The 122,229-nt window shown below is 38.1% G+C and overlaps 1 protein-coding gene across 1 annotated transcript; it reads left to right on the top strand.

Annotated features, from left to right (window-relative positions):
• Positions 1–5,699: 5,699 nt before the first annotated feature.
• On the top strand, positions 5,700–118,642 carry CPE (carboxypeptidase E). The gene is made up of 9 exons (XM_081269229.1): positions 5,700–6,291; positions 93,025–93,221; positions 95,341–95,508; positions 103,363–103,484; positions 104,662–104,840; positions 107,925–108,064; positions 111,103–111,202; positions 115,010–115,128; positions 117,848–118,642. Exons 1-9 carry the CDS (start codon positions 5,985–5,987, stop codon positions 117,944–117,946), a joined length of 1,431 nt encoding a protein of 476 aa, XP_081125355.1. The 5' UTR covers positions 5,700–5,984; the 3' UTR covers positions 117,947–118,642.
• Positions 118,643–122,229: the final 3,587 nt, after the last annotated feature.

Here is a 122,229-nt window from a genome sequence, read left to right as displayed (position 1 = left end):
TTCTGTGCCTATTATGGGTATTTGTGAATGGTTCCCCAAGGTTCATGTAAAGTCTCATATAGTAGACCATTTTAAGTTGGTGGAAACTTAACTTCAATTGCATATGAAAGCCACCTGGCTTTGTTATTTGCTTTCATATTTTTTCATGATGTAGTTCATCTTGTTTTCATGACAACTTGAAGGAATCATGTCAGCATTTTTTGGAGAAAGTTCTATTGGTGATGAACATTTCTTTGTTTAAAAAGTGTTTTTTTTTCTCCTTCAGTTAAATAACATAGTCTTGGTAGTAGTTTTCTTTTTTCACTTTTTTTTTTTTTTGGTAGTACAGGGATTGAATCTTGCAAATGCCAGACATGTGCTCTGCCACTGAGCTACATCCCTAGCCCTCAGCTCTTTCAATATGTCACATGCTTCTTTTTGTCCTGCAAGGTTTCTGCTGAGAAATCCATTATGAATCTTCTGAAAATTCTCTTGTATGTGACGAGTCACTTTTCTTTTATTGCTTTTAAAAATTCTCTTTATCCTTGATTTTTCATAATTTGATTATGATATATCTCAGAATTTGTCCTATTTGGGACCCTTTTGAATTCAGGAATTTGGACGTTATTTCTTGTTTGGACGTGTGTTTCCTTCCTCAGATTTGGCAATTTTTCAGCCATTATTTCTTCAATTAAGTGTGCCCCCCTTTTGTTATCTCTTCTCCTTCTCCATATTGCTTATATTGGTTGGCATGATGCTGTATCATGATTTCCTTATTCCTTTTTTCACTTTTTTTATTATTTTACCCTTTGGTTGGATAATTTCAAATAACCTGTCTTTGAGTTCATTAATTCTTTCATTTTATTGATCAAATCTATTGTTGAATCCCTCTGATATTCTTTCTCTTTCTTTTTGTGGTGCTGGGGATTGAACTCAGGGCTTCACACATGCTAAGTAAGTGCTTTAAACCACTGAGCCACATCCCCAGCCGCGTCTGGTATTCTTGGCTCTAATTTTAAAATTATTGTATTCAACAACTTTAAAATTAGAAAAAACTTCTTTTTGTTTCTCTTTGTAATACTTTGTTTTGTTTAGTTGTCTTATCTCTATTCTCTTGTAACTTACTGAGCTTTTTTTTTTAAGGTAATAATTTCAAGTTCTTTGGCAGATAGCTCATGGAGCTTCATTACTTTAGGGCCAGTTATGGAGATTTCTTTTATTTTTTTGAGCATGATTTTTGTTTTTCTGATTGCTCACATTCCTTGCATCTTTGCATCGATGTCTGCGCATTTGAAGAAACAGCCCCCTCTCCTTCTCCAGTCTGTAAGCACTGACTTTGATTGGGAAAGACATCCACTGGTCAACCAAGTCAAAATTCAAGGTCTTTGCTCCTTATGGTGTCTGATTATATTAGTTTTTTTCTGTGTCCACAAGAGGTGAGATAGTAACTAACACCTAAAGGAGTCCACTGAAAGTTGGGGACATTACAGCTATGATCAACTCCATTCTTGGAGGAGAAGTCCCTGTTCCAAGTCTCACAGGGCCTTGCCAGCTATAGAAGGTGTGCCCTTTCCCCGCTCAGGCATCTACAGTGTACCACTTCTTTGATCACTCCACATGAAGCAAGACAGAAGCTGGCCCCTTAGGTGGTGTACTGAAAGGCTCATGTCTCCCCACTTCCACCCCAGGGGGTAGTTGTAATCTTCTGGATGCTGAGTTGTGCTAGTCTGGGGTAGGGACTGCTATAGGTAAAGTGAAATAATTCTTCTTACCTGTTTCAGTGTGACTGACCTTGATTTTGAGCTTGTCTGGGGTGCTGCAACTTTCTAACTCGATTCCAGACTTCTCACAAAGGAATTTGGTTACTTTTCCCATCGTTAAATCTGTGTTTCTGTGGGAGAATGAGGAATGGGATATTCTACTCTGCTATCTTGCTGACACACTCTACCCTTCGCTTGGGGATATCTGAATCGGGGGGGATGCTCTATAAATTAGTTATCCACTGCTGCATAAGAAATTACCCCAATTTCATAGCTTAAAACAGCATACATTTATTGTCTAGCAGTTTCTATGGGTTAGGGAATTGGGAGCTGCAGAGCTGAGTGGTTCTGGCTCCAGGTCTTTATGGAGGTTGTAGCAAACCTTAGAGATGGTAGATGTCAGAGATGGAATCCTTTCAAGGATCAGCTGGGCTGAGGATCTGCTTCCAAGTCTGCTCACATGATTGGTGGTTGACAAGGCTCAGCTCTTTACTGACTGTTGACTGAGGATGTCAATTGTACTCAGGCTGTTTTCCAGAGGTCTCAGTTCCTTGATATGTGGACCTCTCCATAACAGGCAGCCAACTTCCCTGGGATTAGTGATGGGGGCAGGGAGATATTGAAGGCACTCAAGAGCAATTGAGATGGAAGCTGAAGTTTTTTTTTAAATAATATAATCTTAGAAGAAACATCTTATGATTTCTGCTGTATTATGTGCATTATAGTGAGTCACTAAGTCCTGTCTATGTACATATAGAAAGGAAGTAATTTCAACTCTTGAAAGGGAGGAGTATAAAGAATTTGTACCCATTGCTATACTATGTTATTTTATGCTACTGCATATCTCTTCCTAATGCAGTGTTCAGGAATGTCACGTTGGTAAATTTGAAACTGGCCATGGTGGGAATATTTACACTATGTGAATCAGCAAACACTGTAAGTCAAGTGTTTTTTTTTTTTTTCTTACCAGAGAGCTGACAGTTTAACATTCACCAACACACGACTGGATGGATGTAGAATTATATGTTCACAGAATTTTTGTGGAGTAGATGAATTTTAGGGCTTTGAAAGAACAGAAGACAAGGTTATGAATAGAAGAAGAGATGGTTTCTGGATTTGATGACAGAGGTGAAGCTGAAAGTGGAGCTTGGGGAGCCTAAATAGACCCACCCAGAGGTCCAGATGTGACATGAAAAAAAGGAGCTCCGTCTCTTTCTTTTTCTTGTATGTGCACGTCTACACACAATTTGAGATGGGAATTGCACGTTGGACTTAACTATGGGAACACAAACACATTAAAGATTTGGCATGAAAGATTTTTTTTAATCAAGATGGGCAACTGCATAATTATCTATGAAGCCACAAATAATATATGCTCTAGTGAAGTTGGGACAGCTGACCTTCACCAAAAATAGCTCAGAAATCCAAACACCAAGCTTTAGTTTCTTTGAACTGATGTCTTGGTGTATGTTGTATGCCCTACAATGTTTGAGGAGCACTACCATCCATTTGGCTTGTAGAAATTTATTTCAAAAGGAAAACTTCCAGCATCACAGCATTTTCAATTGGAACGAGACCTTACAAAACATATAGGTCATTATTTATCAAAGTATGTTTGCCAATCAAACATTAAAATCAGAAAGAACTGGTTTTCTTGCTAACATGTAGAATCTCATTAAAACCTGAAACTCACCTTAGACTCAATAAATTGTTGGGGCTTGAGAATTTGCTTATTTTTATAAATTATCCAGATGATTCTGTTGCATATAAACATTAGAAGACTAATAATCTGATTCAAACCTCTCATATTATACATTAGGGAAACAAGCATCTAAAATGTAAGGAAGTCTTTACAAGTGAGACCATGTAGCAGAAACAATCCCACCCACTAAAGAAAAGTAAAAAACAACCAAACAAAAAACTCATAACCCATAAAGTTGACATTTTGGGAGAAAATAGCAAAACATTCTTTGTTTAAAGAGACAGTTAAGGAGCAACACAGGACCTCAATGAAAATACGTTGTTTATATGTGCAGTTACTATTCAATATGCCCACCTCACCACAAATTAGTGTGGTTATTTTAAATTACTAACATGAAAATCTTAACCTCCCACTTCTGAAGTTATTGGTTTTAGCTACTCTATTTTCTTTTTTCTAGATTTACAAGGTTGCTTCTTTGGGCATGGTTTTAGAAATGTAATTATAACTCTGGTTTCAAATTTCTGGACCACGTAATCAAACACAGACTAGTCATAGTGGAAAATATAGTTTTTAGCTCTGCTTACATAGACAGGGAAAATGGGTGGACCCAAATCAGTTCAACTAAGCAGTTGTTTACAGAGATTTTATAAAGTGGCAGCTTCCACTCAAGGCGCCCCAAAGAAGATCTATGCTACTGCAGGAAATGAAGACATTCAGGAGGTTTTGAAGCTTGCCTCTCCAGGGACACCTTACCAACCATATCTGAGCTTTTTATTTTTTGATCCAATAAAATCATTTAAATATCTGGATCCTTTTATAGATTGTTATGGTTTGGGGAAGGTTCCCTTCAAAGATTCATGTGTTGAAGGTTGGTCTCCAATGTAGCAATGTTCAGAGGTGAGGCTTTTAGGAAATGATTGGAACATGAGAGGTCTAACCTCACCATTGAATTAATCCATTGATGGAGTCATAATTTGAATGCACGCTCTCTCTCTCTCTCTGTTTGTGTGTGTGTGTGTGTGTAAACCGAATATGGTGGGATCTAGTGGAGGGGTGTGGGTGCTTGGTGGACGAGGCCCTTGTCCCCAGCCCTTTTCTATCTTTCTGCTTGTTGACTGCCTTAAGATGAGAAGCTTGGCTTGATCATACCCTTCTGCCATGAGGTTTCTGTCTCTCACAGGTCCCCCCAGCAAAGTTGAACCAGTCTATGATGGACTGAAACCTGAGAAACCATGAGCCATATTAAATCTTTCCACCTCTAAGTTGATTTTCTCAGGTATTTTGTCATAGTGATGAAAAAGGTAACACACGGGTAAAAGTTTTTATTTAGTGCAATGCATTACTAGACAGATGAGGAAAGAGGAAGCTTAGGAAAAAATGTCTTAAGGTAAAAAATTACCCATCTAGGGTCCAGTTTTTCTTCTTGGTTGCAATTGCCAATGGATTATTTATTTATTCGGGTTTGTGCTGTTCTTAAATATAAAAGGCATCCTCTACAGGGTAACATCTGTTCCAGACATGGTCCATGAATATAAATCCTACCTAAGACTGGATATTTAAAGCTGTAAATGATTCTTACATTTTTACAATTTGTGAAAGAATTGGAGGTGGCAAATCATAATCAGTTTTCGCTATATCAGGATGTAATCTTAATGCCAAACTAAATCTTTTGTCTAAGCCATCAGCAGAGCTGTATTTGTTTTCCCAGGGGGGTGTTTATAGACGATGTTCTTACAGGTACTGCCAAAGGACATTGTCTCATTTTCCCCCTCTGCGAGAATGTGCATAAATACAATTAAAGACAGTAGCTGCAAATTGGTAGAAAGCATTTCTATTCTTTTAAATCTCTAAATCAAAGTGCACGATGTTCTGGTTTCTAGCCAGGCCTTGCTATAAATGAAATCCCCACCCTTGGGTTTGTATTTCGATTATTGATACAGTGATGCTTCAGGAAGAGAAGGCAAGTGGCTCCTAACACTTCCTTTCTGTTCTTTTTCTTCCTGGAATACTCTCTAATTCTCTAATGCATCAAGATGGAAACCCCGTTCTGCTTGGAATAGATGTTTCTTTAAAAGGTTCCACTAACAATCCAAGAATTATATTCCACGTGCAGTGTCACGGGTCACGGTTTTCTCAATGACACCAACGTCCGGGAGCCCAGACCTACGCTGTCGTGTCACCTGGGTTGCCCCAGGCTCCATTCGGCTTTGGCCGAGGTTTGGAGCCAACAGATAGCGCCCGCTGCCCTCCCCGACGCGCGCCGGCTGCAGCTCTCTCGGCCGGCCCCCCCGACTGCAGTGGTTTCTCCTGCAGCTCCCCTGGGTTCCGCGGCCAGTAGTGCAGCCCGCAGAGCCGCCGCGTCGCCCCTCTCCTCTGGGCGGCCCCAGCGCGCGGTGACACTCACTCAGCGCAGAAGGTGAGGCGACACGAGGCTGGTGCGGAACTTGTCGCCGCTCGCGCAGCGCCTGCCAGCTAAACCCGGAGCCGGGCAGACAAAAGAGGCCGCCAGGGCAGGAAGGCACGGCCGGCGGCGGAGCGCGGCGATGGTCGGGCGACGAGGCAGGGCGCTGCTGGCGCTGAGCGTGGCACTGGCCGCCTGCGGGTGGCTGCTGGGTGCCGAAGCCCAGGAGCCTGGGGCGCCCGCGGCGGGCATGAGGCGGCGCCGGAGGCTGCAGCAGGAAGACGGCATCTCCTTCGAGTACCACCGCTACCCCGAGCTGCGCGAGGCGCTGGTGTCCGTGTGGCTGCAGTGCACCGCCATCAGCAGGATCTACACCGTGGGGCGCAGCTTCGAGGGTCGGGAGCTCCTGGTCATCGAGCTGTCCGACAACCCTGGGGTCCATGAGCCTGGTAAGGGCGATGCCCCCTGCCAGCGCTGGAGGCGTCCCGGAGGGCGGCAGAGGGTGGGACTGGTGGCGGTGGGGGACGGAGGGAAAGGTGGGCCCAGGGGTGCCTCCTGGTAAAGGGTGCTGCCTAGCGTCGGTAGGAAGCAGAAGGCGGCTGGAAATGGGGAAGAATCGGACCTAGACTGCTGCGGATGGCCGGGAGCCTAATCTCTGTCCCCTCGCCCATCCCCCCAGCCCCAAGCCACCACCACAGCCCTGACGGCCACTGTTGGGTGAGCCCCAGCGAGAGAGGCTGGAGAGGGTGGGCGACAAGAGTACCGAGCCAGCAAATCCCCGTGCGCGCCAACCCGGCGGCCACTCTTACAGCTGTATCAAGCACCCCAAGGAATGATTGCGAGTCCTCAGGAAGGCGGCCGCCCGTCCTTACAGACAGGAGTGGAAAGACAGGGTGCAGAGGGCGGGGTTTTAGAGAAAACCGGGAAAAGTCATTTATCATTTGTTGCCTAATTTCCAGAGCATCAGTTTATTGGGTGCTGTGGGCTCGGCGTCTCCATCTCTACCTGTACGCGCCGTGTTCGGCACACTCACTGCTTTGGATGCTCAGGAATTTTAAGGATATTGCCAAGCTGGGGCCGTGGTTGTTCAGACACGCAGCTCTTCCTAGCAGGGTGGAAAAGTGGTCTCTGACAAGCTTTCAGATTTTGAAACTGCACATGACTTAAGGAAAAAGGAATAGTCCATTTTTCTCTGCTTTAACCACGTTGGAAAGAGTAGTTTGTGACTGGATTTTATTCCAAATGTTGTTCCCAGATACGGATCGTATGCACCTTCCTTGAGAGTAGGTTAAAGCATATTTTAATTTATGTTAAATGCCGTTCATTTAGTATTAGTGAAGAGGTATTTAAAATGTGTTGGAGCTTTAAAAAATTTTTTTCTGCTTTTTTGGAAATGACGTAGGCCTGATCTTCCTTCTGAGAATAAAGGTAATATGAACCAATGATATCAGCACTCAATGCTTTATTATTTTTTAATGACAAAGAAAGCAAGAAAAATAGACTAACCATTCTTAAGGCAGTGCCAGAATAGTTTTATAATGATACATGAGAACCAAACTAAGGGATTGAAATTTGTGACCAATAAAAACATTTAGATTTTGTGTAGCATATGGCTTAATCAAAAATAAATCTTTAGAAAATACTTCTTACCTTCAGATAATGTAAACAAAAAAATATTTCTTACCTTCAAATAATTCCTGAATAAATTTGCTCTCAAAATCCTGAAATGAGGCCCCAGAAAACATTGAATACAATGTACTCTGGCAGAATTCAACATGTAGAATTGGAAATTTGGAAAATTAGTTTGATACTGCTATCTGAACACAAAGAAAAAATTTGATGTGATGACTCACTTTCACCTAAGTCAAATAACCAAAGCCAAGACATCCCAGACAACTAAAGCTAATCTAAATATTTTTGATTCTCCTGCTTCCTACTTAATTAGAACCCTTTGTTATTTTACTTTTTTTGTAAATTGCTTCTTAGAGTTTGATACATTATTATTTCAAAGAAATTATGTGAAAGTTAATGTTTATCTTGTCTTGTTTCAAAATTAGAAATAAAATTTATAAGTGATAATGTTGTAAGGAGATAATATGCTTTTGAAAATGAATATAATGATTCTTTTGCTTGAATATCTGGAATGAATAGATAGTCCAGCAAGATTTGCAGATCTTTCTTGTAGATTGCAAGCTCTGTGAGGTAGGGTCTGTCTCCAGCACCCAGTTAGGGTATGGCACACAGTGGGACTGAATATACATTAGAAATAATACACATTATGGAAAAATACTCAACATTTTCATAGAAAAATGATCATTGATGCATATCTAAAAAGAACAAATAAAAAAGAAAAATGACCAGTCAATATCTGGGCAACATAGTATTTAAAAAAAGTTTTATTTCTCATTTCATTTACAAAGATACTAAAAATGTTGTATAATATGTGCTTTGCAATTCTTTATTAAATGCAGGAAACTTAATTTTAAATTCAGGTATTACTTTACTAATAGAATACAAAATATCCATTGCATTTTTAAAAATAAAAAACTTATGAACTAACACTAAAACACTACAGGGTGATTTTCCCCTCTGCTCCCCTTCATGAGGGTGAGTAAGCTAGATATCTGTAGGCTACTAGTAAATGTAGAGATCTGATTGGTATAAAACTTTGATAATTCTTTTGTGAATTAACTTTTTAGGAAGTTTTGGATAAAGAAAACATCCATCCTTCTTTAATGGCCTTCAATTTCCTTTTAGATTGATCTAGTTTAAGAAATAAAAAAGAAATATCCATATCTAGTCTAAGATAGGGGATACAAAAACAGTGTTTTTGTTTTGTGTTTTGGTACTGGGGATTGAACTCAGGGATGCTTTATCATGGAGCCACATCCCCAGTTCTTTTTATTTCTTATTTTGAGATAGGCTTTCACTAAATTAATTGAAGTTCAGGTATTACTTTACTAATAGAATACAACATGTCTATACAAAATGCCTTGATCTTTGGATCCTCCTGCTTCAGTCTCCCAAATCACTGGGATTATAAGCACGTGCCACCATGCTCAACACATTCGGTGTGTTTTTTTTTGTTTTTGTTTTTTTTTTTTTAAAGCACAATGTGTACTCAAGGTGAGTCAAGTTCCATGGATTGTCTAGAAGATAGTGCTTGACCTTGTGAGAATGGAGAATTGGGGGTTTGACAACATAAAGGTGTGTAGGGTGTAAGAACAGCTGAGAGAAGACTGGAGAAAGTAGTTTAGGGACACTAGGCTGGAGGACTGGGTTTTTGAAGAGTGTATGAACAGAAGGCCAGAAGGGTGCAGATTACTGAAATTTCTAAACCCCAGTGTTGCTCAGATAGCTCTGGAAAGACAGCAACTGCCTCAACTACTTTTCCCTTATAGGTGCCCCCCCCCCTTTTGGTTTGTTCAAAATAACATTTTTGATTCAGTTTTAGGAAATAGTGTTTAACTTCATTTCATTTACTTGACTAAAACTCTGATGAAGTTGTTATACTTTATTTTCTAGCAAGAGAGAAGTGTGGAGTTTGTTAGTTTTCTTAATCTAAATTCTTTTTCGGAATTCATAAAAAAAAGTAGTAAGCTGGAAATGTGGCTCAGTGGTGGAGCACTTGCCTAGAATGGCAAGAAAAAAAAAATAAAGAAAAGAAGAAGGAGGAGAAGGACAAGAACCTAGCTATTTTCTAAGGATTTAGGTAGAATAGTAGAAGAACTCTAACAAAACAAAACAAAACAACAGAAACTTGAAGTGCCTCTCCCTGCAATCAAACCTGCAAGAGGTTCACTTGGTGAGATTAGCAATTTATGGCCAGATATTTGTTAAAACCACCAGTTATCTTCCTTAGTTGAAAGAAATGATCTCTTTGTTTGGTATATGCTGTGCGGTGAACTTGAACTTATCTTCTGAAAATGATTCTCTCAGATATTCAACATTTGAAGTCATCAAAAGGGAAAGAAAATTCCCTTTTTAATGGACGAGGGAGGAATATCTATACCTATTGTCTCAACACCATAGGAGTCAGCTTGATGTTTGTCTGAAATACTCATAAAAGAAACATCTATCAATTTATGTCTAAGTAATGAAATCTGTATTTCCAGAACTTTCCTATCAGAGTTAAATACAAGTTAAGACTCCTTTGTTTAAAACATTGATTCTTTCACATGTAGTTCAAGATTGCTTCTTGGAAGTAAATCTGATTTATAGCTGAAATGCTATCTTAAACACATTCTTTAGAGCATGGATTTTCCTTTCTCAGAGATTGGAATGATTATTTTGGACCCATTCCCCCCAAAAATCTGTTGAAATTTAAAGCGTGTGAATGCCAGTATGTATTTGCCAAATATTGTGATGGAACATTTAATGCTGGAAAAATTTCTATACAACTTGAAAAAAAGAAATGGAAATTTTAATTATTTGTATGGCCTCTTTTCCTAACAGATTAGGATGTATTCATGTGAAATATTATAACTAAGTAACATTTTACAGTATGTGAAGATAGATATTAGATTCTGAAGGAGAATCTGGATCAAACTGCACATGGTCAAGAGTTATTTTTAAACCCCAATGAGTCACCACAGTGTTGCCAGAAGTGACGTTCTTGATTGACTTGTGATTGGCTAATGGAAGAGAGGAGAAACTAGATTGGTCCCTATCATTATATCCTGGGCTCAGACAAAAGAAGAGACTTTCTATGAAACTGGTTTGAGAGGTGGTCAGTGAATCATCTGCCATCTTGGTTTACCATAAGGGGTGAAATCCCCACCTTTAGGAAAAGGCATTATTAAGAAATACAAAAGAGCCCTGAAAGGGGTGACATATTAACCCAGCTTTTCTGGAGTGTATTCAATAGAACATTAGTTTAGCATGATTTGGTAAGTATTAGGTAAACAAAGATAAATAAGTTTATATTTTACAAAATTCATTATAGCCCTTAATATGCTAACAGACATGGGGCTGGAGTTGTGGCTCAGTGGTAGGCTCTTGCCTAGCATGTGTGAGGCGCTGGATTCGATCCTCAGCACCACATATAAATAAATAAGTAAATAAAATAAAGATCCGTCAACAACTAATAAAAATATTAAAAAATATGCTAACAGACATTTCCAAATTTCCATGTTAGATGGAGCTTATCATGAAACTAATATCATCCTACCTTGAGATACAGGATTAACCCATTGTTATTGATCATCATGTTATTAAGGATTCATTTGGCAATTCTCTAGCAGGCTCTTCAGGAGGACAAAGAATGTCTTTTCTTCTTCCTCCTCCTTCTCTTCCTCTTCCTCCACCTAAAAACAGCTAGAATGTGATTTATGTACAGTAGACTCTAAGGTATATTCATTTAATTCAGAGCATGATTCTGAGGCGATGGGGCAAGGACAAACAATTTGATTGACAAGATTAAAGTTAGACCAATGCATTCCAATTCTATTCTTGTTAAGTGGCTTCCTGATTTTAAATCCTGTTTACCATTTCCTCCCGCATCTATAAAACTTTACCTCACAGGATTGCTGTGAGGCCCAAGTAATACAGGATATAGAAAAGAATCTAATGAAGTTGCTTGCATCTAATTATTAATAAGATGGGCTAATTTGTAACAACTTTTCTTCACTTCGGTTGCTTTGCAAAATGTGTTCCATTGGCTTTTATTTAGACTAGGAGCTGTTGCCGATGTCATCCTAAGGCATCTGCTCACCTCTTAGGATGGTGTTGCACAGACCTGGTTGACAACTCTAAAAGTGTTCTTCCCTGCTAATACTATTTTCTTGCACACAAATGTTTGTCTTTTACCAATTTTTAAAATGTGGGACATTCCTTCTCTTCTCCCTCTTTGACATTCTATTTTGCTTCATAGGAACCAAATGTTCAACATTATCCGAGAATGTCTTTCTGGTTGTTACTTTAGGTAGTTAAATAGATCTAGGATGATTTGAGCATTTTTATTGGCAATCTAACTCTTAACTTATTTTCCTAAAAAATTTTACAATGAAAGTGCTTAGATACTGGTTAACTGGGGTTTTTCCTTTGTAGTTTTTTTTTTTTTTTTTTTGTTGTTGTTCTTTGGAGCGCCATATGGTAAAGGTATACAGTATAGATTTTGATGTCAGGGGCCATAAGTTTAAATCCTGGTTCTTATTTTCAACTGAGAGCTCTTGGGAAAGTCGATTTCTCTCATAAGTCCTAAGTGTATCATCTATGGAAAGAATATGACATGTGGTAATTAAATGAGGTGTTAAATATGAAGTTTTTAATTCAGTGTGTGGTAGCAGTTATTGTTACCTCTATCTGGCCCTTTCCACTCTTGGTGTGTGTGTTCCTTCAATAGATTATAAGTTTGTGCTAAAGGATTGCATTTTGTTTCTTTATCACAAATGTGATACTATGCTTAGGACATAGTTGTCATTCAGTGATTATTTATTGAATAAATGCAATTTCTCAAACAGATAAAAATGCATATGGTAAAACAGAGCCATGATGAAGGTCGATGTTGACATTATCCGTGTTAGCCTGCCAGAAGTGTGATAACAAAAAAGGAGATAAGTGCTATTTTCCCCGATGTGTATGCTTATACCTAATTGTGTTCAATCTAGGTTTGCATAAAAGAGAAATGCACCAACTACTGTCTTCTCAAGTTTCAGGGATGCACTTGCTTTGTTTGTTATCTGTAATAGCTTCACCAGCAGGAGACACTACCTCTTGGCTTCCTCATTCTTCACACATTTTAGACAGTTAAGCTCTTTCTTAAATGTTAAATCCAAGTTTTAAAGATAATCATTCGAAATTTATCTAGTGAAATTCAATCTTTAAAGAATCTTCCTGAGGCCGGGTTGGTGGCACCCACCCAGCCAGACTCAGAGGCTGATGCAGGAGCAGGGCTAGTTCAAAGCCAGCCTCAGTGATTTAGCAAGACCCGCAGCAACTTAAGGAGACTGTCTCACAATAAAAGATAAAAAAGAACTAGGAATGTTTCTTAGGGGTAAGACGCACTGAGTTTGATCCCTAGTACTGGAAAAAAAAAATCTGAGTTTTTAGTGTTGCATGCTAAAATTGTGTGCTTGTTTTCCTTTTAAAAAAATGTTTTAGTTGTTGATGGACCTTTATTTTATTCATTTATCTGTATGTGGTGCTGAGAATCAAACCCAGTGCATCACACATGTGAGGCAAGTGCTCAACCACTGAGCCACAACCCCAGCCCATGTGTGCTTGTTTTGAACACCGAAGTCATGTTGTGTCTCCAGGTCTTAAGTTTCCTTTTCCTTATGAAATGGTATTCAAATTGGTATTCAAACCAATGGACTAAACAACCCTAAATACACAACATGTTTAAATGTGCTCCTTCCTTCTCTTCCCATTGATTACAGGAATTGCCTTGGGTTCATTGCTCTGCAAATGTTTCTTTTAAAATTCATGATATGGTGTTTTGCAAGCTCTTTCTAATAACAGCCAGCTCTTTCTAATAAAACGTGGGCAAAGAGGACAGCCCATTTATGTTTCCAGTGCATTTTATTATTTCAAATGATCTACCTATGGCTAAATAAGTAATCTTTGCAGGATAAGGTGGCATATGTAGAGTATCACTGACCAACTCTTAAACAAAAATAAACTTGTTAATTGTGATAATACACCCTGGAACAATTTTCCACTGCTAGTCAATATTTTGCTTTTTACAGAAACCTGTGTAACTATAAAACACTATTAAGCATCATAGTTCTGTAACAATAATAAAAAACCACCAGGCATGGTGGTGCATACTTGTATATCCAGCGGCTTTGGAGGCTGAGGTAGGAGGATTGCAAGTTCAAAGCAACCTCAACAACTTAGTGAAATTCTGTCTTTAAATAAAATAGAAAAAGGGCTAGGGATGTTGCTCAGTGGTTAAGTGTCCCTGGGTTTAATCACTATATCAAATAAATAAATAAATAAATAAAATAAATAAAACCCTTCATCTTAAGACATTCCAAACAAGACTGGTTATTTTAAAAAATGGATGTAGATCATTTATTTTTTTTAAATGAGCCTAAAGAAAACTTTTAACTTAAATTCAGGTTGCTAAAATTCCCTTGCTGAGGTTATGCATGTCAAGGTAATTGGGAGAAATGATTACTTCATTTATTTGCTCACCACAGGCAGCTCCTCATGTGTTCTGATCCTGAAGTGAGGCTTTTTAGTTGGACCTAACCTAGTTTCTTTCCCTATATCATCTAAATATTTAAATCCAGAAAATCTTTCCTTGGCTATGCAGCTGTTATTCACTGTGGTTGTGTAATTTTTTTCCCCCAGGAACTATATCTAGAGCTAAGTTCAACAACTTTCTTAAATCATAACCCTTGACCATGAAAAATTTCAATAATGAAATGATAAATTTGGGGTTGTTACCCAACCAGTATTTTAATAACCCTTTTCTGTTTCTTTTATCTAGCCAAGGAGTAATTTCTAAGACAACCTTTTATAGTAACCATTGTAAAATATTGCTATGTGGCATTCCACATTGAAATCAGCTTTCAGGGGTAAAAAGAAAATGTTGGCCTTTGTTAATATGAGTAATACTTCTGAATTAATTTAGGGAATATTTAATGAATACACATTATATGTATGCCCTTCCTTCCTTCCTTCCTTCCTTCCTTCCTTCCTTCCTTCCTTCCTTCCTCCCTCCCTCCCTCCCTCCCTCCCTCCCTCTCTCTCTCTCTCTCTCTCTCTCTCCCTCCCTCTCTCCCTCCCCCCCTTTCTTTCTTTCTTCCTGGAGATTGGACCCAGGAGTGCTCTACCACTGAGCTACATCCCAGCCCTTTTTATTTTTAATTTTGAGACAGGGTATTGCTAAATTGGCCTCAGGCTAGCAGCCCTCCTGAAACAGCCTCCTGAATCCCTGGAAATACAAGGCCCATACCATGATGCCCGGTTGCCATTTTAGTTTATCTGTCAGTCACCCTTGGAGGCAATGCCTTCACATATCTTAGGATGTGTTATTTCACTTCTTGCTTTGGATTCACTCTTTTATAGTGGGTGCAATTAGTTTGAATACTGTATAACCAGTGGGTGCATGACTTGATTCTGCAAAATGTCTGCTGCATATAGATGCAAGGGTGAAATGTTTTCCCCTTCCTTTCTTGATGTAGCAAATATGATGACAGCATGTATGGAGGAAACTACTGGAAATGTAGACATTTGCCAAAGGAAAAAAAATTTGTCCTTTTTGTGTTTTAGGGGCAGTGTTGGACATCTGATTTTAAAATACAACAGTCCTATTGAAATTGTTTTCTTTGTCTCAAATTGTGACATTGCTCAGCACAAATTTTCCTTTTTTAAGTTTACTAGTAAAGGAAATCGGTTTTATTCATTGTGGGAACTGAGTAAATGTTAAGCCAGATTCTCAGTATAATCAGCATCATTAGAATTAATTTTGCATACTTTTAAAAACTATATTAACCTGGCAAATCAACAGGACCTTTAGAAAGCTTGTACAAAGACAAATCAGCTTGCTAAATGCATATTCTCAAGACTTATATTTACTTTTCCAAAAATACTGAAACAATAAAAATATAATAGATAGTTCTCATGTGAATACCAGTTAGACATATGAAGGATAAAACGTATAGCTATATATACTGAAATACTATATACACATATAGATTTTTTTAATAAGATAGAGAAAGAGAGGAGAGAGAGAGAGAGAGAGAGAGAGAGAGAGAGAGAGAGAGAGAGAGAGAGAGAATTTTTTAATATTTATTTTTCAGTTTTCGGTGGACACAAAATCTTTATTTTTTAAAAATTTTTGTGTGGTGCTGAGTATCGAACCCAGCACCCTGCGCATGCCAGGCGAGCTCGCTACCACTTGAGCCTCATCCCCAGCTCATTATTTCTAAAAAGTTCTTTCTCAAAGTGCTTTTCTTTCAGGAAGTTTTTCTTTTCTTTCTTTCTTTCTTTTTTCTTTTTTGTCTATTATTGTCTTCTCCAAATTTGGTCAGATATTCTACCAGGATTTTAAGTAGTTGGGCTTGAATTGCCTTTGTTTTTGTGAAGATGCTTACTGGGTACCCTCTGGAGTAGGTATGGAGAGTGTAGTGAATATTAAAGTGGTTCCATGTTTTTGTTTTTTTTTTTCTCTTCCCTCCCTGTAGCTTTCCTACTCTTTTGTGGTTATTAAGATAATGAAGGAAGAGTGGCTCTGCATGTTAATTGGCAGGCTTTTGTCTAAAGAACTTGAGTTATAAGCACATGGGATGTGTTCAACACATTTACTGCCAACCTTTTATCCATAGCTGTTCATCTCTAGAAGCATCCTCCAGTTTGGTCCTGTATTAATGGTAGCTCTGTATCTGTCATGTGTAAGGAATTTTATATATAAATAAATAATAAATAAATAAATAAATATATATAAATATATATTTACTTATTTATAAGAACTTGATGCATGTAGAACTTTTCTTTTGTGGAAGCGCTTAAAAAACAACAAACAAACAGGGACTGAGGATGTAGCTCAGTGTAAGGGCACTTGCCTAGCACATACAGGCCCAATGTCCAATTACCAGCACTGCAATAAACAAACCAGCAAAAGTCAAATACATAAATTTTTTTCTTTTGAAAAGATGATCTTGTCAGGATGATCTTAATTTCCTCCGTACAAACATGCACATGAATTTTTGTTATTTAGTAGGTGTACTAAGGATAGTTACACTCTGAGAGAGGTTACTCAAGGAGCTGTTTTTTTTTTTTTTTTTTTTTAAGGGGGTTATTTTCAAGAGGTTCTATGGAGCTCCAGAAGAAACAAGTCTTAATATAGGCCCATCTTGGTATCAGACAGGAACAAGCTATCCGTACCTAAAAGAGCCTCATTTCTTCTAGTTGATATCCTTAACACTTTCATATTCATTTCTGACAAAATCATAATTGTAAAATGAGGCTTCAAAAACATGGCTGTAAATTCATTTACAGTTCATGATTTGAATATTGCTTTCTGTAGTTTTCCTTCTCTCTGGCGGACCATCCTTCTTGTTAATTTCTTAGCCAAACATACTAAAACGTCTGCAAGATTGTGGAACTTATAATCATTTATGGATTAAATTTTCTAAAAACACCTGGAAAATAAACTTTCTTCAAATGTCATTAAAGGAATACATGAGCAAGTCCAAACATCTAGTGAGAATCAGACTTAAAATTAAATTCAGGACATATTTTTTTGTAACATCGGTGATTCATTTTCCAAGTTGCCAAATGAAAAAGTGATGTGTCTTCTTGTTTATTTCTTTTTTTTTTTAACTTTTAAGTTTTTTTTTTTTTTTTTTTTTAAAGAGAGAGTGAGAGAGGGGAGAGAGAGAGAGAGAGAGAGAGAGAGAATTTTTAATATTTATTTTTTAGTTCTCGGCGGACACAACATCTTTGTTGGTATATGGTGCTGAGGATCGAACCCGGGCCGCACGCATGCCAGGCGAGCGCGCTACCACTTGAGCCACATCCCCAGCCCAACTTTTAAGTTTTTGATAGACCTTTATTTTATTTATTTATATGTTGTGTTGAGAATCGAACCCAAAGCCTCTCAAACATGCTAGGCAAGCGCTCTACCACTGAGCTACAATCCCAGCCCCTCCTCCCATTTCTTAAGAGGAGAAGTCCTAACCTGTCTGCCCTCTCCTGGAACCTAGATACTGACTACACATTTTGCTGTGTATTATCCAGTGTATCTGCTGAGTCTGTAGTAAGCTCTCCATGAATTGATGAATGAATTAATAGGCACTTCAGAATGAATGACGCACTTGTTGGATATGCAGATACTCTGCCATACCTTTAACTGAGGGTGAGCAAGCTTACCTCTTCTTGCACCTGCAGGCCAAATAGTATATCAGTGAACAGTCCTGTTCTCCTTTCCTGGGAGCTGGAAGAGAAGTGGGTCATCTCTGCCACAGTGCCTGACTCTCATATTTGGTTCCCAACAGGGTCCTCTGTTAACACTCTACCCTAGGCTGGTCCTGTTTCTTATTCTGGTCCTTTCTACATAGAGCCATGGCTCTGTGTTGCCTCCGGATCTGCTTCTTATTAAGACATGGGTCCTTGTTCTATGCTGAGCCACATCATTCTGGTTGCTTTCTTATAAGAGAACCAAGGTACAAAGGGCTTCCAGTTATCAGGAGGACAAACCTGGAAGTTGTAAAGGAAGGGTCAAGGCCATGAGTGACTTTTAATGACATTTATCGAATATCATTTTAATATTTGTAAGACTTGTGTAGTCCTAGCAAAGAGGATGAAAATGAAAAGGAAGAAAGAAAAATTTTTGAATGAGATGGAAAATAATCGTTTTAATGGGCTGGGGTTGTGGCTCAGAGGTAGAGCACGCACCTAGCATGCGTGAGGCACAGGGTTCAATCCTCAGCACCACATAAAGTAAAGACATTGTGTCCACCTATAACTAAAAAATAAATATTTTAAGAGCCAAAAAATGCAAATTAAAGTTAGCCATATAGTCACCTGGGAGGGAATTTCTGGTTCTAATTCAATTTGACAAATGAAGTGGTGATAGAACATAGTAATAGTACCAGCTTTCCTTCCCACTCCCAACCCTCCATTATCCTTGGGCAGGTAGTTTTAAAACTGTGTAGCCTGACATGTTGTTTTCCTTTTGGGGAAAAAAATCTTTAATTTCAAGGGAATTTAGAAATAACATGTATGTAATTAGAATTTTAAGTACTTTTAAACCATGTCATGTTTAATAGAATTGAGTGCATTGAATTTAAAACATTTAAAACAATTTGATTAACTGAAAAGGAAATCTCCTTTTAAGGTGAAGAGAGAATCTGCCAGATTTCTTCATAGGGTATTAAGAGTTGTAAACAGAACTTAACTGCGTATGGAATAACTAGGATTTTGAGTTTACAATTTACAACCCAATAAGTTGAGTATTATTTAAAAAAAACAAATTAATTTACAATTCTCAATAGTCACATAAGTCACTCTTCAGGACATCACAAAAACTTGCATTGAACATTGGTTTCTGCATGCAGTAATTCAGAGCTCAAGTTGTTTTTTTTTTTTTTTTTTAATGTTGCTAGGGATTGAACCTAAGATTTTGAGCAAGTTAAGCAAGCACTCTACTGATGAGCTACATCTCCAGCCCTCAGAGCTCAATTCTTAAAGTAGAGAGGCTTCTTCTGAAATTTTTTTTTTTGCTATTTCTTGATTTTAAATGCATGAGTTGCAGAAAATGTTGGTGGTGTTAAACATGCAAAATATCCTATAAAAATGCATCCTTCTATGTGTCAATGTAGAAAAGGGTTGTACAAGCTTTCCTCACATTAGTTTTTTTCAACTTAGAATAACATCTGGGTTAAATATTTCTTGGAAATGTCTCCTTAAAGCACATAACATGTCTTTGGTTGGTTCCAGTGTTCTGCTGTCCATTGTAGTATCCGGAATTAATTGAGCTTAATGTTTTTATGAGTTAAATCTAGTTTTATGCACTTCTTAAACTCATTGCAGCTCCTAATTTGCTCTCCACTGGTCACTATGGACCATCAGGAGACACATCATTAAAAGACTCTATGAAATGTATTTGTGTCTAAATTAGTGTGTTGTAGATTAAGGACAGCCCTGGGCTTTACTCTAACAGTACAAACCATGAACTATGTAATAATTGTTTGTAGCATTTTTGAGACCCCTTTTCCATTATTTCTAGACTTCTGGGTGCATTCTTTATGGTTGATTCAGACTGTTGAATAGATGGGAGTTGGAGGCACTTTGTAATAGTTTAACATTTTCCTTTCTGCTTCAATTCTATTTCAGTTTTCACAAATTGTATCTTAAAAAATTACATGTAGCTTTAAGGAACATCAATTTAGTGTGAGTTTGAAGATATTTTTCATAAGTATTTAAAAACTTGTATTTTTGTTGCTATTGCTGTTTTAATGTCGAAGCTGAACGTGTTGGTTGCTACAATTCTGTGACCTTTGTAGACAGGGAGAGGGAATAAATGGGAATGTTTTTCTTGAATGAATGTACAGAAGGCTGAGAGTTACTGGTATTTTCTCAAAAATTCATTGGATGCAGGTAATGTTTTTATGGACTCTATAAAGACAGTAGCATAAGGAAAACATTCACACTTCGGCCAACTTTTCCAAAAAGCCAAGAAGGCTCTCAGTTTTAAACCATGCCACATTTTCCATGATGTTCTTAGTTCTTAGACTAGGGTCGTAAGAATTCTTTATTATAAGAAGGGCCCTTTTAACAACTCATAGGTATAAATCACCCTAATTGGACAGATCACCAAGAAAAATATAAAGACATTCATTTACCTGATGTTTGGAAATACTAGTTCACGTTTGGAAATCAAACTCTGAGTAGTAGAGGGCAGTAAATAAAATACTGTGTCTTTCATTTCTGAATGTGTTATTATATTTGTAGTTCTGACGTTCTTACCTAAGAATAATAACTAAGTGCTTACCACATGAGTGACATTCTGTAAATTTGAAGACATGTTTCAAAAAGGAGAAACAGGCGGCAGTGTTTTACCAAGTACCTAGTAGGGAGGTATTGAATCTTTTTCTACTGGAGCTGAGAGGGAGAGGGAGAGGGAGAGGGAGAGGGAGAGGGAGAGGGAGAGGGAGAGGGAGAGGGAGAGGAGAGAGAGGGAGAGGGACAGGAAGAGAGAAAGTAGGTCTTTCAAAAGGAGCTGGGGATTTGAGTAGGACTTAAAAGGTGAATAAAATCTGTAAAGTAAAAGAGAACTTCATTCTGCCAGTAGAAGACCATTAATGCTTCTTGTGTGTTTTTCTTCATTGTCCTCAACGTGGTGACATATAAGTTTTCAAAACAGATTATACCAGCTAATTATATTCCATTAGTGTGAGAATAAAATGTTGGGGTTGTTGTCCTTTGGGGGTCAATTTCCCTCATCAGGATAGTAAGACTATTTGGGATAGACAGTATATCAATATTTTATTTATACATATTCAAATAAAGAGCATACTATAATATGATTATATTACATATTATTTTCCTATATTATGGTATATAATTATAAGCATAATTATATTAAATATATATTGTAGTATATTAAGCAATAATTAGTTACCAACATTATTTCCTAGGTAGTTATTATTGAAGACTCCTTAGTAAGTCACGGAGTAAAAAGATGCTCAATTTGTGTTCTGTTTCGACTATACAATTAAAGCACGATGTTTAGTGCTGGGTGCTGGGTGCTGTGGCTTGCGCTTCTTGACTTGGAAGGCTGAGGTAAGGAAGATCACTTGGGCCCAGAAGTTCAAGGCCAGTCTGAATAACATAGCAACAAATACAAAACAACAACGACAACCAAAACAAACAAACAAACAAAAAGAACAACAACGAAAGTGATGTATTGAGTTTCTGGAGGAAAATCCAGTCCGCAGCTTTTCTCTTCGAATTGGCAGCTGCTTCAGAGCATCCATCCAGCTGCATTTGTCTATCACTTGAATAATGATCATATAGTTTGTCAGATGCTTTGGGGAGAGAAATTCACTATGTGGAAATATTTAGTATTTAACTAATTTTTCCAATTATAGGTTTTTGATTAGGGTAAATTTATTTTGAATCACTCCTAATGTCGAAACCAATCTTCATTAGTGTTCCATAGAATTGTGAAACATTAGAATTATAGATTTTTTTTTCTAGCTGGAAGGAATACTCTCATTTTATAGATGATTAAACTGAGCTTCAGAGAGAGATTCAATGACCTGCACGAGGTTGGGAAGCCTAGGGTCCCTGGAACTCCTTTCCTGGTGTTCGGTTGGGTATTGTTTTTAGAGCATGGCCTACTGTGATGTACACAGAGGAGAATGAACACAAATGTTTCTGACGTGGCTGTGAACTGTTTGTGTGGACCCGTCGGAGAGAGTTTACTGGAATGTAACTTATCAGTATGTTTTCCATTCCTTAGAGCACAGCTTCCTGACCTGTGGGCTGTGGATGGTGACGGTTGTGTCAGAGTGGGATGGACCAGGACCTGGGGTAGTGAAAAGTCAGGAAAGGATGGAAATAAATCACTCTCGCATACCATAAGCACCCGAAGAAAATGTTATTTTTCTTGGCAGCAAAATCGACTCTCTAGGAAGAAACAAGCTTTTGTTGGAAGATTGCTCTGATGAACTCTTTGGAGGGCTGGGCCTTCAGGGCTAAGGAATTAGCTAAATAGAATGAAAAGAGAGGCTGTGGGGAGTCACAGAGGAAGAGAAAGACTTAAGGGATGGGGACTCAAGGGAAACTGTGGGATAACAGAAATGTTGGATGGGAGCCTCAGCAGAATTTACCAGGCTCCATCATGTTTTGTGGAGAAGATTACAGGGTGAGGGGTGGTGGTGGTGTAGGACGAAGGACTCAATCTTGCTCCAGAATAGGACTGGTGAGGGCTGAGGGTGTAGCTCGGTGGCTGAGCACATGCTTAGAGTGCACGAGACCCTGGGCTCGATCTCCAATAAAAAAACAAAAACAAAAATGAAAAGAGAAAGATAGTCATGGGCAAAAGCTAAGACTGTCCATGGGAGGACAGAAATTACCATACAATTATGAGAACTTACTAATGGGGATCAGATTCCCACTATGCCACAGTAGATTCTAGAAAGAATTATATGAAAGTAATTCAGGGTGGGAGGATAGAAGCCAGGCATCTCCCATCTGACTTAACTCTAAGTGAAGGTTCCTTGTTATGTATTCCAACCTGGAATCCTCGCCCCCTGGAGAATATGAACACTGGGAGAGGCCCTCTGAGGAGGGCATTGTGGTTTGTAAGGGTAACTCCAGGTTTGTGTACATCGAACAGAATGAATCATGGGTTGTGTGGTTGGAGGTTAGAGCGGAGAATATAAATAACCAAAATTGGGTGAGGTTTCCTTTTAAAAAAATAGTACCTGTGCTGACCTATTCCCACGTCTCCATAAATGTCAATGTGTAGAAAGTCATTTGTGCTAAATAGGGAATCATGTATTTGTTGAGAATGTTTTCCAAGCCAAAAATCAGCACACAGTTTCTCAAAGGATGTTATTCTATATTTGAGACTGTTATATAAAACACATGAAAATGCTATAAGAATTGTTGATATATTGTATATTTAATAAATGGCACATATTAAGATAAGAACTATATTTGGAATAAAGGCTCTCCTTAAATTATTATACAGAAATAGTATGCATTATTGTAAGCATTTAAGAATACATATGAAATACATATAAGTGAAATTTTTGTTTTGATTTTTGCCCCGTGAGAAATTCTACCAGATGGATTAGATGATAAATTCTGTTGGAAATTTATAGTCAGTATATGAGTAAGTAGAATATTCCAATGTATTCAGGCTGATGTTTTGGTGAGAGGGTGTGTACACCTATCATCAGGCAAGAGCTCCTTATTAGCTAATAAGGCAATGAAAAAACTTGAGACAATTTTACAGCTGATTTGGGATGAAATAACTTTCTTTTTGATTGTCATATTATTTCTGGTGGGAGTATTGGTCTGGATCCCTTGCACTGTTGCTTTACTCCCTCATTTGATCTGTGTATAGTCATAACAAGAGTGTCAATAAGAGAGGGGGCCCAGAGCCTAATCACACGTGGGATTAGGAAGAAAAGGCGAGGGAGAGTTCTATCCAGGGTCAATGAACAACACTGGTCGTGACTTGGTTGGTCCATTTTATCACCAGCTATTTCTTTGGCACACCAATAAAAAATAACTTTTTAGGGTCTACCTCCACATTCTCATAAAACTTGATTAGAATGAAAGGAATGTGGACTAACTTTGATCTTGTTTCTTGCTTCCTATTAAATCTATATTCAGCCTAGAAACTAAAGTCAGCATAGGGTAAAATTTGAAATTAGAAATTCTGTGCATTATAAGTAGTTCAAAGGTGTTTATGTGTTAATTCACATGTAGAGAATTGTATAGGACTGTTGGTAATTTTTTTTTAACTTCAGAGCATGCTCATTGGTTACATATAAGACTTGTAGATGCCCCAAATACTTCAGAAGTGGGATTATTTAAGAAACTTACATTGAAATGATTTTGAACCCAATCTTGCACCTATGGGGTGAGGCTATGCTAATTCTAAAATGAAGAATCTTCCCTTCTCTTTGTTCCTTTTGGTCCTGGGGATGGAACACCAGCTCTACCATCACTGAGCTATATCCTCTGCCTTTTTTTATTTTTTACTTTGAGACAGGAGTCTCACTAAATTTCCCAGGCTGGTCTGAACTTGGGATTCTCCTGTGTCAGCCTCCTGAATAGCACTAATTATAGGCATGTGCCACCATACCCGACTTCCCTTCTTTGAAATAAATGAAAACTAGACTGACTTCTATCCACGCAGTTAAGAACACTGCTGCAACTTTTTTTCTTACAAAAAGGGGTTTTCCTAAAGATGTTCCATTTGCTTTTTTTTTCCTTCCTCCAAAGGAAAAACTGTGTGTGCTGTGAAACTTGGAAATTTCAAGTTTAGCAGACTTTTTATGAAAAAATGCAATTCAGATCATCAAATTTGTTCTTGGCACAGTAGGGCAGTTGGTCCCTTGGGAATACGTTACAGCACATCCCTGAACAAGTTCTTGCTGGTTTCAGACCCACTGTGGTTTGTGGCCTGGAGTCTCTGTGTATCTCCTACAACCTGGATCTGAAAAAGCTCTTAAAAAGTGACCTATTGAATTTTGTAAATATCAGATAAGAAAGTAACATAATGAAGCTGGCTAAAAAGATTATGGCAGACCAAAATAAAAGATTTGAAATAAAAGGAGAAAATGAAGCCAACTGGAAACAAAAATCATTAAAACATAGGGTAAGTTAGAAAACAAAGAAAATAAAGCTTCAAGATAAAACAGTCATGTAATGTTGCAAATCAAATATGAATTCACTTCTTTTATTTTTGTTTTTACTTAGATAATGTTTACTGTATACCAAGCATGCTTTAAAATCTTAACTCAGCCTCATAACCCTGATTATTATCCCCATTCTAAAAATATTGAGAAACTGAAGCACAGAAAGATTGATTTGTTTGAAATCACAGATGGGTGAACCTGTGGAAAAACCAAGTGGCCAGGCCAAGAGTGGAATATGTGGATACATAGCTACACTTAAGTAAATTCATGGGATCAGTATGTTAGACACCTCCTTGCTCTCTCTTCCTGCCTCTGAGGTTGGCTCCTCTCTTCCTTCTTGAAAGGAAAGTGACCCAAGAGATCTTTATTGCAGCAGTGCAAAAGAGGAGAAAAGAGAGAGAGAGAGAAAGAAAGAGAGAGAGCTAGAGTGAGAGCAAGAGAAGAAAGAGAGAGCAAGGGAGATCGAAAGCAATAGAGGGAGACAGAGATAGCAAGAGCAAGACAGAGGGGCTCGGCAGGAGGGAGTTTTTATAGCCCAAATCTAATGAGGTCTCTGGGTCTGCAAGCTGCCTTGTTGGCACAAGAGGGGTTAAGTGTTCAGCCTTGAGCCGGGGGTTGAGTGCTCAGCCTTGAGTGGGTTGAGTGCTCAGACTCGATGCAAACAGGTGATAAAGGACCAGACAGAGGGGAGTTTGAGCGCGTGGGTTATCCTGCAGCTAACATTTGTTCAGCCTTCCATGAAGACAACTTAGTTCAGCCTGTCCTGCACCTAACATTCCTCCTTTTTTGTTTTTCTAGGTGACATGGGGGTGGTATAAAATTGTCTGGCTACTTCCTGCTTGATGGTGGGCGGCGTAGGACCTAGGAGGGAAAGTGGAGGAATGTGGGGGGACAGGTCTGGGAACACCAGGGCAGCCTAAAATAACATCCAGTGGCTATAGACAGTTATTTTGGAAGGGGCAAAGTCCATAAAGGTTCCTTGAAGCCATAGGCTGTCAACGGCATCGAACCATTTCTGAGCAGAGGAGATCATTGGTATCAGCCATTGGTCTTGTCGTAGGGACTCTAGGAAGTATCGGAGGTGGCTTGGTTGAATTCAGTGGAAGGGCAATTGCCTTGACCCATAAACTGAGAGTGGGTGGTGTCATCCTGGTGCCAAGTTGCTTGGATGTTAAAGTGCCATCTGTGGTTGGGATAGAAACTTGAGAGAGATTAATGATTAGTAAAAGAAGAGGGTTGGCGAGAAATTTTGAGTTTGGTGGTCATGGTAGAAGTCCAGGACTGGACATTTGGAACAGGTGCTTTTTTAAGGCAGGAGACATGGTATCAGGGGGAGTGTCTAAATGCTTGGTCACCATTGGGGTAGTAAGTATGACTGTATGGGGTCCTGTCCAGCGAGGTTCCAACGATTGAGAATGCAGTTCCTGAAGTAAGACTGAGTCACCCAGTTGAAGAGGGTCCAATTCAGTTTGTGGTTGTGCTGGGATTGAGGCAATGAATGGTACAGGAAGGCACCGGTCTGCATGTTCCCTTAGGAGTTTGCATAGAAGTGTGAGATTAGGCAGGTAGGACACAAGGGGAGGAGGGGTGATTGGAAGGCTTTGGTCGATTAGGAAAGGGCACCCATGGAGTTGCTCAAAGGGGCTAAGGCCTGAGGGGGCCCTTGGGGCTGCCTGATTCAGGTGAGGGTCAATGGCAGGAGATTGGGTCAGGAGAGCCTAAGTTCAATAGCAAGTTTAGTGAGATGATTCTTGAGAATGCCATTAGGCCTCTCAACCTTACTCGAGGATTGGGGTTGGTGAGGGATGTGGAGCCTCCAAGTGATGTTGAAGCCTTTGGAGACTAGTTGAAAAAAACCTGAGAAGTGAAGGCTGGACCGTTGTCTGACTGGATGGAGGCGGGAAGTTCAAACCTGGGAATGATCCCCTCAATGAGGATGGAGGCAACGGTGTCAGCAATTTCCCTGGATGTAGAGAAGGCTTCCATCCAACCTGAAAAAGTATCAACCCAAGTAAGTAGGTAGCGAAGCTTTTTATGCCTAGGCATGTGAGTGAAGTTGATCTACCAGTCTTCGTCTGGTTGGTGGCTCCGCATCCGATGTGTGGGGAGTTTAGGTTTGATGCTTCCTTGTGGGGATGCTGTAGAGCAGACAGAACAAGCAGAGTGGATCTGCTGGAGAGTAGTTCTCATTCCTAGGAAGTGAAAGAGGGGTTGTAAAATATGGGAAAGAGGTTAGAGAGGGTTTTATGTGGGGGCAGAGTCTCTGGAGCTGGAGGAGTTGATCATGAGTCAACTCCTTGGGCGTGTCTTGGGCATCAGGGCTGGTAGTCTTAAAGAAGTAGTTGATTGACTGACTGGTTGGTGAATTTGTGTATCTGATCTTGCAGGAACTTCTGTAGGCAATTTAACAGACGTGGTCCTATTAGGAGAAACATTAAGAGGACTAATAGTGGTCCTGCGAAGGGGAGGAGCCAAGGCTATACTTGACTGAACATTCCCCAAGGAGCCTGTTGGCCTAGTTGCTGTCTCCTCTTTTCTAGCTGTTCTTGTCCTTCATTACTCCCAGGAATGACTATGTTTTGGCTTAACTGTTTTTGGTAGGTGTTTAAGATAAAGCTGGTCAAAATTGACTTTGTTTCTATCTATTGTTAAGAGTCAGCCAAGTTCCCATAGGGGTCGCTCGTGGGGGAACTTGAGAGCAGCTTCTTAGTTCTGCTAGTGCCATTTGTGCTAGGATGGGTACAGGTCTTGCTTGACCATGTGGCTTCCCTTGGAAGCATCAGGGATGTCTCCTGTCTCCAATGACCCTCCTATTCACAGCAAGTGCACTGATTGGCTTTTCATTCTCCAGTGGTCTCATTAATCTCCCTGATCAGGAGGTTATGTGGCCCAGAGTTGCAAAGATCTTTAGAGAAGTTTTCTGTTCCCTAGATTCAGGCTGACTCAGAGGGCCAGAGCCAAATATTGGTTTTCTTGGCCATTTTAACTTAACTTTAAGTCTTGATCTTAAACATCCAGCAAAGTCAGTTTCACCTTAAATTAAAAGTACTGGACTTTAGCTGAAGTCTGGCCTACTTTGGAGTCATTCTGACATGTAGTAAGATGGGAAGCACAGCCTTATCTCAGGTAAGGCGGGGCTCTTTATAAATCTTAGGTAAAGTGTTCTAGTATTGAAGTTGATTTTTGTTTCTTAAATATCATTTTATAAAATTTACATATATTGTTGCCTGATGTCACATGAATACTAGCTAACACAATATGATATTACATTTAAATTTTACCCCAGTTTATAGAACTTTATATTAATCTTATTGATAAAAGGTCCAGTTATAGAACATTAAATGATATAAATAAATCTCCAATATGTTATTTTTATTAGCCTAAAATTACCATGCAACCTTTTGGAGAACACCAGCTTGATATAATGTTTTTTTTTAAAGCTTCTATCTTAATGACTTTTATACCTGGAAAATATGAACACATTTAATTTATAAAGAAGAGTAATAGTACCACCTTTACATTGATGTTTTTATATTAATCAAGTTTAGCTCTTAAAGAATAACACATTACAATATTGCAAAATAACAGTTGTTGTTTAACCATAGTTGTATAATGCTTAATTCCTTCAAGATACTTACTCAAAAAACTTACATATATAACTAACTTACACAGACCTTCTTTATCACTTGCTTAAACCCTCTTAATTTACTTAATCACATAGACTCTCTTATCCAGAAACACATTTTCCTTTTATTAAATCCATACCTAGAACCTTCTAATTTCTCTTTCCCACCTGTTAACTCCTTCTTTATTCACATTTTGAAACAATCCTTGTAAATTTCTGAATTTAGGCAAGTTATTCCATTTTAATAAGAGATATTTTGTTATTTGCAGTACACAATTAATCACATCTGTTTACCATTTTATGAAAACATAAACAATGTTTAAGTGTATAGAATTATACTGTTGTAGGGACAGACAAGGTAAGCACCTAAGATAGCACTGAAGATAGGGAAACAGTTTTATTTGGTTGCAGTCAGATTCAGAGGGCACAGCTTCTGCTGTAATCAATTAATCCCCTGAACCCCAAGTTTAGGTAGTTTCAGAATTTTGCTCCCAGCATGTAAGGGGTGGGGCTCAGAAGTTCACAGTCTGCAGAAGTTCACAAAAAACAGTTGTTTTTCTCTGTTTTGGGCAAGTTAACCCTTCAAGGACACCTGAGAAGGGGAGAGCTTTTTCTTCCCTTTCTTTCCTCCCCCTGCCAGCTGTTACTATGGAGCCCAGTTGGTAACTTCTTTATCTTAGAAATGTAGTCATCACTGTGAATCCCCTGATCAAGGCCAGAGGCCTTGTTTATGTATTTTGTGAAAAACTAGTAAGGGGGTGTCTAGCTTTTGGAGTGCTGATTTTTCCAGCCAGTGACCAAGTAAAACAGGGCAACATGAAAATAGGAAGTTTATCTACATTAAACTTTTCTGTAGGGACTCTTTGCTGTCAGTCCTAAAATCAGCCATGGTGAAGAATTATACTGTTGTAGGGACAGACAAGGTAAGCACCTAAGATAGCACTGAAGATAGGGAAACAGCGGGCCAATCCTGGGCTATATTTGGTCAATTTTTGGGGTTTGATGTCTGGTGGCAAGGAGAGGGTTTTGAGGTTATCTAAAAGGGATTGTAGGGGAGAGTCGACCAGTAGAGAGGACACACTACCCATGTCGCAAAGGTAGTATAGGGGAGAGGGAAGGAGATGCAAAGGTAGTGTAAGGGAGAGGGAGGAAACTGATTTATTGGCAAAAGGGATGTCCCCGCTAGAGCCAAAAATCAGGAGTGCCTAGTGACAGGTTCGAGCTGCAGAGATTGGTCGTCGTTGAATCCTGACAGTCGAGGCTCCCATCCTGGACAGGGCCAGAGCCGCGGGAGACCTTGGCCAAGGCTTTTCGGGACCCCTCTTGGAGAGGCCGGATACTCCCAGGGCCCGAAAGAGGGAAAAGAGAGAGACAGGGGAAGAGGGAGGAAGGGGAAGGGAAGCATCTCTCTGAGTCTTGAAGGTGCGAGGACTAGGACTTTAGGAGAGCCACCGAGAACGTGAAGGTCTGGGTGGGGTGATGTTCAAGTTCTCTGTCCTGTGTCCCCGGAGGTTACACAGTCCTCCGAGGGAGACCTACAAAGCCTATGCTGGGAAACTACCAGCTGGGAAGGGAAGGGAATAATTTTGAACCCAGGAGTCTATTCTGCCCAAGGAAGGAATCTCTGAGGGCCACTGTGGCCTTGAAGGCTGTGGTGGGGTGCTTTCCACCATGCAGGTGGGCAAAGAGGTTTGCCGGACAATTGATGGTCAAATCCTCCCGACACCACCATTGGGTTTAGGACTCCAGGAAGGGGAAACTCACCAAACGAAGGCTAGGGATGGATGAAGTTCTGGCGGTCGAGAAAATGGGTTCCTGCCGTCAGGTGAGTGGCACTTCCGAAGGAAGAGGGACCCAAAAGTGGGTTTTAACCCTCTTCCCGGGTTTCGGCACCAATGAAAGGAAAGTGACCACAACACTTGGAGCGACCAAGAGATCTTTATTTCACCAGTGCGAGAGAGAGAGAGAGAGAGAGAGAGAGAGAGAGAGAGAGAGAGAAAAGAAGAAGAAGAAGAAGAAGAAGAAGAAGAAGAAGAAGAAGAAGAAGAAGAAGAAGAAGAAGAAGAAGAAGAAAGAGAGCAAGGCAGAGCAAAAGCAAGAGAGGGAGACAGAGAGAGCAAGAGCAAGAGAGCAAGAGCAAGAGAGAGAGGGGCTCAGCAGGAAGGAGTTTTTATAGCCCAAATCTAATGGGGTCTCTGGGTCTGCAAGCTGCCTTGTTGGCACAAGGGGAGTTAAGTGTTCAGCCTTGAGTGGGGGGTTGAGTGTTCAGCCTTGAGTGGGTTGAGTTCAGACTTGATGCAAACAGGTGATAAAGGACCAGACCGAGGGGGGTTCGAGTGCGTGGGTTATCCTGCAGCTAACATTCGTTCAACCTGCCCTGCAGACTATTTAGTTCAGCCCGCCCTGCACCTAACACTTCTTATGGTTTGGATGTGAGGGGCCCCCAAAAGCTCAAGTGTGAGACAACGTGAGAGGTTCAGAGGGGAAAGGATTGGGTTGTGAGAGCCTTAACCCCATCAGTAATTAAGTACCTGATGGGATTAATTGAGTGGGGACTGAAGGCAGGTGGGGTGTGGCTGGAGGAGGTGGGGCATAGGGGGTGTGGCTTTAGTGTATATATTTGTATCTGGCAAGTGGAGTCTCTCTTTCCCTGCTTTCTGATCATCATGAACCGCTTCCCTCCACCACACTCTTCTGCCGTGAGGTGTACTCTCACCTGGAGCCCTGAGGAATGGAGCTGCTGTCTGTGGATTGAGAACTCTGAAACTGTGAGCCCTCAAATAAACTTTTCCTCCTCTAGAGTTGTTCTGGTCAGATCCTTTAGTCACAGCAGCAAAAAAGCTACCTAAAACACTTCTGTTTTCCCTTCCCCTTTCAGGGAGATTTTCCTTCATGACATGTGACTTGAGGGGGTGCCACTCCTGTCTTCCTAGACAGCCTGTCTCTATGCTTTTAAAGTCAACATCCTTTCTACCAAACCATCTTGACTTTTTTTTTTTTTTTTTTGGTACTGGGGACTGAACTCAGGGGCACTTAACTACTGAGTCACATCCCCAGGCCTGTTTTATATTTGATTTAGAGACAGAGTCTTGCTGAGTTGCTTAGCAACTTGCTTCTGCCGAGGCTGGCTTTGAACTCATGATCCTCCTGCCTCAGCCTCCCGAGCTGCTGAGTGTGTGCCACGGTGCCTGGCTTGCCTTTGGTTTTAAATTAAAAGTTAACATACATAAAAACATGAAACTGTAGATATTTATGGGGTACCATGTGATGTTTTGGTTCATGAATACATTGCGTAATGTTTCAATCAAGTTAAATCTATCTTCTTAACTATTTATCATTTTATGATGAAGTCATTCAAAATCCTTTATTCTACTGTTTAAGTGTACATTATTGCTATGTGTAGTCACCCTACTGTTCATTAGTATAACAGAATTTCTTAATTCTAACTGTAACTTAATACCCTTGATCAATCTCCCACATTATCTTGATTCTATAATATATTTCCAAACAGTATTTCTCAGGTTCTCTGCATCTTCATCAGGTAAAACAAGATCATTATTCTTTTATGGGACAAATTATCTTGTCAACAAATAAATGAAGCTGTATTACAAATAATATTTAATTGTTATTTTGAACATTTTTATTAGTAGCTTGGAGGCTGGTAACAATATGATTCTACTCTTTGTGTATTATTTATTTCATTGATTGCTCATTCAAATTGGATGTAATATTAGGAAAAAACCAGAATATGTATCAGTGAAAATTTCTAAGACATTTACATTTGGCTTTATATTTAGGACTATTAGCTTACAAGTATATGCAGATACAAATACAGACACATCTTTAAATAGAATATGTTTAGGAAATCAAGAAAACTAGAAAGTGGGACTGGACGGGCAAATGACTTTTTAAGATATCCCTAATTTGCGGTCAGTGAAAAAATATAAGCAGTTATTTCACCTAAAGTAGCTGATCATTACAGCTTGAGTGATCTGAAATTTTAAGATGGGTAGCTCATTTGTCTTGAAAATTCAATATTTCTTCTGAAGTAGTGTTGCCATGGTGATAAAACAGCTTAGCAACTGCCGATTGATTTCATTGGTTGAGTATCTGTGGACTTGCTTGTTGAATTTATATGTTGCCTCCTGCTTTTTTTTTTTTAATTGAGCAGACCATCTGTCATCAGCTGCATTTAAAGGTACAGTTCTGTTAGAATGCCAGGTAACATTAAGGTGTCAAACCTAGCTTTTGCAGGCATTAGGTGTTTTAACCAAGCAATGACTAAGAAATTCCACTTAAAATCATAATTATAGCCAATTAATTCACGATTCTAGGCTTTGATATTAGGAATTAAAGGACTTTACTATTGAGTTTATTTATGTTACAAAATTTTGCTTATTTAGTTTTTTTTTATATGGTGCTGGAAATTGAACCCAGTGCCTCATGCATGCTAGGCAAGTGCTCTACCACTGAGCTGCAACCCCAGCTTTATGTTACAAAATACACTGCACTACATCATCATTGTTAATCTTGAAATACCTGCAGATTATTTCACTTGATAAATTGTTCTCTCACATTAGATATCCATAAACCAAATTGTTATATGTATAAGTGTATATTTGAATTTATTTTTAATGGATACATAAAACATAACGATTATATATATTAATGTTATGGCTATGTTATGGTAATGTTATGGTTTAGATATGAGGTGTCTCCGAAAACTCATGTGTGAGACAATGCAAGAAGGTCTAGAGGGAAAATGATGGAGTTATGAGAGTCTTAACCTAATCAGTGCATTCATCCCCTTAGAGGGATTAACTGGGTGGTAACTGTAGGCAGGTAGGATGTGGCTGGAGGAGGTGGGTCATTGGGGGACATCCCTAGTGAGCACAGTTCTCTTTCTGCTTCCTGGGGCAATGTTCTGGACTGCTTTCCTTTGCCATGCTCTTCTGCCATGATAGTCTTCCTCACTTCTGGCACAGAGCAGTGGAGTTGGGCATCTGTGGACTGAGACCTCTGGAACCGAGCCTCCAATAAACCTTTCCTCCTTTGAAAACATTCTTGTCAAGTCTTTTGGTCACAGCAGTGAAGAACCTGGCTACAATAGGTGATGAGATATTTTGGTACATGTATACACTGTGTAATGTTTAAATAGAAATATTCGTAAAAACAGTGATTATTAAGAATGCTTCATATGTCAGAGCATGAACAGTTGTCAGTTTTTACCTTTGAGAGTGATAAAAATTATGGATTTTCAGAAGGATATATGAAGGTGAGAAATGTACCTATTATAATAATGAAACTATTATTTTGAACAATAAATATCTGTTGTGCTTTGATTGAAAGACATTCATTTTTTAAGGAGCTTCCAATATGGAGGGAGGTTAAGACAGACACATGCATGTAGTAATTGAGCTAGAAGATGGTGAGTACCATAAAACCAAGAAATACAAAGTGAGGCCTGAGATTAAAGAATGGAGGAGGATATACTTAAAAATGACAGCTAGAAGCCTCTGTGGAAGAAGTGGTCTCTGATTGGCCTGAGCCTTGGTCAGTGTAGTTGAAGAGAGAGGGGAATTCTATGAGATGCAAAAATATTCATCAGTAATAGAAGCCCATCTTTTCCAAGATTGGCTCTAAGATAATGTTTAGAAAATAATACCGGAATGCCATGAGCATAGAGCTTGCTGTGCAGGTAGAGGAAAAATAATTTTAACAGACTTTGGTTACATCATGGATATCCTTAAATGCTAGACCAAGGGTTGAGATGAGTCACTAACTTGTAAAAAAGGTAATGCATGCCTTTGGCAAGTTTAAGGAGGTGTTGTATACTGCCCATTTGGAGGACACTGTATGGTCCTTGGTTTGAAATGAAGATTCATTCCAGGGGAGAGTTTAAAGATGGAGGAAAATATTTAGGAGTCATTTGCCTGACTGGTGAAGGTGAAAGTGGTCATTGTGGATGAGACTGCCATGGTAGGGAGACAGAGGGAGAAGGTGTCTCCGGGAAGATCCTTAGAAGGCACCAGCATTTTTTTTTTTTTTTTTTTAAAGATTAGAGAAGCATGAAAAGACACAGAGAAGTAGACAAAGAGTGACAATGATGTAAATCAGTGCCAAAGAAATCATGGAAAAAGAGAGAGTCTCAAGGCAGAACTGTGGGCCTAGGACAATGCCAGGTGCCATGGAAGCTGAAGAAGTGGAGGAATGGGTACAAGTCACTCACTCCAGGGCTGGTTTGTGGTCACTGAGGACATGTGGTAAAGCAGCTTCAGTAGGGTTAAGAGGAAAGAGTGAGACATAGAGATAAGGAATAAATGGAATACTCTTTAGCTCTCAAACTGTCCTGGTTTGGAGGGCTGGGATGTAGCTCAGTGGTAGAGCACTTACCTAGCATGTAGAGGGTCCTGGGTTCAATCCCCAGTATTGCAAAAACCAAATAAACAAAAAAACTGCCCTAGTTTGGATGATGTGTCAGCTTTTTGTTACTGTGATCAAAATACCTGACAAGAATAGTTTAGAGGAGGAAAAGTCTATCTTGGGCTCAGTTTTAGGGGTCAGTCCATGGGTGGCCAGCTTCACGGTTCTAGGCCTGAGGTGAGGAAGAACAGCATGGTGGAAGGTACTGGTGAAGGAAAGATGCTCAGTTCATGGCAGTGAGAGAGAGAGAGAGAGAGAGAGAGAGAGAGAGAGAGAGAGAGAGAGAGAGAGAGAGAGAGAGAGAGAGAGAGAGAGAGAGAGAGAGAGAGAGAGAAGCAAGCCAGGGAAAAGATATAATCCCCAAGGGCACATTCCCAGTGACTTCCTCCAGTCACACCCACCTGCCTACAGTTACCACCCAGTAGTCCATCAAACTATTAATTCACCAAATGGATTAATCAGTGGATGAGGTTATAGCTCTCTTCATCCAATCTTAGACTTTTAAAAGTTGCCATCTCTGCCATTTAATAGCTAAAGGTCTTGGAGAATATCTCTAATCTCTTCTCTATGTGGCTTAATTTCTATCCTATCACATCATAAAACCTGTCCCATAAGGTTTATGTGGGGATAAAATAGTATATGTAATGAGCCTTGCACATTTCATAGCACACAATATGCGCTTGATAAATCAAAGGGATTATTATTAGTCTCCAAACTGTAACACCTTCCCATGACTCCCTGTATAGATGAGGTGTGGAACACTTGCCTATATGAGTAGAAGAAAGTGTTTGTTTAGGGGAACACAAGATGCTCTTGAAAAGACTTGGTGGTACCCCGTATGAGCCCCCGAAAGCTGGCGAGAAGAGTTTAGACATAATGGTCTGCAACTGGGCCTTCTGTGGGCTCCTAAGTACCAATGGTTCTGTGGAAAGTGGTCTTAGAGTAAAATTATTTATTTGAATATTAAGCCAAATGTATTAAAAGTTGGGGCAGGGAGGTAGCCAAGAGGCTGTTAAGTCAATGCTGGAATAATTCAATCAGGACTTGGAAGAGTGGTAACAATGGAAAGAAGCGGAAACGATGGAAAAGACAGACGAAAATCAGTAAATGTATAGATTATTTACTTTTTGTGTCAATTCTTTCTACTTTAGTTAGAATTAATTTTCATTAATAAGACATTTAATACTCAATGAAAGTATCTTTACGGATCAGGCACCACTTTTAGTTTGAGTCAGTATATTCATGATAGAAAAGGGTGATGTGTTCATAATAATGGTGGCAACATTTTTAGCTCAATCTGCTCAGTTTTCACTTAGACCTTTACCTCTTTATGTCTTTGAATGAATTTTGTAAAACAACTGGTCCCATCTGAATCACCTCTGTGATTCTCAGAGTTACTGAGAATTCTTGAGATGCATCATTCACTCTTGAAGGATGTTTGTGCTTCAGATGACTCTGGCTCATGTGAATTAAAATATAAACTTCAAAAAAAAATATAACCTTCAAATATATCACAGAAAGATTTATTCTCCTACTAAGAAGAATCGGTACAAAAACCTAAGACTTTGGCAAGTTGAAAAATGGAAAGGGGAAAACCATTTTCGTTTTTATAATACTTAAGATTTTTTTTTTCCTTTGGAATAAGATTATTGTTTTGAAATCTGGAAAGTGAAGTGCCACTTTCTTGTTCCCCTTTTCTCACTTTGAAACCAGCAGCCACTGGGAGGTATGCGGTCCTGTACTCAAGTGTGGGGACACCAAGTTTGAGCTCAGACTAAAGAAGTCAATGCTGGGAATTGATGAAAGCTCCTGGTGATCATGAAGAGTATTTTGCTTGCTACTTGGTTCATTTTATAGCTCTGAGAAAGCTATTAAAAGGAAATAGCTGAAGGGTGTCTGGTTTCTGATGTGTGTATGTTGTAGGAAAACCACCACCATCTCCCATTAAAACAAAGAAAGCCTCGCTGTGTGAAAGGAAAGCAGAGTAAGAAATTCAAAATAAAAGAATAAATAAAAGAATGAAGTACATCTTCCAGAAGACAATTTACGAGCATTGTATTAAATAAAGACTAATATGTACATGCTGATGAGGAAATACTGTGGAGTGGTATGAAAAACGTTCAAGAAAATCTGTTTTTGTAAAATCTGGAAACTGGAATAGATGCTCATTAAGGTCCAGCTGTAAAATCCTGCCACTACTATTAACGTGACAATGATTTAATTGTTGTACCAAATTTAAACTGCAGCATATGCCGTGGGGAATGTGCTTCGCTGGCTTGCTAACAACATTAAAAGAGGAAGTGGAAAGCCTCTTGTTATTCATGTTTTTAATTTAGTTCTCATCTTTTGTTTCTCCTCTTTTGGGATTTCATTATAATCCAGGACAATATAATTGAACTGACTTCATGGTTTTCTCTGAGATTTCAGAGTCGGACTGTCTCAATCTCCATCCTAAAACTTGCCTCTTTTATTTTAATGGCTGGAAAAAAAAATTCTTCCTGTTATTATTATTATTATTATTTTTTTAAAAATATTTTTAGTTGTAGATGGACACAATACCTTTCTTTTGTTTATTTAGTTTTTTTAATGTGGTTCTGGGGATCGAACCCAGTGCCTTACACATGCTAGGCAAGTGCTCTACCATTGAGCCACAACCCCAGCCTATTATTATTAAATTTTACAACTTTATCAAGATAAGAATTCACAGCAAAACAATTCACAAAGAGGATTAAAAATTAAGTGCTCTTGAGTATATACACAGAATCGTGCAACCATCACCCCAATTTTAGAACATTTTTTTTATGGCCTTAAAAAGAAGTCCCATTCCAAACAGCAGTCACTAATTATTGCTCTATATCTTCCCAACCCTCCTCCATCAACTTTACGCAACCAAAGTACTTTCTGTCCTAATAGATGTGCCATTCTAGACATTTCATGAGAACGGAATCATACACTATGTCGTCTTTTTTATCTGGCTTCTTTGATTTAGCATAATGTTTTCTAGGTTCATCCATGTTGTAACATGTATTAGAACTTCATTTCTATTGCCCAGTAATATTCCAGTATATGGAAATACCACATTCTATTTATTTATTCATCAGTTGATGGACATCTGGATTGTTTCTACTTTTTAACTATTATGGATGATACTGCTGGGAACTTTCTTGAGTTAAGTTTTGTGTGGATATGTTTTTATTTCTTTTTTGGCATATACCTAGTAGTTGAATTGTTGGGTTATATTGTAACTCTTTGTTTAGCATTTTCAAGAACTGTGAGACTGTTTTCAAAGTGACTACACCATTTACATTCCTATCAACAGTGTATAAAGTAACTATGAAAATTTTTATACTTGACCTAAGCTTAGAAAAAAAGAACAAAACAAAAATGTATGAAGGTTCAAATTTCTCTATGTACTCACCAGCTTGGTATTTGCTGTGAGTTTGATTATAGTCATGCAGCTGAGTGTGAGGTGATATTTCATTGTTTTGATCTGTATTTCCTTGATGGCTAAAGATATTGAATATCATTTCATGTGATTCCTGGCCTGTGTTTACCTTCTTGGGAGAGATGTCTTCATTATTAATGAGACCATTTGTCTTATTATTATTGAGTTGTAAGTGTTGCCTATATATTCTGGAACCAAGTCCCTTATCAGATAATTTGATTTATACAAACTCCTTCCCTGTTTAAAGTTTAAATGGGTACCATAATTATTCCCAATGAGTATGGCAGAATTTTGGAGATGGATGAGGTATTTATTTGTAACAGAGTGGAATTCCCATTGTGACAAAGATATGGCAGGAATTTGGAGATGATGGGAGGGTCACCATGTGACAAAGCAGACAGGATTATTGACCTAGCATATTCCCTCATTGTTTTCTATGCGATTCCTCTGTACCCATTACCTGTGTCTAGCAGCGATAGTGTTTTCAGATGAGTTAAAAGTTTGGTTTCAGAGGGTTTTGTCTATTCTCATTCCATTCAGTTCAACTGGCTGACTTAAGTGAACAGGTATGGAAGGTAAAGTATTTTCAGATTGTTAGCTAGATACCAGGGATTCAAGATATAAAGACAGTAGCATTTATAGAGGATTTATTCATTGTCAGTCATTTTTTAGTTTTCTCTCCACTTCATAGGTGAGGGGAGACAACTCAGAGACAGAAAAATGGCTTGCTTAACATCATCAGCTAACAAGTGGTGCAACAGGAACTTAAAAACCAAAGATCTCCTTCCAACATCTAGACTTGTTGCAATGTACCAGTGGTTCTCAATCTTGAGAGCCTGCGGTAAAGCCTTGGAGGGCTGTTAAAACAAACATTGAGGGCTGTTAAAACAAACATTGATGGCGCCCTACCACCAGAGTTTTTGATTCAGATCTGTGGTGGGTCCTGAGATTTTGCATTTCTGAGTTCTGTTCCCAGAGATGCTTATGCTCCTGGCTCAGGGACCACACTTGGAGCCACTGTAGCACACTGTGATGTTTCCTGTGTGTGTCTTTCATGATATTCAAAGAGCTTCCAGTTGTGGTAGAGGAAACAATATAAAGTCAATAATAGTTACAAAGGGGTGAAGTCTACATAGACTGGGAAAATATTCCTGCAGGAGATATTATAGAATTGAATTGGTTTATGAATAATATCTTTTCCTCTGAATGATGAAATCACAGAAGAGCAACTGTCCCTTCTTTTGTTTGTGACAAGTGTGTTTAAGCAGCTGTTTTTCAGTGACTAGTAATCCTAGAATGGCTAGTGTGAAAAGTACAGAGGACAGCCAGATTGTTACTTCAAATGCAGGAAAGTAATATGAGTGAAGTGTGTTAGAATCTTCTCGCTACCCTTATATCCTATAGTCAGCTCCAGTGAATTGATGCCATTTATGTGGAGAGAATAAAATTACTTAATGGGCTTAATTGATAATTTATTTTAAACTCTGAGTCTTTCAATCTACTATATGAAATCTTGATAAAGAAAATATCAATAACAGCAGGATATTAATGCTTTTCTGAGAAACTATTAAGTACTGTGGTGATCTCATCCTGGAATAAACGTGGATGGGCCAGATTTTATTAACTATTTTACAGTATAGTTTATTTGTACGATGTGTTTACCCAGGGACCTTCATATTGTTGAATTATATAAAATTTCATTTCAGATTCCAAATTAACTGGATTTATGGAATCTATGATTGTGAACTGGTTGGTTCTCTTTCTGAAGTAATTTTATCTGTTAATACCCTCCCTCCCCCATCAGAGATCTTAGTGGGCTAGTCTTTTTTTAAAAAATATATATTTTTATTTTTTAGTTGTAGTTGGATGCAATACTTTTATTTTATTTATTATTTTTATGTGGTGCTGAGGATCAAACCCAGGCCCTAGAGTGCTCTACTGCTGAGCCACAACCCCAGCCCAGTGGGCTAGTCTGAAACTATAGGAATGACTTACTGAGAAGAACAATTTCAGTTTAAAAAGTCAAGGTCAAAAACTAAATCATTGACTTGCAGAGCTTTGAACAGACTCCTTTTGCATGCAGCCTTATTATTAATGGTTCTATTCACAGCTGTGTCCAAAGGAGAAAAATCATAGTCATGCTGGGTGAGTAAATGAGAGACCAGAGGTCTCTCTGTTGTCAAAGAACCAGCTATTAATGGTGATGTATTTCTGTTACACATTTAGAATCTTGTCATGCCAGAAGGTCCTGAAATAGAAACTCATTAGCACTTCATTTAATAACTGCAAACTTACAAGACTTTAGCTTATCTAAAAAAAAAAAAAGAAAGTAAGGATAACAAAGAGAGGGAACCATATTTGTCTTTGTGTTTGTTCCTTTCCAAAAAGGGAAGGTAGAATAATTTATGAGAAGATATTTCAAAGATCTAATTGAGAACCTGAAGTTAGCTTAGAGAATGAGAACTTCTAGCTCAAAATTAATTTTCTTTTCCCTTATGATGTCACTGTGTCTCTTAATTTTAGTGAGATAGGGAGGGAGGGTGTGTGTGTGTGTGTGTGTGTGCACGCGTGCTCATGCACTTTGGGGTTTCTTTGCTATGGCTACTTCAAAACAGAAGGCTTAAGGACAACATTCAGCAGAGGGCTGGATCAGGGAACGTCAGTGGTAAATTCCTGGCTGCACTTATAGATAAACCCAGCGCCAGAGAGAGGTGAATGGAGGATACCGCATCTCTTTCCAATCCCAAAGGAAGCTGGGAAGTGGTTATTTCAATATTATCTAGGAGATTTCCACCACAGTCTTAACTTAAGATAAAAATCTAGCCCATTGTTTCTGAGAGTTGGCTTCTTTCTCTTCTCCAAAGAGAATTTTTTCCCCTTTCTTTCTCCTCTGAGGAAAGAAATTATTAAAACAAAAATGCATTATTGGAAAAGGAGTTTTTAGTAGCAGGACAGGAACCATCTGGACTTCTTAAAAATGGACTTTTTTTGTGAACTTTTCCCTTCATCTCTCCTTCTCTATCTTTCTTTCTCCCTCTCTCTTCTCTCTGTTTCAATCTTCCCTTCTTCCACTCTTTCCCTTCCCTCTTCCCCTGAACCCTTGTTTTATTTAGTTTATCTTATTCTGCAGAGCTCACTGTCAACCATCTGGTACAGTTGACATTGTACACGATTGCTGAATCAGTACCATGCAAATTGCTAAACGGGTAGGCCAAGAACAACTTTGATCAATGGATGCATCCTCAAATTCTCCACTGAATGAGAAATGAGAAATAGCTTCCCCTGCTCTTTGGGGTATGGCCACTTTAAGTCTAACTATTTTTTTTTTAAATTAATTTTTATTTTTTAGTTGTAGATGGACACAATGTCTTTATTTTATTTATTTATTTTTTATTGGTGCTGAGGATCAAACCCAGTGCCTCACACATATGAGGCAAGTGCTGTACCACTGAGCCACAACCCCAGCCTGATCTTTCTAGTACAGATGGAAACCCTATGTTGTGTTTGAGGGTGTTTTCTCATGAGTTTTTAGGTATGGGTCAGGATATAGGGTCTATGCAAACTGCTTTTATTAATTTGCTCAAATGATTAATGCAATAAAAAGAAAAATGTGTTCTTATTACTATCCTAATTCTGCTAAATGAAATGCTACACCCGCTGCTGGTGGTTCAGGGAGAAAACTTTCCTATACCAGAAAGAGTGGGCAGAAGAGTAGTATGGGGAAAAACTGGGGGCTGGAGTCTAATCCCTCCAAGAGATTGAAACCATCTTTCTTTTTTTTTTAAAGTTTTACTGAGGTAAATTTTATATACAAAAAATTGCCTACATTTAATATGTATAAATTGATGAGTTGGGATATATGCAAACATCTTTGATATCATCACAAGAATCAAGGTAATTGCTGGCGTACAAAAAATTATACTTACATATATACTGTAGTGCCTATATAGTCATTTTTAAAATTCTTGAAACCACCTCTTGAAACGGAAAGCACTCCCATCCACAAGGACGCCATCTTTTCTATAATCATTGGTAACTGTTTTGGCCACAGTAAACGGCTGCTGAGCTGCTACCGTTGGCTGAGCTAAGATGTTTTTCAAAAGCGTCACACTTACCCCCAAGGGACAACTTTTATAGTGGAACAGCCTCTGTCTATAAGCAGCGCAGAATTAGCTATTTTTAGAGAGCATTTCGACCTCAGCCAGCCTGAAAGCTAGGGTTTATAAATACGTTAAACAAAAGAGGTTTTGTTTGAAAGGGTGAAGCACACTATGGAAAAGTTGAAGAAGAAAGAGGTAAACTTATCCTGATATTTAGAAGAACAGTTATGTGGACTATGGATTTTAGAAAATACAGTTTTCTTGGTGGTGGAAAAATTGTAGATATTAAATGCCTGTTATATTTACACCTTATATTTACATAGTACTTTATATTTTTTCAATAAATACTAACATTAGTAAGCCCTTAGTATACATCAGGTGCAATGCTAGATGCTGGATAAGAGAATAAATAAAACATGCATTATTTAATTACATCCTCTCAATAAACTCTATGAATCAGCTACTTTTGTTGTTGTTTTGGTACTGGGGAATTGAACCCATGGGCACTTAACCACTGAGCCACCTCCTCAACCCTTTTTTTTGCATTTTATTTAGAGACAGGGTCTTGCTGAGTTGCTTAGGGACTTGCTAAATTGCTGAGGCTGGCTTTGAACTCGAAATCCTCCTTCCTTGGCCTCCCAAGCTGATGGGATTACATATGTGCACCACCACGCCCTGCCCAGGTATTGTTATTATCTTTCTTTTACAGATTAGGAGACTGAGGCAAAGAGAAGCTCTCTCACTTGCTCAAAGGTTCATAGTCAGGGAATGGGGGAGTCAGGATTCAAACTCAGATTGTTTTTAATCTGATCCTGTGCTTGTAACCACTGCCTGGCCATCTCATTCAGTCAGCTCTGTCACTGCAGACTTAATTTTAAAATTAACACTGCAAAGAAGACTTAGTGGGTTGTTCCCATTGCATTAGCAAATACAAAAATATTTTGAAAATTTTAAATTGCCTTGGTTAAAGCTGCATGTTGTGAAGAAGTTCTAGATTCATCTCCCTCACCTCTTGCCTTGATTAATGCTTGATTCACTGGCATCTCAACGTCACCCTTATAATCTGAATGATTTTTCTTAAACATAAAATCTATGTTGTTGTTCTGCTTAAAACCTGTTATTTACTTATGTACTTAGAGCCAAACCCAAACTTCTTAGCATGCTTGTGAGACCCTTCATGGGTCCTTGCTCACCCCTGTACTGAATTTATTACGTGCATCTTCTTCCCCTCTGAGTTCTGGTCCTACTTGGCCTTTTCTCATTTTTATCATTACTTTTTGTGGTACTGGGGACTTGGACCGAGGGACACTCTACCACTGATCTACATCCCCAGCTTTTTCTATTGCATTTTATTTTTTATTGATACTAAAAATCTTTTCTATTGTATTTTATTTTTTATTGATACTAAAAATTTTCTCTTAAAAATGGGTGTCTGTTTTTTATTTTGAGACAATCTCTCACTAATTTTCTGAGGCTAGTCTCTAACTTGGAATCCTCCCGCTTCAGCCTCCTGTGTTGCTGGATCATAAATGCACACCCCTGTACCTGGTGACTCTTCTCATTTTAACAAGACATTCTCTTTCTTCCCTTTCACATGTTACAGATGCTCTTCCCTCTGCCTCACATGCTCTTTTCTTCCCTTCCTTCTCCTCTCTTACTTGTACCTTCTTTCTTTCTTTGTTTTTTTTTTTTTTTTGGGGGGGGGGAGAGGTACCGGGAATTGAACTCAGGGGCACTAGACTACTGAGCCACATCCTCAGCCCTATTTTATATTTTATTTAGAGACAGGGTCTCTCTGAGTTGCTCAGCACCTTGCTTTTGCCGAGGCTGGCTTTGAACTCCCGATCCTCCTGTTTTGGCCTCCTGAGCTGCTGGTATTACAGGCATGTGTCACCACTTCTGGCCCCTTCTTTCTGGCATATGTGGTTCCTTCCTTCCTTCCTTTCAAGACAGGGTATTGCTAAGCTGCTTAGGGTCTTAGTTGCTGAGGCTGGCCTCCAACTTGCAGTCTCCCTGCCTCAGCCTCCAGAGTTGCTGGGATTACAGGCATGCGTGCCACTCCTGTTTCTTTTCTCAGTTTCCACCGAGATGCTGCCTCTCCACTATGTGTTGTAGTTGCCTGTTCACTCCTGACTTCGCTCCACTGGAAACCCCGTGATGGTGGGAGAAGGGAGAGTAGGGGGATACAGAATGGGGATCTCATCACACAGTCCTCTGTAGCACACAGAAGGGGATGTGCCAGGACATTTAATCAATGGGCAGCATCTTTTGAGCAGCTCATTGTCAAACTTTGTCAGCTGCAATGCCAGGTGTGGGCAGAAGCTAGGGTAGTAGTCCTTGTGTATCCATAGGCTCCATATCCCCAGATTCAACCAAGTGCAGGTTGAAGATATGTGCAGAATTTTTGCATCTATACTGAACATGTCAGGCTCTTTTTTCTTCTCATTGTTCCCTAAACAATATAGTGCAAAAACTATTTTCATAGCATTTACATTACATTAAGCACTGTTAAGTAACATATAATGATTTAAAGTATATGGTGAATGTGTATAGATTATATGCAAACACTATGTCATTACAAGGGATTTTGGTATCTATGGTGAGGGGGTCTTGAAACCAATCCCTCACAGATAGAGAGGGATGTTGTATAATGGAGAATTCAAGGGGCTTTGGAATCAGATGTCACATTTTACCTGTGAGACGTTAAATAAGTTATTTAACTTTACTGAGCTTGCTTTCTCATATAAAAAGTGGGGCTCACTAAAATGTCCTGGAAAGTTTTGTGGGGGAAATGGACACGGAAATAGACAGTTGTGGCACATGCTAGGTATTATGACACAGGCATGAACAGAGTGCTGTGGGAACACAGAGGAGGAGCCAACCAAGACAGCTCGAGGGGTCAGAGGAGATGTCATTGAGGCCTCTCCTTTGTCTTCTCAGAGTTGCTGGCGTAGATATGCCTGGAGACACCTGAGAGTTGGGCAGGTGTTGATCTTTCTGGAAATTTGTCGTCCAAGGTCCTTCTGAACTAAGGATAGAGCTAGTGATCTTCCATTCATTCATATTTATGATTCTATTCTGAGTTCAATTATTAATAGCCTTTGAGAAATATTCTATTTAACTATGGACAAGAAGAATGTTTAGTTTGAAGCATTTCCTGAGTTTGCTTATAGTGAACTGGAAAAAAACATCTTGGTTTTGCTTTTTTCTCAAAAATAGCAAATTTACTTGTTTTTCTCCTGCAACATAATAGCAAAAATAAAATCCACAAAGAATTTAGAAAAATCTCTGTAATTCTTGTTTTACATCTTGACTGCTTCATGAATTACTAAAATTATTTGTGCAATTACCATTTAAAGAGGGTCCTTATCAGGTTGGTCATATTGAAGTTGTCTTGAACATAGGTCTGTGTCTTTGGATAAAAATCTATTTTATTCCAAAGAAAGGATTTTTTAAAGATAACAAAAACAGAGGGGAAAAACAAAGGAATAAATTTTTAGGAATCTTACAATGAATAGGATGACCTGCTTAAAAAAAAATGAGAGTTTAGTCAGAGTATATTTGTACCTACCCTAAAGTCAGGCATTCTTTCCTACAAAACAAAATTTGTTATGCTTCTAAGAATAGTTTATATATATATATATATATATATATATAAATAAAAACAATGATACAACCAGGAAGCTAAGAATATTTTCTTGCATAAATTGTGTGTGTGTGTGTTTTAACAGCCTGAGCAGTCTTTCTTTGTAAGGCACCTGGCTCCTACCTGGCTTCATTACTAAGGTAATTTGGTGACTGATTCACACGATTTGAAGAAATTCTGAACAAAATATAGGTAATATATAAATTCAAAAGAAGAATGCATGTAGAAATAGAATTGAACTTGAAAAGTAGCATCTCACATGACTGCAGGGACAGCTGGTTATCATCTTAGCAGGAATTTACATTGTGAAGTGAGTTATAGTGACTTTGCAAAGTGCCACATTGAGAGAGTAGGACTTATTAAAAAACAAAATATATTTAACACTAGAAGAATGTGTCTCAGAATTACCTCATTGCTATGAATTAATTCCAATTGGGTATGCTTGAATGAGACCTTGGTTTTGAATCTGATTTATTTCATCCTCAGCCTCAATGAAAACATTCATAGTGCCCATCCTGACTTTCTGATTGGTGGAAATACCTCTGGAGAAAGCTCTTTACAGGTTGCCAAGACAGTGAATTAATCTCTTTCTTCTCTTAATATGGGGGCAGCAGACAGGTGTGTTTTCCCCTGTCATTTTGTAGGATCTATTGTTGTTCTCTAGGGAACTATTGTATAAGAACTGTTTTGGATTATCTTTTTTTTTTTAATTATTTTATTGTTGGTTGTTCAAAACATTACATAGTTCTTAATATACCATATTTCACAGATTGATTCAAGTGGGTTATGAACTCCCATTTTTACCCCGTATACAGATTGCTGTGTCACATCAGTTACATTTCCATTGATTTACAAATTGCCTTTCTAGTGACTGATGTATTCTGCTGTCTATCCCATTCTCCACTGTCCCCCCTCCCCTCCCCTTCTCTCTTATCTTTTAATATTACTGTCACATAGAGTGTAATTTTAATAAATTCTTTTATCATTTGGACTAAGTACAGCAAAATGAAAGCAGAGGAGCTTGTTCAGAGGATCTGTCACCATAATCTTTAATGCTTTTTGAATATTATTTTCTTATTGTATGTTTTGGGACAATTAGTAATGACCAATACTTCAATTTTCACCATGAATAAGACTTTTGGTGAAACATTTCTATTTCATGTGTCTCTCTTATTCACTGCCATTGCCTAATTATTTCATAACTCTAAAGTGTATAACTTAAGTTATATAGAAATGTATAGATCAGAATTATTGCACCACCTTCTGCTCTCTGATCATCATGTGAGCTGCTTCCCTCTGCCACATTCTTCTACCATGATGTTCAGCCTCACCTCCAGCCCCAAGGAATGGAGCCTGCTGTCTACAGATGAAGATCTGTGAAACCAGCTCCTTAATAAGGATTCATAGTCAGTTTTTGACAGCATTAGAATCACTGAAGGCATTCTGAGATGTTATGGATGAAATTGATGAGAAGACTTGAGTATTGAGTCAGAAAACCCTACACGGAGTGCAACAGTGTACAGAATTACATTAGGGATCCAGAAAACAGTCTATTACAAAATTTGAAAGATGTTTTAGAAATTGATTTTCCAGCTCATAGTATCCTGGAGAAATATGATTTTACTATGGATCGTGGAATTTGTTATGCCTATAAACTTGATGTTACCTTTCCTGATCAAGTGTGAATTAATCCCCAGTGTGGACAGACTTTCCATCAAATATATTTATAGGAGTGGTTGAGAGGACTACTCACTAGTAGACAGAGTTTTAAAATCATCTTTGGTGAATGTCCATACTGTAGCAAGCCAATTACTTTGAAAACATCTAGAAGGAAATCCTGAAATAAGAAATGTCGCAATGAAGAAATAGAAACTATTAAAAGGATTTTATTTGATATCTTCAGAGAATATATAAAGCAAGACATACTGAAGCTATAATAATATACACCTGCCTTTGCCTCTTCAGTAAGAGTAAACTGGGAAACTGTAGGCCAGAGTCCTGTAGAACTTTGTAAGTGTGTGACTCCTGTACCAAATGAGGAAGTATATGTATACCAAGGAGGAGATCTTGACTTGTTGATTACATCTGGACTGGTAGAATCTTGATAGGATTCCCAAAATGAATTTGGGAGTTGCGCTTAGCTAGATTGTTTGAGAAAACCATTTACTTCATTCATAAGTTCTGAAGACTCATGATATTTTTGTCTTCTCGCTCGGCCTTTCTATGGAAAACATACATACATGGTTTGTTAGACTCAGTTATTTGTGGCTTTTGTATATTCTGTAGGAATGCTAAATAAAATTTAATTAAATCAGAAACAAAATTAAGGCACCCATGTTATATACATGGGACAATTAGTAATGACCAATACTTCAATTTTCACCATGAATAAGACTTCTGGTGAAACATTTCTAATTCTTGTGTCTGTCTTATTCACTGCCATTGCCTAATTATTTCATAACTCTAAAGTATATAACTTAAATTATATAGAAATGTATAGACCAAAATTAATATACCACCTTTGTGTTTCTGATCCTCATGTGAGCTGCTTCCCTCTGCCACACTTTCCCACCATGATGTTCTGCCTTACCTCCAGCCCCAAGGAATGGAGCCTGCTGTCTATGGATGAAAATCTCTGAAACCAGACATGTTGTTGCACATAGTTCTTCATCTTCCTTTTTGAGTAATATGGGTTAGTGATTTAAACATTGTAATGTTATTGCATCTGGTCCTCAAAGGAGGCCGATCTTCTTTGTTTAGTTTAATTTTCTCGAGGATCTGTATCCACCAAAGATAAAAACCAAATGTGTAAAGGGAATTGGAACCTGGCTTTGGTTCCCAGTCCTAGGCATGGCATCAGTGTTTTTTTGTAACTTAGGTGCTGGACTAGTCAAGATCCCATCTGTACTTTTCCTGCCAACTCAGCCCTTTCCATGCTTAGGTGCCAACTCAGCCATGACTTTAAATGTGTGAATCAATGCCTTAAGGTAAGGTATAAGGGAACTTTCCAGCTTGTTGATAAAGCCAATCCTGATTTTTCAAGCTTGGCAGTGGATGGACAAGGGACAAAAGAAAGGTTTAATTAGCTTCTGGCCTTGACTGCCTACCCTTCCTCCATTCTCTACCCTGCTGGGACCTCTCATCCCTAGGATAGCTGGGGATGGGGTAGGGACCCTCCTCCTCTCAAATGCTCTGCATTTAGTGTAGCTCACAGGAAGGTGAAGCACTTATTCAAAAGGGTGCTCTAGGATTTGGGGTAGCAGAATAGAAACCATCAAGGGGAGAAAATACAGTAGACAATTTAGGTTCTTCAGTGCAATTTTCTTGATCTCCAGAGCTCCCCCAAACTCTTGTTTGATTCCAGGCTTTGCTTTACTGATTTTTTTTCTTTGTAGTGCTGGGGATCAAACCTCAGGCCTTGTGCATGGTAGGCAAACACTGTACAACTGAGCTGTGGCCCCAGCTCTTCCATTCCAGGCTTTGTAATGCTATTTCCTGTCTATTTCCTTTGTCTTCTCCAGCATTGCCTGGCTCTTTGTTTTCACTCACTAGATTTCTGTGTGGGTGTCACATCTTCCTGCTTCTCGAGGCCTGGATTCAGTTTGTCCCAATATGGTATACAGTTGTCCTAGATATGCCTCCTCATCTTCCTGTTTTGCACTTGTTGATCCTGTTAAGCCATACACTCTGTGGCACTATTTTGTTTTCAGCACCTTGGACAGTCCCCGACACACAGTGGGCCCTCAATAAATACTTTGGGATGAATGAATGCATCAATGAGCAAATAGATGGGGGGGGCGTGGGGGTACAGATTAAGAGTCAGAATGCTGACACTCAGCTTCCCCTCACCATATGGGATGCTTCCTTCATTGTAACCTTGCAAGACTACGGCTGGGTTTTACTTAGAAAACCAGGAAGTTTCCTCAGAAAAGATGCAAATCAACCACTGGGAATAGGGAGAAGAGAAATGGGGCCATTTTCTCAATTGGAAAGTAATATGAAATTGATTAAGGGGTGGAGGAGGGAGAGAGTAAAAGGGTTGGCGGATCAGCAGGCAGAAGGTGTGGTGTTGGTGGTTATTGACATTCATACTGTTCAGTTTTACTTAGTTTGGGCTTTTTTTTGGGGGGGGAGGGAGTGAATTTTCTAGAAGTCAAAGTAGGTATATAAAATTACTTGAACTAACTGAAAAATGATTCCCTTCATCTTTTTGAATGACATTTGACTTAGGGATACCCACTATTGAGCAATTTCTACAGGCCCAGGCCTTCATAGGATTATCTCCTTTAATACAACAATGTAATGAAGTAGGAATTATACTTCCATTACAGTTAAGGAAACAAGCTCAGAGGGATTAGTTAACTTTAGGGTTAAAAAGCTAGCAAACAGTAGAGCTCATCGTTATTCATCTTTCATTCCACAAATATTTGTTGGTAGTAAATGCTTTTTCCCCCACATGTTTTTTTAATTGGCGCATTATAGTTATACATGCTGATGTGATTTGTTGGTATGTATTCGTTCCAGGCACACAATATAAAATATAACAACATAATTTGGTTAATATCACTCCCCAGCACTTAGTAAATGTTTTTTTATTATTGCTTTGTCTGTTTTGATGGTAATTATTGCTTTTCACTTCTAACTATGCTTTTAACCCAGAGAAGGCATGTAGAAAAGAAAACTAACTTAGGCAGATCATATTGGTATAAATGCGAAGCCTCCTTTTACTCATCCCAAAGTGTGCAGGGTCTTAAGTTTAGTTACTTTTATTACAGCTTTAACAACTGGTCTATTTTTTTCCCCCAAACCTCTGAATCCCTAGCCCCTAGAGTAGTGGTTGGAACATGGCGGGCACTTAATACAAAATTTATGGTTGATGAGAACGTGGAGGACCATAAATCATTTCCATTTATTATGAAAAACGTGACCTTGTTGTCATATTCTGTGTAAGGGAAATTTCACTAAGTGTGAATTATGAAGAAGTTCAAAGATCAAATGCATGTATTACTATTATACTCATTCTTGGAATCAATTCTGAGGGAACTGAGAGTTTCTTGCCTTTGAAGCCTTTATCCTAAGATGGAGGACACCAATGCAGGTGGTCATTTAGAATCATGGATTCATGGCTTTGCAAAATGTTTTAAAACACAACTGTCAGCCAGCGGAGATACGAGCGCATTTTGTGTGAATGAGAAGTTAGCCTACTGATTGACATTCAAAACCTGTTGGAGAAATCAGGACACATGAGAGTGGGAAGAGCTGAGTCGATCAGATTGGAGCAGCTCTCCAAAATCACAGAAGGCCAGAAGGTGGTGAGGGAAATGCCAGACAACAGACTGGGAGAAAAATCAACAAGCCAAGAAAAGTCCTAGTTGGCCTTAAAAGAGGCAGATGGCAACAGGAAGTGTTCAGTGAGGGGTGATGATGCCACAAATCACAAAAGCGATGAAGTTCTCCATCTGTATGTAGTTGGGTTTAGAGGAAAAGTGAACTCCTGGCTAGTACTGCAAGGAAGGGTGACAGTACAGCCACAGAATATTAAGTAAGTATGTTTTTGGGTCAGGATAATAGAAATGTGAGATGCGTTTCTCCATTAGAATGGAAATTTTGTTTACTTAGAGATGGTGACCGACATTGTAACAAGTGTTTTCTTTTGCATCAAACAGTTGCATTTGTATAAGACCTGTTTCTTTCACATTTTTTGATATAAGAAAGTTTTCCACTAAAAGTGTTAGTAGGTTCCTAAAGCAGCAATGATACTTTCCTAATGGAAAGAAAGTACTAGACATTCTCTGTTTCCTGGAAAGATTTTTGGAATAGCGTATGGAAATGAGAAATAATGACATTGAGCTTTAAAGAACTTTAATTTGAAATTTGAGAAAAACTATAGCAGAGAAAACTGATCACTTGCAAAGTTATGATGAGGATTTGAAAAATAATCATTGTAAATGTTTAAGAGAGATGTGGTTGAACATTCACAATTGGGATTAGTTTTTAAGTGAAAGGACCTAATTTTCTGTGCTGAAATTTTAGGTCAGAGCTACTTATTCCATTTGTACATGGCAGTGTCCAACTTGAGAAGTCAAATAGGCTCGGGTTTTTAACCCAGGTCTAGCCCATTAAACCCTTCCAGTTATGTGCTTTAACACGGTCTTTGATTTCATGCATCAGAAATGTTAGATGCTCTATTTTTCTTTAGAAGGAATAGTAATTTAATATGCTGGATTCTTCTCAGAGATTTTTTATGTTTTTCTCTTTGATTTTTAGCCACACTTACTGAAGTGTAAATTTTATATTTTAAACTTAAAGGACTAGAGGAAAAGGCTGGGAGGTGGTTTGTATGGTGCTGCTTCTGCCCTTTACCTTGACAATCGAAGGGATTATTCAGTCCAGTGAGAACTGAAGGGAAATAATTTAAAACATTAAAGAAATTTGTTTTACTTTTAAAGGCATGGTTTTCTAGATGGAGAAGCAAACTTACATATCAGTGATATATATAGATATATACATATGTATATGTGTGTGTGTGTGTGTGTGTGTGTGTGTGTGTTTTGTGGTGCTGGGGATTGAACCCAGGGCCTTGTGCATGCTAGACAAGCACTCTACCAACTGAGCTATATCTCCAGCCATTTTTTTAATTTAATTTTTTTAGTGGTTGATGGACCTCATTATTTATTTATTTATTTTTATGTGGTGCTGAGAATCGAACCTAGTGCCTCACACATGCCAGGCAAGTGCTCTACCACTGAACAACAACCCCAGCCACATATTAGTGTATATATATATATATTTTTTTTTTAACTTAAAAACCCCTTTATATTTATTTATTTATTTATTTTTATGTGCTACTGAGGATCAAACCCAGTGCTTCACCTGTGCAAGGCAAGCGTTCTACCACTGAGCTACAACTCTAGCCCTTAGTATATTTTGGAATAAATGCAAACTATGAAATCTGGGCACTCTACATAAGTTATTTTATTTAATCCTCAAAATAACCTTTAAAAGTGATTATTATCATTCTCATTTTATAATTGAGAAATTGGAGGATCATGTAAACAAAGTTCCTAAAGTCCCACATCTATTGAGGAACAAGGTTAGGATTTGAACTGAGTTCTTGTGAATTCCAGCTGCTCTCATTATGACAGTGCTTCCTAATGGATTTTGCACATTACATCACTTAATCTCATTGTCCATTAGTCTCCTTGTTCTTTGCACTTGTTCCGAGCTGGTGCTCAGGCAAACATACACTAAAAAAGTTCCAAGAGAGATTCTGATTTGAACCTCTAGCTGGGACCTGCTTTGTCCAGAGTTTCAAAAACCAACCAACCAACCAACCAACCAATTAACTGACCATTATAGTCTTTATTATATGATGGTAGGTGATGATCTAAACATTATTTTTCGCAAGTTGCTAGCCAATTGAACCAACCTCCTTCACTGAATAATATATTTTGCCCAAAGGTTTAGAGTGTTTTTTTCATTAGTTACTAAAAAATATAATAGCACACATACACACATGCACACACACATATATACATGCCTTCACATGCACGTAGTTGTTTCCCATTTCTTGTGTTTTTACACCTTTTTCACTTTTATAGCTATATGTGTGGGTATCACTATCTCAAAGGAATGGTGCTTTTACTCATCCTCATTCTTATGTTTTTATCTTTAATAACTTCAAAAAATTTTCACTAGTTTTTCTTTTGTAGGAGACCTTCAGAATCATTGTATCATGTAATAAAATTTGTCTTTTTTCTTTTGAGTGAAAAATGCACTGAAGTTTGAATTTCAGAAAAATGATAATATTTTATATCTTTTTTAATATTTATTTTTTAGTTGTAGATGGACACAATAGCTTTATTTTATTTATTTATTTTTAAGTGGTGCTGGGGATTGAACTCAGGGCCTTGCACATGCTAGGCGAGTGCTCTACCATTGAGCCACAACCCCAACTCCAATATTTTATATTTTTGCTTCTCAGAAAATTACAACAATTTTGTTAATGTTGGGAATATACTTCTCATTATAGTCATTCCTGTACAAATAATATTTTTATTGCCACCGAGGATGAATTATCTTTCATTATTTTTGTACAAGAACTATTGATTTTTTTATATAAACCTCTTATTTTTGGCCATTTTGCTGAGCTCTAAATTCCAGTTGCTGGCCAGTTGATTCTTTTTTCTGAGTATATTGCACAATTTGTGCACAGTATTTGCATTTAGCTTATCAATTTTTGTATATATTGATTTTCATATGTATAATTTAATATTTCAGAATTTCTAGTGCATTTTACATGACAATACCAGTAGGCATCCTTCCCCCGATGTTAGCTTTTCTGTCATGTATGATGGCCCATATGCACACTCAAACATGTAAAGAACTACTCTTGATCTTGTGGAATAAATATTTTCAGTATTTGGAATAATTTATTTGTTGTTATTAAATGCCATTTTGTTTTAAGATGAATTTTTATTTAAAGGATACTAAGAATAAACTCTGAGCCAGGTTATTCTTTTAATTTATTTTCTGCTATTTCATTTAGCTTTTCATATCTATGTTCATAAAAGAAATTGGCCAGCACTTTTTAATTTTATAAATTAAAAATTTTTTTGTCATATTTGGAATTGGAGTTGGATTGTATTTTCAGAAAACCACATCATTGAGGTCTATGTGTTTATTAATGCTATGGGTTGGGATAAGGGTTCCCCAAAGGACCATGTGTTAAAGTTTACATTGTTAGGGTGGTGATATTGGGAGGTGGTGGAATCTTTACGAGATGGGGCCTTGTGGGAGTCCCTAGTGCCCTGAAGCTAAACCCAACCTCTTCCTCTTCCTCTTTGCTTCCTGGCTCATGAGGGCAGTGCTCTGCTCCACCATAGGTTCCTGCCATGATGTGCTGCCCTTGCCAGAGGTCCTAAGCCATTGGGGTCTCTGGATCTTGGATTAAAACTTCCACAATCATGAACCAAAATAAACCTTTTCTCTTTTTAAAAATAATTTTTATACTTTTTTTTAAAAGGAGCTTTGAATTTAATGCAAGTTTAGTCTGAATAGAGTACCCTTCTCTATATGTTAATTGCCTCAGGTATTTCATTGTAGTGACAGAAAGCTGAATAATACAATTAGTGTAATGGTTATGTCAGGTCTGTGTTGTACAAGGAACTTGTACTTCTTAGCACTTTTCCGATGATTAGTTACTTCCTCTTTACTGCCTAAGACTGATCAAATTAAGCTCAATCTTAAGGCAGAAACCTATTGAGCATGTAGTAGTACAGCAGAAAGTACTTTAAAAATTGCTTCTTTTCTAACCCTCCTGTTGGGTTCAGAAAATGGCTTTTGACTGACTACCCACTCTGAATCCTGTTTTTTTCCTGAAGTGCAGGGAGGTGCTCTCTAGGAAACTCCCTTATCTGACTAAAGGAGTTTCTCCTGATGGAATGCAGGTGCCTTGGATCTCTTCTCTGATATCTCATGAAACAGGGAAGATTAACTCAGGAAAAGGAGATCCAAGGCCTAACGCTTCACAGCAGAGAGACGGTATCACTGATCAGCCATCTGTTTTTCTGAGGGCTGTTACCTGGGATAATCCCTTTGCCTCACAAGAGAGCCTTTGTTAGCTGAGAAATTCCTCTCCCTACCCTCCCATGTTGCCACCTATTCCCAGAAACCCCAAGTCTGTACTTCTTTCTGTAGCTCAGCATGTTATTTAAGCATCAACCATCTGGCCCTTCTTTGAATTTCATACTTGGTGTGACTCCTGCTTCCTTGCACGTTAAGAAATTGGTATGTCTTTTCTCCTGTTGATCTTTCTATTGTCAGTTTGTTTTATAGATTCAGATCATGGAAATTTTAGGATGTGAAATGAGAAGGGTTTTCTTTTAGTCCTTACTCCCCTATATTAGGATTTGGAGACTTTTCATTGCTGTGTTTTTTAGGCAACTGTTTCTTCGGGGCAGAGAATGACAGATATGTTGAAATATGTACTTTCAGGACTTCCTGCCTGGACATTGCTCTTTGTCCTCCGGTGGGGACGGAGGGAGCTGAATCTTAGTTGATGTCATTTGTATGGTTGATAGGAAATAACCTCTGCCTCTGTTCTATCTCCTGGACTTGGTATTTATAACTTCCATCTTTATTGTCTTATTGACACAGATGGAGCTAGTGCCCAGATTGGTGCATTCTTTGTTCTTCTCCAAGTTTGCCCAATGAATCCTTCACATTTACTAATTCTGTGTTCTTCCTGCTCTTACAATAGGACCTGGGAAGTTTCCTTGCCATCCTTCTTTAGTGGATCTTCTTTTTCAGAAGAGTACATCTGAGTTGCAATTATAGAATGCTTGCCTATTGTTTAATTATGGCTAAGCACCTTGTTCTCCCCTTTCCATCAGCCTTATAATTCTAGTTAATATCATATCCTGACATAGGACCCAAGCTATCTAAGTAGGAAAGCATATTTGGATAGGTAGTGCTTTTTCAATGTACTCCCATTTTAAGTAATGTGCAATTTTACATAGCATTCCATTTTAATATGTTTTCCTCTAGGCATTATTTCCATCTATTAATTTCTAGAAATTAATAGATGGAAATAAATAAAATAAATTTTATTTTTTTCATATTTTTTTATTGGTGTATTATACTCGTACATAATGGTGGGATTGGTTGTTACATATTCCTACATGTACACAATATAACAATATAATGTGGCCAATATCCTTCCCCAGTATTTCTCCTTTCCCTCTCCCCACCAACAGCCTCCCTATTTCCTTTCCTTTACTCTGCTGATCTCCCTTGATTTTCTTTTTTTTTTTTTCCTATAATAGTTTTGCAAGAGGTTTGTTTAGTTCAGTATTTTGTAAGCTGTTCTCCTCAGAATACTAAAAAATGGGCAAATAAGCTTTGGAAATTGTACTAAATACCCTTTTTTGAGGATTCAAAGTACATATTAACATAAGAAAAGATCTGAGAAGTTTTAAAGTGAAAGGAGAAACTTTTGAAGTCTACTTAAAGATTAAAAGAACTTAAAATAAAGAACTTACTTGTGTAGAGTAAGACTTTTTCTTGGCACAACAATCTATCTCTGGGATAGATTTTGATTTTTTTTTTTCCTTAACACCCATTTGAGAAGTGCTACTTTATTTCACCATCATTATCTCTGAATATGTCTTTTTAAAGGTTTTGCTACTTAGCAACCTTTTTATAGATATTTTATACATGAGTGATTTGTTTTTAATTTTTTCTTTGACCTCACTTTCTAAATAGTTTTTAAATTTCCTATTCTATGTGTCTTTTTGAAGTTTGATTAATTTTCCTTTTTATTACGTGGTTATTAGAGAATGTGATCTAGATTCTTTCTGATTTGTAAAATTTTACCTTTTAAAATTTCTGTGACTGATTATCTAATTAGCTATTTTATTTCTTATGTACATTACAAGGTGATTTCTCTGTTTCTAGATTATTAAAATGGGTATGTTTTGATTCATTTTATTTTTCTTTTTAAAATTTCCATTATCCTTCCTTTTGTCTACTTGATAAACAGATGAAGATGGATTGGTCTCTAATTAATTGTGTTTGGTTATTTTCTACTCATTCTTGCAAAGGTTTTTGTTGTATATATTTTCTTGCTGCCTTATTCAGGGTTTCCTAGCTGGCTATTGTATCTTTTGAAAATACGAAATACTACTTTTCACCAATTTAATTCTTAAAAAAAAAAAATGCTGGACACCATGGTGCATTGACTAGGAAGGCTGAGGCAGGGGAATCCAATATTTGAGTCAGGTCTTAGCAATTTAGTGAGACCTTTCTCAAAATAATAATAATAATAAAAGACTGGGTATGTAGTTCAGAAGTTAAGCGCCCCTGGGTTCAATCCTCAGAACCAAACAAACATAAAACCACATACATACATAATATGTAGAAATTTATTGTCTACAGTTCTATAGGTCCAAATGTGAGGCCAGTATCATTAGTCTAAAATAAAGTCCAAGAAGAGGTTTTATTTTTTTTTAAATTTTTTAACTGTTTCTTTTTTTTATTGGTTGTTCACAACATTACAAAGCTCTTGACATATCATATTTCATACATTAGATTGAAGTGGGTTATGAACCCCCAATTTTACCCCAAATGCAGATTGCAGAATCACGTTGGTTACACATCCACAATTTTACATAATGCCCTATTAGTAATTGTTGTATTCTGCTACCTTTCCTATCCCCTATTATCCCCCCTCCCCTCCCCTCCCATCTTTTCTCTCTACCCCATCTATTGTAATTCATTTCTCTCCTTGTTTATTTTCCAATTCCCCTCATAACCTCTTATATGTAATTTTGTATAGCAATGAGGGTCTCCCTTCATTTCCATGCAATTTCCCTTTTCTCTCCCTTTCCCTCCCATCTCATGTCTCTGTTTAATGTTAATCTTTTCTTCCTGCTCTTCCTCCCTGCTCTGTTCATAGTTGCTCTCATTATATCAAAGAAGACATTTGGTATTTGTTTTTTAGGGATTGGCTAGCTTCACTAAGCATAATCTGCTCTAGTGCCATCCATTTCCCTGCAAATTCTATGATTTTGTCATTTTTTATTGCTGCATAGTACTCCATTGTGTATAGATGCCACATTTTTTTTATCCATTCATCTATTGAAGGGCATCTGGGTTGGTTCCACAGTCTAGCTATTGTGAATTGTGCTGCTATGAACATCGATGTGGCAGTATCCCTGTAGCATGCTCTTTTAAGGTCTTCAGGGAATAGTCTGAGAAGGGCAATAGCAGGGTCAAATGGTGGTTCCATTCCCAGCTTTCCCAGGAATCTCCAAACTGCTTTCCAAATTGGCTGCACCAATTTGCAGTACCACCAGCAATGTACAAGTGTACCCTTTTCTCCACATGCTCGCCAGCACTTGTTGTTGTTTGACTTCATAGTGGCTGCCAATCTTACTGGAGTGAGATGGTATCTTAGGGTGGTTTTGATTTGCATTTCTCTGACTGCTAGCGATGGTGAGCATTTTTTCATGTACTTGTTGATTGATTGTATATCCTCCTCTGAGAAGTGTCTGTTGAGGTCCTTGGCCCATTTGTTGATTGGGTTATTTGTTATCTTATTGTCTAATTTTTTGAGTTCTTTGTATACTCTGGATATTAGGGCTCTATCTGAAGTGTGAGGAGTAAAAATTTGTTCCCAGGATGTAGGCTCCCTATTTACCTCTCTTATTGTTTCTCTTGCTGAGAAAAAACTTTTTAGTTTAAGTAAGTCCCATTTGTTGATCAAGAAGAGGTTTTAGATTAATGGTTCTCAACTGCATGGTATTTTCTACTTGGGACATTTGGCCATGTCTGCAGAGGTTTTTGGTTGTCACAACTTGTGTGGCTGTGCAAAAATCATAAGTGGAGAGACATGCTATTGGTAGTTAGTAGGTAGAGGCCAGAGACACCGCTAAGAACCTAAAATGCACAGGCAGTTTCCCACCAGAAAGGAAGACCTGGCCCCAAAGATCATTAGTGCCTATTTTAGTTTAGGCAATACCCATTGGTGCCTGGATGAAGACTTCAGCAATACATTTTTCTGTGTTGTACTGTGTAGTCAGGAGCTCAGGGCTCTCACAAGCTGTGATCTAGAGTCTAAACCAAACAAAATAACTGATACTTTTCCCACGCTGAAAACATTCTCTAGGGAAATGCTTTTCAATCCTGGACTTTTAAGGTTCTATTCTTAGTGGCTCAACCAAAACCTTATGTCAATCTATAAATACTGTTCCTTCAAGAAGGATATGAATAAGCTTCGTTTCTGTGTTTTAAAATGGTAAAATTGAAGGTTAGGTATTGAAGCAATTCTTTCTGCTGAATTACATTTTAAGGTTAACCTTTGCTATACTTAGTGATTTATTTGGTTTAGACAGGAAAATGCTAAATCCAGGGTCCAGTTATGGTGATTAAATCATCTCGAGTGCTCTCTGACATCTATGCCCTGGTTTTGTTGTTGTTTGTTGCTGCTGCTGCTGCTTAAAGGGTCATGCCCACTTTACTGCTCTACCAGCAACACAGGAACATGCAGACCTTGTTAGAAATGCAGGCTCTTAGACTCCAGACCAGTCTTATCAAATCAGAATCTGCATATGAACAATGTCCCTAGGTAATTCATATGCATGCTAAAATTTGAGATGTATCTTTTTTGAGTTACAGTGCTCTTTTTAAGGTAATATAAAGTTGTGTAAATTGCCTCAAGTTCTTTTAGAAGTAAGACAAGTTCAAAACTCCTTTGTTTCTGTGTGAAGTTGGCCAATTCCGATTTACAAAAGAAGTACATACACATACAAGCATGTTAGAAAATTCAGTCAAAGTAATTTAACCACAGCTAACCCTTGTCCTGCCTTTTTAAACATTGTATCATAAATATTTTCTCACCATTTTCTCCAATTATTTGTAGGACATATCTACGGTTGCATAATATTCCATGATTTGCTTAATCATTTTGTGCAGTACAATTTCTTAATTAAAGGAAAAAAATGATACTGGCATTGGATAACGTCACACAAAAATTTAATTTTTTTCTCTCTCTGGGCAGTCGATTCTCCAAAGAGATGCTGCCTTCTGTAGTCTGAACAGAGCTGCCTGTCCAAGATGCTGTATCTCCTAGGATGCTGTGAGAAGCATTTTGACGTATGAGTCACACAACAGAAATGGATACAGTACTTCCTTGTATTTTTCATGGGCTTTCCTCTAGCCATGGGGACAGGGATTTAGAATCTCCATCAATCTGAGTGTAGTTCAGTCTAAGGTACCCATAACTTGAACATTTGATATTTGAATATAGTTTTCTTCTGGAAAGAAATTCATGTGCATTTGTATTTTATTCTATAATATAAAAATAATGTTTTATGACTTACTAGTCTTTAAGTTCTTTTAAAGATTTTGCATGTTTAGGTTGTGTTTTCTTACACTCTTTGTTCAGGTTTAAGTATTTCAATGTGAAAGCACTCAACGAATTGATCTGCTGATCAAAGAAAAAAAGACTTAACCTGTAATGGGAGATGATTTTCCCCTTGATATCACAACATAAAGAGAACCATCTCCCATATAAATGTATTGATCATATTATTGGTTTCCTGTATGTTCTGTAACAAATAACCATAAACCTGATGATTTTAAACAATTAGAAGTTTATTTTCTACAGTTCTGTAGGTCCAAATGTGAAGTCGGTGCCATTGGTTTAAAATAAAGTTGTGCTCAGGGCTGCTGCCCCTCCAGAGGCTCTTAGGAATAATCCCTACCTTCCTTCTTCCAGGTCTGGTGGCTGCTAGTGCATTTTGGCTTGTGGTCACATCACTCCAGTCTCTACCTGTGGGTTTGCTATCTTCTTCCTCCCTGCGTGTATAGGCTCCCTCTCACAAAGAAACAGGTAGTTGCATTTAGGGCTCACCTGTTAATCCAGGATAATCTTCCCCTCTTAAGATCCTGAATTTGATCACATCTGTGAAGACCCTTTTGTGATTGTCATAGAAGGTGACATTCACAGGTTGCAGGGATAGGACATGGATATCTGTTGAGGAGTCATTGTGTTTTTTTCCAGCCTATAACACCAATATTTGCTTGCTCTCTCTCTTAACCCACCTTATCACTCTTCTATCCTACATTATTTACCTATAGCTACATAACAAACCATCCGTAAGCAATGAGAAATTATTGACAGCTATGTCCCCAAACTCAGTGACTTAAAAACAGCAGTTGTTTGAGGTTTTCCATAATTCTTTCTGACAGAAATTTGGGCGGGGCTTAGCTAGGTGATTCTTCTGCTAGTCCTACTTGTAGGGCTTCATCTGGGAATGGCTGGTGGTGCCAGTTGTCACTTGGTTGTGTATTAGCAGTGGGCCAGAGGGGACCACAAAAGGTGTGGACTCCAGAGGTATGATTCATCGGGGAAAATTAATTTAACAACTTTCTGCATCGCCTTTTTTAATACTTCTGTCAATCCAAATTTATATAAAAACATTTCCAGAATAAGTACCTTGGGCATATTCTTTTAAAAATATATTTTAAAAATTACTAAACTTCTGTCATATACAGACACTTGAAGTGTATGTAGAATGGAAAAACACGAATAGCAGCAAAGAGTAACCATGAGAAATTTTAAGTCCTTGTTTATGCTGTGCTTGTGTTTTGGGTTATTTTTCATGCTGTATACATGACTGACAGATACGTAATATTGTGTGTCTAACAAGTAATCCCTTAGGAAGGCAGAACCTTGGTTGGCATGAGACAGTCAAGATTGTGTTAGGATCATTCCGCAGGTAATTTCCATGGACCTCAGAGGGTTTTTGATTATTTGACAGCTGAATGAAAATACCAAAAAACAAAAAAGAAAAAAAGAAAAGAAATAATACTGTTATTGTTACTGTATTCTTTAAAATGAATTGATTGGAGCCTTTTTTTAAATAATTTTTTAATAGCTACCAACATCACATAGCCTAGAGACAGTGTTCATTTCTTAAAAATCACTGTTTGTAAGTAACCATATGTGGCTAAATTGATTACATGTGTTGATTCGTTTTTTGGAAGAAGTAATCTTAGTCATACTACAGAACTTTCTTGTTCTCTGAGAAAATGTCACTTTGGGAAATTTGCACAAAAATTTTCAAAGTAAGTACAAAACAACAATGTGACAAAATAACACATTTTTTTTTTTTTAGATTGACTTTCCAAATGTAAGTGCTTGTGTGGGATTTCAGAATGACATTTTTAGATATATTTTCCAAGATCCCATTTTAGTGCTGTTTTGAAGGTAACAGACTAGAAGTGTTTTTAATTAATATTCAACATTCATCATTTCTGGTGAGAATACCAAAGCAAGATTTTCTGAAATTTACAGTATAATGTATGGTAGAAATGGTGGGATTGTAAAAAATGTAGCTTTCATCTCATGTTGGAATGGAAAAAATGTAAAACAATATGAAAAGTGATTTTTATTTATATTTAACAACTGTCCTACAGAAGTCAAAAGGATGGGATGTATACTTTTCAGACTTACTGAGAGAGTAGGCTGAGATAGTATATTAGAAAAAGCAAAAATAACAATCAGAAAATGATTAAATATTTGGATTTGGTCAACATCAAGATTGACAGATGCTAGCACAATTCAAAGGACACTAATCATAGAGTGGAGTATGCACAAGGCCTCAACTGCCATCTCATTGTTCCCAACCCAGCATGTGCCGTTATAGGAGAAACTGTCCTTGGTGGCTCATGACCAGCCCCATGCTCTTGCCTTTTCCAATAACTCACCCCCACATGGGTGGGGACTTGATTGCTGTAAAGATGGTACTTTAGCTCCTGGCCTAGCTTCCTGCAGGGCCTGTCCACTCTAGAACGGAGCCTGTACCCCATTGCTGCCTTCTGCCAGCCTCTCCACTTTCTCCTCTCAGATCTTCTCCACATGGGACCTGTAAGCCATGTTTTATGGACCTCCAGAAGCTGTGTGTCGATTTATCTCAACACCTACTGCTTCTTGCTCTGGTAGGACTTCCCTGTCCTAATGTGATACCCTGGTTTCCACTGTCTACACCTACGAACACCACCTGGATTAGTTCCAGCATTTGCTCCATACCAGTCTAGCTGTGGATCAGGTGTGTTGGCAGTACAAAATCATACTTCCAAAAAGTGATAAGCAGATTTTTTTTTTTCTTCTGGGCACTCTACCACTGAACTAACTCCTCAGCCATTTTTATTTTATTTTGAGATAGTGTCTCAATAATAGTTGTTCAAGCTGTCTTTGAACTTGAGATACTCCTTCCTGCCTCAGCCTTCAGAGTAGCTGGGATTACAGGTGTGCTGCACGGCACCCGGCAGAACTACCTTTTTGGCTGAAAGAGGGAAGAGGAAGGTGAAAGAGTGAAGGAAACACTAGGTCAGGTACTTTCTACATATAATTTTATTTTAATGACCGTAGCGCTCTATGAAGCAGGTGTTAATATCTCCATTAAATGAGGATGCCTGGTTAGTAACAGGAAGAACATTTCTGACGAAGACATGATTTTTCTACAACAACGTACTGCTTCCTCACAAGTTTGCAACTTGTGAAATGGAAAGATTTTTTTTTTTTTGGTCTATACTATGCAATGTTGGTGTCTGAAATTAAACACTGAAGGAACTTAGAATTTTTGGCAGTGATGTGTGAAAGCTGATTAGATTTTTGTTTGACTACGAAGACATTAAAATATGGTAAAGGGTAATAAAGATGCCAGAGAGTAATTAGAATCGTTAAATATATAAGGAAAGATCCAAAGGGAAAGAATAATATTGAAGGCTTTGCAGAATAAACGGAACACTGCCATCTGTTGCAGTGGCTGTAGAGAGCAGAGGTAACAGAGACAAGAGAGATGGATGTATTTGATGCAAAAACACCTCCCTCTCTGTTTCCCTTAAAACCCCATTAAAAAAGAAAATCATTACCAAATGAAACCAGTCAATGTAAGACAAAGCATGTTGAGCTATCAGACCAAAGAGAAAAAAGGTTGTGGAAGACAAGGGCACTTCCAAGACGTATTTTAGGTGTGCAAAACCCCACACGTGGTCTGGTGGAGGAATACTGGCTTGCTCCCGTCCTGTTCACAGGGTTTTTTTGTGAGCACAGCCAGGCTCCGGACATTGTGGTCTGCAAGAAGGCACAGCGTGAGGAGCAGAAAAGAACTGCAGACATTTTGCAGAATCTTTAAGAAAACATTTTCAATAGAACAATTCAGAAAATGGGGTAAAAATGTGTGGTCTCTTACCCACGCCCCTACCTTGATGAATCGGTTCCAGATGGATTGTTCTTGTTTATCTTCCGGTTCAGGGCCAGTTCCTCATCTGTCTCTTTAAACCCTTCACTCTTCACTTGCACAGGGCTGAAGTGGCACCCATACCCTGCCTAGCTGCTCCTCTGGCTGCTCACTCCTGCCCAAGCCATCACCAAGCCCCATTAGTTCTGCTTCTTAATTTTCCTCAGATCTGCCTGCTGCTGTCCATGACCTGAGCACCCTCCTAGTGCAGGTCAGTGGCGTCCCCTGCGAAGACTATCCCAGTGCACACTGACTTCCTTTCCTGGTGACCCTCTTGTCCCCTCCTGCATTCTCCACATGGGACGTCAGCAAATCTTTTGAGTACAGGGCCAGATAATGTGCATTTCCGACGTTGCTGACCATACAGTCTCAGCTTCTCACCTCTGCCATGGGTAAGGCAGCACCACAGCAGGAGCATAAACAAGCTGTGTCCTTTGTTCACAAATCAGGCACAGTGGGACTGGTCGTTGCTGGGGAGCCCTGATCCTCACTGTAGCTTGTGATCCCTCTTCTAGGTACATGGATCCTGTCAAGCCCCTGCTTAAAGCTAATTAATTGCTTCTCAGCTGCTCAAGGAAATACATTGGCAATGACTTGCTTCTTTATCTTGCTTATCTCCAGCCTTTCCCTCTCGCTCTCTGTGCGCCTGTCCTGTTGGACTTATTTCATTCAGATCCTTAAAAGTTCCTTCCTGACTTAGGACCTTCACACAAGCTGTCCTCTTCTCCCTAGAAAACTTTACTTTCCAAACTCCCACTCTACCTTCTGTTCTCAGCCCAAATGTCACTTTCTCAGGGAAATCTTCCCTATCCTTCCCAACTAATTTAGGTTCTTTTTGTTATATTCATACTTTCCCCATAATGTTCATCTGCATTTTAACTAAATGAATATTGGTGTGATTATTTGTTTAACATTTAGCTCCTTCCTAGACTGTGAACTCCCAGGGTCAGGGACTTGCCTGAGTTTCAAACTCTGAATTCAATATCTAATCTAATGTTCCGTATGGTAGATACTTAGCAGCTGTTTGTTAAATAAATAAATTTGAATCTGAATCAAGGTGAAAGAGAGATGTAATATTCAACTAGAAGGTGAAATAGAAAGGTAATATTCACCTAGATGCCATGGAAACACACGGATTTTGCAAGAACTTTTAGGTTGAACCCATTTGATTGTTCTTGACCTGCAAACAAAGCTGTTTCATACGCTTTAATGTAATTCTTTTTTTTTTTTTTTTTTGAGGGTAAAAGAAACTTATTTTCTCTTATTTTAATTACACTTCAATGCGATTCTGGTGGCTTACTTCCAGCGTCTAGAGAACTCGGTGGAATGATGAACACTAAGAGGGGGCCACCGTGCCCACCTGGCACAAGTTACATTGAATAGAGTACTGAATAACTTCTTGATGGCTGTGAGGTGCTGGAAGTGAGAAACAGGGCCGCTGCCAATGGTAAAGTAGTCAGAAAGAGGAGCTGAATGCATGGCCACCGGAGTCTTTGGAGCTAGTTGGCCAAAGCTGTAGGAAAAAGGTAGAGAGTGACAGTGTCAAGTAATTCACACAGCCTCAGTGAAATGAAAAGGGACCGTGATTTTGCACAGGGATGGCTTTCTCAGGGATTTGAAATGCAAATGACTTTAAAGCTACTGGAAGAAAACACCCTGGAAAAGAACCCAGAGAAGAGAAGGAAGGAAGGAAGAAAGTTTGTGTTTTTAAGAGTAGATATGTAACAAAGTTACTAATGGATCCTGTTGTGGGTTATTTAACTACGGAAAAAAATCATTATAAACATGATTTAAAATATTAACAATCCCTGAAAAGTTTGGAAAATAAGATAGAAAATTTTCCTTATAAAAATTGGGTATAAGTCTTACCCAGAATTATGAGGACCTTGACTTCTTGTATGCCTTTTTAGTTCTGTGATTTCATAAAAGGTATAGAAGGCAAACAAAAAACAATATTGCACACAAATTTGAACATGTTTTGTGTTCTATGTATGGTATTATGTGTACTGACACCTATTCACATTCTCATGTTCCTTGTATATTTAGACATCGCTCTTTGCATGTTAACGTAAAACCTTTGTCTTTGGTTCTTCACTTTCCTTCCTCTCTTGAATCAGTTTCAGTGAGGCTTTTGACCTTAGTTTTCCATTAAAGATGATCAAGAACATCCTGAGCGTCTTGTTAAAGGTGTAGTGAGTGGATTAGCAGTTGACCCTGTTGATCATTTCCTTCCTTCATAGAACATGTTTTTCATTTGTTGTTCAGGACTTGGTTTCCTCCTGGCTAATTCTCTGTTTACCTTGTTTAATAGTTTCTCCTCAATGTAACAAACTCAAATATTTACAGACCCTGGACTCCGTCCTTGCGCCTCCTTTCCGGGGTTTGTACATGTTTTAGCTCAATGACTTTTTAACTCATTTTGATCTTTTGCATAAAAACCATATTTTATACCATTCCTTTTCCAGGGCACTCTGAATCTAGTCTTCCCAAAACAATCCACTTGGATCTCCTCCTCCTTTCCCTTTTCCTTTCTTCTTTTCTTCCCTTCCCTTTTCTATGTCATTAAAAAATCCTCTTCACATCTGCCAAATGAAATTTCACTTTCCACTTAGTAGGTCACAATTTGCAGTTGAAAAAAAAAAACAAACCATTTTTCTAAGTGATCTTATATAGTCTCACAGCTTTAGATGCCACTTTCATGCTGATGATACCTAAATATACACACAGTTTTCACTGCATGACAGTGTGGACCATAAAAATGTGCATAGCAAAAAACGCACTGTAATCTTTATAATCAATGGGGAAAAGCTATGATTCTCTCGTGATCTTTACAACGTTTTGCTAAAATATTGAAAAGCTCATACTCTTGTGTGACTATGTTCCAATAAAACTTTATTTATAAAAATTGGGTGGCCAGCTCAAGGATAAAGATATGCTGAACCCTGTTCTAGAATGTTCCAAAGACTTTTTGAAAGACTGGTTCTTGAATCATCTTAGGCATAGAAATTATGCTTTTACATAAACCTTTGGAACCAGAGAAAAAGCTTTCATAATCCTTTTCAGACTATCAGCCCTAAATTAATTTTTTTTCTTTTTTAGTTTTAGATGGACACAATATGTTTATTCTATTTTTATGTGGTGCTGAGGATCAGACTCAGTGCCTCATATGTGCTAGGTGAGCGCTCTACCACTTGAGCCATAACCCCAACCCCTATCAGCTCTAAATTTTACAGTCCTTTGGTTATCTACATTGTTAACACATAGAGCATAAACCCATTTCTTTAATCTGTGTTAGTCCACCGAGAAGAGTTCTGGTTCTCCATCTCTGCTTAGAGTCTCTTCATATTGTAATGGATACTATTAAGCCATTCTCCTGGCTTTTTGCCTTGAAGGAAAACCCTTGTGTTCTTTTGTTAAATTCTTTTTGTCCAAACTAAAATAAGCTCTGTGGCTTTTTCTGAATCCTAAATTCCCACAGTGTTCTTTGGTTTTGTCATCTTGGTTATGTGGTTATGTAAATAATTGGTTACATTTAGTATCTGCCTATCATACATAGAAAGGATGCTTTGGTATAGAGTCAGAATAGATGCACTTTAGTTGTGTGGACACATGACATTTCTGAGAGCAATGGTGTGGCACAGTAAGGCCAGTACTTTGGGATAGGAAGATCAAAATCTGGATTCTAGGATAGCAACTTGCTGGCCACATGGTTTCATTTTTTTTCATCTATAAGTTGAAGAGCATTATATGGATTTTTTTCTATTTACTTCCTTTAATCTATGTGTGCTATAGGCTTGATGTACAATAATTATGCACTATCTTTTATTTCTCTATAGTTTATGAGTATCCTGAGAATTCTGACAAAACCAATTCAACTACTTTGCTCAATGTGAACAGCATTTGGGAAGGGGTATGCCCCTTGTTGTCGTGCGGGTAGTCAGTCCCATTCATGGGCTGGATGACATGGTCCCCATTACAGCTGACTTCTGACCTTGCCTTCCAGAGGGGCTCCTCCTGTACCTGACTGGCTCCCCTGTGGTCTGTTCTCCAATTGAGTTTGTTCATCTGACTGCCGATGGGACCTCAGAATAGTCGTTTCCTAAGCTGAGGATGAGGGCCATGCTCTGCTCCCAGCCCAGGCCCCCTGTCCATTTGTGCATAGAGGTCAGGGAGGAAGGCTGTTGAACCAGAGTCCCTCTAGAGCCACCATGGGTGCCTCTATTTTCAGGGCTTATGAAAGAGTTCACCTTGCATTTGGGAATTTCATACTAGTATGTTGTTCTATCTTTAGAACTCTGCCCTCAAGCAGTTTTTCTTTAGGCCAGTGCATGATGCTTTTATTCTGCTTGAAATTCCCCTTGATGTTGGGTCTGTTACCTATGAAAACACATTTAGAGAATAGCTTGACGTTATTATTGGGCCGGAGTCCAGCCAATTTCCTATTTAGTCTATTTTAGAGACAGTCCAATGAAAAAAGATTTTAATAATTTATGTAATGGTCCTTTTTAAACCTCAACTAAAATAGTGTTACAGAATTTAGGGATCTGAAAAAAGAACTCCACGTCTATTTTTGGAGAAGTCATAATCTTCACTAGTTATTATTCTTTACTGCTTTTTGAATTCAAAAATTGGTTATGGATATTCCAAGTGATTATTTAAATTGGACACTGTCTTGGAATTCTTGTAGCAAGTGACAGACATACCAAATCTAGAGAAAAAGGGAATGTCCCGATCATAGAAATGACAAGTCATGGGACAGAATAAGCTTCAGGCATAGCTGGATCCAGAGTGAATGTGAGATTCTGAGGACTTCCTTTCTCAGAGGGGCATTTCTCTAAGAAGGATATGTTCTCATACAAGTTCCTACTTCAGAGTTATTGGTCTGGCTTGTGTCAGTCACATGTTTGTACCTGAGAGAGTAGATGTATTCAGAGAGATGGAAGGTGCTGGTCAGCGAGGTCTGGGGTCATAAGAACTGAGTGGAGGAAATCATGGTGCTTTTACTTAACAAGGAATTAATTCTGGTTAGAAAAAGTTTAAGATCTGTACTTTAGGTCCCATTTATGTAATATTTTCAGGCATCTTTACTCAGGACCTAGATCCTATCTGAATCAGCTCTGTTCTACCAGCCTCCCAGCACCTGGATCCAAGTGGGAGGATTAAATGGACATCATTTGGATCAAACACTTATTAAATAATAATTCAGGCAGTCCGCTGGATCTGGAGATATAAAGATGAAGGGAGAGGCATAGTCATGGCCATTATGTCTCATAAAGGACATATAAATCTGTAAATTCCAGACAGCAGCCCATTTGCTAGGCTGACTTCATGTGTTGGGGACTGTGGGAGGGAAGACAGACAGCCCATCTGGGAGCAGAGTGTAGGATGTGGAGAGAATTCAGGAAAGGTTTCCTGGAGGAGCTCACAATTGAGCTCCTCACCTCGAAGTATGAGGAAGTTTCTGGATGAAGAAAGGGGAGCAAGTTACCTTGGCAAAGCAACATTGTGAGCCGCATAGGGGATAAGGCCGAACTGCAAATAATTTAACATTGCTTAGGGGTGAAGAGTGAATCCAGAAGGGGCTGGAGGGGTGGGCAAGGATGAGATGTTGGAAATCAACACAAAACCACCAAGCGTTTAGAATAAGTTGAGATACAAAGGGGCTTAGATTTCATCCTATAAGAAATAAGGAGATATTGAAGGGACTGCTTAGGGGATGCATATTTCAGAAAATTCCTGGTGTTGACTGTAGACTGTGTGGAGGATGGAGGAGGATCTAATCATCCTTAGAGGTGGGAAGAGAGACACATTAGGAGACTGTTTTAACAGACCTGGTGAAGAAGATGAGAATGTATGGAAGAATGTTCAGAAAAGAACAGATGAGGGAAACATAGGCAAAGTTTGGTAACTGGAGTTGTTTCACAAATGAGTCCACAGATGAGAGGGACTCCCAGATGAGTCCACACTAAGGCCATCCACATCTAGACAAAGCAAAGTGCAAGAGGCCCCTGAGGAAGGAGTAGGGAAACATCTGGGCATTTCCCCTTCTTTCTTTGAGGCACAGTTATGCTGGTCACATTTACCCCCCTGTCTTGGTTCATTTCATTAGCTCTGATTACTGAGCATCTTCTAGATGATTGTCACTGTGCTGAGATCCCAATATAAAGACAGCAATCTCAACTCGTGGTGTCATGCAGCCTACAGGCTAGTAGAAGAGACAGAATGTGCAATTTCAAACATCATGGGTGTTACAAGTCCCCAAAGTACATAAAAAAAGTTTTTTTTTAAAAAATAAAATTGTTCTAGTGCAGAAGAAAGGTCTATCTTGGCTTCAAGGCAAACTGTGTTAAGGATTGCAGAGGTTAATGCTAGGAGCTGTGACTGGGCAATATATGGGATGAATTTTGGTTTTCTTGGAACTTATGGAGGGTAGAGTTTGTAACAGATTTTCAAGAAGTACTTGCTCAAAGGATGAGCACCAGTGGCCAAAGAGGAGATCGTCAGCTCTTAAAATCTAGTGCAAGGACTGGTCTCTTTAATGCAGATTCGATGCAAGGGCTCCTGATTAATATGCACCCTGGTGTTTTAAGAGTGTTGTTTTCAGAAGTGTCTGATTTGCAGTCAAAAAGAGGCTCAAACCTTCAAAGAAGCTGGCTTTTACAATTCTGACCTAGAAAAGAAATAGAAACACCTTCTATGCCAAATTCATTGAAGATGAGTTTTGTTTTATTTCATGTTTGAAAAAGCCCCAACCACAACAGCAACAAAACAAAAATAATAACAACATAAATAAATACCAGTTATCGGGTAATTCCCAAACGGTGGCCTGAGGTTGAGCCAACTTTAACATTTGGTAAGACAACAGAAAGATCATGGGACAGGGAAATAGATAAGGTAGAAGAAAATGTGGGGAAAAAAAAAAAAAGCAGAATTAACTGAGGGAAGAATATCAGACCATGTCTTTGTTGTTTATCATTCTGATATATATAAGTCAACAGAAATTCATTTCCTAGTTAAATTGTTAGAAATAAATTATTCATGGAAGAGCCATCTGTGTTCTCGATTGCCAATTTATAAAAGGAACAATATGTTGCAGCAGAAGCCCAATGAAGCAGTTTTTTGGATGTGACTCATATCACTCTAAAGATTTACTTCATTTTCAAACATCTCATATCTCAGAGTGACAGGAGGCTTATCTGCATTTCTAACTCATAAAAAATTCAGAGAAACTAATAATAAAAGGAGATACAGCACCTAATGAGAGAATACATATGCACAGTTGTTACTGTAAAATGTCTATATATGAAAAGATTGGGGCAGTCTAATATGATCAGAAAAGGAGAGTAGCTTACAGCAAAATTGAGAAAATGCCATTGTTTTAGATAAAAGAACATTGATGTGACAGGGACCAGTAGAATATCGAGAGGGTCAAACTGCTCCCCAGATCAGCTCATAAACCCAGTGAACGAACAAAACACAATTTGCTTATTTGTGGAGTTTATTTCTCTGCTTTCTAGAAGTTTTTGGATTTTAATACCTAAGCACAAAGACTAACTAATAAGATCAATGAGGCGGGAGTGCCTTCCGATCTAATACCTTAGCTCATTTGTGTAATACAATCATTCTCTTTTGTATAGTGTCATGGAAGACTTCCACATAAGCCTTTCTTGCCTCCTTTGGTTTTTCCTGCTAAAAGCGGTTGTGGACAGGTGTGTTTGTTTTTCTGTTTTACTCTCTGTGTATCCTTTCCAAGGTTTCAATGTGTCTTGAAGCCAGAAATGACTCATTATCAGGGATACAGGAATAATGGTGGTTTTGCAGTTAAACTTCAGCATCTCAAAAACTAACTCTGTCTCTAATCTAGAAGTTGGATCAGTTTGAGCTGAATCCTTCTTACGGTGCAAAATGACACTGGCAAAATGGAAGTGCTACCAAGATGTCATTTACAGCGAGAAACAACCAAGCGTGTTTTGCAGAATCTCCCCTGTGACTGCCGAACCCCTTCCAAGCCATGGTTTCTGGACCAGGGATCTGATGTGCAGAGTTTGGAAAGTGATTTTATGATTCATACAATCACCATGGGAGTGGATGAGTAAGCTTCTATAATTTATGTGCTTGAAGACTTAATATACTTCACAGGACCTCTTCCTCATCCCTTCCCAATTGAGGTCCCACAGCCCTTAATAAACAGCATCTATGCAGGGAGAATTCCAAGGAACGAGCTGGAAAATCTGCCTCTGTCTCTATTCCTCCAGTTTGGAAATATTTTCCTTGAGGGATTTTCCTCAACGCATGTTGAGTCCTTGATAGGCACTGGCTAATTAGCACTCAGAATTCCTCTGAGATTTGGAACTCCTCCATTGCCGAAGAAGCTGGAGTGCATTCTCATGTACAGCATCCACAAATGTCAGTGTGACATGAATCTTAAAAATGCAGCTCTGACAACCTAATCTTAATAATAAAAGTATAAAATGCTGTTAAATCAAAGGAACTGCAGAATGTCCCTGGATGGAAAATGAATCGTCACAAAGGTGCATTTGGAGGGAAGCAAACTGTGGGGGGAACTTGAGTGCTGTAACTTCGCCTGACTTTGACTCTGGACCTCCATTTTTCTCTGTGTTACTGGGTGACCATGTATGCCACTTTGCACAGGATGGCCCAGTCTTAAAAAGAATTGAGAATCTTCTCCTGTGCAGAAGGCTTGACTTGGTAGGGAATCTGATGAATAATAATTTTTTTTAAGAGAGAGAGAGAGAGAGAGAGAGAGAGAGAGAGAGAGAGAGAGAGAGAGAGAGCTTTTTAATATTTATTTTTCAATTTTTGGTGGACACAACATCTTTATTTTATTTTATGTGGTGCTGAGGATCGAACCCAGCGCCCCATGCATGCCAGGCGAGCGCGTTACTGCTTGAGCCACATCCCCAGCCCATGAAATTGTTTTAATGGCTCAAATAGCATAAAGAAACTTGGAGTACTGTGTATCTGAATTGGAACAACTTGAAGGGGTGGCTCACATAGAACCCAAACTCCTAGGGAAGCCGGGTTAGCCACACTTGACAGACACTGGCTTTCCTGTGACACAGGGCATCACGGTGACTCAGCTCCATTTTGGCATAGAATGAAGCCATGGTTGGAACGTTCTGTTGCAATTCACCTTTGGACCAGAACCCAGTGGGACCTGACTTTTCAGGGTTCTGTCAAGCCAGGTCTCTGTAGGCTCACTCTATTTCCAAGTTGTCCCAGAACCAGTAATTATCATTTTTGGAGGGGGTATTTTCCCTAAGATCTTGTTTTCAGCTACTCTCAATTATTTATTCCATTATATTTAGGCTTTCCTTTACAGATTTTTTTTTAAATTCTTTTGGTTCTGAGGCCACTGGAAATTTTGGGTTTAATTTTCATCCCTAGCTAGAGGGCGTGAGTTATGGCTGAGGACATGTGGGCATCTTGACCAAACCAAAATGACCACTTGCTCCAAATGTTTTTTTGCTGCTCTAGATTGTGAATGCAGATACACTCAAAGCAACTTTTGTAAATGCTTCTTAGGAATCCATTCCATATTCCATAAAAAATAGCATATTTTGTATAAAAGGTAGTAGGAATACATTCCATACTTTGTAAATTCATGTTATTTAAATAGTGTTTTGGGTTTGGCAGAACATTTTTCCCCATTAGGGAAAGTTTCTTCCTACAGGAAAGCAATGAGTTTTTATACAATAGAACTGCAGCTCAAACTAGCAAGTGCACGGTACTGCTTTCCAGGTTTCCTTCTGAAATCCCTCAAACTTGTCTTCATGAGATGTAAATAAACTCAACACACAGGGAATTTATACAAAGGTACTAACTTCAGTTTCCAGATTGGAACAAAAAAGCACGAAGTGTTAGAACTCCATGACTCAGTGTGGTAGCCACATACAGCGATTTAAATTTAAATTAATTGCAATTATGTATAATTAAAAATCTGGTTCCTTTAATGCATCAGTCACATATCTAGTGCCTAAATGGCACTGTGCTGGAGAGCACAGACACAGAAAACTGGTGCCACTGCAGAGAACCCTACTGGACACTCAGGGTGCTGAGACACTGGCAGACCTTGTATACAATGATTTCTATTCTCTGGGGAAAATGTAGTTGAGTTGACCTTTAATCTGTCTTTAATCCTGATAGTGCTAGTCAACAGAGGAATATGGGATGTCCTGTGTGTTACTTTTGGGAAGAGTGGTGAAATTTCAAAGTGGCATAGTTGTCCCAGTACTCAGACACAAGATCTAGGAGATGCTAAGATTCATGACAGTAAGGTCTAAGTCTTCTTTGACCTTATCAGCCTCATTGGAACCTGGGCACAAAGTAGACACTCAACAAACACTTTAGTAAATGAATACATGAAACAGCTCAGCAAAGACAGTTGAAGGGGCCTAACTATAATCACATAAGGCATCTCTTGGAGTAACTTTTTAGGGTTCCCGGGAACTTATGAGAAGGAGCAAGCAGTAGACACGAGAGATATCTTCTATGTCTAGAAGCCAGAACACAGAATGGGCCACTGAGTGTCTCCTCCTTTTTCTTCTTTTCCTTTATCTCTTCTCTGTCTTCCTTCCCTTATCCAACATCATGTCGAATATTTAATTTTATTGGGTGTTTATTAAATGCTAGCCACTCTTTTGAGTTGTTCTAACATATTATTTTATTTAATCCTCCAAACAGCTTTACTGTATTGGTTCACTAGGGCTACCATAAAATACATCACAGACTAGGTGGCTTAAATGACAGAAATTTATTTTTTAAAGTTCTGGAAGCTGGTAGTCCAAGGTCAAGGTGTTGGCAGGTTTGGTTTCTCCCAAGACCTCTCTCCTTCTCCTTTGAGGCTGCCTTCTCCTGGTGTCCTCACACAGTCTAACCCTGAGCACACACACTGCTGGTGTGTCTTTTGTGTTCAAGTTCCTCTTAAAAGGACTGAGTTAGGGCCAATCCTGTCGGTTTCCTTTTAAATTACTTACCCTTTCAAAGAACTTACCTCCAAATGCAGTCACATCCTTAGGTACTAGGATTAAGGATTTACTGTGGTCTGAATGTCTGTGTTCTTCCAAAATTCATATGATGAAAACTGAATTACCAATGTGATGGTATTAGGAGGTGGGACCTTTGAGGTGACTAGATCATGAGGGTGAAGTCCTCACAAATGAAATGAGTGCCCTTGTAAAAGAGACTCCAGAAACCTGCCTTGACTATTCCTCTATGTGCCGAGGCAGCTAGAAGGCACCATCTCTGAACCAGAAAAGAAGTCCTTACAAAACACTGAATCTGCCAGTGTCTTGTTCTTGGACATGTTGGCCTGTAGAACTGTGAGAAACAAATTTCGTTTTTTTTGTAAGCTATGTATCTTATATTTTGTTATAGCAGCCAAATGAGACTAAGACTGTCTTCAAAGTATGAATTTTGGGAGAATACAGTTTAGCTCATAACACCTATGAAGTATTATTATTAGTTACACCGTATCATAAAATTGAGGCCCAGATGATAAATAACTTGCTCAGAGTCTCACAGCTGATAAATGATGGAACATAAGTAGAAATCCAACCTGTGTGACCTAGAGCTTGCATTTTTAAACCACTAGACGAGATATTGGATCTTCGTAAGTTGGCCATCCATGTGGGGTTGAACCAATTAGGAAAGAATAGAGCCATGCTGAGGTGGAGCGCTGGGGTGCCGATGGCCAGGTCAGGAGGCTGGGTACTGCCATTGTAGACACTGGCTTCTGTTGTTGGTCACACTTGTCAACTCCAGTTCCCCCGAGTTCCTGCTACCTCAGCTGTATTCTCTCTCAGATCTTCATTTCCTTTCCCCAGTTTTATCTGGAGAAGGAAACTTCTGGTGAGTGATCCTTGGGCTATGGCAAAGTTCATTTCCCCCGGCCATCTGAATGAAGGAGGCTGTAGCAACCGGAGAACCCCAGTCCTCATTGTTGGAAGCTGGGCAGCTTTCTCTACTTTGTTTTCTTTTAATAAAAAGAATAAAAAATTATTTTAACTTCTTCCTATTATGCCATTTCCATTCCTCTAATAGAATGTACATTTAATTTCCTCTTTATTTTTTCTCCTTAATTACGATTGGAACTATTCTATTTTAATGTTATTTCTATTTTGTTGGTGTTGTTTGTCCTTTGTTCTACATTTTTTAAAGTGTTTTTAAAATGTCAATTTTGGCCTTCAGCTTTTAAAATCTCTACTCCTAAAACCTCTACTCCTACCTTCTTGTGGTGGAATTTGGTATTTCCTTGGATTTGAAAAGGTGTCATGACCAAAAAAAAAAAAAAAAAAAAGAAAAGAAAAAAAATAGCAGCTTTTAAAAATAATAGCAATAATAAGTTAGATATAGAAGTGGGAAAATGTTCCTTTCACAATTGTATACCCAGGAATAGATTTAACACAAAAGGTGCAACTCTCATGTGAAAGAAGATGTACTTTATTGACAGAATTTTAATAAATGGAAATTGAATTCACAGGAGGACTTATCATGAAAATAGCAACTTTTTTCTAAAATTATTATGTTAATTTAATGAAATTCCAATCTTATATTTTTTAATGAAAAAAATTAATTGCATGTTTATTTGAAATTTATAACTATCAGTTTTATTTTATTTATTTATTTTTTTTAAAGAGAGAGTGAGAGAGGAGAGAGAGAGAGAGCATTTTTATTATTTATTTTTAGTTCTCGGCGGACACAACATCTTTGTTGGTATGTGGTGCTGAGGATTGAACCCGGGCCGCACGCATGCCAGGCGAACGCGCTACCGCTTGAGCCACATCCCCAGCCCACTGTCCCTTATTTCCTTATTTATAAAATGTAGATGAAAAGAGTTCCTCACCCATAGAGGTGTGTGTGTGTGTGTGTGTGTGTGTGTGTGTGTGTATAATGAATTCACTCATAGAGGCCCTTGGGATAGCGCCTGCCCCAGGGTAAGCCCAAGTACACACAGGTCATTATTATTATGACACTAGCCCTCAGAGTCTAGATCCAAGACGATGGTTTACTTTGTCAAGATTGTTCCGTGTGCACCACTGTTGCAGTAACACCTGCATGTATTTACACCATGAGTTTAAAGAAGGGTAAGATGAATTAGAGGCTCAGAAACATTTGAATGCTGACATTTAGAGTGGAATACTAGTCCTATCTGCTATTTCTTTTTCTTTCTTTTTTTTTTTTTTTTAAGAAAGAATTTTAATATTTATTTCTTAGTTTTTCGGTGGACACATTTTGTTTGTATGTGGTGCTGAGGATCGAACCCGGGCCGCACGCATGCCAGGCCAGCGCGCTACCGCTTGAGCCACATCCCCAGCCCCCTGTATCTGCTATTTCTATGTACTGTTAAGATTCTTTTATCAAAATAGCTGGTATAAAGTTTAGGAAGAATCAAGTATAATAGTAGAATAAGGTCTAGAAATAGATTAAAGTATATATGGAAATCTAATTTATGATAAAGGTAGAATTTAAATTTAGAGGAAACGTAATGTTGGTATAATTGGCTTCCAGTTGGAATAGTGAAGCTACCACTTCACACGTGTATGAATATGGAATAAAGATGTAAATGTAAAAATTAAAATATAAGATAATAGGAGAAAAAATTTTATTGTATTTATTTAACTTTTCTTAAAAAACCGCCAGGCTCAGTGGCGTACACCTGTAATCTCAGCAGCTCAGAAGGCTGAGGCAGGAGGATTGTGAGTTCAAAGCCAGCATCAGCAAAAGCGAGGCACTAAGCAACTGAGACCCTATTTCTGAATAAAAAAATACAAAATAGGGCTGAGGATGTGGCTCAGTGGTTAATGCCCCTGAGTTCAACCCCTAGTACCCCCCCCCAAAAAAAAAAAAAACAGAACAGGAAAAATCTTGATGCTACTTAAGAAAACAGATGGTTTTAATTTTAAAAAATTATGAATTTCTATGTTGAAAAATGCATGGAAAAAGTAAAATATATAAAAGCTTTGAGTGAGAAAATATTTGCCAAACTGCAGGACAAACAAAAGTTCAATGTACTTAATATGGAATGAGATTTTATAAAACACTAAGAAAAATAAAAAAACAACATGATAGGCAAGGCTTGAGATTTGGCAAGATGTATTTGACGGAATGCAGATGAGCTTTAGAGCACTAGTCAGGGGATTTCTGCATTTCTGCAAACTGGAATTTGGATAGTCAGGGAAAGCCAGAATGGAAAGAGGCGAGCACTTAAAACTTAATCAATGAGGCAAAGAAAGAAGTCAGTTAAGTGCTTTGGCTGTGCAGCCAAACCATGGGGTGTCCAATCCCATGACCACTTTCAGTAAACTCTGGTATAGGGAAAGCAAAGCTCCAAGTGTCCCTTATTTCCTTATTTATAAAATGTAGATGAAAAGAGTTCCTCACCCATAGAGGGGTGTGTGTGTGTGTGTGTGTGTGTGTGTGTGTGTGTGTATAATGAATTCACTCATAGAGGCCCTTGGGATAGCGCCTGCCCCAGGGTAAGCCCAAGTACACACAGGTCATTATTATTATGACACTAGCCCTCAGAGTCTAGATCCAAGACGATGGTTTACTTTGTCAAGATTGTTCCGTGTGCACCACTGTTGCAGTAACACCTGCATGTATTTACACCATGAGTTTAAAGAAGGGTAAGATGAATTAGAGGCTCAGAAACATTTGAATGCTGACATGCATATTTTAGGAGTGACCCAATTCTTTTGTGACTCCAGTTGATTTCCATGACTGTCTTTGTTGCTTTATGAGGCATGTCTTTTTATCTTGTGGATGTGGTGGAGATAAGAGATCCATAAACTGGAGAAGTGAGCATTGAAAATAGGGTGATAGACCTGAAGAAAATGACGGTATTTCCTACCCTCTAAGTTGAGATGTGTGCTGAGTATATGTTTGTAGATATCAAACTATCCAAATACAGATTCCTAAATAGCTTTAAAAGAATCATGAACTCATTAGCAAAAACAATCACGAGGGTCAGTATAAAATTCTATGTTGATGTTTTAAGATCGTATGTAATGTTTACTTGGGGGAAACATGAAATCAAAGATTATTAGTTAATATTTAGTAACTTTTTTCTTCATTGAAGCCAGGGGGGTTATATTTTAGCAAAGCATTTCAGTATTATTTTTAGTTTTGAATGATTTATAGGATTTATCTTTAACATTAAAGGATCTCCAAGGAAAGGGCCAGGTAAAATGCTAATACAAACTAATAAAACCATTATAGCATCACAAGTCTCAAGTCTTTATTGGGGGAAGTATGAATCTGCTTAGTTATCTACTTGACATTGTAAGAGATTTTGTCCTTAGTTTTAATATTCACTCCTCTTTGCTGGGAAAATAAATTCTCTAAAGGTCTTACTGTTGTCCCCAAAGAAATAAATAAAAGAAAAGCAGAAGATGGATGAGATTGAGTGGGAGGTAAAATTAGAATAGTTGCAATTGGTAAAAGCCTTTCAAGTACTTTATTGAGAGAATCATAAACAAAATATGTTAGTCTATCTCATAAGGATCCATGATCACTCATGATTTATTCACAAGGACATTAAAAATGTAAAACCATGCATAATTATTTAATGTATATTTAAAATTTAAATATTGAATTTAAAATGGAGAAGAGCAATACACTTGCCTGTAGTGTGGATAGTTTTGATGCATTATGGGGTTATGTCAGTATACACTATACTGCATCTAATATTGGATTTAATATACATTAGCAGATACTTACTTTTTGATTATGGAGGTTAGCACTTACAGTGAGTCTTAGATTTGAGGCCATGTAGTGACCTCTAAAATTGTACCTTTGGGTAGTGGTTGGAATAGCCAAAAATAAGTAAATGCACTTGAGTTTTTAAAGTTTGTGTGTTTCCCACTGTTTAAAAGTCAGTATCTCTTGCCCCCACTCTTGATTTTTGGAATTTTCAAATAGCCTTTCTAAACTCAAGAACAATCCACAGGCTTGCAGCATACTATGGTCCACAGATTAGCAGCCTGGTTCCCTTGGGCTCTTATTAGAATTGCAGGCCCCATTCCCCATCTGCTGAATTGGAATCCACATTTTAATAGGATCTTCAGGGCATTCATGTGCACATCCAAGTGGGAGAAGGCCTGCCATATGGGATGGATCAAGACCAGGCTAAGATTATTGTCTATATTCCTGGAAGGATTAATTTTCCAAACTCACTTAGGGTGGCTAGCTTTTAGAAAGATCCCAGGGACTCCTCATATTCCCGGTGGAAGTTTATTTCTTTGTGTCTCTGGTAGGGAAGATTGCCCATATCATTATCCACAGTGTGAGTCATGGGCACTATCATTTCCATTTATTGGTTACTCACTGGTTGTAGGTCATGGTGCAGAATGTCTCATCTATATCTTATTTAATCCCCTTAACAATTCAACAGAAGAGGTTTTAATAAATTAATTTGTTGAAAAGAAAACTAGGATAATAGAAAGGGTTTCTTATTCAAGATTAGATATATAATGTTAGAGCGGAAATTCGAAGCCAAGTCTGTCTCACAGAAGTCTGTGCTTCCCTGATGCTTTGTTCTACTTGCAGGAAATAAGGGGATAAAAGAGACTCCCATTCGTCTGGGATTAGAAAACAAGCCTATATCTTAGTTGTGTGTTGATATTTATGGTGGCTGTGATGTGTCTATTTCTTGATTCTGCCTTGCAAATGTCTAGTATAAAGTTCCCTAAATAAGTAAAATCTTTATCAAAATTTGTGATTTTCTTTTTGCAAATGTGTTTGTGGGGGAGAGAATTCATAATTTTGTTTAAGTCAAACTTTCACAAAAGGTCATGACTCACAAATTGTTCTGAACCATCACCCAACTCATCCCATATCCCAGTGACCCTCAGCTGTTGGAATTCCCACTTGTCTGCTGCCATCACTAGACACCCAACCGTTATTAGACTTTTCCGGTGCCTCCCTCCCAAATCATTCCTTTTCAATCCTGGCAGGACATCACAATCACCTGTAGACCTTATATAGAAAACAGATCCTCGGGCTCCTTCTGGGACCTTCTGAACTTGATCGTTGGGAATGGAGCTCGGAAAGCTGCATGTGTAAGTAGCTCCATAAGTTCTTCTGACCTGGAGTGCTGTAAGTCAGCATAATTTTCTTTACAAATTTTGAACAAAAGAGGATGCTTCGTGCCTGCCCTGATGTGGAATGATCTCTTGGAGAGAGGCCCAGGGTAGGCCCAGCACTTCCATGGGGAACTCATGGCCAGCCAAGTGCTGGTGTATGAAAACTGGTGCATGTTCAACATTGCAAGACTTTAGTTACCATGTTGGAAAAATAACATCCTGAAGATGTTTTGACAAATCAATTTGACTTTTATTTTATCTTCTTCCTGAGAGAATTGAAAAAAAAAAATGTTCTAAGGATCTTTCGAGAAGAGATTGTTCAAATAAGCTTTTACAATCATTGATTATATTTTAGGTAGTTAATTGTACTTCCTATTTATCTGCTTATTAGCAAATTGAAGTTTTTCTTCTTCAATTTATCTATGTCTCTTGGAACCGTTTGACGTTTTCCACCCACACAGGCTCTGATGACATCACCTTTACTCATCTTCTGCCGATTTACCTTTGAATGGATGAGCTGTTCATTCACCAGCGGAAAGCAGGATGATTAGTGGCAATGGACTAGTGTTTTTCCATTACATTTTGCAATCATGTCTTACACTGTGATGATCTGTGGCTTTCTCTTGGTTCCAGAGAACTATCAAAATTGTCAACCCACATTTATTAAGAAGCATGACTTGTATAGGACATTTTTGGGAGCTTGAATACCACTAGTTTGTCAAACTAAAGATATAAAGCCTGCTTTTATAGAATCATAGGATTTAAGAGATCATTGAAACCTCTGCAGCATTTTTCTCAGTTACCTTTCTGCCGGTGTGGGAGTTAATGGCTTCCCAGCAGCCATTCTGCCTTTGAGTAGCTCTAACTGAAAGAAAGCTTGTTCTTCAGCTGTGCTAAATGCCCAGTTTCTGAACCTTCTAGTTACTGTCTCTAGTTTAGTCTCTGGAATTTTGCAGAAGAAATCAAATCTGGCTGCACATTACAACTGTCAAAATCTTGAGGGCTGGGGTGGTAGCTCAGTGGTGGAGTGCTTGTGAGGCACTGGGTTTGATCTCAGCACCACATAAAACTAAATAAATAAAATAAAGGTATTGGGTTCATCTACAACTAAAAATATTAAAAACAACCAAACAAACCAACAAACCTTGAGGGACTTTCAACCTTTGGGAACTTGACACTGCCACTTCTAGTTCTCAAGCTATGAAATGAAACTCCACAAGTGGGCATACAGATCAACACAAAATATATTAATGAGAGAAATTAGTGAAGACCTGGGTCATAATACTTGCCATAAGTCAAGTGCACTTGTGTTTTCTCTCTGCACTGTCTAGAGCCAGTCATTAAACTGTTTCATGTTTGACTTCTTAGATAAAATTTTCTCTACATCTCATTTGATTGATAAGCATACTCATGAAAGACTGCAGAATCTTCTTAAGAGAATTATCGAAAATAATTAGAAACTGATACTGCTAAAAGATACAAGATCCCAAAAGCCTCTTCAGTAATACGTCCACAGAGACATTCTGATGAAGTGTATAATTATTATTTTTTTGAGAGAGAGAGAGAGAGAGAATTTTAATATTTATTTATTTATTTTTTTAGTTTTCGGCGGACACAACATATTTGTTTGTATATGGTGCTGAGGATCGAACCCAGGCCACACGCATGCCAGGAGAGCATGCTACCGCTTGAGCCACATCCCCAGCCCCTATAATTATTATAGTACTTAATAAATACTTCTTGGTGTTTCTTGGTGATTAATAACTACAGGAAGAATTCAAATCATGAGGCTCTGTCTGTAGGACAAGTTCTGTCTTATCTGATTTGCATATTAAAACTTATTTCTGCTCATGTGAGGTGTCCTTAGACAAGTCAAGTGTTTTTCTGTATCTAAGGATGTTCAACTTCTTGCATAACAATAATAAAGTGTTTGCATTAATAATCTTCAGTAGTTTATTTCTGTGAATTTGAAGTTAGGAATTTCTGTGAATGGGCATAAAAATTACTATTGCCTCTACCTTTATGAAGATAGTCTTGTTAATGGGGAGACCAAGAAGGTGTTTTGGATATATGATATTATTACTGTTAGATACTTTAGAAAAATCTCCTTATTAGGTTAAAATTTCTTCAGTGGTTTATTATGGCTAGTTTTAGAGCAAAGGGTGATAAAATCTGGTGAATTATCATCTTCTAGACTCGTTAACTCAGTCCAAAATAATTCCTTAGTCCTCTTTACTTTTCCTTCCTCCTAAGTTGAATTGATAATGATTCAATACAAAAAAAACCAAAACAATAACAACAACTTGATTTTTGGGGGGCGGGTGGTTATGGAGATAGAACTCACAGGCACTCGACCACTGAGCCACATCTCCTGCCCCTCTGTTTTTTAAAAATTTTATTTATAGACAGGATCTCACTGAGTTGCTTAGCACCTTGCTTTTTTTTTTTTTTTTTTTTCTGAGACTGGCTTTGAACTCCTGATCCTCCTGCCTCAGCCTCCTGAGCTGCTGGGATTACAGGCATACACCACCATGCCTGGCTCACAATAACAACAACTTGAAACCAAAAAACTTCTATTAATTCTTCCAGAATGAAACAGAACTTAAAAGCAGTAGGTTGCACCAATTTGCAGTCCCACCAGCAATGTTTGAGTTTAACTTTTTCCCCACATCCTCACCAACATTTACTGTTGCCTGTATTCTTGATGATTGCCATCTGTCTGGAGTGAGATGAAATCTTACTGTAGTTTTGATTTGCATTTCTCTGATTGCTAGAGATGTTAAACATTTTTTTCATATATTTGTTGATCAATTGTATTTCTTCTTCTGTGAAGTATTCGTTCAATTCCTTTGCCCATTTATTGATTGGGTTATTATTATTATTTTTTTGGTGTTAAGATTTTTTGAGTTCTTTATATATCCTAGAGATTAATGCTTTATCTGAGCTGCATGTGGTAAAGATTTCTCCCAATCCATAGGTTCACACCTCACATTAATGATTGTTTCCTTTGCTGAGAAGAAGCTTTTTAATTTGAATCCATCCCATTTATTGATTCTTAATTTTACTTCTTGAGCTTTCTGAGTCTTATTAAGGAAGTCAGATCCTTGGCCGACATGGTGACGATTTGGGCCTACTTTTTCTTCTATTAGACTCAGGCTCTCTGTTCTAGTGCCTTAGTTTTTGATCCACCTTGAGTTGATTTTTGTGCAGGGTGAGACTACCCCACTTCTTCATTTACACCCAAAGGACTTAAAATCAGCATACTACAGTGACACAGTCATGTCAATGTTTATAGCCATTCAATTCATAATAGCTAAACTATGGAACCAACCTAGGTATCCTTCAATAGATGAATGGATAAAGAAAATGTGGTATATATTCACAATGGAATATTAATCAGCTTTAAAGAAGAATGAGGTTATGGCATTTGCTGATAAATGGATGGAGTTGGAGAATATCATACTAAGTGAAATAAGTCAATCCCAAAAAAACCAGAGGCCAAATATTTTCTGTAATATGTGGATGCTAATTCTCAATAAGGGCGGGGGGATACCAGAGAAGAACAGAGTTATCTTAGATTAGGTAGAGGGGAATGAAGGGAGGGGAGGGGAAGGATCAAGGGGAAGGATAGGAAGGATAGTACAATGAAAAAGACATTATTACTTTATGTATATATGTGACTGTATGACCAATGTGATTCTACATATACATCAGAAAAATGAGAAATTATACCCCCATCTATGTATATCAAAGTGCATAAATGCATTCTACTTTCATGTATAACTAATTTAAAAAATTAAAAATTAGTAAAGAAAGAAAAAAAAGCAGTTGGGTAGAGGTTAGTCTGATAATATCTGTCACACAAAATGTCTCAGATCTCTTAAACCTCAGTTCACTTTTTTGAGAACCTATGGAAACACTGGAATCTATTTATTCCAAATAGTTCTCTGTATGCAGCAGTGTGTTGTAGTAGGCTTGTACTGGCCTGTGAGATGAAATCTTAATTTTAGGAAATTTGTGAACCAAGTGATCTCACATTCATAGCTTCAAATTGGCCAGGGTAAGAGTGTTTACGCCATAGAAATAAACAGTACTGCGTCTTAAGTTGGTTGATGAACATCTTACCTGCAAACCAGTGAGTATGGGTATTTGTGAAGTTTCTTGAATACTTTTGTGAAAGCATCAGATACTTTAATTTTTAAAAACTGAAGTCATTTCTGTTAATATTGGAACTCTGACATTGTTATAGACTTCTGAGGCTGAAAATATCATCTGTTCTTTTGTTCACACCTCTTTCTTCACTTAGGATTTTACCAGAAACATTCTAGATGGCATGTTTAAGATAACTTTAACTGTACTTATGTGTATTACATAATTAATATTTGAGACAATGATTCTGTAATATATCTCTGCAGGGTGATTATGTAATGTATTCTATTCTGATCATCCATTAAAAAAAATCAGATGAAGTCAAGGCTTCATTTTTAAGATGTCATGTTAACTTAGTTTAAATATGACTGCAGGAAGGTGCATTGGCTCATGCCTATAATCCCAGTGACTTGGGAGGCTGAGGCAGGAGAATTGCAAATTTGAGGCCAGTTTTAGCAACTTGGTGAGGACCCAAGCAGCTTGTTGAAACCCTGTCTCAAAGTAAAAAACAAAAAGCACTGATGATGTAGCTCAGGGATAAAACTCCCCTGTGTTCAATTTCCAGTACCACCACCACCACAAAAGCATAACAAACAGACAAAAAAACAAGGACTCCAAAGAAGTAAGAAGCAAGAAGAGAGAATATCACATGAAAAGAAATTCTGCAACTTCTTTTGCATCCATTTTCTGTTCTTTTGTCTTTTCCTGGTTTCTTTCCCTTCATTCTTTATTTTTTTTTCATTTCTTAAGTAGAGGAGATGTCTATTTTTATAACCACACCCATCTATTATTTATTTGAACCCTGGAGGTTTGCATTTAAGAATATGCTCAGCATTTTAGGCTGCTAAAGTGTGCTAAAACATGAGTTGATTAATGACTTTCTTCCTGACAAATTCTAGGAAGTTTACAGGGTTCTGTGAGAATGATTTACAGGCTATATGTAATGGGTTATAATGTCAAACAAGTGGGAACAATTAGTAGCTAATGTCTTTACCCCAGATTACCACTGAGGGAGGAAGCTCATTGATTAAAAGGCCCATCTGTTCCAAAGATGTTCCACTTGCTTGCAAAGCAGTTTGTAAATCCGATTGGTTCAGTTTATTTCTCAAAATTGTTGCTTATGTATACATTTTATCCTGATAGCTTTGAGAAATGGGATTTTGTTCATGGATATTATTGTTATGTTTAGTATAAGACATATACCGGGAACATACATTTTGAAATTCTTACCAGTTCTAAGACTTATATAATCAATGAATTAAACATATATGGTCAGTCTTCCATATGCATGGGTTTGGCATTTGCAGACTTAGTCAACTGCAGATCAGAAATATTTGAAAAATATAATCATCTCTATGGAACACGTTCAGAATTTTTTCTTGACATTATTCCTTAAACAGTTCAGTTTAAAAAGTATATGCATTGCACTAGGTATTATAAGTGACCTGGAGATGATTTAAAGTATGGGAGAGGAAGTTGCTAGGTTTTATAAATAAAAACTATATACCATGTATATAAGAACATGAGCATCCTCAAATTTGGGAATCTTTTATGGATGGGGTCCTGGAACCAATCTCCCTTGGATACAGAGGGATGACTTTATCTTCTGAAGGAATTAGTGGATTTAAATGTTAGCAAAAATTTGATGTTGGAGCAAGAATAGATTCATTTCTGTATTTCATCTGTTTTCAGGTTGAAAGGAGAATTCTGTTACTATGGTTGTTTTCTTAAAAATGCCTATAAGTTTCTTATTTTTTCTAAATAATGATGCTACACTTGCATAGAATTTTGCAATTTCCAATCCACTTTCATATTAGTTTTCATATCATTTTCCAATAGTTTTTTTCTTTCTGTCATTTTCTTTCTGTATCAAGGTCATTGAATCAGTGACTCTGAGATTAGAAAGGGGTCTTCCAAGCTGTCTGACCCATTACTGTATCCAGAAGTCAGTCTGCCTACTATTTCCAGGAGGAGAAACTATTAGATAGGGAGACAGACAGGCCACTGGGCCAAATAAAGGAGTGATTTTTATTTTATTTTATTTATTTTTTATTTTTTTGGTAGGAAAGGGAGACAATGTCTTTGTCTATTTGCCTTTTTATTTGGTCATTTCTTTCATCCTCAACAGAGTGGTCCTCTGAACTGCTGCTCTAGGGTATCTCAGATCACTTTGAGGTATAAATTCCTTTTACCTTTAAATTTCCTTTGGGAACATCTCTACCTTGCTTGTGCTTCAAATGTCACCCACAAGCCCAGTCTAATAGGTATGAATTTCTGGGGTACAAAATGTTAACATTTTACTTTTGAGGAAATAGGAATTTCTTTCTTTCTTTTTTTTTAACATGTTTTAAAAGTTATTTCAAATCATATTACTACATAATTTGGGCAAACTAAGAAATATAAGTACAGATTTAAAATCCTTTGCCTGCTCTGGTTTATGATTTATAGTTATTTCTGACTTCATTAAAATTGTGGATCTCATTTTTAAAAGGTAGAAATTATTCTTGCCTTATTCTGCTGAGAATGCAAATCTCGTCAGGTACATTATGTATTTTGTATTACCAATGGAAAAAAGGTAGAAACTTGGCCCAGCCAGGTTAGATTAGTTTTGTGAGATGATTCTCTTTTAATATTCTATTGATTGATAACTAAGTGCCTGTGAAATATCTAGAATGCTGATAGCAACGCAAAATTGTGGGAAAATTGATGTAACAGGAGAACGGTACTTCCTAATGTGAGCGATGTAACTTGTGCTCATAGAATAATTTTTCAACTGCAAGACTGTGAACTTGGGATTACTGCCTAAAAAGGAAAATGAATTTGGTAGTAAGTGACGAAAGTAAGATGGATATAAACAACCATCCCCAAGCGTACTGAGAAGAGTGCTTCTTGCTTCCTTTCACGTCTTGTTGCTAGGAGAGAGATGAGCAGCACACAGCTCCCCGAGCATCACCAGCCTGTCCACCAGCGATGACAATGACGTACCTGGCAGTCCCAACCTGTTCCACCTGGGATTTGTTTTTCTATGTAAACACTGCACAAAGGAAGGCATATGTCAGCCATGAGCCAGCCCGTTGTGCACGTCACCTTCCTAGCGGAAGAAAATTAAGTGATAATAAAAAGCTGTCATTAAAAAAAAATCAAAGGGAAACTGACACAGAGAAGGTCATTCAAAATCCAAAGTCTTTCATTGTATCTCTATTTCTGCATTCGAGATTCTGAAGTTGAGGTCTCTTCAGAATCAGTTGTTTAGACTGCACAACAAAAATAGCCTTAGAGAGGCACTTGCCTGGAGAGGTTTTGTGGTGACCATGGAGATTAATCTTCTTCATGGGAAATCAGCTGTTCACAGCACGACGGCCTTGATTCTCAAAGAAGAGTTCCCATTCCTGCCAGGGGCTGTCGGGTAGAACACCAAGCCATAGAGGCTTCTAGGTATTCTGCACGGGTTGCAGACTCCTTGACGCTCCTCAAGTCGCCTTTAGTTATTCATTTGTTCCCTTCCTGGTTCCAAAGAGCTCTTCAGGCGGCTGCAGCTGCACCTGCATCTCAAGGGAGTGTGAGGAGGGGATTTAAAAGCAAGACTGTTCATTCATCCCTCCCTCATGAATGTATGGAGTAAATATTTATTGTGTTTTTATGTTCCAGACTCTGTGCTGGGCATGGATGCTACATTTGGGAACTAAAATTGAAACCACCTCGGGACCAACAGATTTTACATTCTGGGGGTGGGAGGGTTAATCAAATAATCCCACTGATTAATGCATACTTTCAAAATGAGGTATTAAAACTAACAAGGGAGCAGGGCTGGGAATAAAGAAGGAGCCATATTTATCCAAAACTAGAAGGGTGTGAACACAACATGTGCACAAGAAGGAGGAAAGAGCCCTGTCACTGTAGGAAGCATGGCTGAGACACAGGAAGGAAGTGTGGCATCTGCAGGGAGTTGGTGGTCAAGGGCAGGCCACATGGAAGTTAAGGATTTTGCAGAGAATTTTGGTCTGGATCATGCACAAAACCGGGAAATTATAGGTGGGATTTTAGGTAGAGACAACCTGGTGAGAGTGGTGTTTTAAAAAGTTAACTCTGGCTATGGGAGGGAAGAGGGTTGAGAGGAAGCCAACGAGGCGGAGGAAATATTCTAATTTAGAACCTCGAAGCTGGATAGTTACATATCCAACATTCCTTCATGGTTGCCTCACTCTTGACATTGTTCATGTGCATGTCTGTGTCCTCCTCCCAGATTCGACATTCCTTGAGTTTAGGAATGCTGCCTTATTTGCTCTTTGACCCCCTGTAGTGTCTCACATTGGGATTTGCATATATGCTCTGAATAAATGCTATGGCTCTTTTCCATCTCATGGACATGTCAGCAGGCTTGTGATGGCTATATAATGTTACCAAGAGAATTCACAAAAGCTGTGGATAAAAGAAGGCAAGGATACACTTGTTTTTTCTTTTGCTAAGTGCTATGTGCCTTGAATCTTGTTTTGCGACATCAGTATCTTCAGTATAATGACCTTTGCTGTTTTTGTCAACCTAAAACATGGTTATTGTCATTATTGTTATTACTATCTCCTCACAGATAGAACAGTCGAGGGAGATTAGTTCTGAGAGGAAGTTCTTGCAGAGTTGAAGAAGAAGAGAAATCATTTTGGAATTTTTCTGGAAATTCTGGAACTGCAAACATACATAAGTAAAGAAGCAATAGGGAGTAGTGTGGCCTGGGGCAGAACTGGGGAGGGCACACTCTCCCCCCAAATATTCACATTCAAAAGCAAAATGCACTCTGCCAATCAAAACATCTGGGGGCCAAATTTGGCTATGTAACTGTGAGGCTGCTATTTCTCCTTTAAATGATTTTTAAAAATTTAAAATGAGATCAGTAACTAAAAAGAATCCATTGTGCTCATCTATTCATACATATTGTGGACCATGCTCACTCTTTTGAGTGACTTGGTGCTTCAGAGTTGTGTTGGGGAAGGGACCAGAGAACCTCTTGCTGTGTAGTCTCAGATACCTTTACAAAATAGGTTTTTAATATCCCTCTGCTTGCTTGGTTTTTCTCTCTCTCTGTGCCTCTCTTAAATAATGGGCTGTTGCAATTTTCCCTTTGCCTCCGTCAAATGAATGCAACCAGTAAGGGAAGGTTTAAAGGACATGCATTTAACAGAAAGGGGAAAGGTATTGTCACTTTTCAAACCAGAAACAAAGAAAACACTTCTTCTCATGCCTTTTGGGCAAGACCTGAGGGGGGGGGGCAATTTTATTATTAGAGACTCTCCTTCAAAGTATAAACACAGGGGGGTATTAATAGCGTTGATGCTGCTTCCACTAAGATTAAGATTAGCATAAGCCCAGTTGAGAGGTCAATTAAACCAGACATGCAGGAATCTCACGCAAAGAATGGTTAGATATCACATTTCCAGGAGAAAAATAAGTCCAACTTCTTTTCTAGTGATTTTATAAATGGGAGAATGCTTTTCCTGGCAGAAGGTGGGCCCGTGGGATAGATGAAGCCGAAAGAGCAGAACAGCAGGATGAATGGGAATCTTGTTCTCTGCAGTCCCACGGCACCTCTCCAAAAGCAACTGAGGCAGCAGCCGTGGGCAGCCTGATTTATATTTCCATCCGAGCCCTTCAGCACTGCTTGTCCTCTTTGGGCTGCATTTGTACCATCATGACAATAAAAATATCTTCCCTCCACAACTTAGTGGGCTGTTGTAAAGATTAGATCAGGTACAAACACCTCACAATGATAACATGATGTAATTATACTAATGTTAAAAAATAATTAGAGCAAGCACACAGAAGAGTTACTACTTCCAGGTTCTAAACCTTTACATTCACGATTCTACTTAGTTATTATTATTATTTTTTTGTAGCAGGGATTGAACCCAGGGGCACTTAACCACTGAGCCACATCCCCAGTCCTTTTTTAATATTTTATTTAGAGACTGGGTCTTGCTGAATGTTAGAGCCTTGCAAAGTTGCTGAGGCTGGCTTTGTACTTGCGATCCTTCTGCCTTAGCCTCCTAAACTGCTGGGATTACAGGTGTGTATCACTGTGCTCAGCTCTACTTAACTCTATCAGCATAACCTTCCTTATGAAGTAGAACCTATCCTGTCTATTTTTTTTTTTTAACATGGGGAAACAGAGCCAGAGAGAGCTGAAGTACTTGTTCAAGGCTAGTCAGTAAGAATTGGCTACAAGGTTGGAACCTTGCATTCTGGATCCTTTTAATCCTTCTGGTTGGAAACAAACAGCATAGACATTTAACTAAGGCAGAAGATCAGCCTTTGAATTGTGATTTCAGAATTGGTCAGGTCTCTTAAGCAGTCAGAACTTCAGTTTGTCCATCTATAAAATGGAGATGGCTTGTAATAGTGCTTGCCTTTTAGATGTTTGGTGAGGATTAAATAAGAAAAAATGCAAAGCACAATGTTTAACCAGTAAAGGGCACATAAAGTATATTATTATTCCTAGTTATTGGGTTGGGGTGTGTATTAGCCTGGTTGGACTATCATAAAAAAATACCACACCCTGAGTGGCTTAAACAGCAAAAGTCTCTTTTTGCACTGTTCTGGAGGCTGTAAGTCCAAAGTCAAGGTGCCAGCAGAGTAGGTTTCTGGTGAGGCCTCTCTTCTGGCTTGCAGACTACCTTCTTGATGTGTCCTCACATGACCTATTAAACTGGAGACCCACTCCTATGACTTTATTTGACCTTGAGTACCTCCCCCACAACCCTATTTCCAAACACAGTCATGTTGAGTGTTAGACCCCCAAAACGTGTATTTTGTGTGGATGCGATTCAATTCATAACAAGTGGGCAGCAGGAAGAGAGGAACAGGATGGAAAGATGGAAGGGATATTTGGCGTATTCTCATGTGTAAGGTAGATTTTCTTAGGCAACAATTCTAGAGGGAAAAGAAATTGCTGCCTATTCATAATAAATTAGTAGATAAATGATAGATCAGGCACCGTGTGCCCTTGCTTTGGTGTTGCAGAAAATGTCTTCATACTATCTGTTTTTGTTCTTTTAGGTGAACCGGAATTTAAATACATTGGGAATATGCATGGTAATGAGGCAGTTGGACGGGAACTGCTCATTTTCTTAGCCCAGTACCTGTGTAACGAGTACCAGAAGGGGAATGAGACAATTGTCAACCTGATCCACAATACCCGAATTCACATCATGCCTTCCCTGAACCCGGATGGCTTTGAGAAGGCAGCATCTCAGGTGAGTGACAGGCAGGTTGGGCTGAGAGTGCTTTCTTCATGTGTCTTTGTATGTTTGCACATATGTGTTTATACATGCATCACACCCAAAGCTTATAGAAAGTTCAGTGGAGAGTGTAAAAGTGATACATGATCAATTTATTGATAAGAAAAAAAGTTAAGAATGAAGGGAAGAGAATTTTTTCAGCAGAGATTGCAAATGAGAAATTTAGTTAATAGGTTAATATTTTAATAATGATTTGTTTGTATTGTTAAATAAATAATTTATTTATCCATATTTGTGATCTGGTAAATTTCCTTCTGAAAAATTTCAGAAAATATCTACTGTAGTGTAATAAATACTATGGCTGTATCTGATCAGCCGATGTCGTAGCGCCCTCTACTGAAATCAAGAAGAAAAACTTTCGGCCAGATCAATGTTCAACTGATGTTTAATCATTAGTTTTATGAATGTTGAATAAAATTTAAAAAAAAAATCAAAGTGAAAAAACAATCAATTGTAAACAGAAAGTAATTTATAAAGTTTAAATTATAATTTTGTGGCATAATTTTTGATTCATATTTTATATTTTTATTTTTAATAAGTTTATTAAATTACATTTTAACTCTTAGACTGGAAGTTAACCACTTTTAAAGAGAAAATAATATGGTTTGTACATCCATTTTTGGTTAGGAAGGGATGGGAACATTATATCTGCTGCTGTCTATAGCTTGAAATTATTTTCTTATTTTATTGGAACACATTAAATAATGTTTTTTACAGTGAAGCCAATAATCCTGTAGTTTGATATTGTCAGAAACCCAGTGAATTTTTATAAAGTGTAACATTGATATGATTTCTAAAGTTATGAGAGAAAAATTCTAGTAACATAAAATCAAATTATTTAATAATTTGAGGTCAGTTTTAGAATTGTAAGTGAGCAAAAGATTGTTTTGCTATTTATTTTCTGTCATATAGATTTTTATTTCTCCATCTGAGGTATCTTAGCTTACATGGCTTAAAAGATGATTACTTTGTTTATATCAAAGATTTGACATAATTTAATAGTAAAACAATAAAATTCACATTGTAAAGTAAAATTGAATGTCTTAGAAGGTTGTCAGTTGTTCTGGTTGTACCATTAGGGAAAGGGTTAAATTGAACAGAAATTCCTCAGCCACAAAGCTGTCACCCAGCGCCTGTAATCCCAGCAGCTTGGGAGGCTCTTAGGAGCATGATGAGTTCAAAGCCAACCTCAGCAATGGCGAGGTGCTAAGCAACTTAGTGAGACCCTGTCTCTAAATAATATACAAAATAGGGCTGTGGATGTGGCTCAGTGGTTGAGTGCCCCTGAGTTCAATCCCTGGTCCCCTCCCTACCCTCCACAAAAAAACCCCCACATAGACAAAACCCTAGAATTTTTTGGTCAAAGCTCTAGAACTTTTTAAAAGATTATTATTTAAAATTAGAATTCATTTTAATTGATATTTAAAGTATAAAATTATACATATTTATGGGGTATGATGTGAGGCTTTGATATACATATATTTTGTGTAATGTTTAATCAGAGTAAATATATCTGTCTCCTCAAACATTTATCATTTCATATGGTGAAAACATTCAAAATACTTTCTTACAAAGTTTGAAATAAAACTCTTATATTTTGATGAAAAGTACAAGAGGGATACATATTATTAATATATAAAAACTTGTGTTAATTCATTTTAAGCTTCTAATCTTATTTTTTCTTTTGATTATTTAAACATATGCCACTTCTCATTTATAGAGGCAGTGAAAATTTTATTAAAATTGAATTAGAGTGGCATGCTTTGAGAAGGTCCTCTATAGCTAGTGAATATGTATTGACTTTTTTGTAATCTTATAAATATCTCTTAAATATTATTATTAATATTTAAAATATTATTCATTGAAAACATTTTTAAGATTCCCGTAACATATCCTTTAAATCTGATACCTTCATGTTTATATCAGTAAAACAGTAAGAATGACATTGTGGAAGGATATTGTTGAAATAAATAATCTTAGTGAATTATTTTCAAAAACATTAATTGAGACCTTAAATAATGACAATAATAGTAAATGACTGATTTTTCTCTGATTTTTTTTTTTTTTTTTTTAGCCTGGTGAACTCAAGGACTGGTTTGTGGGACGAAGCAATGCCCAGGGAATAGATCTGAACCGGAACTTTCCAGACCTGGATAGGATAGTTTATGTTAATGAGAAAGAAGGTGGTCCAAATAACCACCTGTTGAAAAATCTGAAGAAAATTGTGGATCAAAATACAAAGGTAGAGAACTTGTATAGTTTTCTTGGGGTCATTTCCTGGCTTTAGTTCAGATCTCTTGTCCATCCTCTCCCAACTCCATTCAGTCACTGTTTTAGTCAGCCTTCTCACTGCTGTGACTAAAAGAACCAATCAGAACAACTGTAGAGGAGGAAGAGTTTATTTTGGGGCTCACAGTGTCAGAGGTCTCAGTTCACAGACAGCCGAATCCATTCCTCAGGGCTCAAGGTGAGGTCTAACATCATGGTGGAAGAGCATGATGCAGGGAATTGGCTCACATGATGATCAGGCAGCAGAGAAAGACTTTACCCACCAGATACAAAATATATACCCCAATGGCATGCTCCTAGTGCCCACCTCCTCCAGCTGTACCCTACCCACCTTCAGTTTCCACTAGTTAATGCCATCACAGGATCAATTCACTGATTGGGTGAAGGCTCTCATAACCCAATCATTTCTCCTCTAAACCTTCTTGCATTGTCTCACACATGAGCTTTAGTGGGATATCTCACATTCAAATTATAACAGTCATCTCATTTCCTCCAGAGTGACTCTTCAAACACAAATTATTTCTCTTTTGCTTCAAAAATCTTACTGGTTCACCACTACCCAGAGGGTAAAGTGAAAACTTAGCATGGCAGCATAGTGTGAAGGTTAGGCATGAAGATTCTAGACACAGCCACCTTAGACCAAATCCTGGCTCCATATACTTGCGGTACAAACATGGAAAGTTCTTTAATTCTTTTGTGCTTCAGCTTCTTATCTGGAAAATGGAGATGATAGTACTGTCTGTTTCATAGGATGTTTAAAAGAATTGAAAAAGTTAATGCAGCTAAAGAACTTGAGTTCAGGACCCAGGACTATTATTACTGCCTTAGCATTCTCTCCCAGTATTCCCTGCTAGTTACCTGGGGGCTAGGTGGACTCGTGTTTGCATCTATTAAACCCCTGGTGCACCTTCAAGGCAATATTGCTTTCAATTATTTGTGGAGAAACTGAGCCCGTCATGGAGGACAGGTGGAAGATGGCTGGTAGCAGCTCTCAGTCCCTTCTCTATTGTTCCAGGACATGTAGCTCTGTTGGATCAATTATTTTTAGTACCTTTCCTAACTAAGAGACTGGGAAGTATGATTTCTTCATTTCATTATAGTTCCAGGATCATTCAAGTGTCTCTTGGCCCCTGGAAACTCCTGTTTGACTCATTCATGAATTTGGCTCCAATAGCCCTATCTTCTATTTGTACTCACATGTACAATTTTCTGATAATTTTATGTCTTCGTGTAAGTGGCTATTCCAACTGTCAAGAATACCCTTCCCTGTCCTTCTATGCCTCCTCATCTCTGAGATCTTCCTCTGCTCTTCAAAACAGATCCTATTAATCCTTCCTTACGATATATTCATTCCCAGTAGTGTGCTTATTGTCACATACAAGTTTATATCATACGTAGTTGTTTACACATACGTTTTTCCCTTTGATTCTCACTTTCAGTCTCTTGCTTGCAGGAATTTCAATTCTTTTTTTTTTTTTTTTAAAGAGAGAGTGAGAGAGGAGAGAGAGAGAGAGAGAGAGAATTTTTAATATTTATTTTTCAGTTCTCGGCGGACACAACATCTTTGTTGGTATGTGGTGCTGAGGATCGAACCCGGGCCGCACGCATGCCAGGCGAGCGCGACACCGCTTGAGCCACATCCCCAGCCCGGAATTTCAATTCTTATCTGAGATTTTAAGTTCTCCTGGGTTCAATCCCTGGTACCAAAAAAAAAAAAAAAAAAAAAAAAAAAAGTACAATCCAGCCCTGCAAACAAATCAAAATATTTGAAAAGGAAAACTTTCCTGCTTCTGCATCTCAGATGCACTTGCAGATTCTTCTCCTGACAACCATCTTCAGGGAGAAGGGAGAGCCCAAAGGCCATGGTTGGGTGAAAAAGAAGGAAGTTCTGAGTGATAAACTATGAGCAGTTGGAACAGGAATGAAAAACTGTTCTGGAAGCCGAGACCTGATATGAGCACACAAACTCTCCGTTGCTTGCATTACCCTGTCAATGCCATCTTTGTTAAAGAAATGAGGAAAATAATTCCGATCACCTGCTACAGAAGAACTGCGAATGAGCTCATATCGACAAGATGGTTGATTGGCAACTTTGTGTAGGTGCCATTATTTCCAGACAGCATGACCTTCTCCTTCCTGTTAAAACTGTGTCATCTTTGCACCTTCTCCATACTAGGTGTTTTCATATTTTTAGCTTAAGCAATATGATTAAAAGATGTTCATTGGTACTCTTTTTAAATCATAACTTTTACTTCAAAGATCTTGATGCTACCACTTTTTCTAGATAAAGGTAAACCAAAGAGAAATATGAAAATTATTTTTTTAGACCCTTCTTTGGAATATTAACAGTATTTGTTGACTTTGTTCCAAGTCTCCCGTAAATCTGCTTGACAATTGTGAGGTCACATTGCCTGTGTCCAGTTCATTTCTTTTTTGTTTTTGTCATCATAAATGAGACAGTGTTTAGAGCCTTCTGGTATGAGACATAGACAATTCATTAATGCTGCTAGATACTCCCCTTTTCTTAATTCTTCTCAGCCCGATATCTAGATTCCTTGTAGAGGTTTGTAAAGTTCAAGGGTTATTCTGTTGGGTATCCCGGGAATCATGGCTTAGGAATGCAGAGTCCTGTGATGGCTGATCCAGGAGCTTTGGGCTGTGTGTGCTGTAGGGGAGGAGGTGAGAAGGAACCTGCACCTTGTGGCATACTCTTCAGATGCTGTGACGTTCTCTTGAGACACATGCTTGAGACTCATGTGCTCCTGCTCTTCTGAACCTTTGAATATAAAAGCTGTCTCCTATACTCCCAGTTCTTCTTGCTGTCATTTCTCATCTGCCCCTGAGCTTGTGAGCCTGGTCATCTCACTGTGATCTGGGCTTAGCACGTGAACCTTGGCCTTGATTGCTTGAGAACAGCATGGATAAAATGCATTTCATAAGTTATTAAGATTACACTGAACCTTAAATGGCTGGAGTTGTGAAGAAAATAGAATAAATATAGTTTCAACATATTTTAAGAGTCAAAGCCATCTAATTATAGGGCATAAATTTGAGCTATACTTACAGTCTTTAAATGGAAGTTTTAAAAATAGGTCACAAATAGTTTTAGAGACTATCAGGGCCTTGCTTTTAGGGATGCCCCATTGTGGTCCACTCTGTAGATCACTTAAACCTATAATTACAGTAAGTATATAGTCGGCCTAAAAGGCTATTCAGAGTCAAAGAGAAACTCATCTTTAATTTATCAGATTGTGGAATTGACTTGCTTACTTTTGAATATACTTGTAACATGAATATTAGCAGTGGTGTATGTAAGACACAAGAACTAACAATGAACTTAGCCAAGGAGCTTTATACAACTTTGTGTATTCAGGACTGTATCTTTGAACTTATTTCAAACAGCAGTTTAAAAAAAAAGTTATGGTGGGGCTGGGGATGTGGCTCAGTGGTAGAGCGCTTGCCTAGCACGTGTGAGACCCTGGGTTTGATCCTCAGCACCACATAAAAATAAATAAAATAAAGGTATTGTGTCCAACTACAACTAAAAAATATTAAAAAAATAAAAACAATTATTGCAAAATTCATATTTTGGTATGTGTCCTTCAAAATTATTTTTATGTGCATATTGACCTATAAACACATGGCAGCATGTTGTGCAAACTGTTTTGAACACTTGCAGGTTAATAATGAATAGCAAAATAGTCTGTTGCAGAGTGACTTTGCACCTGAGCGCCTGTTAACACTGACACCTCACCCCAGGGAATATTCTGCTTACTTCCCAAAGATGGCCAGGTTACCCTCCCTCCTTCTTGACTTTAACTTCTCTCATTTTTTTCTTCTCCTCCTATCCAAATCCTATCTTATTTTTTTCCTTCCTGAAGCTCTACCCCTTTCCTGAAGTCCTCAATAGTTCTCCAAACCTCAGTGATTTCTGCCTCTTCTTACTCATTGGTCAGACCAATCACTGGATTTGAATAAATAGAGAATGAAGGATGAACATGGTAGAGGACCGAAAACAAATTTAGCAGCAAAATAAAAACTTTTGAACAAAATATTATGGAAGAATTTATGTTAGATTCATACCATATAATACTAATACCAGGTTGGTGCTGAGCTTAAAAATATAAATTCATTATAAAAATGTGCATTATAGAATTTTAAATTTAATTTCTTTTAAAGTTATTTTTAGATTATTTTAATCAAAAGTTATACTGGACCTAGTTTAAACTACTTGAACTTTAGAAATAGATGTAATTATGTATAAAAGTTTAGTATATAATGAGGGCAGATTTCAGATCAATGTGGAAAGGATTATTTAATTGAATTGAGACAGATCCATCTCACAAATAGCAGAGATCAAAATAAATTCTAGATGCATTCAACTTAAATAATTTAAATATAAAGTGTAGGAGACAAGTAAAAGAGAACTTTGGCAGATATGTAATTTTTTTCCTTTTTTTAAAAATTTGTTTTAATTAATTACACACGACAGTACAATGATCTTGACATATCATACATTTGAATCAGATGGGGTATAATTTCTTATTTCTCTGAGTATACAGGTTGCAGAATCACATTGGTCATACAGTCAAGTATATACTTACAGCAATAATAATGTCTATTTTATTCTCCTGTCCTTCCTATCCCCCTTCCCCTCCCCTCCCCTCCCATCACTTCTCTCTACCCAATCTAATGGATGAATGGATAAAAAAATTGTGGCATTTATACACATATTACTTAGCACTAAAAAAATAACAAGATCATGGCATTTGCAGGGAAATGGATGGCATTAGAGCAGATTATGCTAAGTGAAGTTAGCCAATACCTAAAAAACAAAGGCTGAATGTCTTCTCTGATATAAGGGGGGGTGACTCAAAATGGGGTAGGGAGGAAGAGCATGAGAAGAAGATTACCACTAAATAGGGAAGAGAGGTGGGAAGGAAAGGGAGGGATAAAGGAATTGCACGGAAGATGGAAGGAGACCCTCATCGTTATACAGAATACATATGATGATGTGAGGAAAAAACAAAAACAAAACAAAACAAAAAACAGATATGTAATTTTTGAAGGGGACAGAACTTTTAAAATTCTCTTTGTAGAAATAGGCATATGATGGTCACTAAAATTACTGTTTTGTAACTATGAATGAAACGCAAAAGCAAAGGAAGAGACCATAAAGAAAAGGTCAGTAAATTTGATGTTATCATTCATAACATAAATATCTTTATGGTCTGCATTTTAATTACAAAATTTGTAAGGTACATGGCAAATTTGAAAAATATGTGTAATATATAGTAGAGGTTTTTACTAAATAACTATTACAAATTAATAAGGTAAACATTTCATTAGAAAAATCAGTTAAAACATATATAAATGTGTCATGAAAGACTAAATATAAATTATCAATTAATACATAAAAACTTTCTCTGGCTAATTAAAATTTTTGTTATTAATCATAGTGCAAAACTTTTAAAAAAAACCCAGAAATATGCTCTTGGTAAGAGTGATTAGAGATGCAAGGCTTAATATGATGTTGATGAATACATTGCTATAACTTATGGGGAGGCAATTTGGAATATTTTTAAATTTAAACAGTGTTAGTTAAAAATAAAATTTTATTTAAACTTTTTTTTTTTAAAGCAAAAATTGTGTTTAGCTTTTGGTCAAGTCATTTTATTTCTAGAGATTTCCCCCAGGAAAGTATAGATCTGCACAAAGGGTTACTATAAGGGTATTGATAATATTTTAAAAATTTTCATAGTAAACAACCCAATACTCAACAATTAGGGATTACTAGTGCTAGAGTGGTAGTTGTGCAGATAAAACTGGGCTTGAGGCCAGGCTCCACCACTACCAGTTGAATAACGTCATGTTGTTCCCTAGCTTCTCAGTATTTCAATTTACTCATTTATAAACGGGGAAAGTGTAGTCCCTATCTCATTGGGAGGGTGTGGGAATTCAACGTGTCACATAGAAAGTGTTTAATATTTATTTTTAGAAGTATTTACCATTATTTTATTGTTATTGATTTTATTTATGAATGCTAGATGCACGCATCAGATAATTACTACTCAGCCGTTAATATATTATAGAAAGGTATTCAGTCATATGAAATGGTATGTTATTTTTTGTTGAGCAGAAAAAAAACTACAGTAAATAAAAGGGCATGTAAATGATCACTTTTAAAATATTTATGTAAGTGGATTGAAAAAGGACTAAAAACACATATATGAAAGTATTAGCAGTGGCTATTTTTAGATGGTAAACCGATGAAGTGACTTTAATTTTCTTCTTTGTGCTTATTTGTCTTCTCCACATTTTCTACAGTGAGAATTAATTTGTAGCAAGGATAAAATACACCAACCAAATAACTGATAAAACCAACATCCCATTCTATTTTTTGATTGACACATAATTGTGTGTGAATGTGTGTGTGTGTGTGTGTGTGTGTGTGTGTGTGTATAATGTAAATTTGGGAGATATAGATATGGTACAGTGTGGCCATTCAATACTGCATATGAAGTATAATGGTCAAATTAGGGTAATTAGCATTTCCATTGCTTTAAACATTTGTCATTTCTTTGTCCTTCGAACTCTTCTAGTTAATTATAAAATATATAATAAATTGGAACTATAATCACCCTACTTTATTGTAGAACATTAGAACTGATTCTCCTATGTAACTCTATTTTGGTATCTGTTGACAACACCTATTCTAAATCACACTTTCCTATAATTATGTGAAAAATAGGACAGTTTTAATATCAGCGTTAGATGATATGCTAAAAATATTGTGGGGCTTATCAGTTCATAGCCTGGATTTTGAATCCTTAGCCATGTGAACTTGGACATGTTGTTTAACACAGCCAACCATCAAATTCCTCTCTATGAAGTGGGTATGCTGTAAAGCTCCATAAAATAATGCACGTGAAAGCCATTCTTAAACAGAACAGAGACATACAAATGCAAGATCTTTTTATAGCCATCAAATGCTATTGCTGTTAGATTTTTTCTGTCCAAAAAAACAGTATGGATCACATCTCCATTAAAAGCTTTTCTTTTTATCAAAGAAGTACTTAGAGTTTAATAGTCTTTCTTGCTGCTATTAAAAACTCATCACATAAAAGTATCAAGTTTTTGGCTGCAGATTAATTCTTTGGTATAAATTTTTTTCCCTCTTTTGTTTTGCTTCCAAGTTATGAGGGACTACGAATCATTCAAAAGACAACATGATTCCTGAAACCGTTGCCTTTGTTTCAAAATTTAAGATAAGCATTCTGAAGTAAATTGATATTTTATAGTCAGCTCTGCAAGAAACCAAGTACAATAGGAGGACAATATTTGAAGTAGTTGAAGGAAATTGGAAAAATAGTAAGCAAAAATGGAAATTGGAAATAAAATCTCCCACATGTCCGAACCACCACATTTTTTTTCCTCCGTGTCTTATTTTTAACTGTTAATCATGAAGACCCGGGAGCCATTACAGATCACATGATGTCCCCGAGTGATTCGCCTGCTGTTTTCCAAGCTACAAAGAGAGAAAACTGGCATCCCACAAAAGTAGAACTTTGAAGAAAATTTAAATGTGATTGAACTATTTTTTTTTACAAGTCTGAGAAAGGCCTAGGGAATGCTGCTCTTATAGGAACTCTCGTTTTTTCTATGAAAACAGCCACAAAGTGGCTCAATATGAATAATTTTGAGGGTTTTTTTCTTTTCTTTTTCTCTTTCTTTCACCTTTTCTGTCAAGTGATCCACCAATGATCATCAAATTAATACTCATTTTAATCTCTAATCTTGAATACAGCTTGCCCCTGAGACCAAGGCTGTCATTCACTGGATCATGGACATTCCTTTTGTGCTTTCTGCCAATCTCCATGGAGGAGACCTTGTCGCCAATTATCCATACGACGAGACTCGGAGTGGTAGGTATCCTTCCTGCTTCTCTGAGCGGTTTAAGGCTTGCTACTACAATACAAAGGGTTTAGAAGATGACTTCTGGAGTAGTCTTGTAAGCTACCAGTCACTAAGTAGTTTTGCCGATAGAAATACATGTGTTTAACATACACATTCTGTTTCACGTAGTGTTGGCATACTTGGCAGAAAAGGACTGTAACTTTCTTTGAAGTTGAGGTGAAGAGAAACATGACCATAAGAAACACTTAGAGAAGAGAAAGGGAGAAGACAGAAATCATGAACTTGGTTTAATCCCGGCTCCTGGTAAAATGGAGAGATTACAGAGGTCATGTAATTTTGTGCACCAGCCTAAAAATGGAAGCAGTCTCTGGTCCTTCATCAGGGCCCATGTACATTTTTGGAACATCCCCTTGCATTTTTTATTGGATTCGTGTCGGAGGGTGTCAGGGAGGGGAAGCGATCCTTTATTTTCTTCTAACTAGTTTTAGTTAAGCTTCAGGCAAGGCACCCTTTAACCAGATAGACAGTTTCAGCTTAATTTTTCTTGCTTCAGGAAATCTCCTGCTTTGGATCTAGTCTTAGGGACCCTTGAAAACAAAGGATAAGGATCTTAGATATTAGAAACTTTGAGATTTGAAGAAAGTCTGGCTAAACAACACTGTTAAATATACCTAGAGATTTTGTGATTTGTCAATAGCTGGGAAACTGGTAGGCCAGGCATATTTATAATATAGGATCAAAAGACCTAATATTTGCTCATACAACACATATAGGAGATTAAAAAAAAAAAAGAATTAAAATCGAACACTGAATAGCATGTGTGAGAGTGGTTCATAGTGGCTATTAGGTTGATATGGGCGCATATTTGAAATGAAAAATTTAAACAATGGAAATCTTGCTATTCTCCCAGGTCCAATCTTCTATAACCATATCACCTTTTTCTTGTGAAATTTCAGTTCATAAGTAGCATGTTCAGTCAATCTGATTTCTACATTTTTTTTTTTGGTATTAGAAATGGAAATTACATAACTAAGTGTAATTGGTAGTTAAATCTTCACCTCTTCCCCATAGCAATGTAGCTAAAAAATACATCTGCAATAGCTCAACACCAAATTACTTTTCAGAAAACAAGTGGTGCCTTTTGATCTGTGTCAAATCCTTTCATCTTTTGGATTTAATTTCTAGGTAGTGCCCATGAGTACAGCTCCTGCCCGGATGATGCCATTTTCAAGAGCGTGGCTCGGGCCTACTCTTCTTTTAACCCGGCCATGTCGGACTCCAACAGACCTCCCTGTCGCAAGAATGACGATGACAGTAGCTTTGTAGATGGAACAACCAACGGTGGCGCTTGGTACAGTGTACCTGGCGGTGAGTTTCCATTTTGTTCTCTGATTATGATGTTGACTTCCTTAGATTTACAGAGCGATTTCCACCTAGGGACTCTTCAGTCTTCTTCAGTCATTAAGAAGTAGGCAGAACCCCTAATTCCTCCATTAATTTTATGCATGAATAATATGTAATTTTTTTTCTTGTGGATTTAAAAAAATTGAGATGCTAAATAAAGAAAACAAACTGAAGTATTCAGTGGGAAAATATAACTTGAATATTGTTAATTGCTCTTTTTTTCAAGTTCAGGCTTTAGGTAATAAGGTAGCATCCTTATCATAAACGAGTCTTGCTTTTACAATAGATAAATGTGTATTTTAGAGGGCATCCTGTGGCCTTTAGCACATCTTGGTGCATACATCTTTTAATTTTTTTTAAATGGTGGGCTAAAGAGACTATGTGACATGGATTATGTAGTTTATATTCACTAGTGTAATAAACACTATCAGATCAGGTAGGGTTTAGTCTGCAAAGAGAGAGAAGGCCCTGTGCAGGAAATCCCTTTTTGCCCATCAAGGAAGCTTCCCTTGTCCCAATATGAACTTTACAGAGTTCATATTTTTGTAACCACCCAGAAGAATAACAGTTGTAGGATGCTGCTGGCCTCGACCAAGGATGAGGGTGAGATGCGAAGATATTGACACTTTTTTTTTTCACTTTGCCTAAGAAAATTTTGCTATGGCCAACCTGGAAACAAAAAAGAGAATTAGGGCAGCATCCAGTGACTTCAGGGATTGGTTAGATATGTTTAATTTTGTTACATTATGCCCTGAGAAAAATATTCTTCCTGTTTTTTTTTCTGGTATATGTTGATACTGTTTTTATTTACGGTTTGCATTTGACCAGACCAGTTTTAGTACTTTTTTTTTTTTTTTGTTTGTAATTTGTGAACAAAGGTCTATGTCATATTTAGGATTTAGAATAAATCAAATACATCAGATGGGAAGTAAAATATACGTCAGCTTTCATAAAAATTTAGCAATTCCTTGTGCAGTCACTTTTGAACAAATATATACAGTCTATACAATATCAGATAAACTATATTAGTAAAATACTGATGATCATATTAGCAATAGCAATTATAATAATATTAGTATTAGTTAATGCTTATGTTCCACAGTAATCAAACGGTCAAAGGAAGCTTTGATGGTTTTAGTTCTCCACATAGTGAATAAAATCAATGTCTTGGGTGAGGTTTTCTAGAAGCAGAGACTGAGACAGTGGTTTGGATGTTTATTGAGGGCATACACTTTAAGAAAATCCTTAGGGGAGCAGGGAAAAGGAAAGGATAGAGCTGAGCAAGGATGTCTCAGGTGAGGTGTAGCCTTGGCCAGAGCCATTGGGAGAAGGGTCCAGAGCATAAATCACAGGCAGGGTCATCTGGTAAGGGTACAGTCTTTGGTGACTATATACCAGTTAGCCATTGGTTGTGTGCTGACAGAAAGAATTGACGATGAGAAATGGGAGAGTGTAACCTTCCAAATTAGGTGGCTCCTATCAAGCATTCTCCAGGAAAGGGGAGCAGCCTTTGTGAACTCCTAACAGCCCACACTTATAGCAGCTTGGGGTGGGTGCCCTGGCTCCATAGAAGTGATCTGGTGGGCACCAACAGTATCCACTATTAATATGAATTAGATTTAATTTCAATGAAAATTATCTGGATACAGAATCTTCTCTTTGGTGAGTTATGAAGTATCATTAAAGTTTATGACCTTCACATGGACACTCAATGATTATTGAATTAATATATAGTGCATTATTAGGATTCCTAGTCCCTCAGGTGTACACTGCGGTACTGGTTGGACATTAGGAAAGAGCAGTATGTTAGATCATCTCACACTCCGTTGAAGGCTTTGAAGGATGTGCATTTCTTTTAGGTCAGTAGGGATCGAGTCATTCACCTTGTCTTTTTTGAAGCCTGTTACAGCAACATGGACCGTGGCTGACATCTGCTTTTGCACTTTGCAACAGCAATGCAATAAGTTAAATAGTTACTTATGTAGCCATTCCAGTGGGGTCCATATAGAATTTTATAGATTTCATGATCTGCCAAAATAGAACACTTCACCTCCTCAGACTGGCCAGCCTCTTTTTTTTTTTTTAATTATTTTATTGTTGGTTGTTCAAAACATTACATAGTTCTTAATATACCATATTTCACAGATTGATTCAAGTGGGTTATGAACTCCCATTTTTACCCCATATACAGATTGCTGTGTCACATCAGTTACATTTCCATTGATTTACAAATTGCCTTTCTAGTGACTGATGTATTCTGCTATTCCCCTTCTCGGTCTATTCCCTAAAGACCTAACAAGAGCATGCTACAGGGACACTGCTACATCGATGTTCATAGCAGCACAGTTCACGATAGCAAGATTGTGGAACCAACCTAGAAGCCCTTCAATAGATGAATGGATTAAAAAATGTGGCATTTATACACAATGGAGTATTACTCTGCATTAAGAAATGACAAAATCATAGAATTTGGAGGGAAATGGATGGCATTAGAGCAGATTATGCTAAGTGAAGCTAGCCAATCCTTAAAAAACAAATGCCAAATGTCTTCTCTGATATAAGGGGAGTAACCAAGGACAGGGTAGAGCTGGAGAAGAAGATTAACATTAAACAGGGATGATAGGCGGGAGGGAAAGGGAGAGTTAAGGGAAATTGCATGGAATTGGAAGGTGAGCCTCAGGATTATACACAATTACATATAAGAGGAAAGGAGGAGTAGGAGAAAAATTATATAAGTGGAAGAAACGATTTATAGTAGAGGGGATGGAGAGAGAGAAGGGGAGGGGAGGGGAGGGGAGGGGAGGAGGGACAGTGCAGACTGGCCAGCCTCTTGACAATTCCCCCCTCTCTATGGAAGCAGAGTTAAAGTATTAATCTTGCAAGTATGTTTTCAGATCCCCTATGGAAGGTGATTTCCCTGTGGTTTCCCAGGGAGCTCCCTCAGATGGCACAGGATGGTACATTTTTATTTAGCTCAGTTCAGCAGAATCGCCTGTGTGTTTTAGCCACCACATGCATATATTGATGTGTCATTTGTTGCTTCGGCAGGAATGCAAGACTTCAATTACCTGAGCAGCAACTGTTTTGAGATCACTGTGGAGCTTAGCTGTGAAAAGTTCCCACCTGAGGAGTCTCTGAAGAACTACTGGGAGGATAACAAAAACTCCCTCATTAGCTACCTTGAGCAGGTAAGTAGAGTGTCCAGCATCAAATGAATATTTAGGAGTATTTAGACCTGTGGTGTAATAGTCTTCTAGGAGGAGTCCTGTCCAGGGAGGTCCGTCTGAGCCTGGGTGAAGATGCTGTCATTGGAAAGCAGGTGTCAGTAGATTCAATTCGCCTTTCACCTGTCATAGACCTTGTGGCTCATGACTATTCACTGAGAACTGACCACACTGGAAAATTGTGGAGAAGTGAGCCAAACTCTTGCAGGTGAGGGAAGTCCTAACATCATGTCCCAGCCTGATCTCAGTGGCCATAGGAGGCACCCCAGGAAGGGCAGGACAAGAGTGAGGAAATGAGGCACTTAGGGTGCACAACGTCAGGAAAAATTCACTCTCAGGGTCACACAAATATGAGATCAGCTCCTGAGAGTGTCTCCTTCAGTGCCCTGGTGCCTCACTTTTCTTACCCTAGATTCAGCTAGAGGCCAAGTAATAATAATAACAACAATGCATATTTATTGAGCATTTACTATTTATCATTATTGTTATACATGTAATGCCTTACATGTAGTAATTATGTGCCTAGCCTCACGACAACCCGAGAAGGAGGTTATATGACCACCACTATCACCACCATTATCACCTGGGAATTAAATTATTGCTGTGTGTATATATGTGACTACATGACCAATGTGATTCTGCAACCTGTACACTCAGAAAAATGAGAAATTATATCCCATCTGATTCAAATGTATGATATGTCAAGATCATTGTACTGTCATGTGTAACTAATTAAAACAAATAAAAAATCATTAAAAAAATGAAATCAGAGGCTCAGAGAGGTTTAGCAGCTTTTCTGGAGTTATTCCGTTAGAATTTGAATCCAGGTTGTGTGGTTGTGGAATCTCCATGCCCTACCCCCTTTCATGAGTTAATCCTAGATCTGTACCACGGTCACTATGTAATCATTCCAGAGGGATCTGTGTAGAATTTGGGGGATCTCACAACCTGTCAAAATAAAATATCTTACCTACTTAGATTGGTCACCTCTTGCCGAATTCCTCCTCTCTGTAGTATGGTAGGCATTGACATCAGGGCAGTGGTGGTGAAGGATCTAAAGGCTCAGTGTATTGCCTGCAATGCCTTGACTATCTTTAAATTCTATTCTGTATGTGACCACTTAGGCCTAAAGTTAAGTAGAGTGATGTGATTTTACTTGCCAGCAAATAGTCCAGAAAAATCTGTTAAACCAATTTGTCAAAAACAAATGCTTTTAAATATATATATATATATATATATATATAGTGTATTTATATTGTATACCTCTTGTGTATATATATTGTATATATGCTATATATGCTATGCACACACATGTATAAGACCACTTCTTTTTTTATTTTAAAGTAAAATTAGCTTAAGAATTGTTCTATGCATGTCATATATTCATACAATACCTTACCAATGAACTGCTGTGGAATAGATCCACCGATGATGGGTCCTGATTAAAGAACAACTGCTCCACAGGACTTTTTCAGTTAGTGGGTTCCTGCTGTGTGTTAGTATACTGGTGTTTTTTTTTTTTTGCCACAAAGCTAAGAATAATTAACCATATTAACTCTAGAATAACCTTGGTGGGAATCCCTATAGAACTTCTTTTTTGAGGAGAGCTGTATTTAACTGGATCCTACAAGAGCAAAGTTAATGGAAGAAATGCACTTTTGGTTAGAGGAAGCAAGATGGGGACATTTGGTGTGTTCTCTTAGATATCAAATAATGTCATTTTGTTTACATATTTTTTTCTACAAAAATGTTTTGAGCTACTTTTATATTCCCGGCACTATGTTAGGCACTGGGGCTAGTGACCACCCTCTCAAGGCTTCATATTAGTGGGATCAGAAACATGAATATCTAATCATAAGGAAAAATGAAGACTAACTACCAGAATTAACTACAATGGCAGGACACAGAAGATTCCCAGACCTATTCCTGGGAATTCAGAAAAGGCTTCTTGGAGTTATAAATAGGATTTACTATAGTTGGTGCTAATAAGATCATTACCTTGCTTAAGTTGTCTCAGTTCTTGAGGAAAAACACAATATAAAACAAAATAAGGGCTGGGGATGTGGCTCAAGCGGTAGCGCGCTCGCCTCGCATGCGTGCGGCCCGGGTTCGATCCTCAGCACCACATACCAACAAAGATGTTGTGTCCGCCGAGAACTAAAAAATAAATATTAAAAATTCTCTCTCTCTCTCTCTCTCTCTCTCTCTCTCTCTCTCTCTCTCTCTCTCTCCTCTCTCTTTAAAAAAAAATAAAACACATTTTCATGCCATCAGGACAGGGGATAATATTTGTCATCTTTCTGGTGGCAGGTACACATGCATCCAATCCGTCTGATAGTAGAAATAAGCTGAAAAGAAGAGGGATAAATTTACACAGTCCTGCGTTAAGTTACTTTGAATGAAAATTTGTTCTGTCCAGAGATCTATGTGATCAGTCTTGAGATAACATCATGTTAGGTGCAGGCTGTGTAGAAGCAGTGGGAATGGAGTTATAATGAGAGCACATACAGCTGCTTGCATCCCGGAATACTGCAGTCAGGGGATCGAAGATCAGTGTAGACAGTCACAAGTCCTGCTTTGGGCCTATTTTCTTGATAATGGTGGCGATAATGGTAATTGAACACCTGGTTCTAAATTCTAAGCAAAGACTAGTTTAGAACTCATAGAAAATAGATAATTTGGACATCTAATTCTGTAATTGGCTGAGAGGAAATCTCAAAGGAATGTTTGCAGAAACTAGAATTGTCAGGCTAATTAGGGGAAATAGTTTGCTAAGAAGAGCTTCCCATTTCTATCTTTGGAATAAGCTGATTCTCAAAATTCTCCAGAGACTTGTTCCTGGCCACTCACATCAGAATCTTCTAAGGTTCCCAAGTTTCCTGACCTATCATTGAATCATATTCCTTCCCTGCAGGGCAGGAATATAAGAAGACGCTTAATATAAAACATATTTTTTAGGCCATTTCTAATATGAGATTTTTGGTTGTTCTTGACCTCCACAGATACACCGAGGAGTTAAAGGATTTGTCCGAGACCTTCAAGGTAACCCAATTGCCAATGCGACCATCTCCGTGGAAGGAATAGACCATGATATTACATCTGGTGGGTGTTCTTTGCCATGATCTAGCATTATGTACAAGAGAATGATTTTTTTTATTATCATAATTATAACTCATACTATAAGCAACACAATGAGATGCCTCAGATCTCTTTACACAATCTCTGCCCAGCTTTGACCTAGGTAGGCTGCAGGAGCAGGTCAGGCACAGTGAAATTATGCTGCATGTAAAAATCTGAGTGCAGCAGGTGGCGCCCTGTCCTCAGCTGTCACCCAGAGCTGTGAGTTGGTGCTGTCCACTGCCTGAGGTTTGCAGTTAGTTGTTCAGAGGAAAATGAATTAGCCGGAGTAAAGCCACGAGTGGCTTTTCTAAAGAGCTGTGAGTCAGGAGGGGGTGAAAACAGTAGAAGGTAAGGTAACTCCCAGCATATTGTGTGTCTCACACATTTCTTTGTTTAACCCTTAAAATAAATCTAGAGTTATTCAGGATGATACAGGATATTATAGAATTGGGCTGTGATGTTAGTTATTTCTAGATTTAAAGCACCATCTTCATTTTCTCAGTTTGGAGAATATGGTGTATTTCCCCAGAAGATCTACCTACTCCTGTTAATTTTTTTTTTTTTTGAGAGAGAGAGAGAGAGAGAGAGAGAGAGAGAGAGAGAGAGAGAGAGAGAGGATTTAAAAAAAATTTTTTGTTTTTTAGTTTTCAGTGGATACGTCTTTATTTTCCTTTTATGTGGTGCTGAGGATAGAACCCAGTGCCCCGCACATGCCAGGCGAGCACACTACTTACTGCTTGAGCCACATCCCCAGCCCTGCTGTTAAATACTTACTTATTCATTTTAGTTGAACTGTTATTTATTGGGATTTGTTTTAAAACAATAACAATATTTTTCTAGCCATAAACTTTTAATACTATTTTCAAACCTTATAATTAAATAATCATTGATTTGTTTTCCAAAGCACTGTATATCATTACTTCTTTCCTAACCTTCACACTTGTAGCTTGGAGTTTTTGGTTTTTTTTTTTACCTTTAACCTTTGTTCTCTAAAACTCTGTTTATTCACTTATCCAACAAATATTTATCAACATCGCACTAAGTACCAGCATGCCTTCTCAACCAGCGCTCCAGCATCTGTGCCAAAATGCTACTTCTCTTTCATCCCCTTAGTCTTCAGGGAGGGTGGAACTGAGGCATGGATACCTTGTGTCTCCCAGAAACCTGCTTTCTCTGTTATCCTAGGAGTGCCATGTAAATACCATTTTCTCTGCATTCCATGATTCAAAAAGTTGAGGAAAATCTAATAGTAGAGAGAATAACTGGGTGGAACAGAATGATTTCTGAGGGTTCTAGGAATCTCCAGCTTTTTGAGGGTAGGGTAATAAGAAGGAACTAGCAATGAAGTCAAAGATAGAAATAAAGTGTGTGGTCCTGGAGGGTTGGAAGTGTTTCAGGAGGGTGGGAGGGAGTAATAAAAAGTGCCTGGTAAGATGATTCTTGAGAGTGAACGAATAGATTTAGCAGTATGGAGAATCTTGACAAAACCTATTTCAGGAGAGCAAGTGGTAGGAGTCTGATTCAAGTGGGTCCAAGAGAGAAGAAAAGAGAGCTTTTAGTGACACAGAATAGTGACAGTCGTTCCAGAAATTTTGCATTGAGCATAGAAGATAAATGTTGCACTAGCTGAAAGGAGAATGATCTAGAGGTAGATTGGAAGATGTGGGGATGAGGGCTTAATTTTTTTTTCCTGATTGTATCTATTTTCACAGTGAAATAAGATGTAAAGTGCCAAGGAAGAGTGAGGAGGATGAGGATGTGTTAGAGACTTAGGGAAAAGGAGAAAGTATGAATTGACCACTAGAACCTTGATACTCAAAGTGTGGTCCCTATTAGCAGCTTCAGCATCACTCTGGAGGGTAGAAACGCAGAATCTCGTGCCTCACCCCAGAGCTAGTGAATCAGATTGTGCATTTTGTCAGGTTTCCTGGGTTATTGAGGTGCACCTATGTCTTGATACCAAAAGCTAAGTCCTTGTCTCGGTTGCTGATCCAATAAAGAGGACAAGCTTTTGAAAAAAAAAAGAAAAAAGAGGTATTACTGGTTAGCAAGCACATGAGAAATGCGACAGGGGACACCTAGCTCAGAGATCAAGATTCTAACTGCCAGGGCAACAGTGGGCTTTAAAGAGGGGTTTCAAAGGCTGAACTCCAGGTGTGTCTATCAGGACTCGTAATTCATGTTCAAGTGATAGCCTTGAGAGATGGCCATTTCTTTGATCCACTAGTACCATCTCCCAAGTCTAGGTTTCTTCATTCCTGTGGTCAGTGAGCCAAAGGAAAGATAACTTGGCCTAGGATGGGCAGAATGTTGGTCTTTCTTCCCCTGAAGTTAGGGATGGGAATAGGAAAAAGAGGAAGGAAATAAAATGTCAGCTTTAGAATAAGCTACCAGTGGTTGAGCAGCAAGGTTTATATTTAAAGCCTGAAGTGGATCCCTGTTACAGTTCCAGAAGTGGTGACTTAGGAAAATGGGAGATTGAATGGGCCAGGGAGGCGAAGAAGAAATATACCGTGACTCCCTAGGTCTGGTATCTAGAAATTGGAGAAATATCACCACGGGTGTGTGTTTCTAGCCACATGGAGGTAGGGAGTTGGAAATTGTCCAAGGCTGGTGATTTGCTAGGTGTATGGCCAAGGGAGGAAAGCAAGTGAGGTGAAGGCATGTGATATAATGGTGGGAGACTAGATCATAGGTTTGCTTAAGAATTCTCTGGAGACCCTGTTGATAATATGGTTCCTGGAAGGTGCACCAGGCTAACAGATTCTTCTGAATCTTTAGAAATCTAAAATGTTTTTGGCCGGGTGCAGTGGCTCATACCTGTCATCCCAGCAGCTCAGGAGGCTGAGGCAGGAGGATTGCAAGTTTAAAGCCAGCCTCAGCAACTTAGTGAGGCCCTAAAAAACTTAAGGAGACCCTGTTTTAAAATAAAATGGCTGGGGTTGTGGTTCAGTTTTTTAAGTGCCCCTGAGTTCAATCCTCACTACCAAAAACAAAAACAAAACTAAATATTAAAATAAATAAATAAATAAACTTTTGTGGTATACAGGAGATCCCCCAATATAGAATTCTCCAGCCAATTTGGATACATTTCCATAGCACCAATGTTGAGAAACCCTGTTGAAGGGAGAAGCTAAGCTTAGTTCTACTTTTCATAAAATTTAGTAAAGGCTTATTTCATAGATCATTTTTATTTTTTGTTTTTTTTATTAATTAATTTTACGGGTACATTATAATTACAGTGGGATTAATTGTGACATATTTATATATGCACATAACATAATTTGGTAAATTTCATTCCTCAGTGCCTCCCCACCCCCTCACTTTCCTCTACTGGTCTCCCTCCTATAGAAATCTAGATTTCTGACCGTGCCTGTGGGATTCTGGTGAGACTACCTTTGGGCCATACTTTGTGAAACATTGATCTTCCCCTGAAAGAATCAAATCATGGTGTCCAGATGCTCTGACCTCACTGCTTTGAGGACTGGGTGTATTTTTTCATCTGTGTGATTCCTGACATGAGTAGAAGATCCACGATCTTAGAAGATTTATTAGACAATTTAGCATTAAGGTCTGTAGAGTAGTTTTAAGAAATGAGACCTGGAGGGAGAGCTTCACACCTCCTTCCATAGAATTTCATCTCATTGCCCAAACATTGCCATGTGTCTGTTTTAGAAATGGGGACTCAAAGACCTTGAACTGAGCTGTAGTGAAGATTCCTGGGATGGCATAATTATGCATTTTGCTTGTGCACCTGCCTGGTGGTTTGATGTTCTGTTTTTCCTACAGCAAAGGATGGTGATTACTGGAGACTGCTTGTACCTGGGAACTATAAACTTACAGCCTCAGCTCCAGGCTATCTAGCAATAACAAAGAAAGTGGCAGTTCCATATAGCCCTGCTGTTGGGGTAAGTGATCACAATAATAGCTAAGGACTATAATTATTATTAAGCTACTAAGACTTCAGCACTCACCATTGTCCAGCATATTTAAGCGACATATTTAATCTTTATAATAGCCCTGTGAGGAAGTTTCCATCCTTGTTATAGCCACTTAAAAGATGAGCAAACTGAGGCCTAAAAAAGTTAAGTGATTGGCCCAAGATCTAATTGGATGATTTAACACCATTTGGTGTGAAACTCTATTACTGTTTCTCAACTTTTGAAGAGATTCCCAAGAAAATGAAATAACTTAAAAATATTTAATTTTTTATTTGCTAACCTTGGTTTCAATTTAAATGGAATTCTGTTTCCCTTGTATTCTTATCTCTAGCACCTAGCATAGTGCCTTACTTAATAAGTATTTGAAAAATATGACAGCTGCAAGATAATTTTAGACATTAATTGACATTTATTAACATACTATGGTACACCTATAATCCCAGGGAATTGGGAGGCTGAGGCAGAAGGATCACAAATTCAAAGCCAGCCTCAGTAAAAGTGAGGCACTAAGCAACTCAGTGAGACTCTGCCTCCAAATAAAATACAAAATAGGTCTGCGGATGTGGCTCAGTGGTTGAGTGCCCCTGAGTTCAATCCCTGGTACTTCCCTAACAAAAAAACAACATACTACAAACTTTTATTCCCTACCACCATATTTTTATGGGTTAGCATCCACATATCAGAGAAAACATTCCAACTTTGATTTTGGGGATTGGCTTCTTTCACTTAGCATGATAATCTCCATGGAACATCTATTTACTGGCAAATGCCATAATGTCATTTTTCTTAATGGCTGAGTAAGATTCCATTGTGTATATATAGCACATTTTCTTTATCCATTCATCTGTTGAAGGACATCTAGGTTGGTTCCATAGCTTAGCTATTGTGAATTGAGCTTCTATAAACATTGACGTGGCTGTGTCACCATAGAAGCTGATTTTAAGTCCTTTGGGTATATGCCAAGGAGTGGGATAACTGGGTCAAATGGTGATTCCATTTCAAGTTTTTTGAGGAATTTTCATACTACTTTCCAAAGTGGTTGCACCAATTTGCAGTCCCACCAGCAAGGTATGAGTGAACTTTTTTCCCCACATCCTTGCCAACATTTAGTGTTACTCATATTCTTGACAGTTGACATTCTGACTGGAGTGAGAAGAAATCTCAGTATAGTTTTAATTTGCATTTCTCTAATTACTAGAGATATTAAGTATTTTTTTTCATATATTTGTTGACCATTCATATTTCTTCTTCTATGAAGTATCTGTTCAGTTCCTTTACCCATTTATTGATTGGGTTGTTTATTTATTTTGGTGTCAAGGTTTTTGAGTTCTTTATATATCCTGGGGATTAATGCTCTGAGATGCAGGTGGCAAAGAATAGAAATTCACTGGATTAGATAAAGAGGAATGAAGGGAAGGAATGGGGGATGGGAATAGGAAAGACAGTAGAATGAATTGAACATAACTTTTCTGTGTTCATATGTGAATACATGACCAATGAAACTCCACATCATGTACAAGCACAAGAATGGGAAGTTATACCCCATGTATATATAATATGTCAAAATACACTCTACTATCATGTATATCTGAAAAGAACAAATAAAACATACTATGAGCTAAGCACTGTCAAAAACTGTATCTTATTTAAGTAGAGCTAATTAATTTTGTTAAGAAGGTGGTGGTGATAGTGCCCAAATTTCTAGAGCAGGGTTTAACAACTGTCAAAATCCTGTAGGGTGGCCAATACGATTTCCAATCAAAAGGTTTACTTGAGAAACATGTATTATATTTTAGTTTATGCACCCGAATTTTGGGGTACAAATGCTTTATTTTTGCAAACAAAATATCTCAAGTGTTTCAACTGGTGTTTTGATTTTGGTTGTGTCTATGTGTATATTAGGCTATATGAGTATTAAGATCAGGAAGTAAATTTGGGCTACTGAAACCTGGAAAAAAATAATAAACCAGGAACAGGTTGTAAAATGTTCAACTATGACACTCCTTAGTCTTTCTAATATGCTGTCTTCCAAGGAAGTAGTAAGTACATAATCCCATTCCAAAATATTCAGGGTTCCAGTGGCCACATCAAGGAACTCTTAGTTCCAGGGATGGGAGCCTGAGGTGGACTGGTTTGGGGGCTACACATTTGGATTTGCCCTTTAGGCAGGAGTGTGTGGATTCCCTACAGACCTGATGAAGACCCCCACATCCCAGGGAGAGTGGTGTGGAGATATGTGCGTCTGTTAGTTTCTTTAACACATTTACAATTTGGGAAAACAGGGCCTGGTGAACTGTGATACCAGCTCATTGAACTGTGTTCTGTATTCCCCTCCTATCAGGAGAAAATTCACTGCAGACAGAAGACGCTTCCTAAATGTCAAAGGCATGAAATTCACTATAGTTAGATCTTTTTTATGAGTGGAAGAGGCTGGAGAGGGGATTTTTGTTGAACTATATCTGTCCTTAATGCTATTAGATCAAAGCACAATTGAGGCCTAATTGCTTTTTGTTTTTATCTTCTGAAAGTATATTTTGTTTAAATAAAACTTTTAAAGGGTCTAATTTAATTTAGGTGGCTGTATTAAGTGTATTTTATAAACTCTAAAGCTGCTCTAATTATTTTTATTTCAATTTTTAAAAATACGCAGTTTGATAACAACATGTTACTAATTTTTCTCCTTTAGGTTGATTTTGAACTGGAGTCATTTTCTGAAAGGAAAGAAGAGGAGAAGGAAGAATTGATGGAATGGTGGAAAATGATGTCAGAAACTTTAAACTTTTAAAAAGTCTTCAAACTAGCTGCTTTTAATCTGTCATATATTGTAGGATGTAATGTGGCCATTTTATTTTAGATTTTGTGCAGTTAATATTTAACATTGATTTATTTTTTACTCATCTAAATATTAATCAATATTACTTAAATAGACTCTTAGGTAAAAATATAAGAACCTAATCTATTTCATTCTCATATATAGCATTCATTTCCCTACGAATATTACACAAAGGACTATAGAAGAGATTTAAATAATCTTGCCATTTTAGGCTTAAATGCACTATTCCAGATGTTATTTACAGTTCAGAACTTTTTGGGTAGTTCTAGCTTTTAAAAATTAGTGATTTCTTTAATGTAATTGGTGGCAATGCCACAGAATGAATGCCATTGAGAAAGTCAACCGATGAAACTTGGAGTTGTGAGCACTCTACTGCAAGAATTAAATAGTTCAGTTTAAATTGTCATTTGTCTCTTGTGCCGACTAGCTATATAAGCATGATCCTATTAATGCATTTTTGATGGAAAGAAAATGTATGTTTACCAAGAGGTTTTATGAACAGAATGAAAATTGACTTTCTGCTTGTACTTGTAGGGGCAATGTTGTTTTATTGTTCAGCCTGTTAACACTCCTTCAGAGTTTAGAGTCTTTCTCTTGGTTGTAGATTGGCTCAGAATTGCTTTGTGAATGAATAAAGGCTAAAACACATCTCCAGGTGTGCATCTTAATTCACGATGATTTTTGGTCAAAAGTTGTGGTCTCATATGAAAAGCAGTTTTCCCTTGATAATGTCTTCTCATTTGTTTATCTTCTGCATTTTAAAAATTTATTGACTGCAATATGCCAAGCAGTGTGCAGGCTGTTCACTGCTGTGTTGGATGAAAGGTTCTGATTCTATGGATCTTCTTGTGAACACAGACTTTAAATAATACAAACGGATTAATATGTAATTATGCATTGTGATGAATAAAGTGAAAAGAAAGAATAGGATGTGGAGAGAAAGGATGACAGAATGACTTAAACTGGACTGGATGAGGATGATTAGGAATTCTTTTTTTTTTTTTTTAATATGTGTAAAGTCTAGACCTAAAATGGGAGTGGGTGAGGGCAGTGCAGAGTGACCAAGTATAAGAATGTGTGTGTGACAAAGAACCAAAAAAACCAATTAACGGGCAAATGAATGAAGCAGACACTTTTAAAAGAAGAACTGCAAATGGGAAACAAATGTATGAAAAAAATGTTCAACATCATTAGCAAATGGGGAAATGCAAAGCCAAACTACACAGATTTCATCTCATACCAGTCAGAATGGCAGCCATGAAGAATACAAATAATAATAAATAGTAGGATGTGGAGAAAAAGGAAGAATTTTACACTGTTGGTAGGACTGTCAATTAGTACAACCACTGTGGAAATCAATATGGAGGCTCCCCAAAAGGTTAGGCATGGAACCACCATATGGCCCAGCTATACCACTTCTCGGTATTTGTCCTGAAGAATTAAAGTCACCATACTACAGTGATACATGCATACCCGTGTCTAAAGCAGCACAATTCACAATAGCCCAACTCTGGAACCAGCCTAGGTGTCCATCAACAAATGAATGGATAAAGAAAATGTGGTATGTACACACAATGGAGTTTTATTTAGCCATAAAGAAAAAGGAAATATGTCACTTGAGGGAATATGCATGAACTAGAGGGCCATCACGTTAAGTGAAGTAAGCCAAACTCAGGAGGTCAAAAGTCATACGTGTTCTCTCCTATGCAGAATCTAGAGAGGAAAAAAGGAAAAGAAAGATGAGAATGGCTCTCATGAAAATCAAAGGGAGATCAGTACAGGAAAGGGACCAATGGGTGGGAGGATAGGAGGAAGGAGGAAGTGCTGGGGAGTGACAATGGCCAAACTGTATTGCTGTGTTTTGTGCATGTACAAATAGGTGACAACAATGCCGTCATTATGTACAACTGTAAGCGCCAATAAAAAATGTGAAAAAAAAGTGTGTGTGAGTATGTGTGTGTGTGTGTGTGTGAGTGTGTATGTGTGTGTGTTGGTATGGTTGATCAATGCTCCAGGTAAAAGTTTTGTTAAAATAGTGTCAACTGCTGTCATAGTAATCCCCTGAATACATAATGGCTTAGACACACTGACGTGTGTTTTTTGTTTAGATAACTATACCGGGCAGAAGACAAAGATGAGGTAGCTTTTCTCCATATAGTCTTCGACCTTTTATTATCATTATTATTATTATTGTTATTATTATTTGTGTGTGTGTGGTGGGGGGATTGGGGATTGAACCTGGGGGTGCTCTACCACTAATCCTCACTCTCAGCCTCTTTTATTTTTATTTTGAGACAAATCTTTGAGGCTGCACTCAAGCTAGGGGTCCTCCTACCTTAGCCTTCCCAGTTGTTGGGGTTTCAGGCATGCACCACCACCTCTGGCTTCTGGGACCCATTCTGACAGAAGATCGGCCACCTTCCACCTGTGTGCATCAGTGTGGTGGCCATCTCCATGCAGCCAATGGGAAAGGGGAAAGTACATGGAAGAGACGGTGGGGGGATGTTTTCATCATGGGGTTGGAAATGGTGTACATTACCCAAGCTCACATCACACTGCTTAGACTTGGGTTCCTGGCCAAGGGGACGGCGAGGGAACGTGGGAAGTGCAGTCTAGCAGAGCCTCCGGGTAGGTGAGGATAGTGGACTTTGGGGGATCATTGAAGTGTCTCTGCCAGATGGAAGGAACAGCAGGCAGAAAAGCACGGGGGGGGGGGGTGGGGTGGGGTGGGGAAAGGTCATAGGTTGTTAGAAGCTTTTAGATAAAGAATGCTTGGAGGGCAGAGTTGTGAGAGGTGGGAAATAAGGCCCAAGAAGTAGCTAGGAACACAATCATGCAGGGTCTGACAGACCGGAATTGAGGGTTCCGGATGTTGTTTTAGAGTCACTGAAGGTTTGTGAGCTTGGAAGGGACATGATCTAATTTATGTGTCAAAGATCATTCTGGCTCCTGTGTAGAGAGTAGAAGAAAGAGTAGAGACCTGGCGGGATTGCAGGGGTCTAAAAGAGGGGTGGCTTGGACCAGGCTGTGATAGTAGAGATGAGAAATAGGTGGTTTTGTGACATATTTCAGAGGTAGAATGGACAAGTCTTGGTGAGGAAGTGGATGTGGAGGATGAGGGAGAGGCAGCTGTCAAAAATGATTTCGTGTTTCTAATTTGAGCAACTGGGTGCTTTGGAGGGGGGACCAGATTTGGGAAGTGAGAAGAAAATAGCTTCAGTATAGGAAATGCTAAATTTGAGGTGCTTTTTCTGTGTGTAGAGGTGCTGAGTGGATGGTTGGGTTTGCTATGGTTAGGTGTGAAGCTCTAAAAAGAAATTTGGGGTTGGGGATAGAGATTTGGATATATTGGCATATAGATAAGGTGGCCATATAACTTATTCATCCACACGGGGACACTTTTGAGAATGAAAATGGTACACTTAATTATGTTGTGGTAGTAGGTATTATCTAGAACTGTCCAGGGCATGCCTGGAAATAGTCACTTACATATAGGTAATCATAAAGCTATGGGAACCTATAAAATGTCCTAGGAGGAGCCCATTAAGTAAGAAGAAAAGTAGGGTCTGGATTGAGCTTTGAAAGAACTTCAAAAATTTTTTCGTGGTGGTTTATATATGACAGAAAATGTTATGGTTAGAAGCACCCCCAAATCTCAGTGTTATATAACCTTAACAATAATTCATATTTTGTGAACTCTATAGGTTCATGTAGATTTCCAGGAAATTTGTCCTGCTTGGTGATATAGAATGTTTCCACCTTGTGGCTCTGCCATCTCACATGATCTGTTGTCTTGGTCGCAGGGATAGATGAATGGGGTCATTCCTGTCCACAGCTTATTGGCCAGAACTAGTCACCGTCTTAACAATAATGTTTGGTGAACCACAACATCTCTGCCATGGTCCCCATTCCTGGTTGCCAACACAACTTTCCTCCTGTTTCCCAAATACAGGATTTATCCCACAAGGGAGGCAATTTAAAGTCAAATCCAATTATGATTTTTGGATCTCTGAGTGATGGTGTCATGGTTAGTCTTTTTAGATCAGGTCTGCTTGTGGCCACTAAATAGGCTATATGTATTCCTCACGTCAAACACATGGTGGTGCCATAGAGTCAAGACAAAAATCAGCAGTGCTCCCTTTTGAAGTGTGAAGAAAAAGAGGTACATACACTCCCCAGTCTATTGAAACTCTGAAATCCTTCTGAGCAGAAGTTGTATAAGGCTCTATGTTTTG

This window comes from Spermophilus citellus (assembly GCF_964194105.1).
Source record: "Spermophilus citellus genome assembly, chromosome: 16".
NCBI classification, from domain to species: domain Eukaryota; kingdom Metazoa; phylum Chordata; class Mammalia; order Rodentia; family Sciuridae; genus Spermophilus; species Spermophilus citellus.
The sequence above is the reverse complement of the archived record's forward strand: the minus strand, read 5'-3'. Positions and strand labels throughout refer to the sequence as shown.

Excerpts from the sequence above, each read along its gene's own strand:
- CPE (XM_081269229.1), top strand. The coding sequence starts at position 5,985 with ATGGTCGGGCGACGAGGCAGGGCGCTGCTGGCGCTGAGCGTGGCACTG. Across the intron at positions 104,841-107,924 it reads TTGGTACAGTGTACCTGGCG|GAATGCAAGACTTCAATTAC; the intron begins GTGAGTTTCCAT and ends TTGCTTCGGCAG. Across the intron at positions 111,203-115,009 it reads AGACCATGATATTACATCTG|CAAAGGATGGTGATTACTGG; the intron begins GTGGGTGTTCTT and ends TTTTTCCTACAG.